At 53.0% G+C, this 131,519-nt stretch overlaps 5 protein-coding genes across 7 annotated transcripts; 3 read left to right on the top strand and 2 right to left on the bottom strand.

The window, feature by feature from the left end:
* Positions 1-6,116: 6,116 nt before the first annotated feature.
* Positions 6,117-9,142, top strand: PNMA8A (PNMA family member 8A; the record flags this gene model as incomplete). Of its 2 annotated transcripts, none has more annotated exons than XM_079760002.1 (2): positions 6,117-7,792; positions 8,274-9,142. In XM_079760002.1, exons 1-2 carry the CDS (start codon positions 6,529-6,531, stop codon positions 8,288-8,290), a joined length of 1,281 nt encoding a protein of 426 aa, XP_079616128.1. In that variant the 5' UTR covers positions 6,117-6,528. The 2 variants fall into 2 exon arrangements, with proteins under 2 accessions (XP_079616128.1, XP_079616127.1); XM_079760001.1 differs by lacking the exon at positions 8,274-9,142 and having other exon boundaries at positions 6,117-6,335; positions 6,455-8,001.
* A 15,188-nt stretch (positions 9,143-24,330) lies between these two features.
* PNMA8C (PNMA family member 8C) lies at positions 24,331-25,448 on the top strand (the record flags this gene model as incomplete). Its single annotated transcript, XM_079759839.1, has 1 exon — positions 24,331-25,448. The coding sequence occupies exon 1, from the start codon at positions 24,834-24,836 to the stop codon at positions 25,446-25,448; it is 615 nt and encodes a 204-aa protein (XP_079615965.1). The 5' UTR covers positions 24,331-24,833.
* Positions 25,449-31,963: 6,515 nt separating this feature from the next.
* On the top strand, positions 31,964-35,379 carry CCDC8 (coiled-coil domain containing 8). The gene is made up of 2 exons (XM_079800510.1): positions 31,964-34,020; positions 34,711-35,379. The coding sequence occupies exons 1-2, from the start codon at positions 32,728-32,730 to the stop codon at positions 34,966-34,968; spliced, it is 1,551 nt and encodes a 516-aa protein (XP_079656636.1). The 5' UTR covers positions 31,964-32,727; the 3' UTR covers positions 34,969-35,379.
* Positions 35,380-45,910: 10,531 nt separating this feature from the next.
* Positions 45,911-68,767, bottom strand: PPP5C (protein phosphatase 5 catalytic subunit). Its single transcript, XM_079800757.1, has 13 exons — positions 68,608-68,767; positions 62,219-62,460; positions 54,933-55,080; positions 54,115-54,236; positions 50,955-51,020; positions 50,539-50,637; positions 49,507-49,612; positions 48,560-48,702; positions 48,317-48,404; positions 47,810-47,850; positions 47,547-47,725; positions 46,561-46,642; positions 45,911-46,405 (listed from the first exon to the last, which is right to left on the bottom strand). Exons 1-13 carry the CDS (start codon positions 68,726-68,728, stop codon positions 46,343-46,345), a joined length of 1,500 nt encoding a protein of 499 aa, XP_079656883.1. The 5' UTR covers positions 68,729-68,767; the 3' UTR covers positions 45,911-46,342.
* Positions 68,768-70,545: 1,778 nt separating this feature from the next.
* HIF3A (hypoxia inducible factor 3 subunit alpha) lies at positions 70,546-103,645 on the bottom strand. 2 transcript variants are annotated; one of them, XM_079800214.1, is made up of 15 exons: positions 103,584-103,645; positions 97,904-98,094; positions 96,732-96,877; positions 95,364-95,448; positions 94,968-95,080; positions 93,802-94,010; positions 91,838-91,944; positions 91,509-91,656; positions 86,942-87,060; positions 85,828-86,018; positions 84,800-84,904; positions 82,065-82,333; positions 80,745-80,862; positions 78,829-78,907; positions 70,546-74,718 (listed from the first exon to the last, which is right to left on the bottom strand). In XM_079800214.1, the coding sequence occupies exons 1-15, from the start codon at positions 103,607-103,609 to the stop codon at positions 74,621-74,623; spliced, it is 2,004 nt and encodes a 667-aa protein (XP_079656340.1). In that variant the 5' UTR covers positions 103,610-103,645; the 3' UTR covers positions 70,546-74,620. The 2 variants fall into 2 exon arrangements, with proteins under 2 accessions (XP_079656340.1, XP_079656341.1); XM_079800215.1 differs by lacking the exons at positions 95,364-95,448; positions 96,732-96,877; positions 97,904-98,094; positions 103,584-103,645 and adding an exon at positions 95,202-95,353.
* Positions 103,646-131,519: the final 27,874 nt, after the last annotated feature.

Raw genomic sequence — 131,519 nt, 5'->3', positions numbered from 1 at the left:
GCACCAGTAGGGTCCCTAGGCCTGGCTGGTGATCAGGGCCAATCGGGGCCTTCTGGCTGCCAGCTGGAGCCTTCCTTTGTTCTGCGCTGCCCCCTGGTGGTCAACACACATCATAGCAAGCGATTGAAACTCCCGGTCTCCCGGTCGAACTCCCGAGGGGACACTTTGCATATTAGCCTTTTATATATATAGATACCATAGGGATACTGAGGGTTCAGTTCCAGACTAACATAATAAAGCAAATATCACAATACAGTGAGTCACATGCCTTTGGGGTTTCCCAGGGCATATAAAAAGTTATGTTTATACTGTAACATAGTAAGTGTGCAATGGTACCATGTCTAAAAAACCAATGTTTATATACATTAATTTAAAATACTGTATTGTTAAAAAATGCTAACTGTCACCTAGTCTTCAGCAAGTCATAATCTTTTTTGCTGGTGGAGGGTCTTACCTTCAGGTTTGTAAAAAATGCGATATCTGAGAAACACAATAAAGTGAAACACAATAAAATGAGGTGTGCCCATGCCTTTTCCCACATATCTAAAATGTTTAATAATGCCAGTTTTCTAAAATTATAGAATAATTATTTAAATAGAGAACACTGTGCATATTCATTTGGTTAAATATTTCAATAAAATATGGATGGACAGGGTGCCTCTTTCTTCCCAGTTAACAGTATGAATTTTACCTTTAAAAGGTATAGGATGGGATATTTTATGAGAACAACTAAGATTAAAACAACAAAATCCTCTGGGGATTTTACTCTTTGCGTAAGCCATGTTAGCAAAACAGAAAATAAAAGAAAACACCAATGACAGAAGGCATTTAGAAAAAATTTTTTTTCATTATGAATATTTATTTATTTTAATATATTTTTATTGATTTCAGAGAAGAAGGAAGAGGGAGAGAGAGATAGAAACATCCATGATGAGAGAGAATCATGGATCCGCTGCCTCCTGCAAGTCCCCCACTGGGGATCGAGCCCGGAACCCAGGCATGTGCCCTTGACCAGAATCGAACCTGGGACCTTTCAGTATGCAGGCTGACGCTCTATCTACTGAGCCAAACCAGCTAGGGCTCATTATGAATATTTAACAACATAGACAAAAGTAGAGAGAATATTATAATGATCTCCACCTATAACAATTATCAACTCATGGCCAGCCTTGTTTCATCTATCCCCCACACTTTTTTTTTTTTTCTGGAGTATTTTAACAGTCATTTTTAAAGGAAGAGATAAAGTGTGGCTATTTATAATAGTCTAGCACTAGCCAGTTTGGCTCAGTGGATAGAGCATCGGCCTGTGGACTGAAGGGTCTTGCGTTCGATCCCCAGTCAAGGGCATGTACCTCGGTTGCAGGCTCGATCCCTGGCCCTGGTCAGGGCACATGCAGGAGGCAACCAACCGATGTGTCTCTCTCACATAGATGTTTCTTTCTCTCTGTCTCTCCCCCTCCCTTCCACTCTCTCTCTAAACATAAATAAATAATAAAAGAATAGAATCGTCTATGTGGTTTTAAATGGTTATATAGATGGAGAAATGTATGTGTGGGTTCACACCAGATGCTGAGGTTGGCAACCTGGGCTAGAGGTGGGGGGAGGCAGTGTGTTTGGGGGGTGAGCGGGAGGGAGAGGGGACCTTTGGGAAGTACAAGCTGAAGAAACTGAAGCGAGAAGGAGCCCTCACAGCACTGACGGAAGGAACGTGCCAGACGAGTCACAGACCCACCCGGGGGGTTAGTACAACTCACTCAGGCGGGAGTCCGGAGACGCCCAGACCATCTCTGTGTTTGGCATTTATAGAAACTCTGGGTTCTCATATAAAATCCACAGGAATTGAAAAATCAATACAAATCGAAAACCATTTCACGGATTGAAAACATACGCAGGAAGACAAGATAAAAACCCAAAAGTGAAAGGGAGAGGAAGAGGATGGGAAGGTAGCCCTAAAGCCAAAGGGCAGAGCTGAGTGGAAGGGTTGGGGGGCTGCAGGGTTGTGTTGTCATGGAAACCATAGAGCCGTTCATTGTCATGGAAACCACAGCTACTCCTTGCAGGGATGCGGCAACACTATTTTTGGATCTGCTGCTGGTCATGTGGCGCCTTGCTGGGAGAGGGAGCAGGCAGCTGCCTTCACTTAACACACACACATATATACACGAACGTATATATGTATATATGACATATACACATATAATTGCATGTTTATGAATATATAGTTATATGTTATTTTTATATATAAACAAATAAATGTTTTAAAAAGCTCTCTTATGCCCTGGCTCAGTTGATTGGAGCGTTGTCCGTTACATCAAAAGGTTATGGGTTCGACCCCTGGTCGGGGTACGGACGGGAGGCAACCGATCGATGTTTCTCACCTCAATCTCTCTCTCTCTCACAAATCCATAAAAACATTCTCAAGTGAGGATTAACAAATAAGAAAAAGTTCTCTTAAATATTTCTCTCTTAGGTATTTTGGAATGCTCACTAACGCACAGTAATCTGCTTCTCTGATTGAACCCGGACTGATAACACTCAAAAGCATCCGTGCGGCAAAGTGTTACCTCAACAGGCCTGGCCTATCAAAACCCTGCACATCCCAAAGGCCTGGCTGGCCCCTGACTGGCTCCCGTACAACCTCCAAGCCCCTGGAGCATCCTGTGCCAACAATGTGACTGGTGGTGGGGGCTCGGGCCACACGGTACCGCTGACCTCCGGAGGGGCTGGAGGCGGAGTAACTAAGGCAGCCACACAGGTCGGTGCCCCATGCCCATGTGAGCAACGGGATAAACACCCTGCGCGCTCCGGCTCAGAGCTCCCTGTGTACCCAGAGGTTACAGGTTCAATCCCCAGTCAGGACACATCCCCGGGTTGTGGGCTCCACCCCTGGTCAGGGTGTGTACAAAAGGCAACCAATGGATGTTTCTCTCTCAAATCAATGTTTTTCTCTCCCCCTCTCCCTTCCTCTCTCTCTAAAATCAATTTTAAAAATGTAGTCATGCCCTAGCCAGTTTGGCTCAGTGGATAGAGGGTCGGCCTGGGGACTGAAGGGTCCCGGGTTCGATTCCGGTCAAGGGCATGTACCTCGGTTGCAGGCTCTTCCCTGGCCTGGGCCCTGGTCGGGGCACGTATGGGAGACAACCAATCGATGTGTTTCTCTCACATCGACGTTTCTCTGTCTTTCCCTCTCTTTTCCACTCCCTAAAAATCAATGGAAAAATATTCTTGGGTAAGGATTAAAAAAAAAAAAATGTAGTCGCTAGTAAATTTCATAGCACAGTCAGCTACTAGCTTGCTCCTCTGGCCACCCCACTGCCCATTTATGACACTAAATGGATGATGAAGGAACAAGACATTTTGACCAGCCCTGCTGCTGGGACATGTCATTAAAGGATCAACCTTTCCTTCCTCACCGAATGTAATGGCTAAAACAGATTTATCTCCTCTTCAACTCACAAGTCGGAAGAGCTGTTTGATGGTGATGATACTACTTCATTGAAAAAAAAATTCCACGAACGGAAACTTTGTGCTAGAAAAAGCGGCTTTGGGGTTGCCCTTCAGGGGTGGATTTAAGGAGGTTGTTCTCAGTTTCCCTTTGTAGCAATGCTTTGCCAATCATCCTCGATTGCTGCTGCATTTGCAATGTCTCCGTTACCTACTGCTCCATCAGAAGCCACTCCAAATTATTGACAAAGGGCGACAACTGTTTTGTGACACGCAGTGATCTGTGGGCCAGGAATTCCCGCAGGGTGAAGCAGTGAGGGGTTGCTTCTGCTACTCCGTGTCTGCGCCCCAACTAGGAAGATGTAAACGGTTGGGGAGGGGACTCAATGGTTGGGTGCCAGAAACCGATCATTGTTCCACTAATAGAGAGATGTGGACAGGAAGCCGGGAAGGCTGGTCAACAACCTTAATTGCTCTAACCACTCACTGCTTAGTTGAAACATTGTTAGCTGAAGCAGCCTCCACCTCTGTTTGTCTTCTGTATTTTTGTTATTGGAGTTTCCTGCCTAAGGGCTGTGGGTGGATCCCGTAGTCTCAATAAAAGGGACAGCAAGGCCAGAGCAGGGAGTAGTCCTCCCACTAGAGGTGGGCTCCCGCCTGGCCCCCAATATTCCCAAATTAATACTTTTCTAGTCTCTTTTCATTTGTGTGCGGCCTTCTCCAGAACCCGAACCCTGAACCACGCAGGACGTGAAAGGGGTTCCCACAGTTGGGGGCTAGAATTGTCTAGAACCGTGGTCGGCAAACGGCGGCTCGCGAGCCACATGCGGCTCTTTGGCCCCTTGAGTGTGGCTCTTCCACAAAATACCACGGCCTGGGCGAGTCTATTTTGAAGAAGTGGCGTTAGAAGAAGTTTAAGTTTAGAAAATTTGGCTCTCAAAAGAAATTTCAATCGTTGTACTATTGATATTTGGCTCTGTTGACTAATGAGTTTGCCAACCACTGGTCTAGAAGTTTCTTTAATCACATCTCTGGTGCCTGAGCTGAGATCATTTGACGGCTGGGCTCAGCGTGGAACGGTGGACCGGAGCGCACACAGACGGCCTGAGCTTCTCCACAGCACGGCCCAGAGCAGAGCCGAGCTTCCACTTGGAAGCTCACGGACCCAAGAACGAGCGTGTCCCGGTGAACAAGGAAGACGTTGCGTGGTTTGTGTGGCCTCGCCTGTACCACCACAGAGCCCTTCCGCAAGACTCTCTTGGTTCAGTCACTTCCCTCCTGCCGCCTCTCTGTTGGTGAAAGCAGTTACGAGTCTGCTCAGATGCGAGGAGGGGACAAAGGTGTCCACTCCTCAACCACAGGGCTGTCACAAATGGCCCGGCTGGTGTGGCTCAGTGGTTGAGCGTCGACCTATGAACCAGGAGGTCACCGTTGGATTCCCGGTCGGGGGCACATGCCCAGGTGGCGGGCTTGGTCCCCGGTGGGGGGCGTGCAGGAGGCAGCTGATGATCGATGATGCTCTCTCATCATGGACGTTTCAGGCTCTCTCTCCCTTCCTCTCTGAAATCAATAATAATAAAAACACACACCCAAATATTTTTAAAAAATGGCCTTGTTTTAAAACCACTGCATAATGGTACACGTTCCTTCTTCAGCTGCTTCATAGGATTTCAACATGTAAAGAACGTGAGATTTTAAAACTCTGGTTATAACTAAAGTGTTTAACATTTTGATGGCATTTCTTTCTTTTTACTTTTTGCGTGAAATGTAATGGGAACTTGGGCAACCACACAAATGTCCGTCAAGCCCAAGTTCAGGGATGGCAGGGACGGCAGTGGAAGCGGCGTGAGGCTCTCCGGCCTTGCCGAGGCCATTCCAAAACGGAATCCAAAGAACAGCTTTGGGTGAAGGCCCAGCCCAAAGACCGTGCATCCTTTCAGGGGTGATCTCCCCGAACCTTCGCCACCTCCAGGCCAGGAAGGGTTTGGCTGGTTAGTGTCCCCATTGAGAAGAGGAAGGAGCTCAGGGCTGCACCGCCTGGAAGCGGCATTGTTAGGGGAGGGCCTGGCCGGAAGCCACTCAAAACGGAGTCACTGAGGGTTTAACCTCAACAAAGCTGTTGCCTGCGGGGAAAGGTGAGCCGGTGTCCCCAGGCTTCGGGGTGGTTGGAGCGGGGGTGGAAGCCAGTAGTTTCTAGAAGTTTCTGGAGACTCAGGCACTGTCGCTGAAGTGGGCTCCGCCCGGAGCTGAGGCTTTTGTTAGAGGAGCGGAGGGGGACTCAGGCCGCGCTCTCCGTTTGCCCTCTGATTTCTTGGGGTCTCCCAGGGGTCACCGACGGAGGGCTGGTTGGTGCGGCAGCCCCCGCGCCCCCGAGGCCCCACCCTGAGTGGAGGAGGGTGCACAGAGGGGGTCGGGACCCCGAGGCCCACCCTGAGTGGAGGAGGGGGCACAGAGGGGGTCGGGACGGGCAATCCGAGCGTGCGCAGAGCCGCTGAACCGCGCGGGGCTCCCCAAGCCCAACGCTGTGCCCTCGCGCGCGAGCCGGCGGTTGGACGGTTGCCTTGGAGACCGCGCGGGCGCAGCGCGGCCGTGCGGGCTGCGCGGGAGCAAGTGCGCAAGCGCGCGCTGCGACGCCGGCGTCGGCTCCGCGCAGCTGCGGCCTGGACGTCGCGTGACCCGCGGGGGCCGGAGCGAGGACCGACGCCGGCTTCCCCTCCCCTTCCGCTCCGGGTCGCCGCGCGGGGTGGTCTGAGGCGGCGCCCGGTGAGCGGCTTCGTCGAGGCGCTTCTCTTGGGCCCAGCGGGGCCTTCGGAGGCGGAGAGCCGAGTCGCTGCCGGCGGGCGGGCGGAGGGCCAGGCCGAGCGCGGGTTTTGGCGGATCCCAGGACACGTGTGAGCACTCGGGCCGGTGTGGGAGGAGCCCTGGGAAAGCGCGAGGCCTGCGGGCCGGCCGCGGAGGGGCCGCCTTTGAGCCCCCGGGAATCTGACCTCCGTTTCTGGTCACCGCACAGGGCTAGTTCCTGGGGACCCCACCCGGCGGACCCTTCATTCCACGTGGGGTTAGAGCTCGCAGGGGATTGCGACCATGACGATGACCCTCTTGGAGGACTGGTGCCGCGGGATGGACGTGGACATCCACAGGGCCCTCCTGGTGGCGGGCATCCCGCAGGACTGTGGCCAGGAGGAGATTGAGGAGACCTTGAACCGGGTCCTCTCCCCGCTGGGCCCGTACCACGTGCTCAACAAGATCTTTTTGAGGGAAGAGAATGCCAAAGCCGCCCTCGTTGAGGTGGGCGAGCGTGTGAGCCTGAGGGCCGTTCCCCGGGAGTTCCCGGGAAGAGGAGGTGTCTGGAGAGTGGTCTGCAGAAACCCCACCCAGGATGCTGAGTTTTTAAAAAACCTGAATGAGTTCCTGGAGGCCGAGGGGCGCACCTGGGAGGACGTGGTCCGCCTGCTCCATCTCAACAACGCCCCGGCGCCCCGGAACCAGAACCCGCCTCCGGGGAACTGGGTAGAAGCTTTGGGGGCGCTCCTGGGGACCGTGATGCAAGTCATCGTCCACATGGATACAGAGCTCCGCAGCCAGGAGGAAGCCAGGGCCCAGGAGGCCGAGGAGGCCTACGCCCTGGCCATGGCCGCTTCAACAGCTGGGAGGAAGGTCCGAAAGGAGCCAGGCGGGGCTGCCCTGAAGATGGAGAACCCAGGCGGCTGGGATGACACGGAAGATGAAGGTGACCCTCCCAAACCTTTGGTTCGGAAGGCTAGAGCTAAGGCCCACTCCAGGAGAAAGAAGCAGAAAAAGAACCCCAAGCAGGAACGAGTGTCCTGGAAGAAACCCAAAGGCCCCCATTCCAACAGCCCGGCCTCCTTGGAGGGTCCTGAGGCCGAGGATGGTGAAACCAGCGAAGTCTCAGAATGTCCCGGGAGCAGCAGAGAGCCCTGTGTGAAGCAGGAGGAGTCGGCTCTGAAGAAGCCTGTGCAGAAATGGGCCTGGGAGTCTCCCGGAAACGCCCGTCAGGATGCCCGATCGGAAGCCGCGGGCCCTCAAGTTGCCTTTGAGCCAGACCAGGATGATGATCTTAAGCCGCCGCCAAAGAAGAAGGCCATGCGCTGGGCCCCGGCAAAGAGCCCAGGCTCCTCGAGGAAGAAAAAGAAGGTGAGCCTGGGCCCCGTCTCTTACGTCCTTGTCGATGTGGAAGGCACCAAGAAGAAGCTATTGATTCCAAAGAAAGGGCCAGGCCTGCGGAGGGGTATGTCAGGCCACAGGGCCCTTCGAGGCTCACGGCCCGCTGGGTCACCGGCCTCAACGTCACAGGGTATACAGGCCACACCAGAAGGCTCTCCTCCAGGTGAGAATGACATCAGGAATCCTTTGGGTTGTGTCTACAAGCAGATGAGTGGGGAGGAGCAGGAGTGGCTGGTGGGGGCTGATGAGCCCAAGAGGGTGGTAGGTCACATGGTCAATGAGGAGGACCCCAGTGCAGTGGAGAAGGTGGACGACACACCAGTTGAGGATTTAGAGGGCAAAAGCCCTGACCTCCCTCCTCGGAGCCCCTGAAGGCCAACATGGGGATGCCATTGGGGCAGGAGGTGGCAAAGCAAACTCGCCCAGCTGTCTTCTGTCGAGCATTGCTGTGGTATTCGCAGGTCGTTCTGCTGCTCCATCTGACCATCTCCCTCCAAAGAATCGAGTGGCTTGGGGTTATAATGTTTGTTAGGGTAGGTAGGGTAGAAATGTTCAAGGACTAGAAAGTCCCAGAAAGGAAAAAAGAAAAAAAAAATTCATTTGACATCTCTCCCTGCTTTGACAATGTTGTAATTTATCTGCAGAACCCAGGAAACTTTGAGATGGACCAGCGGGCTGCAAGAAGACCAAGGAAGAAGTTCCAAGTTGGGAACAAAGCTTTCTCTTGTTATTGAATGAACCAAGACTTTTGACCCTCTTAGGGACCCACTTTGTAGAAACTGGTTCTCAGAAGTAAATGTACATGCGATCTTAGGGGGGAGGAATAAGGGAGGGCGGTATCCGAAACCCTATGCTTTTTTCTCTGCCAGGCCTGCTTCCCCACCTCCTCCTAGACTCACCTTCGAGGCTGGTGAGTCAATAAGCAGATTGGGAAGATTCTAGAATATTCATCATGATACATGGGCAAGGTCACTGCTATGCTCATCTATGTTTGACCTTTCTCCCCCATTCCCTGCTTCTTCTGAGTGGTCAGCTGATCTCTACAGGGCCTGGCGTTCTCCCTCCACCTTCTCTCCCTCCACCTTCTCTCCCTTCACCGTCTCTGAGCTTTGCTGGCGGGTAAGTTAAGCCAGGATCTCTGATGCAGGCCTGCCTTCAATGCTCCTCCTCCCAGCCTTCAACTTCCATCCTCCAGTTATCTGACCCGAGGGTGGTTAGGTCCCAAGACTTAGTTTTGGGGGAAAAAGAATGGACTTGAAGTATTTGAGTTTTAAGTTGTGTTAATAAAAATGGTCCTTGGGATAAAACCCTTTCAGGAACCTGCAGGGAAGAGGGGTGATTGGTAGGGAGGGACTTGGGCTGTCCCGGCTTCCCTGCCCTGAGTCCATCTAATGCCACCAAACTCAACATCTTTGAGGCTGAAGACACTTCTCACATTATAGTAAAAGGGAAAATAGTCTAAAAAATATCTGGCTGTCAATTTCTGGCCTCTGAATAGACCAGAATACCATGTCTCCTGTGTATGGGGGAGTGGGGGTCCGGTGGGGTGAGGGGGGCGGCTACCTATCATTGGTTTCTAAACTATCCTGAAGAGGCCCAAGGTGTGCTCAAAGATGTAATCCGAACCTATTTTTTCATTAAAAAAACCCACTGAGAAATGGGTACTCAAGTGTGTATCAGCCAAACCCATCACATTGGAGACTTAATCAAAATATTACCTTGAGTTCATAGTTAGCTTGTTTTTGTACAGGTCTGGAGTTCATTGTTTCTGCCACTTATTTGCATATAAATGCATTTCCTGTACGTGTGACTGATACCACCTTGTAAATGTCACTGCAGTGGGAGTTCAGTCCCGTGCATGCCTGTAATACCGCTTTGTAATTCACGTGCTTTGCCACGCCGCGGTTCTCAGTTGTGTGATAGCAAGTTGGTGCTTTAACGTGGTCCACAGTAATAATAATCTGTCAGAGAGTTTTCAGTCTCTCTTCTGACTTCAGTTCTTGTAAAGAATGTGAACAGTTGTTAGATGTCATAATTCAACTTGGAAAACAAACTTCTTGTGACAATTCCTTGCAAATTCCTGGATGAAGATGCAGAAAAAAAGAAAGCTGTTTCAGTCGCAGCTGCTCCTCTGTGCAAAACACCGGAGCGGGGAGGACTCGCGCTGACAAAGCCTGCAGCTCTCCCGCAGCTGATTTCAAAGTCAGGTCCTTCGGGGCTTCGTCGTGTTAACACGGAGACACCAGGATTAGGAATTGTCTGTAAATGTTATGAATAAAGTTTAGCAAATCAAGTATTGAGTCTTTTGTAGGAGGAGACGGCATGGGCTATTTAATTTGAGAAACTCCTGAACAATGCGCACGTCCTGTTGCGCTATTGTCAGACCTGCCTTCAAGCTTCAGTTTCCCATAAGAGGAAGCCATTGACGTGTCTCTTCTCTTTGCTGTATGTCCTTCCACCAATGAGAAAGGATCTACAGCAGATCTTGGGGTTTCTATAAGTTTCTAGACCAGGTAACTGGTAATGTGAATTATCTGAAAATGAGTTTATTTTTTAAAATTTATCTTTTTAAAAATGTTTTTTTTAATTGATTTCTGAGAGAGAATCATTGATCAGCTGCCTCCTGCACACCCTCTACTGGGGATCGAGCCTGCAACCTGGGCATGTGCCCTGACCAGGAATCTAACCATGATCTGGTTCCTGGGTTGATGATCAACCACTGAGCCACACCGGCTGGGCTGAGTTTATTTTTAAAAGCAGCTGGATGATGGAAATCCTTGCCTCCCCTCAGTCAGAAGCTGAGGTCTTAAGCTAAAAACTTCGTTTACTCCTGCTTAATCCTGCCCCTGCTAGGGACTCCTGAACCTGGGTGGCCACTTCATCAGAGTCACTAGGGTCTTCGTTAAATGGGCCCTTGGGGGATGTATCTGTATCTTAATTTCTCTGGAGAATTCTATACACTGTCGGTGGGAGAGCTCCAGATGGGATAATTCACACCAGGAAAGGCACAGATCCTTTGGGGTCAAGGTTGGGGTTTTGTGAAAGGAGCACAGAAGTTGTCGGGGGGGGGGGGGTGTGGTGGGGGAGATGCATGAGAAACAGAGGGACACTGGGCTCAGAGGACTGCCAGCTAATGGACACTGGAGTGGCAAAGCCATAGAGACAGGAAGTAGATTAGTGGTTGCCAGGGGTTGGGTGGGGGAGGGGGAATACGGAGTGACTGCTAATGGGTACGGGGTTTCCTTGGGCGGGGGGGGGGGGGGGGGGAGAGGGGGATGAAAATGTTCTGGAACTAGAGGTGGTCATTGCACAACATCATGAATGGACGAAATGTCACTGAGTTGTACACTTCAGTTAATTTGATGTGAATTTCAACTCAATTTTTAAAAAGCCTGCCAGCTGAATCCTGGGCCGTTTTTGAGGGGAGCTAGGTGAGGGTTTTTAATACTCTCCCTGCATTGAAAAAGTCACCACGTCAAACACACGTGTTCGACGTGGAAGCCACGTCCCTCCGCTGCCAGGCGAGTGAGCGCTGCAGACCGTGGGAGAAAGCTTTCCCTGTCTGCGCATGCGAATTCTTTCATCCCCCTGTTCTTGGTTAGGAGACTTTTCAGCTTCCCAAGCGCCGGTTTTTTAAATTCCAGCCGGGGGTCATCTATTCTGGCATAACCGTGGAAGCGAGAGGCCGGCAGAGTGGAGTGCACGCGTCTGGTCTCCCTCAAGTAAAACCCCGCCCGGGGCTCGGCTTCCAGGGAAGGTTCTGCAGCAACAGCGAATGCGTAGCTCAAGTCAACAATGTAGCTGACGGAGTTCCTTATCGCGCTGGAGGCGAGTTCTGAGTGTTCCTCTTCTGGCGCTCACACCGGGTACGCAATGTGAGCACTTACAGAATGTTCAAGACCAAGTCCTCCCACAGCCCTGACCGGTGTGGCTCAGTGGATAGAGCGTCCCTGTGGACTGAAGGGTCCCAGGGTCGATTCCGCTCAAGGGCATGTACCTTGGTTGCGGGCACATCCCCAGTAGGGGGTGTTGCAGGAGGCAGCTGGTCGATGTTTCTAACTCTCTATCCCTCTCCCTTCCTCTCTGTAAAAATATATTTAAAAAAAAAAAATCTCTCTTCTCTCTCTCTCTCTCTATTTTCCCTCCCTCTCTCCCTGAAAGCATATCCTCAGATGAGGATTTAAAAAAAGATTCTGTATGTGCTTAACTGAGGCGTTTTCTGCCAGTACAAGATAAGCTGTTTTAAGAAGGTTGGTTCTGGTGCATGTTAAAATGTCCTGCTATGAACCTCCATCATTCAGACAGCTCAGTCCTGACTGAAGGATGGGGAAACGGAGCTACCTAAATACACAGTTACAGGCTGTGATCTAGATGAGGTTTTGAAGGGGTGTGAGGAAGAGGAATTATTCAGAAAACGCTGTTGGGACAACAAGCTAAGTATTTTGGAAAACAGAAGCCACTCCTTACATCAAAATTAATGCCAGAAAGGTCAAATATTTGTAGAATGAAGTTGTAAGAGTTGCAGAAGGAAAGCTGGGAGGGAGCTTTCAAAGCCGAGTGCAGTCTGGTCACCTCACAAAAATGTAGGCCAAAGCTGGGGCCCAGGCAGGCTTCCCGCCTCAAGTAACCTGAAACCATCCAAGGAAACCGCTACTTAGCCACTGTGACCACAGACAATTTAACTTTTTAATCTGCGGGAAAATAAGCTAAAAGATAGTGACACACTGGGGAAAAACAAAGGTTTCATACCTTTTTTTAAAAAATCTTCACCCGAGGATATTTTTTCCATTGATTTTAAAAAATATATATTTCTGTTGATTTCAGAGAGGAAAGGAGAGGGAGATAGATAAACAGAAACATCAATGATGAGAGAGAATCATTGATCCGCTGCCTCTTGCATGCCCCCTATTGGGGATTGAGCACACAACCTGGGCTTTTTTTTTTTTTTTAATATATTTTATTGATGTTTTTACAGAGAGGAAGGGAGAGGGAGAGAGAGTTAGAAACATTGATGAGAGAGAAACATCAATCAGCTGCCTCCTGCACACCCTCCACTGGGGATGTGCCCGCAACCAAGGTACATGCCCTTGACTGGAATCGAACCTGGGACCCTTGAGTCCGAAGGCTGACACTCTATCCACTGAGCCAAACCAGTCAGGGCTGGGCATATGCTCTTGATTGGAATCCAACACGGGAGCCTTCCGTCCGCAGGCCAACACTCTTATCCACTGAGCCAAACCAGCCAGGGCTCATACCCTTTTTAATAGAAAGCTCATGTAGCCCAACCAGCATGGCTCAATGGTTGAGTGTTGACCTATGAACCAGGAGGTTATGGTTTGATTTCTGGTCAGGGCTCATGTCCTGGTTGCCGGCTCAATCCCCAGTGTGGGGTGTGCGGGGGCAGCTGATCAATGATTCTCTCTCATCATTGATGTTTCTATCTCCCTCTCCCTTCCTCTCTGAAATCAATAAAAAAAATTTTTTTTTTAAAAAAGGAAAGCTCATATAAGTGTTCAAGAAAAAGGAACAACTCCTGAGGAAAGGGACATGAATAGGAAGTTAACAGAAAAACAAGTATCATCAGCCAATAAACACCTAAAAAGATGTCCAACTCCACACTTAATAAAGAAATGCACACCTTTGGTCAGGTGGCCCGGTTGGAGCATTGTCCCATACACCAAAGGGTGCAGGTTCCATCCCCAGTCAGGGAGCATACCTAGGCTGTGGGTTTGAACCCTGCTCGGGTGCATACAGGAGGCAACCGATCGATGTTTCTCTCTCCCTTCCTCTCTCTTTAAAACCAATAAACATGTCCTCGGGTGAGGATTAAAAAAGTGCACAGCAAAAACAGTCACAAGAGCCCTAGCCAGCTTGGCTCAGTGGATAGAGCGTCGGTCTGTGGACTGAAGGGTGGAGGGTTCGATTCCGGTCAAGGGCACATGCCTGGGTTGCGGCTCAGTTCTCAATGGGGGGCTTGCAGGAGGCAGCCGGTCAATGATTCTCTCTCATCATTGATGTTTCTCTCTCTCCCTCTCCCTTCCTCTCTGAAATCAATAAAAATATATGTTAAAAAAAACAATGATTCTCTCATCATTGATGTTTCTCTCTCTCTCTCCCTTCCTCTCTGAAATCAATTAAAAAAAAAAAAAACAGTCACAAGAGAAGGAGGCACACATCGACCAGAGGGATGGAGCTGAGATTCTAAAACCAGCCACAAGATGCCATTTTCTACCTATCTACTCAGCAAAAGGTTGTTACTCCCCAGTGCTGGCGAGCCCACATGAAACAACCCGCTCACTCTTGCTGTGAGTGTAAACACCCCAGGGCAGTTTGGCAACAGCTGTCAAGTTTTCAAAATGACTTTTGTGTTGGGTCCAGGGAACCTGCTCCTAAGAGTTTCCTCTAATGATGTACTCCTCTCAAACACATGCCATGCGGACGTTCCGGAGAGATTATGGGTGAGTGTTTGTAAGAGTGAAAAATGAAGTAACCCCAGGTCCATCCGTATGGGACTGGTTCAATGAACGGTGAGACAGCTGTGGTACCCACTGTGGACACACTGCAGACATGAAAAAGAACGGTTCAACCCTGGCTGGTGTGGCTCAGTGGTTGAGTGTCATCCCATGTACCGGGAGGTCGCTGGTTCGATTCCCCATCAGGGCACATACCCGGGTTTCAGACTCAATCCCCAGATGGTGGTCGCAGGAGGCACCGATGGATGTTTTCCCCTCTCTCTCTCTCTCTCTCTCTCTCTCTCTCTCACACACTCTCGTCAGTAAAAAATATTTAAAGGTTCAAATGTCTATCACTGATGTGGAACAATTTGGAAAAAATTTTTTAAAATATATTTTTATTGATTTCAGAGAGGAAGGGAAAGGAAGAGAAAGATAGAAACATCAATGATGAGAGAAAATCCTTGATTGGCTGTCTCCTGCATGCCCCCTACTGGGGATCAAGCCACAACTCAGGCATGTGCCCTTGACCAGAATCGAATCCGGGAACTTTCAGTTCGCAGGCCGACGCTCTATCCACTGAGCCAAACTGGCCAGGGCTTGGAGATTAACTTTTGCGTGTGAGAGAAGCTGTTGAAAAATTTTTTACCATGAAGAGTAATCAAGAAACTGAAAAGAAGTGTAACATGTGGAGGGGGCAAGCGTAAGCCCTATTAGACCGTAAAATGCATTATAAATGTATGCACGGTGGGGCAAAGGTAGGTTTACAGTTACAGTACCAAAGTTTATTATTATTTATTAATTATTGTATTATTTTCCATATGAACAACTATAAACCTACTTTTGCCCCACCCTGTATACGCCTAGCAGTTTGGTCTCCCTGACTGCCCCAAGATTTTCGGTTTCGATGAAGGCAGTGCTGTGAGTCAGCGGGACAAGTGGTCAAACCTTTCCCTGGACAGTGAGGGGATGAGAGCTGGACGCCTATGCGCCTTTCACAGAAGTAAATTCCAGATGGGCCAACAATGGAAATGCAAACCATGCAGCCATCAAGTGCAAAACGTTTTGGGTGAGTGAATAGATGCCCTTGGACGTGGCGGAAATGTTTTTCTGAGCAGAGAAAACTCAGAAGCTATGAGGGGCAGTTTGAGTCATTTGAATTTTAAGGCTTGTATGTGACCAAAGAACATTTAAAAAGTTTAAAAACTGCCAAACTGTGAATGCATATATTTGAAATCATTCCACTGATATATTCCTATTTTGTCTCTATTTCCCAAACCTTTTACTTATTGTATTTTTCTTAAATATTTTAATGTTTCGTTAAATGGATTGGTCTCTTTTTTGTTGTTGTTAATCCATTGATTTTTAGAGAGAGTGGAAGGGAGGGAAGAAAAGAGAGAGAGAGAGAGAGAGAGAGAGAGAGAGAGAGAGAGAGAGAGATGTAAAAAGCCACATTTCCTCCTGCATGTTCCCCGACCAGGGACGGGATCGAACCTGCCACCTAGGTGTGTGCCCTTGACCAGGAATTGAACCCGAGACCCTTCAGTACTCAGGCCCACACTCTAACCACTGGGCACACCGGCCAGGGCTCACTTTATTTTCAATAATGCCCTGGTGTGTGTGACTTGGTTATAGTTTTCAAAACAGCTGCCTGTTCTAATTTGGTTTTACAGGTCCAGAAAAATTCAGAGTGGGGCAGTGGGGGAAGTTAAAAAATATCTGAATGGACATGTGACCCTCTTGTCATGTCTCACCACAAGGGAAATACCCAGAATTGGCCAGCGTGGAGCCATCTAGAATAGCAAACCCTGGTGCTCAAACCCGTTACACAGCCGTTTGTTGTTATGAAGCTGCGTGTCACCAAGGCCGGGTTAAGCCTTGACAGATGCTCTGTCATTTCTTGGAGCCCCAAGAATGTGAGCAGCGGCAGCTGCCGGGTTGGCCAGTCTCTCATACAAGGACGCGCCTGGGCCGGCGGTTCAGATGGGCTGTGTCACACGCCTTAGGCAGGGGCAGATGGACAAGAGCAATCAGGCCTGCAGGACAAGGGGAGAGGAAAGAGGGCTCATTGTGGCCGCAGCCAGTGCTGTGGTCTTGGCTTCTAACGCGTTTTATTTTTAGGTTGTGGTGGTTGGTTTTATTTAATAAGGCTCCGTATAAAGAAGAAAACGAGGAACGACCCGTAATCCCACGGCCAAAATAGCCCCTGAGGACATTTTAAAAGAAGGTCCACACAGTGTTAGACATTCAAATGGGGCAGAATTGAAAATAGAAAATGCCACCCCACTCCCTTCTCCTCTACCTGCCTCCACAGCCAGCGACCAGGACAGCTTCTCATTTTCGCTTCCAAAAGAGAAAAAATGCTGCAGTATATATCAGCACATAGCTCTCTGTATGGACACTAGAGGCCTGATGCACAAAGATTCGTGCAAGAATGGGCCGTCCTTCCCCTGGCTGCCGGCACCGCCTTCGCTCCGGCCGGAGCTGCCTTTTCGCTGGGGCCCGGAGCCGCCTTTCCCCCTTCCCATGCTGCCCAGAGGCCCATGGCAACAATGCAAGTGTCCCGCCCAGCCCCCCACCACTCAGTGCCTGTGTATGCAAATTAGCCCACCATCTTTGCTTGTGTTAATTTGCATACTCACTCCTGATTGGCTGGTGGGTGTCACAAAGGTGCGGCCAATTTGCATCTTACTCTTTTATTAGTGTAGATATGTGCATGTCTATGTGTGTATTTATGTGTGTGTATATATGCATATATACATACATAAATGTACATGCATGTATGTATGTATGTGTTTTGTACATGTGTGCATATGATTGTGTGTATGTGTGTGTGTATGAATAGATGTGTGTGTGACAGGAACAGAAGCAGCAGGTCCCTTAAGACTTAACCTCGGAAGCTATACCAGGGCACCATCAGTGCCTTACAAGTTGGTAATAGATGGAGTGTTGGCTATAAACGAAACACACAGATCAAGTGCCCACATAAAACAGAAGCAAAAGGGATCAGTGATGAAAATAGGTCACCAAAGGGGGCTCATGACTGAATTCTCTTCGTTGATGTCCAAAATTCAAAACAAAATTCTCTCTATTTCTCTTTTATTCTTCGTAATCCGGATCAAAGATGATTTATCATGGATGTTATGGTTGATCTTAGAGTATTTTCCCCCAAATTTTGAAGTAGCAAACTTGACATTCTGCTTTTAATTTCTAATCACCTTCCTTCCCTCCTTCCTTCCTTCCTTCCTTCCTTCCTTCCTTCCTTCCTTCCTTCCTTCCTTCCTTCTTTCCTTCCTTCCTTCCTTCCTTCCTTCCTCCCTCCCTTCCTTCCTCCCTCCCTCCCTCCCTCCCTCCCTCCCTCCCTCCCTCCCTCCCTTCCTTCCTTCCTTCCTTCCTTCCTTCCTTCCTTCCTTCCTTCCTCCCTCCCTCCCTCCCTCCCTCCCTCCCTCCCTCCCTTCCTTTCTTCCTTCTTTCCTTCCTTTTTTGTTAATCCTCACCTTGGGTTATTTTTCATTGAGTTTTTTTTTAGAGAGAGTGGAAGGGAGAGAGAGACACACAGAGAGAAACATCAATGTGAGAGAGAAACATCGATTGGTTGCCTCCCACACGTGCCACGACCCGGGCCAGGAATTGAGCCTGCAACTGAGGTATGTGCCCTTGACCGGAATCGAACCTGAGACCCTTCAGTCCGAGGTCCAATGATCTGTCCACTGAACCAAACCAGCCAGGGCTCTAATTATTTGTCTTGAATAGCTCGTGGCTTAAATGCAGTGAAATGACTAAATATTAAATACCGTTCTTTTTAAAAAAAAAAATACAGTTCTTAATTGTTATTCTATGTGATGTTATAAATGTCAGCACACTCAAGTCTAAGAGATTAGAATAATAATAAATTCTAACTTGTGCTTAAAAAATGCAAATTCCAAGACGCAATTTAGCCTGAAGGATTTCAGAGAGAAGAACAATTAAGATTGCCATGCTGTTGAGTGGGAGGGAGCAGGGGACAGCATATGATAAAATCTTTCAGGAGGACCATTAGCCAGAGCGGCTCTGTGTGGAGGCTCTGGATCTGGCTGCCTGGGCTTGAGTTTTGGGTTGGCTCTTATTAGCTATGGGCCTTGAGTAAGTTAATTGTTCCTATGTGCCTCAGTTTCCCCATCTGCAAAATGGGGATAATACTAGAACCTTCCTGAAGGCTTGTTGTGAGGATTCAACGAGGTAGTAGTTAAAGAGCCTGGGACCCTGAATGAAGTGGGGGCTGTGAAAATGGGGAGGGAGGGAATTCAGTTGCATATCCAGCCAAACGGTGTTTCTGGGCCTGCGCTATAAGCAGGATCTTGTCCTAGATCCCTGAGACGCAGCCTCCAACAGGACAGACTGCCCAGCGTGGTCTAGGCCCCCCTTACCCACTCCCAGAGCCCCTGGCACTGCTTTTGTTTGTATTGCTGTCTGCTGGCCTCTTGGATGCGCTCCCAGTGTTAGCACAGGACTTGGGGCAGAGCTTGGAACCTACATATAAACATATATCAAGACAGGGTTAGTTGCTCAGGGTCCACAAATATATATACTCAGGAATCCGTGTTCTCCAGCTCCAGCACTGCTATCTGACGGGCAAACTCCTACAAAAGCTGGCCTTCAGGTACCTCATTAAACCTCCCCACCCTGCGGTCCCGGCTCACCCAAAGCAGTCCCACGTCCCCGCCAGGGGCTACAAGGTGCTTCAAACCTGGCAGTGACCTCCCCTGTCCCACCCGCTCTGTCTCCAACTTCCTTCCTTCCTCCCCCTGTCCCCTCTGCCCAGTCACACTAGCGCCTTTGCTGTTCCTCAGACACACCAGGTGGCTGCAGCCTCAGGGCCTTTTCACTGGCCGTTCTTCCTTCTCGGGAAGCTGTTTTGAATATTCCCGTGGTGCTCCCTCCTCTCCTTCAAGTCTTCACTCAAATGTCACCTCCAGAGAGTCCTCTCTCGGCACGCTCCAAAAAATTACAACACCCTCTGCCCCAGGCACACTTCTTCTCTTTATCCTCCTTTCCTGCTTTATGATAATAATATATATCTTTCTTTTTTAAAAAATATTTTTTATTGATTTATGAGAGCAAGGGAGAGGGAGAGAGAGAGAAACATCAATGATGAGTGAGAATCATCGCTTGGCTGCCTCCTGCATGCCCCCCACTGGGGATCAAGCCCGCAGCCTAGGCATGTGCCCTGACTGGGCATCAAACGGTGACCTCCTGGTTCATAGGTCAATGTTCAACCACTGAGTGACCTGGGACGGGCTATCTATCTTTCTTATTCATTTGTATGTTCTCAGTCTGCCCAATAGCGTGTGAGCTCCCAGAGGGGTGGCAAATTCTGTCTGTCACGTTCTTTTCTTTTTCTTTTTTTAATATATTTTATTGATTTTTTACAGAGAGGAAGGGAGAGAGAGAGTTAGAAACATCAATCAACTGCCTCCTGCACACCCCCTACTGGGGATGTGCCCGCAACCAAGGTACATGCCCTTGACCGGAATCGAACCCGGGACCCTTCAGTCCGCAGGCCGACGCTCTATCCACTGAGCCAAACCGGTTTCGGCTGTCACGTTCTTTATGTAGCTCTCGTACCTACAATCCAACTAACAAGTGACGTATTCAGGGCATGTTTCTTTTAGTTGTAAAGCTTTCTTACTTCTCAGCAAAAAACAAACAATACCCCATATTTTTATAAATCCTCACTCCAGGATATGTTTTTATTTTATTATTATTATTTAAATATATTTTTATTGGTTTCAGAGAGAAAGGGAGGGAGAAAGAGATAAAAACATCAATGATGAGAGATAATCATTGATTGGCCACCTCCTGCACGCTCCCTACTGGGGATCGAGCTCACAACCTGGGCATGTGCCCTTGACCGGAATCGAACCCGAGACCCTTCAGTCCGCAGGCTGACGCTCTATCCACTGAGCCAAACCCGCTAGGGCTTATTATTTTTAAAAATATTTTAATTGATTTTTAGAGAGAGGAAGGAAGAGAGAGAAAGAGATAGAAACATTGACGAGAGACAAGCATCAACATGGATGCCCTGCCTCCTGCACACCCCCTGCTGAGGCTCGAGCCTGAAACCCAGGCCTGTGCCTCGATCTGGGATCAAACCTGAGACCTTTCAGTGTATGGGACGCTGCTCCAACCAACCGAGCCAGACTGGCCAGGGCCAATACTCCCAATTTTAAAAAAATGAGTGAAAGATATGAACAGAAAATCACAGAAAAATGAAATAAAAAATTAAAAAACTCACTAGCTGTGTGGCCCTAGGTAAGTGATTTAACCTCTCTGGTCCTCAGTTTTCCTGACTGTAAAACCCAAGAGATGGTCAATAAATGTTTGTTGAATGAAGGAGCAACCGAATCGATAAAATAATATCTAACGCCTGGACTGTGAATAAGAATTCAATGACAGTGCAGAGATAGGGCTTAAAATATTGTCTGGCATATAGCATGCCCTATGTGAGTGATAGCAATACCTGCTTTAAAAAAGAATACTGCCCTGGCTGGTGTGCTCAGTGGTTAGAGAGTCAGCCTGCTCACGGAAAGGTTTCAGGTCTGATGCCCCGTAAAGGGCATGTACCTGGGTTGCAGATCGCTCCCCGCCCCCAGTCAGGCCACATGCCGGAGGCCACCAGTCGATTCGTCTCTCACATCACTGTTTCTCTCTCTCCCCACTCCCTCCCTTCCACTCTCTCTGAAAAGCAATGGAAAACACATCTTCAGGTGAGGATGAACAACAACAACAAATGTTACTGTTGTGCTTGTTGTAGGCGGCCTTCAAGATCCCTCCCCGTGACGCCTCCTGCAGGAAGCCCTCCCTGGTGAGGCCAGGTGGGATCAGTCGCTCAGGGCCCCCAAAGCCCCTTTTGCAGTTCTCTCTTTAAACGTTAGCAAAGCGTGTCCCAGTTAGCACGTTCTGCAGTCTGCACCCCACACCAAGGATCAGAACACATCTTCGCGATAATGACGGGCTTCTCTCCCTGACTGTAAACAGGCCGGCCGAGCCTGTCTCAGCCACGGGACTGAGCTCCTAAAAGCAGAGCCTGTTTCCCTCACTCAGGTATGCCCAGCACGTCCCGGGGCCTGGGACAAGGAGCGTCTCAGTCCATCCTGGTGGGTCACATGAATGAACCCTCTGTCCTCTGCTTCTCAGTATGGAATGTGCAGAAACCCATGGCAGCTTTTAAAACATTCATCACCACACGGAGCTACAGAATGTTTTCCTTGTGATGAACACTTTTTGAGATTTCCTCTCTTAGCAACCTTCAAATACGCAGTGTGGCAGTGTTAACTAGTCACTGTGCTGTGCATCCCCAGGACTTAGTCACCGTATGTATACCTGCGAGTTTGTGCCTTTAACCACCTTCCCCATTTTGCCCATCACCCCCCCGCCCCGCCCCTGGCAAACACCACTCTGTCCTCTGTATCTATGAGTTTTTTGTTATTGTTGTTGGTGTGTTTTTAAAAATATATATTTTATTGATTTTTTTTTTTTTTTTTTTTTTACAGAGAGGAAGGGAGAGAGATAGAGAGTTAGAAACATCGATGAGAGAGAAATATCGATCAGCTGCCTCCTGCACTCCCCCTGCTGGGGATGTGCCCGCAACCAAGGTACATGCCCTTGACCGGAATCGAACCCGGGACCCTTCAGTCCGCAGGCCAATGCTCTATCCACTGAGCCAAACCGGTTAGGGCTATTTTTGTTGTTTTCTTAGGATTACAGATACAAGTGAGATCATATGGTATTTGTCTTCCTCTGTCTGTCTTATTTCACTTAGTATAATGCCCTCAATATCCGTTCATGCTATTTCAAATGGCAGGGTCTCCTTTTTTATGGATGAATAATATTCCATTGGATAGACACACCACATCTTCTTTATCATTCACCCAGGTCTTGGCTGTTGTAAATAATGCTGCCATGAACATTGGGGTACATATATCTTCTCGAATTAAGTGTTTTATTTCCTTTAGAGAAATGTCCCAAAGTGGAATTGATGGATCATACGGGAGTCCTATTTTTAATTTTTTTTCTTTAAATATAGTTTATTAATTTTTTTACAGGGAGGAATAGAGCGTTAGAAACATCGATGAGAGAGAAACATCGATCAGCTGCCTCCTGCACACCCCCTATTGGGGATGTGCCCGCAACTATGGTACATGCCCCTGACCGGAATCCAACTTGGGACCCTTCAGTCCACAGGCCAACGCTCTATCCACTGAGCCAAAGTGCTTAGGGCTATTTTTAATTTTTTGAGGAACCTTCATACTGCTTTCCACAGTGGCTGCACCAGTCTGCATTCCCTCCAACAGTGCCCGAGGGTTCCCTTTTCTTCAAATTCTCACCAGCGCTTGTTTGTGGATTTATTGATGGTAGTCATTCTGACACCTGTGGTGTGGTTTTAATTTGCATCTCACTGTGGCTTTAATTTGCATTTCTCTGATGATTAGTAGCATTGAGTATCTTTTCCTATGTCTATTGGCCATCTCTAGGTCCTCTGTGGAGAAGTCTCTATTCGGGTCCTCTGCCCATTTTTTAATTGGATTGTTTGTTTGTTTTGGTGTTGTTCTGTAAGTTCTTTATCAATGTTGGATATTCAGCCCTTATCATATGTATCATTGGCGAATATGTTCTTCATCAGTGGGCTGTCTTTTCATTTTGTGGATGGTTTCCTTTGCTGTGCAAAAACTTTTTAGTTTGATGTAGTCACGTTTGTTTATTTTTTTCTTTTGTTTCCCTTGCCCGAGGCGGTATATCAAAAAATATATATTGCTACTAGAAATGTCTGAGATTTTACTGCCTATGTTTTTTTTACCTAGGATATTTATGTTAACCACCTTCTTGACTAGGGAGATAGAAGGCACTGATTGGCTTAGGCCCTGGTTACCTGGATGACCATTCCGAGCCAATCACTGTGGCAAAGGGGTGGGTTAATTAATTTAAACCATTCTCCTCTGGAGCTAGGACGTTGGAATCTGTCAATCCAACCCCAAAATGTATGGCTTTGATACTGGCGTAGAGAGCAGAGGAATGGATGCTGTGAAAGTGATCACATAGGCAGGACGTTTCTTTTTTATTTAAATTTTTTTGAAACAAGAAAGTTGCAAGTTCGGTGCCAAGAACCTTTCCTCTGAATCCATTTGGAGAGTAAATTGCCACCTGGTGCACCCTTCGGAATACAGACTGGGTGTTACTGCAGGGGGCGTGTCCCACAGAAAAGGACGTTCCAAGGGAAAGATCCTCTTTGTTCCTTTGGAGTCATAAATTTTATTTTATTTTATTTTATTTATTATTATTTTTTTAATATATTTTATTGATTTTTTACAGAGAGGAAGGAAGAGGGATAGAGAGTTAGAAACATCGATGAGAGAGAGACATCGATCAGCTGCCTCCTGCACACTTCCCACTGAGGATGTGCCCGCAACCAAGGCACATGCCCCCGACCGGAATCGAACCTGGGACCCTTGAGTCCTCAGGCCGACGCTCTATCCACCGAGCCAAACCGGTCTCGGCTGGAGTCATAAATTTTATACGCGACACCGTAAAAACCCACATTCCTCCACCAGACTTCCCACTGGTCCCTTTGCTTATATCTACATGGACAATGGATGCTTGCTTTATTGAGAGCGGTATGATCTGTTACCCCAATGGAAAAAAAAATAGTTTATTGATTTTTAGGGAGAAAGGAAGGGAGAGGAACATCCGCATGAGAGTGAAACATCCATCAGTTGCCTCCTGCAGGACCCCAGGCCCACAATCCAGGCATGTGCCCTGACTGGGAACCAAGCAGGCAACCCTTCGGTACAAGGAGAGATGCCCAACCAACTGAGCCACACCGGCCAGGGCTGTTACCCCCAGTTTTAACGTTGGTGCCCAGAGTGTCCCAGATTTGTTCAGCAGGAGCCCCTCAAGCCAACCCTGTGTTTTTCCATCTGTTCTCATCATTCTTTGAGCCTTTCCTTACTTTCGGACCCAAGAAGATGTTCCAGGGTCATCTGTATCTTCCCTGTCCCCCCTCCCCCGGAATCAGCCATTTCCCCAAAGGGTAAAGGGGGAGGGTACTTCTGAAAGCTAGTGGCTGACCCCTCACCTCTGAATGACCCCCTCAGACGCTGATTTCAATGCGGCTGGGCCTGGCCAATGGCAGAGGCGATGCTCCAGCGGTTGCCATGGAGACCGCTGGGCCGCGGAGAGGAAGGAGGCGGTGACGTCATTGCGGGAGCAGGTGCAGCGGCCACAGCCTCATCTTAGCCTGGTCACCGGGCACCGAGAGCAGCCTCTGGGCCAGCGGCACGGAACCGGAACCGGCCGCCCTGCCTGCCAGGCCTCCACCCCCAGCACCCCGGTGGCAGCAGCCCCAGCGAGATCCTCCCCCCGCCCCCCACCGAGCGAGATCCGCAGCCCCAAGTCTGCTGAGACCTTTGGAGGCCCCGCCAAGCAAGGGAAGCAGCACCTTCAGACCCTGCCTGGTGCGGCCTCGCCCGGGAGCCACGAGCCCGCTGGCAGGCACCCTCCTGGGCTTCGCTCTGCGCGAGCCCCCGGGACCCCCAAGGGCTGGACGCTGCAGCCCTGCGGGCAGGACCCGGGGCATCCTGGGCAGGGCAGGCCGTGCGCCCCTCTCGCGCGGAGCCCTCGGGAAGGGACTGTGGCACCCTGGATCCCTCCTCGGAGTCCCGAGGCAGCACGGGGGCGCGCCAGCGGGCTTACTGCTGCCTCCGGGAGCTGGGCAGGATGCTGTTCGGAGTGAAGGACCTGGCGCTGCTGGAGCATGGCTGCCAGGCGCTGGAGGTGGACAGCTCGCGGTCCCTGATGATCCTGGGCATCCCCGAGGACTGCGGCCACGAGGAATTCGAAGAGATCATCCGGGCTCCCCTGAAACCGCTGGGCAAGTTCGAGGTGGCCGGGAAGGCCTTTCTGGAAGAGGAGCGATCCAAGGCGGCCATCATCAGGCTGATGGGCGACATCAACCACGCCGCGATCCCCAGGGAGATCCAGGGCAAGGGCGGCGCCTGGCGGGTGGTCTACCTGCCCCGCAAGCAGGACATCGAGTTCCTGACCAAGCTGAACCTCTTCCTGCAGAGCGAGGGCCGGACGGTGGAGGATGTGGCCCGCGTCCTGCGGCAGGAGCTGTGCCCGACGCCGCCGCCGCGCCCCGGAGAGCCGGCGGCCGGGAAGCCCTGTGCGCCGGGGCCCGCGGAGAGGCCGGGGGCGGGGGCCTCGGCGGGGCTGGCCCGGGCGCCGCCTCTGGACGCGGCGGAGGACAGCAAGGCCGGAGAAGGCCAGAGGGGCAAGCGGAAGCCGAAGAAACACCGCCGGCGGCACCCGGCAGCGGACAAGAAGCCGTGAGGTGTTGGGGGGTGGGCGAGGGGCAGTGAGGGAGAGTGGGTGTCCGCTGAGAGGGGGTGGGTGGCCACTGTGGGAAGGCGGGTACCACCTGAGTAAGTTTGGGGGAGGCGAGTGAGTGTGGATCATGTGGGCGAGGGGGTCCCTGAGTAAGGATGGCATCATCCGAGCGGGCCTGGTGACATCTGGCTGTGGGAGTGAGGGTGGGCGGGCGCGTCTGAGTGACCTTGTGGGTTACATCTGAGTGGGTGTGGATAGCACCTGGGGGAGGGTGGGACAGGCATTCATTCGACCTGCAGACATGGGCTCTGCCCCAGGCACTGGGGGAGGAACAAACCCTGCCTTCCCCGGGCAGTCATGGGGAGTGGGTAACATCTGAGTTCCTTGGATACATCTGAACGGGCGTGGGCACCACCTGAGGAGATGCGGGCACTATCCGGTGGCACGTGGCTCATGCATTCCGCAAATACTTCCCGAGCATCCACGGTGTACCAGGCACTGTTCCAGGCCCCGGGGATACATCAGGGAGCTAACAGACCCCAGCCCCACGGCACTCGTGTTAGGAATTTGAGTGGGTGTGAGTAGCATCTAAGTTATTTGACCACATGCGTGAGCGTGGGTCCCATGTGAGTGTGGGGGCCGCATCCGAGTCCGAGTGGGTAATAGTTGGTGGTTGGGGAGTAGTAACACCTGACTATGTAGGGGGGTATGATTTGAGTGGGCGAGGTATCTTCTGAGTTGAGGAAGCGTCTCAAAATCCTACACACACACACACACACACACACACACACACACACACACACACACACACACACACACGCACGTCTAACTACCGGGAGACTCCCGGGACCAGCTGCGCAGTCGCAGTCGGAGCTGAGCAGCGCGTCGGACCGTTGCCACGGAGACCGCGTGCCCTCCCCCACCCACCCCGCGCCTCCAGGTGTTTGCGGGGAAACGGAAGGAGAGAAACCCGGTGCGGGACTCGAAGGTTTTTTTTTTTTTTAAATATATTTTATTGATTTTTTACAGAGAGGAAGAGAGAGGGATAGAGAGTTAGAAACATCCATCAGCTGCCTCTTGCACACCCCCCACCGGGAACGCGCCCGCAACCAAGGCACATGCCCCTGACCGGAATCGAACCCGGGACCCTTGAGTCCGCAGGCCAACGCTCTATCCACAGAGCCAAACCGGCTTTGGCGGGATTCGAAGGTTTTACAGAAGGTCTTTAATGGAGCCGAGGAAGAGCGCAGCGGGAGGAACATGGCAGGGGGCTGGGGAGGGAGGCCGCTGCGGGCCCCGCGCCACCCCCGCGGCCGGCGGCTGCGGTGAGCACCGCCCCTCCTGCTGGGTGTGCGTTGCGGGAAGGAAGCACGGACCGCTCCACCTCCGGGCCGGCTGGAGATCCTGCCACCGCACCGTCCGGAGTCGTTTTTTGTCTTTTCGAAGGATGGGCTTGGGATGGGCCTCTGGCACAGACTGTCCGGAGTGGGCGCCCTGTTTGCACACGACAAGCAGCTGCCTGCTCGCCGGGTCTGAGGAACGCACTGCTCTGCACGCTGCGTGTCCCTGGCCGGGATGGTCAGCCAGGGGCCCTTCTGCTCTGATTGGGCCGGAGGTCAGGGTAGGGGTCTCCCCAAATTAAACCCTAGGAGCTCTGACCTGGGGGGAGGGGCACGCTCCACTCTCTAAAGAACAAAGGGCAAGGCTTGCAGGGAATGGTGCAAAAGGCGGTAAATAGTTAAGAGGTCACCTTCAGGAGTTATCCATTAACCACAGTAAGGTTCAGTTGCCAAGTCCACTGATGATAAAGGAAGGAAGGAAGGAAGGAAGGAAGGAAGGAAGGAAGGAAGGAAGGAAGGGAGGGAGGGAGGGAGGGAGGGAGGGAGGGAGGGAGGGAGGGAGGGAGGGAGGGAGGGAGGGAGAGAGGGAGGGAGAGAGGGAGGAAGGAAGGAAGGAAGGAAGGAAGGAAGGAAGGAAGGAAGGAAGGAAGGAAGGGAAAGAAAAGGAAGAAAGCCCATCAGGTTAAATCTAAATGTCTGGGGGTAGACAGAACTCTTGTTCAGGGGTGTCTGACCTGTGAATTTGCAAACTTTCATTAGTTCAGGGATCTGCAAAAGTCTGAATTGATTCTCTTTCCAAATATGTAATTTCTGCGCGCATGCTCAGATTCTTACCTATCAGGTTGTTCAACAATAAAGAGTTTAAAATATAAGTAAAATTAAAGACACATTGCAACACTGGAGACCCCCAGTGTATCCCTGCGGCGGGCAATCATGCCTGTGGGTTCCAGCGTCCAAGCCCTTTCTTATTTCTGAGGCCACCCCACTTTGCCCCCCTAGCAGAGCCAATAGGAGGAGGTCTCATGCTCCACCCCACCGTGGCAGCCGGGGTGCAGGCCAGGGACCCCTTCAGATGGTCAGAAACTCCTGTTAGGTCCTTGCGTTCCCAGCAGGTGTCAAGACACAGAAGGAATTTTTAGAGTTCACTTGCGCTGACGTGACCTAAAACCCAGAAGACTGATTCCTGTCCGTTCCCCAAACTGACTCTCTACCGAAAGCCTCAGTCAGTCTCCTTTTCTTCAGTGCGATGGTTGGGATAGAGCTTTCCCTGCCACCCCCTTACCTGTATTTGAACTTCTCGCGAGTGCATCCCTGGAGTAGAAGACTGTAGCTCTCCGTGGGTCCTGTTATGCTTTGTAAATTTCCGGCCTGGTCCCACCCACTCAGAATATTGTATTCATTGTCTCCTCAGAATCTGAGCTTGAATAACATCCACGCAAACCTCAGGCATATTTGTTCATTGCATGCCGTTCTCCCACCGAAGCACAATCATTGCACAGCAGCAAGGGACAGTGTGACATTTCTCAGCATCATACTAGTGCGAAGACTGTGTGTGTGCTTATGGATCCCATGCGCTTCCCATGCACACAGTGAATGGGTTCATGTTGCCTGCAACGCCCCAGTCTCCTGCCGCTTCTCTCGGGAGTTTTTCCGGACCAGTTGAGGAGTTCCCTGAGGCTGCCATGCAAGCTGTTGTGCAAAACTGGTGTGGATGGTTTGCATCCTGCTGATCTGTGTGAATCCAGACACCGCTGGCACAGCGGATCCAAAACAAAAATCCTCACGCTGGCCGGCGGAGGGAGGCTGCAGCTGGCCTTTGTAAGCCCCGGATTTCAAGAGTGGGTTCGGTTAACACTTTTTATTGTTCCTTGTGGTTGATGCTGTGTTGTGCAAACATCAAATAAATATAAAATCAATGTGTGCTAAAGCAATTAGTCTGCTCTTTGATATTAGATTTTTAAAAATATATATATTTTATTGATTTTTTTACAGAGAGGAAGGGAGAGGGAGTTAGAAACATCGATGAGAGAGAAACATCAATCAGCTGCCTCCTGCAACACCCCCTACTGGGGATGTGCCCGCAACCAAGGGTACATGCCCTTGACCGGAATCGAACCTGGGACCCTTCAGTCCGCAGGCCGACGCTCTATCCACTGAGCCAAAATGGTTAGGACTTTTTACTTTTTTTAATGGCAACCAAGTGAAGCTGAGTAGAGAGATTTGGGCCATATTTGTTTTCTTCCCTCATTCTTTACTGATTTTTGTTTTGTTTTGTTTTGTTTCTTTTCAACAAATATGAAGCGGAAGCTGTAATTATCCGTTTTCCATGGGCGCTGGAGGAGGAGCTTCCCTGCCAGAGACCTGGGCAGTTGCAAACCCCCCAGCGGAACTGCTCTGGGTTGGCGATTTTTGTAAGGATGTTGAACTTTTGAGGTTTTCTTCTAGGATAATCTTCCCCTCCTTCCACCAAAAAACAACAAACAAATAAATAAAACAACCCAAATGTCTCACCTGCCAGGTCAGTGTCTTGACTTCTCACGTTTGGATTCTTAAGCCATTATTCCTCAAACCGGGGTGTCCGAGGGGTTTTCAGCTTAGGGCCTCTATGAGGCAGCTTCTAGGGGAGATGATTAGGGCCTCAGGACTAAGGAAGGGATGAGAATCCGTGAAGAGGCCTGCCGGGCCCTCACCCTGAGCGCCCCATCTCACCCACAGAGAGGACCGCTCTTCAGAACGCGTCTCTTCGTTGCTATGGAGACCACTGGGAGGCGGGGCGTGGCTGGAGGCCATGAGGGCCCAAACGAGCAAGCCAGCAAGTGAGCAAGCTGTGAGGCTGGGATGGGGCTGGAGTTAAATAAAATCGCACGTCGTCAGTTAAATGCAATTACACGTGTTCATTTTTATATTGTGTATAAAAGCTTTTATACAAGTTTTAACAAGTTTTTATTGATTTTAGAGAGAGAGGAAGGGAGGGAGGAGAGAGGGAAACATCAATGTGAGAGAGTAACATTGTCTCTCATATGCACCCCGGTCAGAGATCGAACCCACAACCTGGACATGTGCCCTGACCAGCCGATGTTCAACCAACTGAGCCACACCGGCCAAGGCTAAAGTAATTATTTTACGGGGTTGTGTTTTTTTCTGTTGTTGGAATTTCATGATCATTGGTTTCCTCTGTAATCCAATAGATGTAATTCTAGTCATTGAAATACTTTATCCAGAAAAGAGTTCATGGCCTGGAAAAGGGTTAAGGATTCCTGGGCTACAGGCTCTGGAGAGGGCTGCGGGGGGGGGGGGGGGGGGGCGCGTGTTGCAGAGGAGATTGCCAAAGAAAGTGGAGGCAGAGCATTCTGGGTGGAGGCAACAGCAAGTGCAAAGGCCCTGGGGTTGGGGGCGAGAACAGTGTGTTGGAGGAACAGTAAAGAGGAGGCAGGGGTGACTGGAGTGAAGAGAGGAAGAGAGGGAAGTGGGGGAGACCTGGTAGGGCTTTGTGGGCGATGGTGAGGAGTTTGATTTTACTCCGTCTGAGGTGAAGACTTTGGAAAGAGTAGAGACATCTGACAAGTTTTTAAAAGACCCCTCCAGCTGCTGGGTCAGGGATGGATTGCAGGCAGCGAAGGTGCAAGAGGCATTTTCTTGGATCCAGGCAACCGATCCAGATCAGCCGTGCCTTGTGGGCCTGCAGGGATGGTGACGGCAGTGCCTACATTCACTTAGAGCTGCAAGACTTCAGACCAGCCTCCGTGTCCCCGTTTGTGAGAAGATGAAGCTCTGAGGATTCCTAACAACAGGCTTATTCAGCACACCACAGGGTGGCTGGTTTTCTGGAAACCCTCCCTGCAAGTTAACTATTATTATTACTAATGCCGTTGCTGTTGCTATAGTGCGGAGCTGGCTGCCTCAGGGTTACCTGGGAAACTGCAAATCCTACCCCACGGCCCAGCTGTCCTAACCCACTATGTCTGCGGCCGAGTATGAGGACCTTTGGTTTAATTTAAATTTTTTAAAAATCCTCACCGGAGGGTATTTTCCCATTCATTTTTAGAGAGAGGGAAAGTCAGAGAGAAACATCGATGTGAGAGAAACACATCGATTGGTTGCCTCCTGCACGAGCCCTAACCAGGGCCCCAGGCCAGGGAGGAGCCTGCAACCGACCTGAATCGAACCTGGAGACCCTTCAGTCTGCAGGCCCACGCTCTATCTACTGAGCCAAACCAGCGAGGGCTAATTTTTTCATTAACATTTTTTATTGCTAAAAATCCAAGCAATCCAAAGGATATAGAAAAGTACAGGTCCGCAGGCCCCTTCCCCAGAAACAGCCACTGCCGGCCGTGCTTGTCTGTGTGCAGAATGTGTGTATAGACCTTGGCCCTCACACACACACACACACACACACACACACACACACGCCAGACTGTTTCAGATTCAAACCCAGGTTCTATCACTTTCTGATCTTGAGCACGTGATTTTATTTCTTTGGCTATAAAGTGGGACCGATCATCGCATTCTCTGTCTCATCATGTTCTGGTGAGGATTTCATGAGCTGGTTTCATAGAAAGCGCCTACAATGGTGCCTCCTATTCAGGAAGTGCTGCGTAAAAACCTGACTACCCTTTTTCCTCGCTGCTCAGCATTTTCCTGTTGGACTAGATCATGAAATTGAGTCAGTCCCTACTGATGAACAATTGGGTTCATTCATTCATTCATTCATTTCACTCAAAAATATTTATTGAGCACCTACTGTGCGCCAAGCCCACGCTAGGAGCTGGTGCAGTAAGACCCTGGTACCACTTTCCCACCCCCGTGGCTGGGTAGGTCGGAGGGGATTGCTGGTCCCAGAAGGCCTGTGCATTGAAAACGGGGCTATTGGGAGGCAAGGACACTGAAAGGATGGCCTCACTAGCACTCCCGCCTCCGGGTCGGCTGGAACCGCACGTGCAGGACGGCTGGTTTGGAAACGGCAGCCTTTCCCGGGGAAGGTGCTGACGTGGGCCTCCGCGCGCTCCGCTTGGAAGCGCTGGCCCCCGCGAGGCCCGGGGGCGCGGCCACACCCCCAGGCGGGAGGGGAGTGAGGGCGCCCCGAGGAGAGTGGACAGCCCCCCTGTCAGTCTTCCCCTGTCCGGGAGTGTAAGCTGAGAAGGGGGAAGGTGGGCCTCACCCTGGGGAGGGCGAGGAGGAACTTCCTGCCCCCGCGCTTGCTCCCAGGCACCGCGCGCGCCGACCCGGAGGCGGGAGGCGAGTCAAGGTCAGCCCGGACCAGGTGGCAGCCTGCCGAGGGGCGGGAGACCCTCCCGGGGGGCTGGGCTGCCCCCTCCGAGCGCTCGGCCATATTGAAGAGCCGCGGCAGAGCCGTCTTTGTCTGCGAAGTCCTCTCCCAAGTTCCAGGCGCGCCCCCGTGCCCGGGCCGGGAGGAGCCACGGCCGCCCGCGCGCTCCAGCTTGCAGCCGGGACACCGCGTTTTCCGCTCGCCGGGGGCTGTGAGCCTCGGGACCGGCCTCAGCCCGGCTCACGTGCGCGCCCTGGAAACGGATTCCCGCCGCTGGTTGCGGGGAGCCGGCCTGGGTCCAGCAGGACTTGTTGCAGGCGGAGAAATTGGGAGGCGCTGGCTCATCCCCCCGCCCTGGAGAGGGGAGACTCTCCGGGCAGCATTGCCGGGACCCCATCCCCGCTCCCACCCCAAGTCTAGGGGCTTCTTGCAGGTTCGGCTCGTTGCCCCCGACCCGGATTTCACGCTGGAGATCCTCAAGACCCTCGAGAAGAGCCACGTGGGGGGCTGGTTCCCCTGGGGCTTCCTCCCGTCCCCCGACGGCCTGATCCTCTGGAGCGTGCCCGACGTCTGCAAAGACGTGGATTTGGACGTCCTGGTGGACGCCCTGAAGCCCGTGGGCACCTTTCAGAAGATCGGCAAGGTGTTCCGCCGGGAGGAGGACTCCACGGTGGGGATGCTGCAGATCGGGGAGGACGTGGACTGCCTGCTCATCCCGCGCGAGGTGCGGCTGGCGGGGGGCGTCTGGAGGGTCCTCTCCAAGCCCGCCACCAAGGAAGCGGAGTTCCGGGAGCGGCTGACCCAGTTTCTGGAGGAGGAAGGCCGCACCCTGGAGGACGTGGCCCGCCTCCTGGAGAAGAGCACCCCGCCCCCGCCCCCGCCCCCCAAAAAGCCCAAGGAGCCCCGAGCGAGGAGGAGAGTCCCGCAGATGGCGACGCCCCCTCCCCGGCTGGTCGTGGGCACCTATGACAGCAGCAACGCCAGCGACAGCGAGTTCAGCGACTTCGAGGCCTCGCGAAGGCCGGGCGACCAGGGCCGCGGGGGCCCCGCGCGCGGCCGGAAGGTGCGCAGGATGCCGGTCAGCTACCTGGGCAGCAAGTTCCTGGGGAGCGACCTGGAGAGCGAGGACGACGAGGAGCTGGTGGAGGCCTTCCTCCGGCGCGGGGAGCGGCCGCCGGGCGCCCCCGCCCGCCGCCGCGTGAACCTGCCGGTGCCCGTGTTTGAGGACGGCCCGGGGCTGCGGCCGCCCGAAGGGGACCGGTGGCGGGGGTGCGTCGGCCAGGCGTCCTGGGGGAAGCTGAAGCGCAGGGTGAAGGGCTGGGCGCCCAGGTCCGGGCCCGGAGCGGGTGGGGCCCAGCAGGCCTCTGGCAGGGGGGAGAGGGGTGGGGTGCCCTGCAGCGCCAGTCAGGGGGAGCACGTGGGGGGCGCAGGCGGTGGGCTGGTGCCTGAGGCCCCCCCACGGCGATGGAGGCCCAAGATTAAGTGGGCCTCCTTTAGGCTGCTCAGGAGGGAGGGAGCAGCACCCACGGCTCAGGGGGCGGAGGCTGTGGGTAATCAGAGGGCGGAGGCTGCAGCTGATCAGAGGGCAGAGGCTGCAGCTGATCAGAGAGCGGAGGCTGCAGCTGATCAGAGGGCAGAGGCTGCAGCTGATCAGAGAGTGGAGGCTGCAGCTGATCAGAGGGTGGAGGCTGCAGCTGATCAGAGGGTGGAGGCTGCAGCTGATCAGAGGGTGGAGGCTGTGGGTAATCAGAGGGTGGAGGCTGTGGGCAATCAGAGGGTGGAGGCTGTGGGTGATCAGAGAGTGGAGGCTGCAGCTGATCAGAGGGTGGAGGCTGCAGCTGATCAGAGAGTGGAGGCTGCAGCTGATCAGAGGGTGGAGGCTGCAGCTGATCAGAGAGTGGAGGCTGCAGCTGATCAGAGGGTGGAGGCTGCAGCTGATCAGAGGGTGGAGGCTGTGGGTAATCAGAGGGTGGAGGCTGTGGGCAATCAGAGGGTGGAGGCTGTGGGTGATCAGAGAGTGGAGGCTGCAGCTGATCAGAGGGTGGAGGCTGCAGCTGATCAGAGGGTGGAGGCTGCAGCTGATCAGAGGGTGGAGGCTGCAGCTGATCAGAGGGTGGAGGCTGCAGCTGATCAGAGGGTGGAGGCTGCAGCTGATCAGAGGGTGGAGGCTGTGGGCAATCAGAGAGTGGAGGCTGCAGCTGATCAGAGGGTGGAGGCTGCAGCTGATCAGAGGGTGGAGGCTGCAGCTGATCAGAGAGTGGAGGCTGCAGCTGATCAGAGGGTGGAGGCTGCAGCTGATCAGAGGGTGGGGGCTGCAGCTGATCAGAGGGTGGGGGCTGCAGCTGATCAGAGGGTGGAGGCTGTGGGTAATCAGAGGGCAGAGGCTGCAGCTGATCAGAGGGTGGGGGCTGTGGGTGATCAGAGGGTGGGGGCTGTGGGTAATCAGAGGGTGGAGGCTGCAGCTGATCAGAGGGTGGAGGCTGTGGGTAATCAGAGGGTGGAGGCTGTGGGTGATCAGAGGGTGGGGGCTGTGGGTAATCAGAGGGTGGAGGCTGTGGGTAATCAGAGGGTGGAGGCTGTGGGTGATCAGAGGGCAGAGGCTGCAGCTGATCAGAGGGTGGGGGCTGTGGGCAATCAGAGGGCTGAGGCTTCCGCTGAGGCTTCCGCTGAAGCTGCCCCGGGAGCCGCCGGAGCGACCCCGGGAGCCAGGGCCCGGAAACAGGTCAGGACAGTGAGGTTCCAGACGCCTGGGCGCTTTGCGTGGTTTCGCAAGCGCCGGAGAGCCTTCTGGCACACTCCCCGCTTGCCAACCCTGCCCAAGAGCGTCCCCGGGGCAGGCGAGGCCAGGGGCCTCAGGGTGCTGAGGGCCGAGGCCAGAGCAGAAGCGGAGCCGGAAGAGCAAGAGGACCTGCTGTGAGGGGGGCGGAAGCCAGAGAGCCCTGCCACCGGCCACCTCCCCGGCCACTCAGGGCGCCCCTCCCCCGCCCTTGGGCGGAGATGCTGTTTCGGCCTCCACGTGTGAAAATGGAGGTGCAGTGAGGGCCAGCAGCACCCCTCACATCTCCACCTAACACCCCTTTTCTTTTCTTGTTAAAATTTTATCTTTCATGCATTGATTTTTTAAAAAATACAGACTCTATTGTAACCCAAGGAATGGAAAGAAAGAAACCGGTAACTTCCTCACATGCAACCTGGGTGCTCAGCTTGAAGCCAGAGCGAGGCCGGAGGGAAATCCCTTCCTCTTCCCCTTGGCGTGCTCCCTCCCCTGCACCTCCCGCTGCCGGCCTCCTGGAACCTGCAACATGTAAATAAAAATGTTTGCACACTTGTTGCCTGGCTTTGGACTTGGCAGCTGAAGACTGCCCCAGGGTGATTTCCTCACGCCCTTGTCCGCCCTGCGCCCTGCGTTTATGTCCCTGTCCCGTGGCTTGCCATCCCCGCACTCCTGGGTTCTGCCGGCTCCAAGGGTCCAGGGCCTGCAGTGTATACGCGTCATGCACTTTACAAGGAACAGAAGACTCCCTGGGAAATGCTGTGTTTGCTAGGGCTGGCTGTGCGGCCAAGGAATCTGTATGTGTGTTTTTTCTTTTCTTTTCTTTTTTTAAAATATATTTTTATTGATTTCAGAGAGGAAGGGAGAGAGAGATAGAAACATCAATGATGAGAGAGAACCATTGATCGGCTGCCTCCTGGACACTCCCTAACTGGGGATCGAGCCTGCAACCCGGGCACGTGCCCTTGACCGGAATCGAACCTGGGACCTTTCAGTCCGCAGGCCGACGCTCTATCCACTGAGCCAAACCAGCTAGGGCTGTTTTTTCTTTTTTAAAAAAATATATTTTATTGATTTTTACAGAGAGGAAGGGAGAGGGATAGAAAGTTAGAAACATCGATGAGAGAGGAACATCGATCAGCTGCCTTCTGCACACCCCGGACTGGGGATGTGCCTGCAACCAAGGTACATACCCTTGACCGGAATCGAACCTGGGACCTTTCAGTCCGCAGGCCGATGCTCTATTCACTGAGCCAAACCGGTTAGGGCTGTATGTGTTTTTTTAAATCCTCACCCTAGGATATGTTTTTATAGATTTTAGAGAGAGAGGAAGTGGGGGGGAGAGAGAGACATTGATGTGAGAAACGTCAATCAGTTGCTCCTGTATGCACCCCAACCAGGGATTGAACATGCAACCTTTTGTTGGATGGGGCGACACTCCAACCAGCTGAGCCACCGGGCCAGGGCTTGTTGTTAATCTTCAGATGAGGATATTTTTCCCATTGCTTTTCAGAGGAAGTGGAAGGGAGGGTCAGGGAGAGAGAGAGAAACATCGATGTGAGAGAAACACATCGACTGGTTGTCTCCTGCATGAGCCCGGAACAGGGCCCAGGCCGGGGAGGAGCCTGCAACCGAGGTTCAATGCTCTTGACCGGAATTGAACCTGGGACCCATTAGTCCACAGGCCGATGCTCTATCCACCGAGCCAACCCGGCTAGGGCTATACATTTACATTTCTATCAAGAATATGCATTTCTACCAAGTCCGCAGGTGATGCTAATGCTGCTGATCCCAGGACCTCGCTTGAAGGAGCGTCCATCTCCCCTTGCCCGGCTTTCCAAGGCCAGGTGGGCTCCTAAAGCACCTCCAGCGGCCCCGGAGCGCCCTCTGGTGGGCACCGGGGGAGCGCGGCTGGTGCGGGCTACCTGCCCGCTTCCTCCGCGGCGGGGAGTGGGGATTGAGCTCCCTTCCTCCGCCCCTCTGAGCCTCAGTTTCCTCATCTGGGAAATGGGGATAAAACCTATTTCCCCAAAACGATTCCAACCACAGAATCAAATAAAGACTCCTCCCCCCACCCCATCTACTCACTCCAAAGACTCGACAGAGACACAAGCCCAGCACCGACCCTGGCCCTGCGGGGTCAGTGACTACAGGCGAACACCCCCAGCACCACGGCCCTGGCTCGGGGCTTTGGCACCGGCTGCTCCTGCCCCCGCGTGCGCTCCCCTCGGGTATCGCTGCCTCACCGCTCCCTCCTCGGGGTGTTGCTCACGCGTCCCCTCCTCAGCGAGGCTTCCCCGCAGCCTTCAACGGGCGGGGACTGCAGACCCTCCTGCTCGCCTCCTGGGCCCGCCCGCCGGGTTGTTCTCCGCAGCCGCCACGTCTAATGCAGCCCCGCTTCTGGGGACAATTAGCCCCTGCGCCGCCCCCCCACCCCCCACCGCCCCGCACCCCGCGTCTGCATCAGTGCGGCTTCCCGCAGCCCCAGCCCCAGCGCCGGGCCTGGATCCGCGTCCTTTCAGCCTCGCAGGCGCCCCCGGTCTCCGCCCGGGACGCCGACTTCTTCTCCCACCGGAGGCGACCGCGCCCCGCTCCGTCCACCTCCGGGGCCTCGGCACCTCGGGGCTCCCCGCGGGGACAAACCCGCTGCGAAGGGCCCTCCCGCCGGCGGAGCGTCCCAGCGCCGTCCTCGCCCGCGCAGCCGGGTCGCGTTCGCCCAGCGGTTCCTTCGGTCCGTTAGTCACTCGACAACCGGAACAGCCGCCGCCGAGTGCGGGCCCCGGGCTGGCGCTGGGGTCGCGGCGGGGACCGGACGGACCACACTCACCGCCCCGACTCTGCTGCCCTAGATCCGCCCCCCGGGCCCCCACCCCCACCCCCGTCCCCACTCACACCCCCGCCCCCACCCCCGCCCCGCCCCCACCGTGGACCCTCCGCCTCAGCCCGTCCTGCTCCTCTGCCCCCTGCGCGGCGCCCACGGGCCCGGGTGGCAGGTGGCGGCGGGAGGGGGCGCCGTCCGGAGGCTGCTGGGCTGCGGGGGCAGCAGCAGCGACTGAGCCGGGGGCCTCCGCGCCCAGCGACCCGGCGGCCTGGGCTCCGGGCAGCAGCATCCCCTGGGCCGGCGCCGCTCGCTGCATTTCTAATCTTTGGGGAACCCGACGCCCCCTTTCTGCACTTTGCCTGCAAAACTCCTGTCAATTCCCTCTCCTAACCCCCTTGACAAATACACTCTGCGGCTCTTTAGAAAGAAGCAGGTGCCCCGGGTGGCAATCAGAGCTGACAAACCAGGTGGGGAGGGGCGGGAAGGTGACCTTTTTAACAGGGTGGTCGGGGAGCCCCCCCCTCCATGTGACACTGAAGAAAGACCCCATGAAGTGAAGGACAGACCCAGGTAAGTATCAGGGAAGCGCACTCCCGGCAGCGGGAACAGCCAGTGCAAAGGCCCTGAGGCAGGAATGCACCTCCCTGTTTCCTCGCCTGCAAGGAGCTGGAGGATGGAGGCAGGTGAGCGTGGGGGCAATGAGCAGGGCTAAGAGGGAGACCGAGTGGGCAAAAAGGGTGTTTGATTTTATTTAAATTTAATTACAGTTAAGTTTAGAATGTCCCAATTGGTCAATGTTATTGCACCCAGAAGATCTAGCTAATTACAAGGCTTTGGGAGGGTTTGGGGAAGGGAGTGATTGGCTGGGACTTGACTTCCTGGTCAAACCAAGCCAAACAAGTCACAAACCGGCTCCACCTCTGGACCCGAGACGTCCAGGCGCCCATAGGGAGGGAAGGACCGAATGCGGACATTTTGGAGACAGTTCCCCGGGGGCGCCCTCTGCCGGCGGCGGCGGCCAGCCGAGCACACGGGCGTCTGTCCTGCTCCACAGAGGACGCGCTCATCTCTGCACTCCCCACCCCAGCGTGAGCACCCCCAGTGTCCATCCGCTGATGAATGAATAAGCATCATGTGGAATATACATACAGTGGGATATTAGCCTCAGAGAGGAAGTTAATTTTACAATATGTTATGAACCTTGAGGATGTTATGCTAAGTGAAATACACCCGTCACAAAGACAAATACTGTATGATCCACTTATATGAGGGACTTAGTCAAAATCATAAAGACAGAAAGTGTAATGGTGGTTGCCAGGGGCTGGGGAGAGGGGGCGCATGGGAATTATTGTTTCACTAGAGGCCAGGTGCACAAATTCGTGCTCAGGTGGTGCCCTTGGCCTGGCCTGCGATGGGGAGTGGAGGGGGGGAGGGGGGGCTGGCCTGGGAAGGGACCTTGGGAGGTTGGCTGTGGGAGCGCACTGACCACCAGGGGGCAGCTCCTGTATTGAACGTCTGCCCCCTGGTGGTCAGTGTGTGTCATAGCAACCGGTAGACCAGTTGTTTGGTCGTTCAGTTGCTTAGGCTTTTATATATAGAGATAGGTATAGAGTTTCAGATTAACAGATGATAAAAGTTATGGGTGTGGTAGTGGTGATGGCTGCATGAAAACGTGGAGGTATTTAATACCACTGAACTATACAATTAGAAATGGCTGAGATGGGCCCTGGCCCTGATCAGAGCACATACAAAAAACAACCAGTGAATGCATAAATAAGTGAAACAACAAACATTCTCCCTCTCTAAAAAACAATTTAAAAAATTTAAATGGCTAGAATGGTTAATTTTGTTATGTGTATTTTAATTAAAAATAAAAATTAAGTTAAAAAACAACCTAAGCCCGGCCCGCATGGCTCAGTGGTTGAGCATCTATCTATAACCAGGAAGTCACAGTTTGATTCCGGTCAGGGCACATGCCGGGGGTGGGGGGTGGGAGTGAGGGGTGGGGGTGAGAGTTGCAGCCTTGATCCCCACTAGAGGGTGTGCAGGAGGCACCGATCAATGATTCTCTCTCATCATTGATGTTTCTCTCTTTCTCTCCCACTCCCTTCCTCTCTAAAATCAATAAAAATATTAAAAACAAAAAAACAACCAGCCTGAGCTCTTTGGACAGTGCTTGGAATGTGGTAAGAACTGTAGAAAAAAATGTTACTGTTATTTTTGGAATTAGTGCTGAATCCCAGCTCCCCACTTCAGAGCTGAACCTGGGCAGGTTATTTTGCCCCACGCACCTGCCGCTGCGGCAGCGCCTTCCACCGCGCGGTCCTGCAGCGCCCCCTGGCGGGGACCTCGGGCACTGCGACTTGAGTAGGCAGGCGCCACTACCATGATCTTGCCTGCAGGGGGTGACAGGGAGGAAGTTACTTTCTGTCCTGGGAACCCTCATTCCTCCCTGTTGTAAGACCTGGTCACGCACGAGGGAGTCTAGGGGCACCCCTCTCCATGCCTGAGCGGGCCAAGAGGCCGGGACAGGGTCAGCCTCAGGGGGTGGTGTGTGTGGGGAGGGCAGGTCCTGGTTTGGTAGTTTGACAGTGTGGAGTGGGCTCACGTCAGCCCGTGTCACAGTCACATGAATGCACACTAACTCACTGACACCCAGACACACCACACAATCACACACCCACACAATCACACACCCACCCACCCAGGTGCACGCAGAGACTCAGACACACACACCCCACAACTGCTGAAACCCTCTCCCAATTCACACGCCCCATCACCCACTCACACACACAGCCCCAGCGTCCTCCCCACTCATCTTTGTCACTCAGGTGCCCACTCTCCCTTCCCAGGTTGGCGCCATATTTTTTTTGTCATTCTTGGCAGATCTGGGCCTGTTCCAAGGGCTGGGATTTGAGGGCATTGGGGGACCTGGGCCCTCTGGGCTGAGGGGGTACAGAGGGAAGTCCAGGTGGGAATGTGCAGCCGGAGGCCTGGGCCCGGCTCTGGGCAGGAGTGGGGTGTGGCATCGGGCCGGAGACCACCCCATCCTCCCTCTCTGGGAAGCCGTGGGCTTCACCCTGATGCCTCCCCCATCTCAGGTCCCACCCCTGTCCAGGTGTCTCCTTACTCAGCCCCAGTCGCCCTCCTGGCCTCTCTTCCCCAGTCCCACCCATTCCCATCAAACTTCAAATCTGACATTGCCCTGCTCCGCTCAGGACTTCCTGGCTCCCCAGTGACCTCCAGACAAAGCCCCGTGTCTCCCAGGGCCCAGGAGGTTGGGAAGGTCTGGATTCCTGCCCCCAGTGCCTGGACTGGGTCAGGTGCCTCCTCTGGGCTGTCTCTCTGTGTCCCCCACTGAACTGTGAGCCTGGGGTGACAGGTACAGAACTGTCATGTCTTCAGTGGATCCCCAACACCACCCAGCACGAAGGGGCTCAAGGAAGCTTGTTGAACAAAGGAATGAAATAATTGTGGATTTCAACTTCGGGTCCTTCTTTCTTTTGTCCGAGCTATGGCTCCTTGTGACCACCAGAGGGCGCTCTGACCCAATACATATTTAATTCAAGGCACATGCCATCTCGGGGCATTGAGAAAGGAATATCAACAACTGCCAATTCAGCCCTACTGCCTGTCGGGTACACGGCATTTCTAAGTGCTCCATACACCCCATTTCTGCATCAGCAGCTAGACGAGACCTAACCAAGATGGACGAGGGAAGGAAGGCTCAGAGAGGTTGCTTAATTCTCCCAAGTCACACGTCTAAGCTGCAGAGAAGCTTCCAGTCCCAGCCTCTGTGCCGTCACAGCTCTTTCCTCTGTTCTTTGCCAAGGTCCCCAAAAGCGATGGTGGTGCCCAGTGCTGGCCTGCTTGGTGAGGATGGGGAGTGCTTGGACAGGGGGCCTCCAGCCAGGCACCAGCCCCGTGACCTGTGTGCGACAGGGCAGATTCTTCTAAGTCTTAGATGCTGACCTGTTATTCCCTCAGCAGCCAGATGCTGTGGTTTCTGTTGTCATTCCCATTATACAGATGAGGAAACTGAGGCTCAGGGAAGATGAGAGACCTGTCCAGGGTCCCAGGCATAGAGGTAACAGAGACATGATTTATCCTGCAGGAGGCCGCAGCCAGGGCTGGGATGCCAGGATCAGATGAAACTCCTTTCTGGCCCCGGCCTGTTTGGCTTAGTGGATGGAGCGTCGGTCTGAGGACTGAGGGGTCCCGGGTTCGATTCGGGTCAGGGGCACCTGCCTGGGTTGCGGGCTCGGTCCCCAGTGGGGGGCGTGCAAGAGGCAGCCAATCGGTGATTCCCTCTCATCATTGATGTTTCTATCTCTCTCTTCCTCTCCCTTCCTCTCTAAAATCAATAAAAATATATTAAAAATGTAAAAAAACTCCTTTCTGGGAGGAGGAGGAGGAAATAACGAAAGGGTGGGGGTCTGAGAGGAGAACTAGGGGAAAGGGCATCAAAGGTCAGGGGAGCCACGGGAACCTGGAGGTCCTGGAATTATTGTTTTACAAAGAACCGGAAGGATGCAAACTGGGGAGAAAGGCAGTCACAACCTACTTGTGCAGCTATTGGAACAATCTAGGTCCCTTAGAGCCGGGGAAAATGTGCTGGTAACATTAAGTGCCGAAAAAAAGCCATCGGCCAAGCCCCAGTCAGCTTGGCTCAGCGGCTGGAGCATTGGGCCCGACCTTGATTGCAGGCTCGATCCCCAGCCCCAGTCAGAGCGCACACATCACTGTTTCTCTCTCTGGGTTCCTCCTCCTCTTCCCCTCTCTGTGAAAACCCATGGAAAAATATCCTCGGGTGAGGATTAACAGCAACATAAAAAGCCATTGGTCAAAATATGCACATGGGATGATTCCATTTTGGTTAATTTCATTAAGCGAGCACTTACTGCCTGCTAACCACAGGCTGGGAATCATCTAAGAAGTTTACGTGAGCTTTTGCCCTTCACCTTCATAACTCATTACTCCCAGATAAGGAAGTTGCATGGCCCTGGCTGGTTTGGCTCAGTGGATAGAGCATCAGCCTACGGACTAAAGGGACCCAGGTTCGATTCCCGTCAAGGGCACATGCCCAGGTTCCGGGCTCAGTCCCAGTGGGGGGTGTGCAGGAGACAGCCGATCAGTGATTCTCTCTCATCATGGATGTTTCTGCCTCTCCCCCTCTCCCTTCCTCTCTGACATCAATTAGAAACAGAAGAAGTTGCACGAAGCCCAAGTGTGACAAACAAGGTTGCAAACTCAGGTATTCCGGCCCCGAGCTCTCAATCCCCTATGCCCACAGCTCCCAGGTGGCTCTGTGCCGGGATCTTGACGTCTCAGTCATGTTTTATGGCGTCCCAAGGAAATACCCAACAGGTTCATTTACTGTCTAGTTAGGGCCAAACAACCCGATAAGTATTTATGTCCGAAGAACTTAGTAGCTATTTTGGGAAAAAATATACATATTTAATAATATATAAAAATTATATAGGAAAATATGGAGATTGAAAGAGAAAACTTTTTCATTCTGAAATAAGCATACTTATTTACTAATGGTGGGGTGGGGGACCTGCTGGTACCGGCCTTGGCTGGTGGCCTGGCGCCCGGCTGCTGGCGCCTGGCCCCACTGCCACTGCTGGTTGCCTCGGGGGGCAGTCACTCAAAGTGCGTCATAGCAACTGGTCATTCTGCTGTTCAGTCGATTTGCATATTAGGGTTTTATTATATAGGATACACACACATATTTTAGGAGTTCTGACTAGAGGCCACAGGTGTAAGGTAGTTCTAATGAAAATCTCCGAATCTTCTGCGCACCATGTTCGCTTCTTCAGCATCCTTTTTCCAGACAGCTGGAACCAACACATACAATGGAATAAGGGTGGATTTGTTTAAAAACAGTCCTCTGGGTTCCATTCACCCAGATAGCCAGTCTGTCATTACTGCGACACTTCTAACAGAATTATTTGATTTTATGATTCCCAAGCCATTTAGCTTAAGTTTTGTATAGAGAATATAATAGTATTTGCTGACTGAAGCCAGAGGAAATCACAGGCCTGACATTTCTTCAGGCTGACAAAGTGCTGCTGTGGAGTGTGCGCCTCAGCGCAAGTGCCAGTGACTGGGGCCGGTGCTGCAGGAGCGTAGTGCCTGCCGGGGCCTGCCGGGGCTCACCGAGCCTGGCCCGGGGCTCACCGAGACGTGGCCTGGGGCTCACCGAGACGGGGCCCGGGGCTCACCGAGACTGGCCCGGGGCTCACCGAGCCGTGGCCCGGGGCTCACCCTCAACCTGGAAAAGAACCCTCGGCCAGCGTGACAGAGGCTGACCCCACGGGGGCAGACAAGGGGAAGATGGGAGGGCGGCTGCCTGGAGAGCTACAGGGGAGGGGGAGGGGGGCAGGACAAGGCTGGGACCACCCTCTGGGTGACAGAGAGGATGGGGCAGCCCCCTGAAATGGGCAGGAGAGGAGGAGGCTTGCAATGAGAGGATAATTAAGATTTTCCTATATTCCTCAATATAGCTATAGATTTCTATTTTTTTTTGTTATAAAAGTAATATATATTCATTGAACTTGGATAAATATAAGATCATAAAACATTAAAATCAGCAAGGATTCTTTGATCAGAAAGATGACTCCCAATGCTATCTGGTTGTATACTTATAACCTAGTCCACAGATATAGATAACAATATTTGTAGATAAGGATAGACAGTATATGTAGATAGGGATATAGATAAGGAGACACGTGGACAGGTTTACATATCACAGTGGATTGAATGGTGACTCCCACCAGCCCCCAAATACATCCCATGTTCTAACCCAATCCCTGGAACCTTCAATTGTGACCTCACTTGGAAACAAGATCTTTGAAATATAATTAAGGATCTCAGGTGAGGTCACCCTGGAGATTCAATTGGGCTCTAAATCCAATGACAAGTCATTAGGAGACAGAAGAGAAGACGGAGACAGGCGGCCACGTAAAGCTGAGGGAGCGTCTGGAGCCAAGAGCCCCGAGAAACTGGAGGCAGCAGGCAAGTCCTCCCCTCGGCCCGTGGGGGAGACGCCGGCCCCAGGATTAGGCCAGAACACATCTCTGCTGTTTTAGGCATCCGGCTTGTGGGGATTGTTCTGGCAAGGCCCGGAGACGAACACAAACGTGGGCACAGATCTGAATCTAGATTCTGACGAGGCTACACTGCACAGACATAGACGAGGACACAGCTGCAGACAGGCCGCAGCGGGCTGTGTAGATACGGATGTAGATGTAGACACAGTGTCGCTGTGGCCGGTGACACAGACCGAGTGCGAGGCGGCCCGGGGACTCCTGCGGGGCCGCAGCGGTGACACCCCAGCACCTGGTGCCTGGGACCCTGGCGGCCGCACAGCTGATCGCCCTCCGCGGGCCGGAGGACTCACAGCACGCCTCTCATGGGAAACGAACGGGATTGGACAACTGGGACTCACGCCTCTCCTTCAGGACACTCAAACCCGCGTCCACATTCCCGCAATGCCGACTTGTTTTACCGAGGGGAGCCTGCCACAGAGCTGCCTGAAGCGCCAAGAGGATTAGGACTGTGATCCCCCCATTTCTGCCCCTGGGGAGGCAACCAAGGACAAAGTCCTCAGCAGATTCCACCCTCCATCCGGTGTCATCGGCCCGGAGACAACCCTCAGGGCTACGTCTCCCAGGGAAGGGGTGGGTCCTGGAGAGCTCAGACTAGAAACCAGGAGTCTCTCCAGAGGGCCCAGGCCAGGCAGGGCAGCCTGCAGGGGACTGAGCATTACCCTCCCATGGAGGAGAGAGAGGGAGGGGGGAATCCCTCTGGTCTTCCTTGGTGGTGGGTGTCTGCCTTGTTGTGTGCTGTCAGAACCAAAGTTGGGCCCGCTGTGAAAGGGGTCTGCCCTGGACTGAGAGGCCGGGGGCGGGGCTGCGAGGCTGAGGGCGGGCCTGCGAGAGGTCTGGGCAGGACAGCATCCAGCAGCCTCAGTAAGCACTGGCTGGCAGCCGCAGAGAACAAGTTTCCTCCAGCTCCCGCTGACCCAGCCTTGCTGGCCCCCCTTCACGTCGTCTCCCTGTGTGTACAATGTTTCTGGCGGGGGTTCTCCATCCCAGGCAGCGCAGCTCTCCCTCCAGAGCCCATGACAGGCGGACACAGGGCTGGGCAGCTCCAGGGAAATGGAGGAGGGGCTGGGACTCTTGGGGCGCCCCCACCCCTCCGTATTCCCTATGAGGTAGGTGGTCACCCTAATTTTAGCAGCTCTGGCGGCTCTACCATCCGAGACAAGCTGACTTACAATAATGACTTTATTTTAACATATTTAATTACAGACATAAAATAGCTGGGGAAGCCCCAGCCTAGCTCCTCCCTGGGGCTGCCAGGAGGGGGTGCAGGCGAGGCCTCCCTGATGACCCTCCTTCAAGGGTCTTCCTAAGGCGGGGCCCTATTGCTTTAGCAGGGGAGGGGCCATGCAAACGAGGGGGGCGGGGAAGCCTCTGGGCCCCGCCCCTCGCCACAGCTGGCCTCCCTCCAAAATGCCCGGGACAGCGCCCCAACCCAGCCTCTCTCCACCTCCTCCTCCTGTGTCCAGGGAGCAGACTCTCTGGCAGGCCCCCCACCCCCTCTGCAAACCTAAAGGGGAATAAATACAAACTTTACAAAGTAAAAGGGGGTCCAATGAGCCGCCCGCGGGGCGGGCCGCGGCGGGCCTCACATCATCCCCAGCTGCAGCAGCGTGCTGGCGTAGGCCATGGGCTTGACGTCGGGATGAGGCTGTGAACCAGACACACAGAGATGGGCAGCTGTAGGGCCTTCTCTGAACACCAGATGTGGGCACCCACCCGTCCCCCCAGTTGTTATGCGGTCTCCCCACTCCCCGGCCTCTCAGCCACTTCCTGCCTAGGCAGCGCGGGGCCGGGGTGACTCACCACAGCTGTGAACTGGTGGAACTGGGGCCGCAGGTCGGAGCCCCGGAGGTGGATGTAGGAGGCTTTGTTCCCCATCTGGTCACTGTGGGGACAGGGGCAGAGTGGCCAGTCGGGCTGGGTGGGGCTGAGGGATAGAGAGGGCCGGGCAGCAAGGAAAGAGAGGGAGCGAGAGGCAGGGGGACAGAGAGAAAAGCCGGGTGGCTGAATGGCAGAAAGGCCAAGAGAAAAACGGGAGATGGAGGGACAGTCATGGCTGACACTGAGAGAGACAGATGTTGAGTCAAGGTCACAGAGGTCAGACAGGTGTGGGAAAGAGAGGAATCAGACGGAAGAGGGGGCTCAAGAGAGGAGGGGGGAAGTGGGGATGAGAGTGAGACATGAGGGGCGGGGGAGCAGGGAAACAGGATTGGCCGGGGGGGGGGGGGGGGGGGAGCGGTGCAGCTGCAGCCCCAGGGAGGCAGGACTCCTGCCAAGTCCTAGGTTCTAACCTGACCAGGCCTGGCTCTCAGCCCCAGCAGACACAGGGGACAGAGGCACTGGAATCGGCCTGGTTTTCAACCACAAAGTGGCAAGGGACAGGGAATGCAAAGGCAAGGAGACAGGACAGGTGGCCCCCATTTGGGTCCTGCTTGGGAGAAGTCACCCGGAGAGACTGTATGAGGCGGGGGAATGGACTCTGGCTGGGGTCGGTGACCTTCGGTCAAGGCCTGACAGTGGTACGTAGGTGATGCACAGGAAGGTGCTCTCAGAAACACTGGGGTATCAATGGGTGGAAGAGATGCCTGGGGTTTGCGTGGGGCGGGGTGGGACGGTGAGCACTGGAGAGGGACCGGAGCTGGTACTGGTGAACCTGGGTGATGGGTATGTGGGCGTTCATTATACGATTTTATCTACTCCTATATATCTTTAGAATCTTCTATCATAAAAAGCAAAAGCCAGGGGGCTGGGGGGAGAGGCCCGGATGTGTGGGGGTGATGAGGACGCACCAGTAGTTGGGGGCAGAGAACACGGTGACGCAGCGGCCGCCGTGCGCCACCTCGTAGCCCTCGGCCTTGACTTCGTGGCTGCGGATGATGTAGTCCAGGTGGTTCTCCTCCAGGAAGGCCTTGGTGACATCGGGCCCAAACTGGCAGCTCACGCCCCGCTTGCTGACCGAGCGCCCGTTCTGGGGATACAGGGAGCTTAGTGTGCCGGCCCGCCTGCCAAGCCCCTGCCCACACCCACCGTCCGTGGCCCTGGGCAGACTGACCTGTGGCTGCGGGTCTGACCAGAGCAGGTCGCACATGGGACCTGGAGGGGAGGCAGAGGGGAAAGTCAGGGACTGGCCGGCCTGCCTGGGTGGGTGTTCAGACCACCTTCCAGCCCACCCCACGGCACAGCCCGTGCCCTCCGTGACACTGCCCGTGTGTGTGTGTGTGTGTGTGTGTGTGTGTGTGTGTGTGTATTTGCTCCCATGCGAATCCTCAGCAGTCTGTCCCAGTCACTTGAATGGAAGCCCCTGCACCACTCCAGAGGCCAGAGCTGACTCATGAATAAATCAGTGACTGAAGAGTGCCCTGGGCCCAGGACACGAATGCTCCCTGGCCAGCAGGGGAGGGAGGTGCACTGACCCACGCCGCACGTAAGGAAGCTGAGGCTCAGTCTTGCTGTCCTCGCCAGGACAGGGCCCTGGTCGCAGCAGCTCCAATCTGAGCCCAGGCCTGGACACCCCGAGGCCCCGGGAGGGAAGGGGCTGTCACCCGGCCCGCCCAGTCACCTGAATCTGGGGGCTGCCGATTCCGTTCGATCTTCCGGATATCGTCCAGGGTGACGCCGTCCTCACTGAACAAGCCCCCGTGCATGATCTAGGGTTTAGGGTGGGGGCAGCTGTGTGAGGGGAGGCGCCAGACGTATCCCAACCCCCCATCCCTTCGACTTCTTCGCCTGCACATCTGCCCACGCGTGGCCCTATGGGAGGCGGGTAGGGAAGAGGCCCGTGGGTACTGGCTGCCGTTCTCACCAGCACTTTGCCGTTGATGCACTGGGCCAGAGGGAGCCACTCAAACACCTCACTGAAGAGCTCGTACATCTGCGCTGTGTACTTGGCCTTCACCTCGCCCTCAAAGCCGTAGATCTGGTTCATGTTGTCCGTTTCGTGGTTGCCTGGCCCACAGCAGGACGGAGAAACCTCAGCCTCCGCCCACCCAGGAGCCCTCAGACTCAGGCCAGGGGCCCAGGGAGGCTTGTGTGGCGGCTCCAAGCCAATGGCGTTCACGCCTTAGCTCCTTGGCCCGCAAAGACACTGATGAGGTGTAGACATGCTCTTGGCCTCTTTTCTGGAGGGGCACCCGGGCTGAGCACGCATGGGCATGTGGCTACGAAGCCTGGGCTGTAGGAACTGCCATGGGAGTGGCTGGTGGCTGCTCTTTCTGTCCGTCTTCCCTGTCTGTCAGGGGCAGCCACAGGCCTCCAGGCGCTCCTGCCAAAACCACTGCTCCCCAACCCCCCGGGGCCAACGCCACATCTTGCTCCTACCGTTGGTCTGTTCACCACACAGAGGCCCAATGGACCCTGTTAACACCCAAGTCAGCCCCTGACCCTCCTCTGCTCCAAGCCCTCCCATGACCCAACTCCTCCTCAAGGCCAACAGAGCTCCATGTGTGCAAGGCCGTGTGCAGTGCACACCTGCCGACCGGACAGGGCAGCCCCCCACGAACACACACACACACACACACACCGGACAGGGCAGCCCCCCACGAACACACACACACACACACACACACCGGACAGGGCAGCCCCCCACGAACACACACACACACACACACACACACACACACACACACACACACACTCACTCAGCTGTAACTGGTCTCGCTGCCTCCCGGTGCAGCACTGGAGGCTCACAGAGGAGAAAGCCAGGCCCCGCCAGAGCCCTGCCGACCCCAGTGCCTGCGGCCTCCGGCTCACCTCGAAGCAGGTGGAAGTGGTCTGGGTACAGGAGCTTAAAGCCAAAAAGGGTGAGGATCACTTCTACGGAGAAGGAGCCTCGGTCCACAAAGTCGCCGTTAAATATCTGCCCTGCTAAGGAAAACAGAGGGGGGCGGGAGGGGGCGCTCCTTCCCTAGTCTCCCCACACCCACGGCTCCTGTCAGCACCTGCCTAGGAACAAGGATGTCAGCGGGGCCTGGGGGGTCTGGCTTTTGTCTCTCTCCTCTGTGTGGCTCTGGTGCAGCAGTCTGGCCTCTCTGAGCCTTAGTAGGATGTACTGAGGTCCCCAACCGCAACTGTTTCTCAGGGAAACGGATGGTGGAGGGGCAGACACTAGGTGCTCAGCCTGCTTCAGCTCCCCCAAATACAGGCCCAAGCCCCAGGGGAAATGGGACACGGACCCTCTTACCCAACACTGCTCAGGCCTGGTGGACCTAACAGTGGCCGTTTATCAGGCAATTAGCATAAATGACATGTAAATACTTAAGAGCACTGACTGTGGGCCCCTCAGCACTTCACATATATTAACTCCTCGACTCCTCAGTAACCCATGAGGCAGGCCCTATCATCACCCCCATGTTGCAATGAGGAAGCCGAGGCACCCACAGGTGAAGTTAACTGCTGTGGTCCCACAGCTGCGAAGTAGCAAAGCCGAGGGCACCCAGTGTGGGCAGTCCAGATGCTGTGTATGCTCTTGCAGCAGCCCTATCTCTAATCTATAATAATAAAAGTGTGATATGCTAATTAGACCGGACAGCCGGATGAAGCCAGGACTGCGAGGGCCGAGCCCCTTGCACGAATTTCGTGCATCGGGCCTCTAGTTTCAAAATAAAGAGAAGCTGGGGCCCAGAGAGACGGCGCCACCTGCCCTGGTCACACAGCATGCGGGACTGGCCTGGCTGTGTCCACCCACACCCCGGTGCCGAGTAAGTGCTCAGGCTTCTTCTCTGCTGGAGGCTCCTCCCAAATCCAGGCTGCGGGGAGAGGGGTTTGCTCTTCTGAGAAGGATACATAGGGGTTGGTGTCTGAGGGTAAACCGTTGAGTTCAAATATGTTGAGGAGGTCATAGAACTGGCCATGGGTGTCCCCGCACACTGTAATCTTCTCTGTCTGGAAGAAAAGAGGCCACCGGAGAGGGAGGGGCCCAGAGAGAGATGTGGGGAGGGGGCAGAGGGGAGGGGAGAGGCAAGAGGTCATGGCAGACCGAGGAGAACCATGCAAAGACACAGGCAGAGGACACAGACATGAAGAGGGTGGGACAGAGACCGAGAGGCCAGGAGAAGAGGGACATCCAGGGAGACAGACACGGGGTGGAAGGAGAGGGAAGGCAGACCAAGCCAGGTGGGCCTGTGAGTTTCTGAGCTCCGTGGCCCCTCCCCAGCCAGGGAGCCCCACCTGGCCCACCCACACCGCCCCCCAGCGCGCACCTCTTTAAGCGTGGTCTCCACGAGCGTGCTCAGCTTGGAAAGGACCTCTTTGACCTGTACCAGGATCTGGAAGGCAGGGCAGGCTGTGAGTGGGACGGCCGGAGGGCCTGCCTGCCCCCTGGCCCCCAGAGGGCCTGGACTCATTAGATTCAACCTGCTGGGCTGAGGGGGAGGGGAAGGAATGGGCAGGGGGAGGCCCAGACAAGTGGGTGCTTGCTGGGGCCAGAAGTATCCCCCAAACTGTGACCCAAGTGACCTCTACGGCATTTCAACATTTCACATGAAAATTGACAGTCTTGGTTTCTCTTAAAATAATCAGCATCATGAAACACATGGATAAACCCTATCTGGTTTGGCTCAGTGGATAGAGTGTCGGCCTGCAGACTGAAGGGTCCCGGGTTTGATTCCAGTCAAGGGCACATGCCCGGGTTGCAGGCTCCATCCCCAGTAGGGGGCGTGCAGGAGGCTCTGATCTATGGTTCTCTCTCATCATTGATGTTTCTCTCTCTCTCTCTCCCTTCCTCTCTGAAATCAATAAAAATATATTTTTTTAAAAAAAGGAAAAAGAAGAAGTGAAAACACATGGATGAATCCAGATGTGAAACATTTTATAAAACAACTGGCCTGGACACGTCTAATGTCAGTGTCACTTCAGAGCCTCCCCAAAAGGCAGGTCATATACAAGAGGCAGTCCAGTCCTTCAATGGATTCTGGATTTTTTTAAAAAAATAGCTAAAAAGGATGTTTGGGGAAACACTGGGAACGTTTAAATATTTGTCTAGAAATGTAGGTAACATCTTTAGTAATTGAGATGACCTTGACATGTCATGTATATTTGACAATGTTTCCAGACTTTACTGACGGTCTGTGGACTGTCTGCCATAGTCAGTAGCATCGTATCAATGCTAGTTTCTAAGGTGGGACAACTAAGCTGGTCATGCAGGAGGGTGTCCTGTTTCTGGGAGATACAGCTTATGATGCAATGTATCCTCAAATGGTTCAGAATAAAAAAACAAAAAGTTAACTGTTGGTGAATATACGTGAAGGGTACATGAATGTTAACTGTACTGTTCTTTTGATTCCTCTGTAGGTTTGAGAATTTTCAAAATAAAAAGTTGTGGAAAAAATGTAAGTGTTAAAAGTAGGCGTCTAGCCCTAGCCAGTTTGGCTCAGTAGATAGAGCATCAGCCTGTGGACTGAAGGGTTCCAGGTTCAATTCTGGTCAAGGGCACATGCGCGGGGTTGCAGGCTTGATCCCCATTAGGGGGCGTGCAGGAGGCAGCCAATCAACGATTCTCTCTCATCATGGATGTTTCTATCTCTCGCTCCCTCTCCCTTCCTCTCTGAAATCAATAAAAATATATATTTTTTAAAAAGTAGATGTCGCCGAAACCGGTTTGGCTCAGTGGATAAAGCGTCGGCCTGTGGACTGAAAGGTCTGGGCATGTACCTTGGTTGTGGGCACATCCCCAGTAGGGGGTGTGCGGGAGGCAGCTTATCGATGTTTCTCTCTCATCAATGTTTCTAACTCTCTATCCCTCTCCCTTCCTCTCTGTAAAAAAATCAATAAAATATTTAAAAAAAAAAAAGTAGATGTCCACTCTGGTCAGAACATATCCTATATAATAAAAGCCCAGCGACCGAATGGTGAAACGACCAGAACGACCAGTCGCTGTGCTGCGCACTGACCACCAGGGGGCAGACGCTCAACACAGGAACTGCCCCTTAGTGGTCAGTGCGCTCCCACAGTGCGAGTGCTGCTTGGCCGACCAAGATAAGCAGCTGCTCCCGCTGCAAACCTCTGGCCAATGGGGCTGTGATTGTTGCCTCCTTGCCCCAGGCTCCTCCTCCTCCTCCTTGCTCCCTGCAGGCCTTGCAACACCACAGCCAGGCTTACCGAGCTGACCCAGGAGGCTGGGAGGCGGGTTTGTGGCCACCGCCTCTCAGTGCTATTGTCCCTGGGCCCAGCCCCAACCGAGTCCCCTGGAGAGGTGAGTGCTCGGAACAGCTGCTCAGAGGCAGGTCCACAGCTGCTCGGCTGACCAGGATGACTGATCCCCGCAGGCCACGCCCCCCACCAGTGCACAAATCCTGTGCACCGGGCCTCTAGTAAAATTATAAAAGACTGTCACTCTCACCCTAATAATAAAAACAAGCCAAAATCCCAACAAAATTAAAAAAACAAAAAACAAAACACACACACACACAAACATCCAAGAGCGGGAGATGCAAAGAAACCTAAATCAATCCAGCTGTAGACAGTGCCAGGCCCTCCCTTGGGAGAGAAGACACGACCGCTTTCATCTGGTCTCCTCCGGGAGGGAGCAGAAGTCCATGCCCGGCGTGGGCTGGTGTGACAGCTGAGAGCCCCAGCCCCACAACACCTCTGCCCTCACCCACCAACTCCCTCACTGGCTGTCAAAGGAGGTGAGGTGCAGGGCAGCATGGGGGGGGGGGCACACTTCCGGAGGCACAAAAGTGGGGGGCGAGACTGGAAACAGAGAACTCCCCAGCAACCCAAATCTCTGGCAGTGCGCCTGGAAATCAGCGCTCTCAGAGTTCCAAAGCTGGAGACTTTACGACATGAAGACATCGCTCGCTGGCATCCCAAGCCCTGCTGAAGGGAGACTCTGAACCATATAAAGCCGGTGGTGAACTCAGTCCAACCACAGCTGCCCGACCGCAGGTGAGTCTGACAGCCCTCACACTAGCTGCCAGGCAGAAGGAAGTCCTGCCGTTTTCTGCTGAGACGTTTGATCTCAGTCTCTTCTACACAGAATGTCTGGCACACAATAGAAAGCTGGCATGTGAAGAACAGACAGCAGAAGCAGACCCAGAGATGACCCAGATGGTGGAATTACCAGATAGAGACTTTAAAATAACTCTGATGAATGTGTTAAAGGGTCTAGTGGAAAAGGGAGACAACATGCATGAACATATGGGGCAGAGAGATGGAAACTATTAAAAAGAACTGAATGGAAATGCTAAAAATAAAAAACATAACAATATCAGAAATAGAGAATTCGCAATGCCCAGCACACCCCCAGCTCAGCAAATGTTAAGCTACTGTTGCCACCTTCTCTCTGTGTCTGTTCCAGCAGCCAGCACTGTGACGCCACCGGGGCTCACAGCCTTGTGCCGCGCCTAACAGATGCGTTACCTGGTAGGCGCATTTCCGGTGCAATTTCTTCTGGTCCTTGTACCACTGCATGAGCTCCTTCATGAAGGTGATTGTCACCTTGCCGTCCTCGAGCTTGGGCCCGCTGTACTCATCCTCGATAGCTAATGTGTGAATGAAGGAATGGGTCAGTGGCCAGTCACTGTGAGGGTGGGAGGGGGGCCAGGCTCCCAGGCATGGGGCAGACACGGCTCTGGACGCTCAGGTTAAGATGTGAAGGAGTGAGAGAGGGTTCCACTCCCCAGCAGGTCCCCTCACGGCCTGCTCCTCCCATTTGGGTCAGCTCAGAGGCCCCCCCCCTGACCTCCCTGCCTGCTGTGCCTCTCTCTCCTCTGCCTATTTGATTTTTTAGCACTTAACACTATTAGTTCATTGTTGACTAGTTAATCATCTCTCTCCCCACTAGAACACCAGCTCCACGAGGGCAGTGTCTAGAACAGTGTCTGGCACATAGCCGGTGCTCAGCAATTAGCTGTGGCATGAATGAGTGAATTATCTGAGTGCCTAGAAGACCTAGAGACAAATCAGACACAGGAGGCCCAGGAGGGGTGGGCAGGGGCAGGAGGTGCTCATCTCCCAAAATGGGAACTCAAATCCCACACCTGGACTCTGGATTCCCCAGGAAGGCAGGTAGGGAAGCAACAGACAGCAGCCTGGGGACAGGGACCGGAGGCCACCCCTGAGCCCCAGCTCCCCCCCCCCGCCCCCCCACACCGCCAGTGTGCACAGGGAATGGAGAGGCCACGCAAGGATGTGGAATGTTCTGGACTGGGTGTGGCTGAAACCTGGGCCCGACTCACTCATGCTCTCGATGTCCAGCGAGTCCACCACGGAGCGTTTGTGCTCGTCGCCCGCGATGGCCCGCTCGAAGGCCTTCTGCTTCACGATCTTGTTGCACTCCTGGTATTTCATTTTGGCATCTTTGTCGTGGGGCTTCACCTTTACCACCTGGGCAGGCAGGGGGTAGAGGAGGGAAATAAGGGAGAGGGAGGGAGGGAGGAATGAAGGGAAGAAGGATGGGGAAGGATGGGAGAGGAAAGGAGAGAGTAACACATTCATCAAGGCTCAGACCCAGGAGGGGGCAGACAGCAGTCAGGAGGTGGGGACGCCACAGCTGCCCCTGGTCTGCCCGGCCTTGGGCTCCGTAAATGATGAAGCCAGACCACCCAGGCTGTCATGTGCTAGTGGGGCAGCCCTGGACACCTCTCACCTCCAGGCCTAGGCTTCTGCATCCCCAAACTAGACCATACAGGGCTGCTGTGAGGGGTAAACACAGTAACCCACATGGGTGATCTTAATAAATTTTAGCTCTATCATTAAAATAAAACTGCCCCATCCGAGGAGCACGTGTTCAGCTTCTGGTTCCTGGCCAGAACCAGAGCAGCGAGGCACACTCTGCTGTTACTACCGTCAGTATCAAAGTGGGTGGGATTGAGAGGAAAGGATGTGCTGGGTCTAAAGTCATGATTAATGGCCCAGACTCATCCGAAGGTCCAATGACCACTGGGTGACCCCGATTCCCTGAACCTCAGTTTCTTCATCTACAGAACGAAGGCGAGAACAGGCTCCACCTGCCAAGGGCATGAGGAAGGACACATGCACAGCCAGCACGGAGTGGCATCCGTTCCTGGCTGGACCTTGGGCTGCTGGGGAGATGCAGGACAAATGAGTTCCCTGTTTCCTCTTCTGAAGGGAAGTGGGCCACAGACCCAGGTTACCTGGGTTCAAATCCCAGCTCCACCAATCATCAGTGGAGCAATCTCGGACAAGAGAGTGTGCCTCTGTGGCTCAGTTTCCCCTCTAAGATGGAGTGGTACCTGCCTCCGAGGGCAGCTGTGAAGACTAAATGAATGAACGCTGTGCAGTGTGTGCAGCTGCGCCAGGCCACAGTCAACCCTGCGTAACCGTCGGCGGCTCCTTATGGCCCTTTCCCAGGCCGCTGTGCTGGTTAAACCAGCTCATGTGTAAAAAGGGCTTTGGGACGCCTAAGTTCTCAGCAAAGAGCCCGTCCCCTCCTTTCTCTCCACCGGCTTCCTCCAAACTCAGAAGCACGGGGGGCTGGATTCTGATCCCTGCTCTGACACTCGCTTGCTGTGTGACCTTGGGCAAGTGACTCCCCCGCTCTGAGCCTCAGATAGTATGTGTTACTGTCACTGTTATTCGTGGCCCCACAACTCCTGTGCGGGGTGAGGAGGGGCAGAGGGTGGTGATGCCCCCTAGAAGGCCTGGCAGAGTGAGTCAGACGCCTGTGTGGGGCTCCCTCACTAACCCGAGGGTCAGTGCGGCCCATCCACGCGGGAATGGCTGTGCAGACCAGGCGTGTGGCAGAAAGCTGGCTGCGGCCGGCGATGGCTTCCTCCCTGTCTGGACAGGCTCAGGCTAGGGCACCCTGCCAGGCGGCTCCACCTGGGGCATGGGTGCGGTGCAAGGCTTGGGAGGGAGGCAGAACCAGCCATCCCCTGGAGTCCTTCCCGGCAGGGAGACGTTATGAGTCCACACCCCGGGATAAAGTCCAAACCACCACCTGGCCTGGCTCATGAGAACCGCTTTGTTTGCCCAGCACTGCCCAGCCAGGCCGACCTCCAAGTCCCATATGCACCAGCTCCTCTCACCCAGGTCCTGTACGGGCTGCCCCGGCCCAGAACACCTCATTCCCTCCCACCTCTAAGTCCTCTCCAGCTCCTCCTCCTCCAGGTCTCCCCTTCCCCTGTCACTCGGCTGGGTCAGACACCCTCTGGGCTCCCACAAGCCCCTGGACGGTGGCCCAGTCTGGGGTGGAGGATGGGGACAAACGCTGACAGTGGGAGAGGAGCAGGAGCAGTAACAGAAGCAAAAACACGGCTAATTTTCTGACACTTTTTATGTGCCTGACACTGTTGTAAGCAATTAACTTGCTCATTTTATCCTCAAAGTGGCTCTATGTGGTGTTATCACAATCCCACTGGATGGATGGGGGAAACGGAGGCCCAGAGAGGTGTCACCGACCCAAGAAGCCAGGATTCCGTTCCCTTCCAGTGTAGGCTCCTGACTTCTACCACACACGCTGAGACATTTCCCTCCCTGACCAATGCCACCGTCCCACAGCGCCCTGCACGCCCTCCACGGAGGCAGTGTGGGGAAGTGTCCACGAGCGCCCTCTCTGGGGCCAGGCCTCCCTCAGCTTCTAGAAAGTGGGGAGGGTGCCAGCAGCCCCGTGGAGGGTGGTGTGAGAATTAACATCAGGCCCATCACAGGGCCTAGCAGTGAGCCAGGGCTCGCGCCAGGGACTGCGGCTGCTGCTATTACTCGCTCCCTGGGGGGACCCTGTCAGGCATCTGGGGAGGAAGGCCAGTGATTCAGACCAGAGGGACGGGGCGGGCTCTTCAGGAGGCGAGGCCGGTTAGGTCAGAACTTAAGGCTGCATTTTTCTTTAAAAAGTGGTACCTGGATCGTCTCAATGCCAGCCTCCTGGCTGTGATGTTTATGTAGTTATGTCACTGGGGAACCTGGGAGAAGAGAATCTATTACTTCCTATAACACTCTCAAAATAAAAAGATGTTTTCAGAAAGTGGTACTGCAGCTGGGACTGCTCACAGGCAATTATGCTGGAATCGATGAAATGACAGCACAGCTTGGCAATCCCTAGAAGCCAGGGGCTGCATGTGTTTGGGAACTGGGAAGTCTCTGGGTTTCAGAAAGTTGACACAGTGCTCACGCTGTTATCTGACACCACAGCAGGTCTGAGTGGCACCTGGTCATCACACTCCCAAACCTCTAGTCACATCACGTGGGAGCAATCACGACCATGAACGGCCTCTCATTAGTTCAGGTCAGATTTTGCCACCAAATGAGTTGCTCAAATTGACTGGAAAAACTGGTTTTCGGAATGGCCTGGGTTTGGAACTGAGGGTGAGAGACTATAGACCAGCAGCAGGAGCCAGGCCCAAGGCAAGTGCTCCCACCCTCAGGGGACCTGCATGACAACACTGATGGACATTATGATTACCGATAATGACATGATAATGGACAGCCCAGAGGGGGGGGGGGGGGGGGAAGCCAGGTTTCTTGGGCAGGCACTCCACTGCGACAGTCTTCAGTATGACACGTGGGTTTTCAGCCCATAGGTGGAGACCCTCTAGTGAATTAATTCAGACAACACTCCTCAGGAGAGAGGAGGGGAGGGGAGGGGAGGGGGGGGGGGAAAGGCCATTGAGTACACTGCCTGAGCTGAGGGCAAGCACTGCGCCAGGAACCTGGTGCCCACGGCGAACACCCAGTGGTCAGGAGCCTGACTCTGGTAGCGGACTATCAGCTCCTGGCTGGGGGTCTCGGGGGAGTGACCTCTCTCGGGCCTCAGCTTCCTCACTGTAAGTCAGGACAACAGGCCCCAAAGCACAGGGTTGCTAAGAAGATCACGGGAGTTATTAGGGCATTAACCTTTTGCACTCGGATGTCGAGATTAAAATTACTCTTTGAATGTATCAATAATTTGAAATATAAAAAAATCCAAATAAATAAGTTTGTATGAAAAGAAACTCCAGTTTTTTATTCTACTGCTGCGCTTTGTAAAATCTGGGGTATTTAAAAAATTAAATCCCGAGTAGAATAAAGGAATCGAGAAAAAAGCAAGCGAGTGCAGAGGGTTAAGGTCCCCACCGTGGTGAGCGCTGCACTGGGTCTTAGCTCTGACTAGCCCTGTGACTACCAAGGTCCACACCTTAGGCACAGGCCTGCGCGGGCTTGCAGGGCAGACACACGTTTACCTGAGTGCGCAGACTATGCTGTAAGAACCCAAATGCAAACCATATTACAAACCCAAGCCAACAAACCCCAGAAAGGGGCGAGGAGGGAGTGCAGAGGGTCCCCCAGATCCAGCCTGGGCCCACGTGACCTGAGCTCCAGCGCAGACAGGAAAGAACCCAGGAAGAGGGCCCGATGAAGGGGCAGGGAATCCTGAAGCAAGGGTCCCTGTGAGAGGATTAACTTGGAGACGAGGGAGGCTGGGTCGGAGGGTTCATCATGGACCCATGGAGAGGGGAGCTGAGTACCTGAGGCTTGGCCTTAGAACGGAGACACCGCCAGCTCCCAGGCCCCTAACACAGCGCTTCCCATGGGCCTCAGGTGTTCCCCCCAACACCCCCAGGAGGAAACGCACCGAGCGCTAAGTGGGGGCAGGTCCTACTCTATCGTACTGATGTCCTTTAATCCTTACAAGGTCACTGAGGCAGCCCCCCTCTTCTCCCCCTTTCACAGACGAGGACACTGATGCTGGAGACGAGCCCTCAGAGCTGGGCATCCTGGCCAGGGGGCTGTGCCTCCAGCTGCACCATGGCCTGCAGACTGACTCACAGTTAGAAATACGTATTTTAGCCCTAACCGGTTTGGCTCAGTGGATAGAGCATCAGCCTTCGGACTCAAGGGTCCCAGGTTCGATTCCGGTTAAGGGCATGTACCTTGCTTGCGGGCACATCCCCAGTAGGGGGTGTGCAGGAGGCAGCTGATCCATGTTTCTCTCATAGATGTTTCTAACTCTTCTCCCTCTCCCTTCCTCTCCGTAAAAAATCAATAAAATATATTAAAAAAAGAAAAAAGAAATACGTATTTTATATCACACCTAACACACATGTAAATTCACATAAATGAAAATTTTTTCACAGAACCATATATACACAACGTTCTCCAAACAGTGACCTTCTTTCTTCTTTATTGTATTTGGTGAAAGTGGTCTCAAACCATTACACTGACTTCACAGCCTCTAACAGTTACAAGCACAGACTCTGGGTTCAAGTCCCAGCTCTGCCACTTCTCCGCTGGGTGACCTTGGAGAAGGGGCTCCCCCTCTCTAGACCCGTTTCCTTCCTGTAAAATGAACTGAACTCATGCCTGCAAAGAGCTCACAACAGAGCTGGGCTCACAGTGAGCACGCAGACGAGGACACTGAGGTTGCGAAAGGACAGGCCCTCCACCAGAGGGCCCAGGCTGCTGAGGCAGAACCTTGGGCCTGTTTGTTCAACCCCGGTCACATCTTGGCTCCGCCTCAAGGATGCCCAGATCTGAGAGGGGCCTGGGCACACCCCATGAGTCACCTGTCATAAGACCGCTCTGGAGGGCAGGAGGGGGAGACTGGAGGGGGAGCAGCCCCAGGGCCTGGCCCCTCTGCCTGCACCCAGAGGCTGATGGAACATGTCAGAATGGAGAAGGGTGAGCAGCCTGCAGGCATGAGGGTGGCTGGCCACGGGTGGGCCAGACCCAGGCCCAGGCCGGCAAGGAGCTCAGGCTCATGTGGGGACTCTCCAATGCTGCAGGCAGAGCCCCCACAATAAAGGCTGGGTGTGGCCCCACCTCAAGTTGGTTTGAAAAAGGCTGTGAAACCTCCCCCACCACGACATCCACAAGGCCGGGGATCAAGTTCGGACGCGGTACACACAGGATGGCTGGCCCGAACCACCTCAGTCTCAGAGAATGCAGGCTAGGGCCCAGTCGGGGCCAGAGCCACGAGAAGAACCCCTGCTCCTCATCCCAGGAAAAGCCTTTCTCTCCTGCAGCCCTGGGAGTGGGGAAGATCCTGAGGTCAGATCTCACTTTCAAACGCCCCCTCCAGCCCAGCTCCCACTCTAGGACTCCCCACCCTGACCCGGAGCCCTCGAAAAGCCCTGCCCCATTCAACCCCCACTGTCCTTCTGGGTTACTCATTACTGAGCCCTCCAGCAGCAGTGACCTTTACTCACACCACTTCCCAGAGCCTCACGGCCACTCCTCTGTCACCATTCCCGATGAGGGAGGACACCAGGGACAGGGGAGGACTGACTGAGGAATGGCTTGGGAGCCCAAGCTAACAAGGACTCTGTTCTGCTGTTCCTTTCCTCATCCTGCGGGGTGTCACCCAGCATCCTCCTCCATTTTGCCCCTCAGTTTCTAAATTACCTGGTTCCCTGCACACCTCTGCCCCACCCTGACACAGGTGTCCTCTGGCCCGAGGCTTGGTTCAGCTTTCACTGGGCTGAAATCCACCCTTCACCGATGCCAGCGGCCAGCAGCCAGGCCGGGCAGTCCGACCAGGATCCCCCCAACTGCAGCCGGTGCCTCCTAGCCCCCCTGGCTGCCCTCCCTACGCAGCAGAAGCTGCTCAATGTGTGCAGGAGTGAAATGAAGGAGGGTGTGTGTGTATTGAGGGCAGAAAAAGAATTCACTCCACAAATACTGGCTGAGCCACTGCAGGGCGCACTACCCCAATGAACAGAACAAATGAACCCTGACTCTCAGGAAGCTAACTCTGAGGCAGGGGAGACGGGCTGGCAGGCCGGGCTGCCTGGGTTCAAATCCCAGCTCTGCGATCCTTCCACCTCCTGCATGTTGGGGGGCAGGTGCCTTACCCGCCTGGGCCTCATCTGTACAATGGGGTAACCACAGTCCCCACCTCACAGAGCCACAATTCATTCAGCCCGCTGATGTGAAAGCTGCAGAAGGGGCCTGGCAGGAAGGCATGTACTCTGTGGGTCCTTCCAGCTATCATTATTACTGTTATCAGAGCAATTACAGCGGGAACGGCAGGTGACTGAGGGGGTCCCGTCCCTCATCACAACACATGCCCCACTTGCTCTTCCTCTAGAGCACATCACCCCACTCTAGTTCCTCCCAGCACGTGTCCTCAGCTGCATGGATTCTGTTTACATGCTTCCACTGAAGAAAGGCTGTGGCTCTCATTCAACAGAGAGAACAATAATCATGACAGCACACCGTCACAGAACACTGACCGTGTTCGAAACACTCGAAAAGCAGAAACTCAATTACTCTTCATGGCAACCCAGAGAGGTAGGCCCCACTGCGCTCCCATTTCACAGATGTGGAAAAGAAGGCACAGGGGGCCAGGTCGCTTGCCCAGGGAACCCAGAGAGTAACGGCAGAGCCGGGATATGAACCCAGGCAGTTGCTCCGGGACAAGGGCCTCATGCATTTGCTGGATGAGTAGATGCTGAGTAACTCCTGAACGGCCTTCTCCCACCTCCCCCTCCAGGCATCACATCGCACACCTTCCCCTGCCCGCCCCGTCGGCCCTCAGCATCCACCTGGCTCAGGGAGCTGGCCTGCTCCCAGAGGCCTGGCTCACCGTCTCGTAGTCGCGCAGGGCGGCTCGGAACTTGCCCAGTGCCATGTTGCTGGCGGCCCGGCGGTAGTAGCCCTTAATGTACTTCTTGTCCATCTCGATGGCCCGCGTGGCATCGGCCAGTGCGTAGCCGTAGCACTCAGTGCGCAGGTAGGCCAGGCTGCGGTTGCCATAGTAGATGGCATTGCTGGGGTTCAGCTCGATGGCCTGGCTGTAGAACTTGATCGCGTTCTCGTAGTCCTTGGCTGTGGAGACAGAGGAGGAGGAGGAGGCATGAAGCAGGGCCGCTGCCCCCCAGCAAGAACAGGTCCTAGGCTGGGTATTGGCCCAGTCTCCCCATTCAGAGGGGGAAGCTGAGGTCCAGAGCTGAGCTCAGCAATGTCTCTTCCGCCGGCCCCCCTTTCCTGTCCCAACTGTCCCACACTAACATAGGCCTCGTCCCCTCATGACCAAATCTCCAGGACCCAAGGTCATTTCCACACACCCGCCCACCCAACCACGAGTCCTCCAGGCCCCAGGCCAGGTGGCCCTTCTTTCAGGACCTCAGGAGGGTTGCACTGCATCCCCCCCGCCCCATGGCCCAGAGAGGACATGCTCCTGAGATATAAACCAGCAAACGTGAATATGCCCTGAGCCCCTCGATTGTCCAGCCCCTCAAAGCAAGGACACAAGCCCAAAGAGGGGGCCTAGAACGCGAAGTGGGGAAGGAGAAGGAAGCTACTTGGTCCTCAGTGAGAAGGGGACATATCAGCCAAGACCCAAGAAAGGGACAAACCAGACTGAAGAAGAGCATTCCTGACAAAAGGGACAGCGGGCACAAAGGCCCTGGAGGGCAGGGTGGGGGGAGTGAGAGGCTGCTGCGGCTGGGGCAGAGGGAGCTGGGGTAGGGTGCAGATGAGGGCATGGAGGCTGGCAGGACAGATCCTGAAGGCCACGGCCACAGTGGGATCTGGACATTGATGTTCCAGGTATGGACCAAGAGGATGTGACCTGGCCAAGGGTAAAAGATCGATATTATTTAAAATGAGCTATCGTTGCCCTAAACGGTTTGGCTCAGTGGATAGAGTGTCAGGCTGCGGACTCAAGGGTCCCAGGTTCGTTTCCGGTCAAGGGCATGTACCTTGGTTGCGGGCACATCCCCAGTAGGGGCTGTGTAGAAGGCAGCTGATCAATGTTTCTCTCCCATCAATGTTTCTAACTCTCTCTCCCTCTCCCTTCCTCTCTGTGAAAAATCAATAAAATATATTTAAAAAATAAATAAAATGAGCTATGGTTGTGCCCTGCACTCTACATCTTGACCCGTGGAATCCTCACATCTCCATGGCATAAGCACCATGTGCTGCTCACTTTACAGATGAGTCATTAGGTCTTTTTCAAGGTCAAACAGCCAGTCTATATTAGCAAAGCCAGGCTCAAACCCCTCCCATGAGGCCATTCGACAGGCAGAAGACCAAGGCTTGTCAGAATTGGAGGACCATGATGTACTATGGGCCACACAGGACTCTTGGTATATGAGTCCCTTCACTGAACCCTCATAACAACCCTGAGGACAACTACATTAGCTCCATTTTCCAGATGAGGGGACTAAGGCTCATTGAGGCAAAGCCCATAATTGAGGTCACACCACAAGTGTGGGGATTCTGAGCCAGGCCAAGACCCAAATGCTCCCCCTCTCACCCTCCACACCCGGAAGCCTCTGGGGGAGCCTGGCACAGGGGCAGGAACAGATACAGGGGCAGGTGGCCTAGGCCCCATTCCTGGCTCTGACTCTTATTAGCTGGGTATCCTTGGACACCTTGAGAGAGTGCTCTTAATACCTGGCTTAAAATGGAAATTCCTGCCCTAACTCCCACTTTACTTTTCTCCCAAGTCATCTGATAAACCATTAGATTTTTGTTTGTTTGTTTGTTTGCTTATAATCCATCTACCCAATTTCAAGTTAAGCCCCATGAGGGCAAGGGCCTTGTTTGTCTTACTTCTTTTTGAGTCCTTGCCCTGTCTAATATACAGCACCCCTCAGTCCTGCCCTCCCTGGGCTCATAGTCCAGTGGGGACTGGGGTGGGGACAATACACAGATCCATCCCCATAATGTGATCATCGAGAGTGCTGAGGGTTGGGAAGCCAGAGGGGATATCGAGCTGAGACCCATAGGGTGAGAAAGAGTGAGCCGGGTAAAGAAGTAGAATGGAATAGGATTCCAAACTCCACTGATTGTTCTAGAAGGAAGGGAGACAGGGAGGGAGACAAACTAACCCAATAACCAACAGTAGAGAAAGAAGAAACCAGGTCTTAGGGAGATGGCCAGGGACAATAAAACGACGATTCCTTTTGCAGGCTAACATCTGGCAATCTTTTAATGCTTGATGTCCCCTCCCTCAGGAAGCCCGCCTTGACCCCCAGGCTGGGTCAGGTACCCCTCCAGGCTTACCTATCCCAGCCCTGCACACTCCACTCTGGATTGTCACTGTAAGTGATGAATGTGTCCCCCCAGGACTGTGAGCCCTGGTGGGCAGGCCCAGGACTTCCCAGAAACAAGCAAGGGCAGAACCCGCCCTCCCTGGGATGCCGGTGCCTTCGAAGACTCCTTCCGGCTCCCTGGCGGGGTTCCAGAGTCTGACCGGCCAGCTCTCTTGTCGGGTGAGGTGTTACTTGAATGGCTGTCTAGCATGGGGCAGAAAGCCTGGTGTCTGAGAATCTGGCATCCAGCTCTGCAGATCCCAGCGATGAGACCTCGGGCAAAGAGCCTCTCCTCTCTGAGCCTCAGTTTGATGATCTGAAATGTGGAGTCACAAACAACCCTGCTCATGGGGTGGTTGGCTAAATGAACTCAGGTATGAAATGTGGCTACAGCAGACACTTGAAAGAGAAGCAAGTGAATGACTAAGCGAAGGGAAGGAGAACGGAGCAGAGCAAACGGGAGGGGCCGCTACTGCACACAGCTGCCCAAAGACACCACCATGTCCCGGGCCTGTTGTGTGTGTTTAACCTGAGTGCATTTAATCATCAAGACAGTCCCCAGTGTAGAGAGGAGGAAGGAGACGGGCACAGAGAGGCTGTCTTCTGCCACACAGCAGGGAAGAGGAAGAAGTAAGATTTGGGGGCTGACGGGCCCAGGGAGAGGGGAAGGGAGCTGAACAACATCAGGGACAGGGCTCTGCCAGGGCCTCTGGAATGGGCCAGAGCTCACAGAGGAGCCAGCCTTGCTGGGGGAAAGGTGGGCGTGGGCGGGAATCTTCTGAATCCCTGGCGCCCCTCTCCACCCCGCAGGGGGCCAGGGCGGTCAGGGTAGAGCCTGTGGGAGCCCAGCATGTGGTGAGGAAGGAGGATATCCGGGCTCCGCTGCTCACACACTCAGACCTTGGCACGTGGTTTCACTTCTGAGCCCCAGCTTCCTCTACAAAACAGGCAGGGCTGCTCCTACCTGCCGCCCAGGGCTCCAGGGAGGATTAAACAAAGCGGTGTACCTGGCCACCACGGGGGCTCAATTAGGGGAGCTGTAATTATTCTTGTTATTGTCATTCCAGAGGCTAGGGCTCTGCCTGCTGCTGCCTGCCATACAGAGAAGGGCCTGACCCAGGAGGGGCGTTCTCCACGCCAGCTCACCGCCAGGACCTCTGACTGCCAGGACCTCTGACTGCCCGCCAACCCAGGGCTCCTGACAACTCAGATCCCAGGCCCTGAGGGGCAAGGAGCACCTCCTAATTGTTTACTATTTCCCAGAATTCTTTCTTTGCCTCAGCATCAACCCCCATGCATGCTGCTCCTCCCAAGCCCCATGTCAGGGATAACACCCCCAGCTGCAGACTGGGCTTCATCCCGGACACCTCCTGATCCCTCAGCCCCCGCAGCCAGGCAGTCACCATGTTCCGTCAAATCAGCCTCCTGAGCATCTCTCTAACCTATTCATTCCCATCCCTTCGGACCCATCCAACCTGGCCTGGCCTTCATCCTCCCCGGCCCAGGGTCCCGCCCCAGCAGTCCCGCCCCTCCAGAGGGGATTTTTAAAGCACCTGCTCAGAACGAGCCATAGCTCCCCAGAGTCCTGGGCAGAAAGCTCAGGCTCCTCCCTGCAGCCTCACCAAAGCTAACTCCTCCTGCCTCTCACACTCCGGCCCCACTTCCTACCTCAGTGCCAGGCCTTTGCCATCTGTTCTCTGCCCGGAGTTCCCTCTTCCCTCTCTCCAAGCAGCCACTCTGAAACATTTCTGGAGTTAGTTCCCGTCTCTCCAGCCTGGTCAGCAGCTCTACCACCTTTCGCCTGGCCACAATTCTGGTCTCCTTTCTGGCCTCCAGGCTGGCCCTTGTGTCCAAGCTTCACAAGGCAGCTGGGGGTCTTTTTCAAATACAAATCAGACCACGCTGCTCCTCTCTTAGAACCTTCCATGGCTCCCTACCCCTCCAGGATGCCATCCATTCTCCCTGACCGGACCTCAGGGCTCCCCCTCCCCATCTCTCACCAGTCCCACCTCCTCCCTCAGCCCATCACACTTTCCCACCCTGAATCGGTCTGTGCTCCCACTGAAGGCCAATTTTCCCCGAGGGCTCTAATTCATTCCACTCCCCACCCTCTTCCCCAGGGCTTTGTTGCTGCAATTCTCCCCTCTCTCCCATAGGATCAAGTCTCCCCTCTCTCCTATAGAATCAATTCTTCCCTCTCTCCTATAGGATCAATTCTCCCCTCTCTCCTATAGAATCAATTCTTCCCTCTTTCCTATAGGATCAATTCTCTCTCACATGCACCAGACCCTACTCTCTTCCACCCTTCAAAAAAGCAGCTCCCTCCCCCACTTCTCCACTCCCCTTCAGAACCAAAATACGCAAACACTGTCAACATTTGCTGTCTCCACTTCCACACCTCCCGTTCCACCTTCAGGGTCCTCCTAGCTGGCCACCACCCCCATCCTTCCCCAGAGCCTGCTCTGGTCAAGCTACCACCAACACTCCTGGAGCCAAACCCAATGGCCGATGCTCTGTGCTCACCTGGGCAGCATCTGACCCAGGGCACAGCCCCCACCTCCTAGAAGCACTCTCTTCTCTCATCTTCCCGGACACTTTCCCCGATTTTCTTTCTACTCCGCTGACCACCCCTCCTCTGCCTCTGCCTCTTCTGTTCTGAACAGGAGAATTCCTCACGGTTCCGTCTTTGGCCCCTTCTCTTCCTGGCTAACCCCATCCATCCCCAGCGTGTGCTATTCCATCCGCAGGCGGATCCTCTCCTCGGAACTCCACGCTGGCCTAGCCATCGACTCAAAGTCTCCTCTTGGATGGCCGAGCAAAATGCAAACCAGTCCTTGCAATGACTTATGAAACCCTACAGGACCTGGCCCCTGTCCTAACCTCACTTGTATTCAATCTCCCCACGAACGTGCTCAAGTTCCAGGTCCACCAGTCTCCTCTCATTTCCCCCCTCAGGTCTTTGCACACGAGGCTCCGCCCACCATGAGCACTCCTCCCCAATTCCGCTCAACTTCAAGGCCATCTCAGTGAGGCCTTCCCGGACCACCGACTTAAGGCAGCCTCCAACTCCTCAACCCTCATCAATCTTCTTCACACTGTTTTTTTTTTTTCCCCCCCCCAAAGCACTCATCACAACTTCTAAGTATTTTGTTAATTTGTGCAGTAACTCATTGTTTGATTCTCCTGCTAAATTCAAGCTGTAGAGGGCCAGGGCTGCATCTATCTCATGGGTGGCTACCTCCCCAGAATCTAGCACAGCCCTTAGCACATAGCAGGTGTTCAACAAACATGCTGAATGAATGAATGAATGAATGAGGGCGCCCCTATCTTTCTCTTTCTCAAGATCCTGTCATACATACTATTCTTCTTGGGATTCTCCCACCTCTACTCCCAGGGCCTCCCCACATCTCCTACTTCCTTGCCCTCCATTCTAATGATCTATTCCTCACTCCCACGATTCTCTACTGAGACGGTCCCCCTCCAACCCCCACTTGGCGCCACCCACCCCAGGTCTCCCCACTGGGTAGCGCCATCACTACCCCGCCCCACGTCAAAACTTGATAGCGTCCTCTTCAGGTGGCACCACAGACTAGCAGCTCCCCGGCTCTCCCATTAGGTGGAACCCTCATTCCCCTCCCCCCTCCCGCCCCACACTAGCTAGCGCCCTCCTCAGTCTCCATAGTTAGCAGCATCCGCTCCGTCCGCCACTTTTAGGTATCACCTTTTCTCTCAGAAGCCCCCTCTGTCGCCCCTGGGTAGCGCCACCCCGGGCCTCCCCGGGCCTCCCCGGGCCTCCCCACGCCGGGTCACTTGGTAGTGCAGGGCCCGGGCGCAGGCTGCCGCTCCGCGTTGCCATGGTTCCGCGCGGGCCCCGCGCCCCTCGACCCGGGCAGCTCTCCACTCCCCCCCTTCGCCACCCCCAGAGCGGGCGCACCTTTGAAGTAGTCGTTGGCCTGCGTCTTGAGCTCCTCTGCCCGCTTCAGCGCGCCATCAGCCGGGGGTTCGTCTTGGGGGGGCTCAGGACACTCAGCCCGCTCGCCCTCCGCCATCGCCATGCCGCAAAGCGACCCCCCACCCTGGCAACAGCCACCAGCGGCACCCGGCCTAAGCGTCGCGAAGGAGTGCCGAATTACAGCTGCCGCTGCTGCACAAGTGTCGTAAAGCGCGGGCCCCGAAGGCTCCCTGCGCGCGCCTGCGCAGGTCTCTTTCGCCGTGGAGCGCGCGGAGGACAAGGTGACCACAGGGTCCTCAGACGTCGCCCTTCCTAGACTAAGCCAAAGGGGAAGGTGGAAAGGGGCGCGCGGGGGGCAAAGGCCCGGCATGGCCCCTGCTCCCCAAAGTGGCCACGTTCCGAGACCGAAGATTCCGGGGGCGGGAAGTGGGTTTATCCGCTGTCTCCCGGGGTTGGAGGGTCACGCCGCCGGTGCGTGCGGCTCAGGCAAGGCTGCGTGTGCCAAGCCCAACGCGGAACCCGAGCTGGGAGTCTCGCCCTACTGTCCGTTACCTCTGTGACCTTGAACACCTACTCCTCTCCCCTCTGGGGCTTGTTACCCCTCTCTGAAAAATGGGTGGTTTCTCGGACTAGAATCAAGTTCCAACCTTGAGGGTCAGTGTTTCTAAGTTATTCACCGAAGGCCCCCTGGGTCCCCTAATCCTGAGCAAGGCACTGTCTCCCTTCTTTCTCATCCCCCCGACTCCCTTCCATAGCTCCTTCTGCCTTTAGGAGGAAATTTAAGGACTTTCTGATGGCCTAAGAGACCTTGTATAGTCTAGCTTCATGCAACATGTCCAGACGCCATCCTCACACATGGTACACCCTTCCAGACCACCCTTTCCGTCCTCGACCGCTACTGGTGCCGAACCGTAGCGTTAAATCCTTTAGGGCGCTGCCCTGGCTCCCTCCCAGAAGCGCAAGTTATCCCACCCCCAAATCTAATTGTGGCTGACTGACTCCCCACCCCTAATCAGCTAAAGATCACCCCAGAAGAGACTAGTATCATCTCCATTTTACAAGTGAGGACACAGATTTGCAGAGGTCAATGCCCTTACCCAAGATCATACAACAAAAGTGGCAGAGCAGGACTTGAACCTGTCCCACCTGATTCCTGGGCTCTGAATTCCTACTCTGCTGCTCCAGAGCCCACCTTGTGGGATAGATGTTGTTGTTTTATTAATCTCCACAGGAGGATTTTTTTCCCATTGCTTTTCAGAGAGAGTGGAAGGAAGGTAGAGAGGGAGAGAGAAACATCCATGTGAGACACAATGACTGGCTGCCTTCTGCATGCGCCCTGACCTGGAGTGGGGAGCAAACCAGCAACCCAGGTACCTACACTTGACAGGGAATCGAACCCACAACCCTTTGGTGGGTGGACCGATGCTCTAACCGCTTACAACACCAGCCAGAGCAATTTTTGAGAATCTTTTGGTGTCTGTGTGGGTAGGCTGCCATGATGGATATAAATTCTGGATTCAAGTCCAGCTGAGCCCTTCCTGGCTCTGTGACCTTGGGCAAATGATCACCCTCTCTAAGCCTCAGTTTTATCCTCTGTAAAATGGAGATAATCGTCATGCCTGTGGTATAGGTTTAGAGGAGAGTCTGATAAGATCACAGGAGTCAGGTTTGGCAGGGGGCCTGACAGGGTCAGTGCGTTTTACAGTCACTCCATTGTAAATATTCCGAGTGGGCAGAGTGCTTAGAGCTGTGACGGGGACTGGGGCACCGTCTGGAGGCCGTGGGGGGATCTCACCCAGCTGGGACAAGCAGGAAGACTGTCTGCAGGAGGGGACGTCTGAGCCTGCATCTAAAGTATGAGGAGATGAACAAGGGAAGAGAGGGGTAGGGTGAAAGCTATTTAGGGCAGAGGGAGCAGCAGATGCCAAGTCTTGAACGTGGTTTTTATCCCTTTAAAATATTCCTATGTGGAACGCCGGAGAGGGATTATGAGGGTGATACACACAGACATGACAGAAGAGGCACAGCCGTCTGCACATGAATCTATAGACATGCAATCTCACACACACACACACACAGAAGTACAGAAAATCACGTCACACAGACATCCGTACATAGAATTAGAGTGTCAAACAGTTCTATGCATGTACACAGAATCTCACCACACACACACCAGAACCAAAAAATAAACGAAAACCAAACAAATCACAGTACTCACATATTCAGGAACACAGAAATCCGAAGTAACTAGAAACACATTAGGCAAAAGTATTTCACTCAAACTAATACATATATGTAGAAGGAATTACAATGCCCTCCTCACATAGGTTCATAGAATTATGTCACAAAGACACATATACGGTATGACATCATCACCAGACACGTTACATAGACCCACGTAGGAACAGAGTCACATACATGTATACAAAACCACAAAGTGACGTGGACACCTGTCACCCAGGGCAACCACACCCCCTAAAGTAAACTCCACAGATGAGCCCACACACAGAGTTCTGGTGCCCACCAAGGCGAGGTCTTTATGGTGGTACAGAGATTAGGGGGTTTCAGAGCCAGTGTGGCTGGCCCAGTCCCTTCCCGTCCCCCAGCCTAGCACAGTGTTATTTATGGAGGGCCCTGTGGGAGGGAGGGGTGAGTGAGACCCTTCTCCCCCTATAGCACCCATCTGGACAGGCAATTCCCTGAAAAACAAAAACACAAAGTGAAAAGTGCCCTTCAGAAAGGGGGTGAATTGGGCTGAGGGAGGAAGGCCTTTTTCTGTGGAAGACCAAGAGTAGCACCATCGTAGAAGGGGGTCTGGGGACACGAGTGGTGGCAGAGAACTGAGGAGTCTTAGCCTCACTCCCCACCTCGAGATATATGGATAGGGCTGTGCGTGTGCCTGTGCGGCTGGGGAAGTCTGGGTTGTGAACCCCCCAAAGAGGATGAGGGAGCCCTAGGTTCCCCACATACCTGGGGTAAAATAAAAGTAAATGCATATCTGGAGGGCTGAGGTGGGGAGTCGAGAGAATTTAAGGATATGAGATTGAGAATGGAAAGGTTTGAGCATGAAGTCCACGAGAAGAGAAACCTGGAGGATCGGGATCTTGAGTGGGAAGACTTAAGAGAGTAGGGTCCTAATCTGTGGTTCAGTGGTAAGGGCATCAGCCAGGCACCTAAGGGGTTCTGTTTTTTTTTTAATTATATATATACTAGAGGCCCGGTGCATGAAATTTGTGAAAGAGTAGGTCTCCCCCAGGCTGCTGGCACTGGCTTCCCTCTGGCACTTGGGACCTGGGTTTCCCTCGCAGCCCTGTTCTCGTTGGGAAGGACCTCCGGTCTAATTAGGATAGTATGCTTTTATTATTATAATTGATTTCAGAGTGGAAGGGAGAGGGAGAAAGAGAAACATCAATGATGAGAGAGAATCATTGATGGGTTGCCTCTTGCACACCCCACACTGGGGATCGAGCCCGCAACCCGGGCATGTGCCCTGATCGGGAATCGAACTGTGACCTGGTTTATAGATTGATGCTCAACCAGTGAGCTACACCAGCCAGACTGGGGTTCAGTTTGATTCCTGGTCAAGGGCAAGTTACCTGGGTTGCAGGTTTGCTCCCTGCCCCTGGTCAGGGCACGTGCAGGAGGCAACCAGTCAATGTGTCTCTCTCACATTGATTCTCTCTCCCCTCTTCTCCCTCCCTTCCACTCTCTCTGAAAAGCCGTGGAAAAAAATATCCTCAGGTGAGGATTAAAAACAAGAAAGAGAGTAGGAATTGGGGCAAGTTGAGTGGAGTGAGAAGACCAAAATAAAGTTAGGTGGTTGGAGTCTGGAATCAGGGAGGCAGGAGTTGTAAGATTCAGAACTAGAGGAATCTATAGGGTGAGGTTCAGATTCTAGAATCAGAAGCATTTGGAGGCTGAGTTCTAGAACCAGAATTTGGGTCTGAAATCAGAGGCAGTTGGCAGCTGTGAGACCTAGAACCAGAAGAATTTATACTAGTAGAGTAAGGACTAGAATTAGAAGAAGCCAGAAGACCAAGTTCTAGAGGGGTTTTGGAGTCATAGGATCTAGAATCAAGAGTTGGGAGTTGTAAGGCCTAGAACCAGAGAAATTTATAAGGCAAGTTCTATAATCAGAAGATGTTTGAAGTCTGGGTTCTAAACTCAGGGTAATTTGGAATAATAAGATCTGGAGTGAGGGGAAATTAGAGACTGTCTAGGACCAAGGGACTTTATAGTATGAGGTCTGGAATCAGACACGTTTGAGACCAAGTTCTAGAACCAGAGAAAGGGGAGATAATCAGATCTAGAATCAGAGGGCCCTGGAACTTGCAATGTCTAGAGGTTGTGTGGTCTAGAACCAGTGAATGGTAGAGGTCATAAGATCTAGAATAAAAAAGAACTAGAGCATGGTGTCCGGTTTTGGAGGTATTGGTTATAAGATCAAGACATAGAGCCCAGCCGGCATGGCTCAGTGGTTGAATATCCACCTATGAACCAGAAGGTCATGGTTCGATTCCCAATCAAGGCATATGCCCGGGTTGTGGGCTTGATTCCCAGTGTGGGGCATGCAGGAGGCAGCCAACCAATGACTATCTCTCATTATTGATGTTTTATCTCCCTCTCCCTTCCTCTCTGAAATCAATAAAAATATATATTTTTAAAAAGGCATACAAATCAATTTTCTTTTTTATGAGAAAAGCAAATCTTGAGTGTAGAAAGTTTAAAGGAATGAGCTGGGAATCATGGGATTTAGAAATTAGAAAGTCTGGATTTGGAACCAAATGTGTTACAGATTAGGAAGAGTAGAGCCAATAGGAAGCATGGGGTTGTGAGGTCCAGAATCAGAGAAAACACAGTTGTAAGATCTGGAACCAGCAGGAATTGGAGAGTGTGACATCCAGAACAAAGGAGTTTACAGGGAGAGGTCTAGAACCAGAGAAAGATTGAGTTCTAGAACCAGGGTATTCTAATGGTCAGAGGCTCTAGAGCCAGAGGGAGTTAGAGGTTATGAGGTCTAGAATCAGACAACTTTGGAGACCATGGGGTATGAAAATAAGAGTTGGAGGTAATGACGTCCAGAATGAGAAAGAGCAGAAGACTGAGATCTAGAATCAGAGGGGTTTGGAGGGTGCTAGGCCTACACCAGACCATGTTGGAGGTTGTGCAGTCTGGAAAGAAGGTAGGGAGTTGTGCATTCCAGAACCAGAAAGGTCTGAGGTTGTGCAGTCTGGAGCCAAAGACAGCCTGAAGTTGTGTGGTCTAGAACTGGAGAAGGCTGGAGGTTGTATTGTCTGGAAGCAGAGGAAGTTGGAGGCTACACCTGGAATAGATTCAAGAATAAAGTCAGTGACCAGGCAAGGCTGGGGGCAACAGAAGTCCAGAGTGGAGGAGGTAGCCAGGTAGGCAGAGCTAGGTGGCTGCTTGGGAGGCTAAGGGCTCGGTGAGAAATCACTGGGTCGGGGGGGGGGGGGGGGGGGGGAGGTCTGGCCCAGGGGCTCCCCTCCCCATTGAACCCTGAGTGGGGGTGTGAAGATCAGAGTCCCACATTCTTATGGACTCCAGGCGATTCATAGCAATTAAAAACAGCATGAAAAACAAAAATAAGAACAATAATAACAGAAAGATAGATGGGAAGAAATGTGATTGATTATGGTTATCAATACACCCCAGGGCCTAGAACACAGACCCCACCCCCAGCCTCCCACCCCTAATTACCCAAAATGAAGCCAAGAGAGTTGGAGAAAGAAATGAGGTAACCAGCATTAAGAACCCCAAGGGAAGTCCTGAGAGACAGAGGAGGAAGGGGCCAGAGACCCCCTCCCAGAGGTCACTGGGCTGAGACCACCCCAAAGAGCCCCCGGCTAGGGGAGGGGGGCAGGGGTGACGACTGAGGTAGGCCCGAGGTGGGCAGGGGCCACTGTTCATTGGCTGCCAGCTTGGAGTGTGGTTGAGGTCCTTTCTGGGAAGAAGAGAGATGGGAAGAGGAGCCGGCTCAGTGGGCCTGGGTCAAGCTTGTCATCGGCTGGAAGTGGCTTTTGGGTTGGGTGGCGTCCTCATCCGCGTAGAGACAGAGCAGTGAAGGGCCCAGGCCTGTGGGGGGAGAGAGAAGGTAAACCAGTGGGGAATTACCACCCCCACCCGTCAGCCCTTCTTGACAGTTAAAGTGGGTGGTGAGGCAGGCTCTCCTGGATTCAAATGGCAGTGAAGTCTTGGGCAAGTTCTGCTTCTCAGGTGTCCAGGACATTTAGGACAGTGGGTAAGGAGCCAGGCTCTACCTGAGTTTGAATCCAGGCTCTGCTGTTTACTTGCTGTGTGACCTGGGGCAAGTGGCTTGACCTCTCCGTGTCTCAGTTACCTCATCTGTACAATGGGCTAATAACAGTGCCTCTCTCCCAAGACTGTCGTGAGGAGTGCATGAGTGAATCCCTGTGAAGTGCTCTGAACAATAACTAGTGCTGTTGCTGCCTGGAAAACCGAGATACTTCTGTCTGCCTCATTCATTGAGCACTGGACAAGACATGCCTCTATGATTCATCTTCATCGAAAAGAAACAGCATGTGGCCAGTCGGTTACTGAATTTCCCCAGAGCAAACAGGATGTGGGGGGTGGGGAGAGGGTATGAGAGCTGTGCACGTGGCTGGTAGCACGTGTTCCAGGAAGATTCCCCTAGCCTAGACAAAGGGAGGTGGAGACAGCTAGAAAAGGCCTCAGCCCATTTTTTAACTTTTTTTTAAATAACCCAATAGAGACCATAAGACTTAGGCGACATTCGGAATAGGTTGTAAACTCCACAGTGCTCAGCCGATGAGTACTCGTGCAATAGGATAAATATTGCCTGTGCTAGCCAATTCCAGTGTGCCTGCCTCAGCGGACAGCTCCCCACTCTCGAGTCTGTCATCTGAATTCGGACAGGTGAGCATGTTCTCGCAGCACCTGTGCGCCAGGCACCGGGGACACGGCAGCGACCAGGATGGATGAAACTCCATAACCTTGTGGGCCTGGCATTCCAGTTCCGGGAGTCGATTAGGTCATGTGTGTAAATTTAGCACACATCTTGGCAGGGTGAGTGTTAGATAAATGTTAGCTCTTCCTTTACAAATATATACTGAAGATCTGCTCTGGGCCCAGCCACTGGCCAGCCTGCCCACACAGCAGTGACCAAGACGGGCCTGGCCCTTGCCTTCACAGGGCTCACACCCACAGGGAGAGGGAGAAGGCAGCCGATTACCAAATAGCTACCCAAACACCTATGTAAATATGGTCTGTGATGAGTGCTATGAGCCCTGAGCTTAGGAAGTTGGGGGGCGGGGGCATGTACCTCAGTTGCAGGCTCCTCCCTGGTCGGTGTGCGTGCAGGAGGCAACCAATCGATGTGTTTTTCTCACATTGATATTTCTGTCTTTCCCTCTCTCTCTTTCACTCTCTCTAAAAATCAATGGAAAAAAAAAAGAAGGGAAAATATCCTTAAGTGAGGTTTGAAAAAAATAATTGCCCTAGCTGGTTTGGCTCGGTGGATAGAGCGTTGGCCTGCGGACTGAAGGGTCCCAGGTTTGATTCTGGTCAAGGGCACATGCCTGGGTTGCAGGCTCGATCTCCAGTGTGGGGCATGCGGAGGGCAGCCGATCAATGATTCTTTCTCATCATTGATGTTTCTATCTCTCTCCCTCTCCCTTCCTCTCTGAAATCAATAAAAATATATTTAAAATAATAATAATAATTTTTTAAAAACCTTAAAAATAAAGAATGCAGTCATTAGGCAAAGAATAGATGGAAAAGCATTTCAGGTACCCAGATCAGCACATGCAAAGGCCCTGAGGCAGCCTCCACAAGCAAGATGATTTAAAAGTCATTGCAATGCCCTACAGAGGCCCTGTGTAATCTGCCTTACACCTCTCCCCCCTCCTCTCTCTGCTCCCGCACACTGGTCTTATTTCCCCCAAATAAGACAGATACACCCCCACCTCAGACCTTTGTGTTCACTGTTCCCTCCCTCTGGAACGCTCTACCCCCAGAAACTGTCACGGGTCCCTCCCTCACCTCCCTCAGGTTTTTGTTCAGACGTCACCTTCTCAAGGAGACCGTGCCTAATCATAAAATCGAAATCCCCCACCCGGGACTCCCTTTCCCTTTGTATGCATTATTTTCTCTAGTAGCACTTCCTGTCTCCTGCACGCTTTACTGTATTTGTTTCTTCGTTCTGTGGACGGAAAAAGGCCACATGCTAACCTGACTAGCTCAGGGGAGGCCTGCATGGCGGTCTTGCAAACTCAGAGACCTAAAGTCACCACAAAGGATGGTCTGAAATGAAAACTAACTAAAAGCAGTTATGGTGGCTCGTCATGTCCTAGGCCTGTATCTTCCCTGACAAGGTCAACCATTCCCTTAACGGAGCCCGTTGTCTTTTTGCATCTATGGTAACATATAAAGAAATGTCAGGGTAACTTGTAACTGCCCTGTTTTCCAGACTCCTCAGGGCACAACCAAATGCCCTGGGTGCCAGAACAGAGACCACAAATTCCTTCCTTGTTATTGTTATCACGTTAATTATTGACGGTTAACTATCCTGCACCCACCTAAGTAAAAGAAGTATGCCTATCATTTTACTTTCTATCCAATTCCAGAATTGTCCCCCTCTCCCCCTTTGCTTTCTCCTGCCTCTCTAATCTATCACCAATGGATTTCATGTAACCCACTTACACGCTTCCTTTGAATGTAATGTATAAAACAAGGTGGAAAACTACCATTCTCTGGAGCATTATCCCAATACCTTGAGATTTTGCTTCCTGGCAATTGTCATGAGTTTGGCTCAAACTCACAAAAATTCTTGACAGGTTTGCTCTAGCCCAGTGGTCGGCAAACTCATTAGTCAACAGAGCCAAATACCAACAGTACGATTGAAATTTCTTTTGAGAGCCAAATTTTTTAAACTTAAACTTCTTCCAAGCCACTTCTTCAAAATAGACTCGCCCAGGCCGTGGTATTTTGTGGAAGAGCCACACTCAAGGGGCCAAAGAGCCGCATGTGGCTCGCAAGCTGCAGTTTGCTGACCACGGCCCTAGCCAGTTTTGCTCAGTGGATAGAGCACCAGCCGGCGGACTGAAGGGTCCCAGGTTCCATTCCGGTCAAGGGCACATGCCCTGGGTTGTGGGCTTGATCCCTGGTGGGGGACTTGCAGGAGGCAGCTGATCAATGACTCTCATCATTGATGTTTCTCTCTCGCCCTCTCCCTTCCTCTCTGAAATCAATAAAAATATATTAAAAAAAAACTCTTGACAGGTTCGAATGTTTTTAGGTTAACAATTCGGAACCGTCTCCCTCACTAGAATGTCAGCTCTGTGAGGGCAGAGATTGCTGTGTTTTGTTCACAGCGTGTCTCTGGCTCCTAGGACCGTGTCCGGCACTTCCTGTGTGTTCTCTCTATATACACATTTGTTACGTGTATAAAAGGACAGAATGACTCAAAAGACAGTAACTGTGGCCGAAACAGAGGCTGTGAAGCAGAGTGTGGTCTGAGATGAGGCAGCAGTCGGACCCCGGAGACGTGTCTCTCTGAAGGGCACTAGGGGGCCACGGAAGGATTCGGAGCAGAGGCAGCCAGGGTCAGCTTGGTGCTTTGAAAAGGCCTCTCTGGCCGATGCCTGGAGGTTTCAGGCGGAGCTCCGGCCGCTGGCAGCTGTGCCGGAAGATGGTGTAATAGTTCACAGGCCGGAGAGCAGGCTGTCCCGCTCGCTGCCCTCTGCGGAGGTGCATGGAAGCAGCGTGGCACTGAGGCAGGCGTGTAAGCGTTTACTATAAAACAGGGCTCGTGCTAAGCCTGTCCTGTGTCACGGGTCCTCCAGCCTCTCCCTGAGGTAAATGGATGGGGTGGGGGTGGAACTGAGACTCCAGAAGCAAAAATTGTTTCCCCTAACCACACAGCTGGTAATGACTGAGGTGTGACTCAGCCCCACGGCGTAATCAGACACAGGCCTCAGGAGGTCTAGGCGTGGGGCTGGGCCCAGATTCCATGCCTCCCTCAGGCCGCCCCTCCCCCCCAGAGCCCCTGAGAGGAGGGAGGGGCTGCATATTTCCAGCAAGGTCACCTCCAGGCACTGACAGCTGCCCATCACCTTCAGGCTTGCCTCACCCCTTTCTCAGCCCCCAGGCACCTCCCCTCCCAGAGGGGACCCAGGGCGTCTGCATAGCTGGGCTGCTACTCACCCAGGGGCTCATTCAGTTCCAGGAGGTGGGTGCTGGGATCCTGCTGCCTCCCTGGGGCCGGTCCTGTCAGGAGGAAATTCTGCAGGGCAGAGACAAAACCAGCATCATCATATCACTATCCAAGGAGGCAGGATGGTGCAGTGGTTAAGGGCACTGTAGGGTTCAGTGGCTGCTCATCAGCTCTTTGGGAAGTCACCGTCCCAGACACCCTCCGCATGTCCCTCCAGCCTCGTGGCCCCCTCTGTGCCCAGCAGGCTGTGTGTGTGGACTCCATCAATGCACAACCGCGCTCTGAGTGTTCCTGTTGGGTTCATGCAATGGGAGATGCCGGCAGGTGGGAGGAGGGAGAGGAGGGTGTTTGATGTTCCAGCTGCTGGGTCATTGTGGGTTGGCTGTGTCCCTCCTCAGAAGGTTTCCGCTCTTATGAGGCAGAGCCCCTCTTCTCCAAGATCCAGTTGTTAGGGGCAAGAATAGGATATTGGGGACTAGCCAGGGTTATTAATCATGCTCTGTTAACCATGATTGCCTTGTGTTGGTTAAAGAAAGGACATTCTGACCTGGTTGGGAGTTGTATGCCCCCGGGACCTGGGAGTCAACCTTGGAATGCAGTCCATTCTCATGGAAAGATTAACACCCTTGTTGCCCAAACAGTGGAGTCCCACCCCAGTCTGCAATCCCTGCTTCCCCACGTAATCCTGTCCTACCCAATGTGAGCAGCTGGCTTATGGGGGGCTGCGCAGCAGATTCTTGTGGATGGCCTGCTGCTCCCCCATGCTGCCGGCAGGATTGGAATAAACGCTCATGTATGTTCAACCCTGTCCCTGCTTAATTGGCTCAAGTAGTGATAGGCAACATGGACCCAGAGACCATCCCCTGCTCTGTGCCTTCAGGCGAGGGGTGGTGCCAGCTCCCTACACTGCACCAGCCCTTGTTGCCCACACCATTGCCAACAGTCCTGTTAGATTCTCCTCAACACCCGCTGTGAGCGTGCAGGTTCTTGCCCAGCCGGTAACGGATGCAGTTACCTAAACTCTCCATTGTAAGTGTGGGTGACGATGGTGATATTTCAAGAGTGGTCATGGGGATTGAATAATTTAATCATGCAAGGCGTTAGTGCAGGCAGTGTCTGGCCTGGGGTAGGCACTCATAAATATAAGCTATTGGTATTACCCATCACACGCTGCATGTCCAAACAGCCCTGCTGGGTGAGGAGCCAGAGAGCTCTTCTGTGGGCAGTAGGGAGCCATGGACGGTCCTGGGGGGAGGCCTTGTGGAAGTCACACAGTCTAGGCTGGTTCTTAGAAAGGGTTGCTGTGGTGCAGAATTAACAACCAGGGCCAGACGAGGCAGGGAGAATGCAGGGAAGGGATGCTGTTCTCCTGTGCTTTGCTTTTATGTCCCATTTATCTATTGCCCGCTGAGGATCAGTGAAGGGCCTGGTTTCGTTTGCGCCTCATGGCAGTCCTGTGAGATGTAACTCTCCCACTTTCCAGATGAGGAAACTGAGGCTCAGATTGGGGACATACCTGCCCAAGGTCTCAGTCCCTAGGTGGCTGACCGGAACCCAAGCCAGTCAGGCTCCAGTGTCTGTACTCTTAACACTACACGAATCGTCCAAGGCCAAAACCTGCTCTAGGTTTGAAAGGGGGCCCACAGGAGCAGATACTAACCCTTGTCATTTCCCCCTTCCCCTGCTTAAGTGTCTTCTTAGTACTTCCTACCAACTTACCTAAATTTCCAAAGCCCTTTCATACCCCTCACCTGAGCTAAAATATCAAGGTCCTAGCTCCAGCTGGGTCACCGACCTTCTCTCTGACTATCGGCCCTGTCCCCTCTGGTTCTCCCATCCATAGAAGAGCAAGCTTAAGCCTGCTGGGTTCTGAGGGCCAGAGAACCCCACAAATCCCCACACATACCAGGCTGAGAGGAGGCAGTAGGAAGTTTTCGGGTCTTAGGCTAGGGGACCGTTTAGGGGGTCTCACCCCCAGCAGCTCCGCCCCCTCGGCCTCATCCTCTGAGCTCTGGGCCAGGGTCCTGGAGGAAAACAGGCAAGAATCTCAGAACACAGCAAACATGGGCAGGTGTGGACCCTGGTGTGAGTAGATGATGAGTATTCATTCCCTCCCCCAAGCACCTATTTATCTACTCATCCATCCACCTGTCCATTCATCCATCCACCCCTCCATCCATCCACCAATGTATCTTCCCATTCATCTAGCCAATGATCCATCACCCACCCATACAACCTCCATCTATCTATCCTTCCATTCATTCACATATCTATCCATCCACTCACTCACCCACTTACCATCCATCCATCATCTATCTATCCCTCCACCTACTATATTCATTAATTTCCTCCCTCCCTCATTTTAACAAGTTTTTTTTTTTTTAATTTTCATTGATTTCAGAGAGGAAGGGAGAGGGAGAGAGAGATAGAAACATCAATGATGAGAGAGAATCATCGATCAGCTGCCTCCTGCACGCCCCACACCGGGGACCGAGCCCACAACCTGGGCATATGTCCCGACTGGGAATCGAACTGTGACCCCCTGGTTCACAGGTTGACCCTCAACCACTGAGCCACGCCGGCTGCGCTTAACAAGTTTTTATTAGGCACCCACTGTGTACCCAGTGTCAAGCTGGGAGCCTTGGGGAATGCTGAGATGTATGCATAAAAGCCTCACATGGACAGTAGAGGCCACTCTGGAGACTAACTGGGCATGTGCCCACAACGTGGAGAGCCAAAGCTTGAGTATTAGGAATCTAACGTCTTTGGAAGAGGGACACGGGCCCTCTGACATTATATGCAAAGTGTGTGTCTCCATGTGTATGTCCATTTTCTTGGGAAAGAGTCCATAGTTTTCAATAGATTCTCAAAGGAATTAGAAACTTAGTTCTAGACAGTGTCTCTGACATTGTGGCGAGTCCTCTTAACTGTGACAAAAACCGGCAGTAGGCCAGATACAAATATGTCCCAAAGGAGGGGCCTGGTTGACGGGTGGGCTTGGACTAGACGGTGAGCACAGTGAAGTGCACTCCAGGGGGAGGGCACGGCCTAGGCAAAGGCATAGAGGCCGGGACAAGCATGCCACATGGGGCTCACTGTGGGTACGGCCTGGGCAGGCCAGTGTAGGAGGGCTGCTGAGAATGAGGCTGGAGTAGGAGGCCGGAGCAAGACAGGGGCTCAGGGACCCTCCACACTCCCTTGGTATCCCTGCTCTACTGTGGCTCACCTCTTCCGAGCCCCAGCCCTGGATGGGGCGGACGTGTCCCTTCTGGAAGGGCTGGAGCAGCTCAGCCGGGGGTCACTCCCCCAGCGGGGCAGAAGGGAGGGCTCAGGAGTTGGGGGAGACAGGCCGTGGAAGCTCCGAGCGCGAGGCCGGGGGGCCACCCCCAGAGGTCTGTGGTAGAGCCTGGGCAGGTGCTCACTGGAGCTGAGCTGGAAGTCATCGTCCATGGAGATGTAGGGGGCCAGCATCTCCAAATCCAGGGCATCGACGTCCTGCGAAGGGCGGGGGGGGGGGGGGGGGGGGGGGAGGGGGGCGGGTTAGAGCATGAGCCATGGCCTCGGATGGGCCTGGGCTGGAGTCCCAGCTCCACCACTTCGGAGTTGTGTGCCTGTGTTCTGAGCTTCAGGGTTCTCGTCTGTAAAATGGGTATAAGGACGCTGTGGTAACCAACATGGTCTTGGTGCTCACGCCCTAGTGGAGTCCCCTAGCACAGTGACTAGGGTTGCCTTGGGAACAATAGGCTATTGACGAGATGAGGGTGTGTGACTTCCAACATTAGGCTATAAAGACACCATGGCTTTTGTTGCCCTCTCTTTCTCGGATCACTTGCTCTGGGCCAGTGGTCGGCAAACTCACTAGTCAACAGAGCCAAATATCAACAGGACAACGATTGAAATTTCTTTTGAGAGCCAAATTATTTAACCTTAAACTTCTTCTAACGCCACTTCTTCAAAATAGACTCTCCCAGGCCATGGTATTTTGTGGAAGAGCCACACTCAAGGGGCCAAAGAGCCGCATGTGGCTCGCGAGCCGCAGTTTGCCGACCACTGCTCTGGGGAAAGCTGTGTCGTGAGCAGCCCTATGGAGAGGCCCACTTGGAAAAAAAACAGATCCCTTGCCAACAGCCAGCGAGTGACCTTGGAAATGAATCGTCTAGTCTAGTCAAGCCTTCAAATGACTGCAATCCCGGATGACCTCTTGACTGCAATCTTGTGAGAGACCCTGAGCCAAAGCCACCCAGCTAAGTGGCTTCCAGACCCTCAGAAATTATGTGAGGTAATACATGATTCCTGGTGTTTTTTTAAAAGTATATTTTTATTGGTTTCAGGGAGGACGGGAGAGGGAGAGAAAGAGATAGAAACATGAATGATGAGAGAGACTCATCAATCAGCTGCCTCCTGCACGCCCCCCACTGGGGATCGAGCCCACAACCCGGGCATGTGCCCTGACCAGGAATTGAACCGTGACCTCCTGGTTCATAGGCCGACCGTTCAATCCCTGAGCCACTCTGGCCAGGCACATAATTGCTTTTTAAAATTTCTAATGTATAAGGTAACGTGATCCAGAAGTAGATTACACGTAAGATTTTGGTACTGAGAGTGGAGTACTGCTGTAACAAAGCCCACTGCCCCGAAGAGCCCGGTAGAGAAGACCTAGGTTACCTTGAAAAAATGTTAGTAAAAAACAAAGCCAGGAGGAGCGTGCCGGGGAGGGCTTCAGGGGAAGTGAGGAATGTGTTCTTTGAAAACGGAGGAGAGGGGATTTTTCATGTGTAGTGTCTGAAAGTTTAGCAACACTGCCACCTGCAGTTGTGTGGAAAGCAAAAAAAAACGTAACTAGTGACCTGGGTGATCTAGCTAAGGAGATTTCTAGCCAGACTGTCGAAGGAGGTGCCCGATTTCTTCTTGCTACTTGGAGTAGAAGGCAAGAAGAGAGAGAAGTTAAAGAAAGAAATGTTGCCCTAGCCAGTTTGGCTCAGTGGATAGAGCGTCGACCTTCGGACTGAAGGGACCTGGGTTTGATTTCGGTCAAGGGCACATGCCAGGGTTGCAGGCTCGATCCCCAGTCGGGGGCATGCAGGAGGCAGCCGATCAATGATTCTCTCTCATCATTGATGTTTCTAGCTCTCTCCCCTTCTCCCTTCCTCTCTGAAATCAATAAGAACAGATTTAAAAAAGAAAGAAGGAAATGTTAAACATGAAGGAGCTGGGACTTGCAAATCTTCAGAATTCTCAATCTCCTTGCATACTGCAGAATTAACTTTACCCCAAAAGAGGTTTGGCCTTTGACCTGGCACCTGGGAGGTCACATAGAAACCAATGGAATTCCCTGAGTGATAGGTGTGTCTTTGCTGTTCACGGTGGGCCCCTTGGACCAGGACCATGCCTGATAGTTTATGCTAACACGATGACTCAGGGTGAGGGCTGGCTATGCCAGGAAGGTCAACCAACAAACCATGCCAACAACCATGTGCATGAGTTTGGAAGTGGCTCCTCTATAGCCCCCGGTGACTGCAGCCTTGACTGAGAGCTTGACTCCAGCCTCATGAGACACTCGGAGCAAAAACCACCCATCTAAGCAGCTCCCAGATTCCTGATTCTCAGAAACTGTGTGACGTAATAAATGTGAGCTGTTTTAAGGTGCTGAGTGTGGGGGCAATTGGTTATACAGAAATACATAATTAACACATCATGCCATTATCATTTATCTATCCACTCAATAATTCAAACATTATCCACCCATCATCCATCCAATGAACCAAAGGTCTTTCTACCCAACTACCCATCCAAACATTCCATCCATCCAAATATCTGTCTAAACACCACCCATCCATCTATCCACCACCACCCACCTAATGAATACAATGGTCTGTCCATCTCTCCACCCACTCATCCCTTCCACCATCCCAGTACCTTTCTTTAAAGCCCAGCTATGTCAGCCCCCACGCCTGCCCTTACCTGAGCTACAGCTATATCTGTCTCCACTGCCTCAAGGTCTTTCCCAGAGGCCAACACTTTGTGTGCATTCCCCATGTCCACCAGTGGCTCATCCGGGAGATCGGCCTGGGAGGGGACAGAGTAGAGACAGCGCTTGAGCCTGGGAGATGTCCACAGGAAGGCAGTCTAGACATTTGAGCTCAGGAGTAGAAGGGAGGGTCAAATCTCAAACAGCTGGACACCAAGAGGGTCCAATAGCAAATGCAAATGAGGTCTGAACCTGGGTGTTCAAAGAGTGTCGGGAATAGGTCAACAGGAAAAACATCAAAGGTTTGAAAGACCAGAGCCCGAGGCCAAGACAGGCAGGCCCTCTGGGGTTAAAGGTCTTGGAGTCCGTGGGAAACCATGCAGAGTACTGCTATCCCAAGGGCGAAGAGTGAAGTCCAAGGTCACAACCTAGTTTTGTGGTGGAGAGAAGATATTTGGGGGCAGAGGGTCGGGATGAGGGAAGTCAATATGGACCCGAGTCAAAGGTCAGACTATCTGGACTCTTAGGTACAAACAGTAACCGCTGTGGTCTATTGAGCACCTACTGGGTGTCAGGTTCCTACTAAGGTCTTCCCGTGAGCCCTCACAATAACCAGTGAGGCGGCTATTTGCCATGATCCAAACTGTGCAGGTGAAGAAACTGAAACCCACTTGTCCGGGGTAACACAGCTGGTAAGTGGCAGACTCAGGGTTTGAATGCAGAGTTGTGGAATTTAAGACATTAGATGTTTTTGCGTCTTTGAAGTCCACGTTCAGAGGGCCTGGTGCTTTGTCACAAGCCAGGAGGGGGTCACGCACGCCAATCCAAGCACATCCCAGGTTTTGGTCCAGATCACAGTTGAACAATCTGGAATCCAGGTCTTAAGGAAACCCCAGGACCCATGTCACCCCAACCTTCCCACTACAGAGATGGAGAAACGGAGGCCCAGAGAACAGCAAGGTTCACGTCAAAGAACAAAGCAGCCTGGATCCTAAGGGCTCCAGTGGGAGGGATCGCTTACCGGAAGGGGGCTCGGGGGGCGCCGTGTGGCTGGGGGTGCGCTGGGGGTGGCAGCTACCGAAGTCCCATCGAGGATAGGTGCCAGGAGGCGACGGAGGTCAGGGCTGCAGAAGCGGCGGGGGTCAGCGGCCAGGGTGGCCTCGCTCAGGGCAGGGGGGTGTAGGAAGGCCAGGATCCGGGGACCAGACACGTCTGCGGGGCACATGGAGATGGGGAGGACACAGGATGGTACCCAGGGCTGAGGGGCAGAGTCCTCCACGCCAACCCCAGGGAGCATAGTTGACATCTTCAACAACCAATGAGGGTGGACACCATTCACAGCGCTGGGAGCTGGGTCCTGGGGAACCCTTGCTGGGCCAGGTGCCTTCCCTTTGGCTGTCAGGGGGCAACGTGGGGTGGGGAGGGCACACAGTAGGCCTGACAGAGTAGCAGTTGCCCAGTGGTGGGGAAATACTCGACTATTCAAAAATCGACGTGGCTGGACCCAATTCTCCAGCGGCACAGAACAGCATTCGGCCACTTGGCTCTGGAGGGAAAAGACTGGCCCAAGGCCCTCAAAGAGGTTCTAACGTCCCTGCAGGCCAAGGCATCGCCCGAGCCAGAAAAGGAAAGGATGCTGCCCACCCCACACCACACCCAGGAGCATGGTCCGCCAGCAACAGCTTGGAGCAGGTGAGGCCTTGAAGAATAAGCAGAGAGGGAAGCTCATCCCGGGCTGGGGGGACATGGGCCGGGAGGAGGAAGAGGTAGAAAGGAACCAGATCAGGGAGGGTCAAGATGACTGGAAGCCAAAGAGCAGTGAAGCGGGAGGCGGGAAGGGAAGGGCGGGCGCAGTGGGGAGCCAGCAGGTTTCAGAGCAGAGAGCACAAGACTGAAGCAATCATCCCAGGGGCACAGGAAAGGAGGGAGGACAGGAGAGAGCAGAGCTTTCTGGGCAGAGGAAACGGCATGTGCAAAGGCCCTGAGGCACGAAAGGAGAGCTGGTGTGGTCTTAAGGAAAGAAAAGGAAGGAGGGAGGAGGCAGGCCACACGGGGTGAACCACGTTAAGGCACCTGGGCTTTCTCCTAAGCATCCTGGGGACACCACCCCTCCCAGCCCCAGCCCTGCCCCATACCAAGGCTGCCCCGAGGATTAGGGGTGTCCTTCTGGGAGGGGGTGGCCCGCTGCGTGGGTCTGCGAGGACGTCGCTCCGTTTGCTCCAGGGACAGCACCACTCCGGTCTCTTCCACCCGGCTGGGTACAGGGCAGAAAGGGGAGTGGGAGTCAGGGGGGGTCCGTGGCCCCGGCCCAGGCAGCCCCTTGGATGATGTCCTGTCTCAGGAGGCAATCCCATCGGGGGCAGGAGGGCATCGTGCAGAAAATAATTTGCCACATTTACTTGTTTCTGAATTTAAGGATTTGACTTGTCTCGAATGCTTTTTATTATAATAGCATTAAAAAAAAAAAGTTATGTGTGTCTTCCCAAGCTCCCTCTGTGGAAGGAACGACAGAAAAAAGAGTTGGCACTTAGTACAGCTTGGGTAGAGAGAGGAGACCGAGGGGGGATGGGGAACTGAGGGGCAGAGACGGGGAAAGTAAAAGGCATAAAAATGAAATATCCTCTTTATAGATATTTATTCATAAACATTCATTAAAATGTATTCATGAAGAATATATATTTAACAGTCCTATGTTACCAAATATGAAGACTTGATAGGGATATATTTTAATGAATAAGATTTTATTTATGAAGATTCTATTCATAGACGTTCAAGGGAATGGCCTTATAAATACATCCTTCTTACGTCCCCCGCGCCTCCCCTCCCCGCAGTCTCTAGCTGTAGAGACAATCCAAATGTTCCTGAGCAAACTGGCTTCTGGAGAATTGGTCTGTGGTCTGGTTGAGGACCAGGCCCTCATTTGCATCTCATTTGCATGACGGTCTCCAGGGCACAATGTGGGTGGTCCTCCTGCCAGCTCTTAGGGCAGCTATGATCCTTCCCCCCTCCCTCCCTCCTCCCCCCCCCCCCCCCCCCCGCCCCGTTACCAAACCTCTTCTGGGCTGGAAACATCCCCATGTAGGCTGCACCAAAGCCACCCATCCCCTTTGAAAAGCACAGGCATACACAGTACACACACACACACACACACACACACACATGCACACACGCTCGGTACACACAGGCACAAACAACAACACTCATATATGCCCATGGATGTACAAGGAGAGATAAGTGCACATGTTCCATACACTCAGGCTGACACATGGAGTTCACGCGTTCATTCTTTCCACAAACATTTCCTAGACCAGTGGTCAGCAAACTGCGGCTCGCGAGCCACATGCGGCTCTTTGGCCCCTTGAGTTTTTAGCAAAGGCCAGTTTAGGAGTACCCTAATTAAGTTAATAACAATGTACCCACCTATATAGTTTAAGTTTAAAAAATTTGGCTCTCAAAAGAAATATCAATCGTTGTACTGTTGATATTTGGCTCTGTTGACTAATGAGTTTGCCGACCACTGTTTGCAGGATCTAGACAATCAGTACTGCTTAGTAGTTAAGAGCAAGGGCTCTGCAGTCAGTATGGCCTAGGTTCAAATCCCAGCTCTGCCACTTATGAGCTGTGTGACCTTGAGCATGTGGCTGAACCTCTCTGGGCCTCTGTTTCCTCCTCTATAAAGACGGAGTAATAATAGTACCTTCTACCCAGGTTGCTATGAGGCTTAAATGAGTTAATATATGTACAAGGGGAGGGGAGTAGACTTTACAAAGTATAAGCAACAATAACCACACAGTCGCACGCTATGCAATATGTACACAGCACTAAGGATGATTAACACCACATGCTCCTCAATTCACTGTTACTACGTAAATGCCTATCATTCCTCACCCATTTTCTGCCAGTAAAACCGAAATCTCCAGGCCTGCTCTTTGCTTAGAGTGCAAAACTATGAAAGCCCAAGGCCCGGCCATAAAAAGGCGAATCTTCCTAATGAATCAAAGGAGTTTCCGGAAGAGATGGAGGCAGGTCTCTTCTCTTTCATTGTCTGTAAGTTATTCAAAGATTCTGCTTCGAAAAGGTGTTGAAGCGAGAACATTTGAAAGATAATCGGCTTGTTTTCGTGTGCAATATAAAGACATATACGAATCTGTTACCAACTTCTATTTTCTAATAGAATCTCTCCTTGATCAAAAAGACCTGGGAAAGCCCTAGCTGGTTTGGCTCAGTGGATAGAGCATCAGCCTATGGAATGAAGGGTCCCAGGTTCGATTCCGGTCAAGGGCACATGCCCCGGTTGCAGGCTTGATCCCCAGTAGGGGACATGTAGGAGGCAGCTGATCAATGATTCACTGTCATTAATGTTTCTATCTCTCTCTCCCTCTCCCTTCTTCTCTGAAATCAATAAAAATACATATTTAAAAAAAAAAAAAACACCCTGGGAAAATTCCTAAAACTTCAGAAATTGGTGCCATGTCCCAGAAGGTTATCATCAAAGAAAAACTGTCATTCTCGCCTGGCTGGAGTAGCTCAATGGCTGAGCGTTGACCTATGAACCAGGGAGGTCACAGTTCAATTCCCGGTCAGAGCACATGCCTCAGGGTTGCAGGCTCAATCCCCAGTGGGGGGCATGCAGGAGGCAGCTGATCAATGATTCTCTCTCATCATTGATGTTTCTCTCTCCCTCTCCCTTCCTCTCTGAAATCAATAAAATATATTTAAAAAAGAAAAGGAAAGCTGTCATTCTCTCTGTCTTCTGTGATTAACTAGAGGCCCAGTGCACAAAATTCGTGCATAGATAGGGTCCATAGAGGCTTCCAGCTGCTGGCCAGGGCCTCCCTTCTCCCAGCTGCCTGCTGCCTCCAACCAGGGTGGGGCTGGCTGGGGGGAGGGGCCATGGGCCGTTGGCTGGCTGGCCCCACCCCCTGGTCAAACTCCTGGTCGAACTCCCAGTCGAGGGGACAATTTGCATATTAGGCTTTTATTATATAGCATGTGATATCTTTGTTACCATGTTGTTATGGTAGAAAACTTCTAAGATACACAATGGGGAGGGGGGGGGTATGGTTTACTATGACACTTCCATTATAATGGTTAAAATGAAAACCAAGCAAGCTCTGACCAGAGTGGCTCAGTTGGTTGAGCATTGTCCTGTGCACTGAAAGTTTGCCAGTTTGACCCCCAGTCAGGGCATATGCTCAGGTTTCAGGTTAGGTCCCTGGTCGGGGTGCATATGGGAGGCAACCAATCAATGTTTCTCTCTCCCTCCCCCTTCCTCTTTCTCCAAATCAATAAAAACATATTTTCATATTTTAAAAGAAAATTGATAAAACCAACCAAGACAAAAAGAGCCAATATAAAATGCTGTACAGCTGTCAAGGATACAGCTGGAAGCCTCCTACACGGCTGATGGGATGCAAAATGGTAAGCCACTCTGGAAAAACAGTTGGGTGGTTTCTTACGAGGTTAAATATACACTGACCACATGACCCATTCATTCCACTCCTCGGGGTTTGCCGAAGAGAACTGAAAACATATGGTTTCACAAAGTCTTGTGTGAGAATGTTTACAGTAGCTTTTTTCATAATCACCCAAAATAGGAAACAGCCCAAATATCCTCCAACCGGTGAATGGATAAACAGACTGGGGTCCATTCAGATTCAAACCACAGACGACTACTCAGCGTTAAAAAGGAACTAGTCATATATACCACAACATAAATCTTAAATGCATTATGCTGCCTGGCTGGTTTGGCTCTGTGGTTGAGCATCGACCTAGGAACCAGGAGGTCATAGTTTGATTCACAGTTCTGGTCAGGGCACATGCCCAGGTTTCAGGCTCAATCCCCATCTGGGGGCCTGCGGGAGGCAGCCGATTGATGATGTTTCTCTCTCGTTCTCCCTCTCCCTTCCTCTCTGAAATCAATAAAAATATATTTAAAAATACATTATGCTAAGTTAAAGATGTTTCACCCTCATCAATGATTAGACTCAAAAGGCTACATATTGTAGAATTCCATGTACATGACATTCTGAAAATGGCAAAATTCTAGGGTCAGAGAACAGATCAGTGGTTGCCAGGGATAAGGGGTGGGGTGGGGTTCACTATGAGAGAATTTGTTTGGGCGATGGTTGTGGTAATGGTTACACAATTCCATGCATTTGTCAAAACTCATAGAACCATATACCCCAAAGAATCAGTGTTCTAAATGTAAACGACACCTCAATTTTTAAAATATATTTTATTGATTTTTTACAAAGAGGATGGGAGAAGGATAGAGAGTTAGAAACATTGATGAGAGAGAAACATCGATCAGCTGCCTCCTGCACCCCCCCCCCTACTGGGGATAGGCCTGCAACCAAGGTACATGCCCTTGACTGGAATCGAACCCAGGACGCCCCTGAGCCAAACCAGCTAGGGCGACCCCTCAATTTTTTAAAAAAGCAAAACAAGTCCCCGTGAATCTACTAGATTTCTTATTTTAACTTGAATATAGTCCTTTTAATTTAAGAGAATGGCATATGTACTTATGACATTCATATGCACACACAGACCCCTGTGGGTGTTCAGTCACACATGTTCCATATACATGTATGCGTGTACACTCACACATGTGTGCACAATATGCAGCCACACTTGTGCACACACACACATATACACACACACACCTGTTCACACACACAGACCAGACCCAGGTGCACTTACCTGATCAGGAAGTGGACGCAGACGATACTCTCAGACTGGGGGCCCCGGCCCCCGGACACCACTGTGGCCTGGGTCTGGGTCCACAGGTAGCCACCACTCCGTGCCAGGAAGCGATACCGCCCGGTTACTGCCTGTCCCTTGCTCAGCACTGGGGAGGGGGACGGGGAGGACTCAGGGGCACCGAAGGGGCACCCGGGGAGAGAAGGCTCTGGGGGCAGGGGGTTCGGCATGAGGAGCCAGGGAGGCCCGGGTTCCTTGGGGATCGGGGAGCGGGGAGCTAGCTGGTATCGGCAGGCTCGGGCCCAGGGAAACAGAACCCGAACACATACAGGTGTGGATGCTCTGGCCGACGGCATCAGAGTCCAGCGCGTGGATGTACTCGTAAGCGGAACAGCCAATCAGATCATCGGGGCTGTAGCCAGCGACTTCAGCAATCCTGGGGTGGGTACAGTGGAGCCTGGTCAGTTCAACGCGCTGAGGGAAGGGGCCGGGGACCCAGGGACCGAGCCACCAAGACAGACAGAGTCAGGCTTGTCATGTAGAGAAAGGGAGAGAGTGAGGAATAGAAAAAGAGGCGTGTGGCAGGCCCGTCCTCACTCCTGAACCTGGGAATATGTGAGCTCACATGGCATAAGGGACTTTTACAGGGGCTCTTATAAGAGGGATGCAGGAGCCCTGACCGGTTTGGCTCAATGGATAGAGCAGGCGTCCTCAAACTATGGCCCACGGGCCACATGCGGGTGTTTTTGCCGTTTTGTTTTTTTACTTCAAAATAAGATATGTGCAGTGTGCATAGGATTTGTTCGTAGTATTTTTTAAACTATAGTCCGGCCCTCCAACGGTCTGAGGGACAGTGAACTGGCCCCCTGTTTAAAAAGTTTGAGGACCCCTGGGATAGAGCGTCGGCCTGTGGACTGAAGGGTCCCAGGTTCATTTCCGGTCAAGGGCATGTACCTTGGTTGCGGGCACATCCCCAGTGGGGAGTGTGCAGGAGGCAGCTGATCGATGTTTCTCTCTCATCATTGATGTTCCTAACTCTCTATCTCTCTCCCTTCCTCTCTGTAAAAAATCAATAAAATATATTTAAAAAAAGAAAAAAGAGGGATGCAGGAGGCCAGAGTGAGCACGGACGTGATGGTGGAGGAAGAGGTTGGCGTGATGTGCTTTGAGGCTGGAGAAAGGGGCCACGAGCCAAGGAATGCAGGGCCTCCTCAGAAGCTGGAAATGGCGAGGAGGCGGGTTCCTCCCGGGAGCTCCAGTAGGAACACGGCCCTGGATTTTAGCCCCAAGAGACTCATTTGAGACTTCTCGCCTCCAGAACTCGCGATAAGGCCTTTGAGTTGTTTGGAGACACTGCGTTTGTGGTACTGTTACAGCAGCCACAGGAAACTAGTGTGTGTGTGTGTGTGGGGGGGGAGAGACAGGGTGGGAATGGGACAAGCAGAGCAAAGAAAAGGGGGGGAAATAATGTGAAAGAAATAGGAGAGGGGACGAGAGAGGATGGAAGAAAGTCACAAAAAGAAAGATCAGCCCTAACCGGTTTGGCTCAGTGGATAGAGCGTCGGCCTGCGGACTGAAAGGTCCCAGGTTCGATTCCGGTCAAGGGCATGTACCTTGGTTGCGGGCACATCCCCAGTAGGGGGTGTGCAGGAGGCAGCTGATTGATGTTTCTCTCTCATCGATGTTTCTAACTCCCTCTCCCTTCCTCTGTGTAAAAAATCAATAAAAAAGAGAAAGATCAGAAAGAATGAATAGAAATAGAAAGTAATAATGATGTTCATGACTTAAAAAAAATAGACACTTCTGTAGTGCTTTGTACCAGGCAACTCACTGAGCGCTCAGAACAGCTGCGCACAGTAGGTTCTGTTAGCATTCCGTAGGGCAGGTGGCACAGAGAGGTGAAACCATTTGGTCAGGGACACACAGCCAGGATTTAAACCCAAGCAGTCTGAACCCCGAGTACAACACCAGGGTGCAGAAAAAATGAAGGGAGGGAGGAAGGAAATGAAGAGCAGAAGGAAGAGAGAAAAAGAGAGAAAGAGGAAGATAGAGTGAGAACGAATGACGACAGCTTGTTGAGTGCTTACTGCCTGTTGGGCACGGTCCTAACTTTTTCACATGGATTGACCCGTTTCAGGAGAGCAACAGACAGGGAGGGAGAAACCAAGAGAGAGCGGCAGAGAGAGAATCAAAGATAAAAAGACCCACAGAAAACTCGGTGACTTGGGCAGACAGGAAGAGGAGGAGCTGGGCGGCAGGGGGCGGGGGGCGGGGGCGGCGGGCTCCTGCCCACCTGTCATCGCAGTAGGTGAACTTCATGTCCAGGCTGTGGCGGCTGAGGAAGGCACCCCGGCCCAGCGGGGGCTCCAGGCTGTCGGGGTGCGGGATGGCTTCACAGATGAGTACCAGGCACTGCAGAGGGGGCTCTAGGTGGGGGCTCCCGGCTGAGGAAGTCTGTGCAGGGGGCTTGTAGACCCTCAGGTGTCCAGAGCAGTGTAGCACCTGGAGGCGGAGGGGGGAGGCGTGATGCGCAGGGGCCTGGGGAAGCCACGGGGCTGGGAGGCATGCCTCTGTGGGCCCCTCGGGGAGCAGAGAAGAAATCCCTGAGGACTGCGGAGACCCAGCCCAGAGAGCTCTGGGGACCCCAGCCCCAACCCCACAGGGACCCATCCTCAGGGGGTTCTGAAGAGCTCCAGATTTTAAGACGCAGGGAGGTCTGAGGGCCCAGATACCAACCCCAGGGAGACTCTAGGCCAGTGGTTCCCAACGTGGGCACATGCCCCACAGCGGGGCAATTTGATTTTTAAGGGGGGCAATTTGAGAATGAGTTATTAACAGTGAATCTTTTGCATGTCTTATGGTTCGAGGGGCCTCATGTACAGTATATAAATATGTATTATGACATATTTATGCATTTTGATTCTCTATTATATGTTTTGAAACTTTATTTACTATTTTTTCATATCCCTTCATATTATTATTATTTTTAAACAATTTCTTCGTGATTTCTTCCTCAGTCCTTCAGCTGTCCTTTCGTTCTTTCATTTTTCTCTTTCATGGATGCCACGTTCTTTGGAAGCTTGTTTAGACCAAGTTCATGGCCTTTTAGGCTTCCTCCATGGGAATAGGAGCTCACTTTTTGAATAATAAGAAGTACATGTCACAGGGGGCATCAGGATTTTAGAGACGCTTAGGTGGGGCATGGCCAAAGAAAGGTTGGGAACCACTGCTCTAGGCCCATCCGTCCGGGACACCCCAGGCCCACCGAGATTTGGGCTAAGAAGGGATTCAGGGACCCCCAGCACCCCAACTCCACAGACACCCAACCTCCTAGACACCCAAGAGACCCACCAGCCCCACTCTGAGAGAGCCCACAGCATCCTCGACCTAGGAGACCCCTGGACTCCAACCCCCCGGCAAGACTTGGGGGTCAGCCTCGCCCCAGCAGGCCCTGCCCACCTTCCAGGTGGCCGCCTTGAGGTTGAGGGTGCGCCCGCGGCTGGTGAGGGTGCTCTTCATGCGCAGGGAGAAGCGCCGCTCCGTGGGGGCCTCCGGCTTCCGTTTGGACAGGCCTGGGGCGGGCCGCGGGGGGCGGGGAGAGGCAGGTCACGGGGCAGCTCTGGACAGACGGGGCCCAGCTCCCTCCAGCGTCCTGGGCGCTAACGTCTCCCACCCTCATCCCTACACTCAGACCTGGACCCGGAGAGGTGGGGCCTGCTCCTGCCGACCCCAGGGCAGGGCCACAGCCGCTTCCCATTTTTTTCAATCCAACATCCCAGAGGCAGAGGGGCCGTGCTGAGGGCGGGTGAAGCCTCAGTTCCTGTAATCTGGGGACCGAGGCCTCCGGGGACTCACTGAGCCGGGGCGTCAGGGCATCCTGGAGCTCCTCTTGGTCGCAGGGATGGATGAAGTCGAAGGCACTGTGTCCAATGAGCTCAAGCTGAGGGCGGGAAGCAGGGCGTCAGCGGGGGGACATTTCACCAAGGCCTCAGGCCCATCTCCGCCTTCCCGGCTCATCACCCAGCACCCAGCCTAAATCAGAGCCTGGGCTATGTCAGCAGTCTCCCTATTCCTCCCTCCCTCCCTCCCTCCCTCCCTCCCTCCCTCCCTCCCTCCCTCCCTCCCTCCCTCCAGCATATTGCTTCCCAGGCCCTCGTCTAGATGTGGCCTCATCACAGTGACCACAAAGACGAAGTCCCTGCCTCTCAGAGCTTGCTGGCTAGTGAGGGGAGACGGCCCAGCAGACAAAACAAAACACATATTTACAAAATAACATAATAAGAAACACGAAGAAAAACTAAAGCAGGGTAAGGTGATGGAATGAAGGGATGCTATTTTATTTATTTATGTTTTGGGGATGCTATTTTAGAGACAGTAAGTCAGGGACGGTTTCTTTGAGGCGGTAATATGGCCGAACAAAGCCAGCGAGGTGGTCTTGTGGGTCCCGGGAGCAGAGTGTGCTGGGAAGCAGAACAGCAAGTACAAAGGCCCTGAGGTGAGACCCCATTCGAATCCCACCTGTTTGGCCAGCCCAAGACCCAACTCCTTTTTCCAGTTCAGGCAATGAGCCTGGTGCCGGGGGTGGGGGTGGGGGCGTTGGGGGGGTGAGGGGGTGGAGGGTAGGGAGGTGGGCACAGATGAAAAGGGAACCACATAGCTCATAACCCAGTGGCGATGGTGAACAGGGGTGGGTGAGACCTCCCTCCTCTGACAGCACCTCTTTTTTAAAAAATCACTTTTATTTATTGATTTAATATATTTTATTGATTTTACAGAGAGGGAGAGGGATACTTAGAAACATGGATCAGCTGCCTTGCACGCCCCCTGCTGGGGATCGAGGCTGCAGCCAAGGTACATGCCCTTGACCAGAATCGAACCTGGGACCTTTCAGTCTGCAGGCTGATGCTCTATCCACTGAGCCAAACCAGTTAGGGCTTTTCTCCAGACCTTTGACTGGCTTAAGTCCTTCAGGTTTCAGCTCAGATGTTTTCTCCTGGAAACCCTAGCTTCTCCCCCCCCCCCCATCCCCCGCCAAGGTCAGGTCAGGTACGCACCCTCCCCGGGCCTGCCCAGACCCCTCGGCTGCCCCATCCCAGCCCTGAGCATTCTGAGTCTCCCTCTGTACTGTGAGCCCCACAAAGGCAGGGCTAAGGCGGTCCTGGTCACCTCTGTATCCCAGCATCACCCGCACGGACCAGGCACAAAGCAGGCAGCGCGCCTCACCTGACTGAGGCCCAGGTGTTTGCTGACATTCTCCGACAGGTAGGCCATGTCCCCCTCGGCGGTGAGCACCATGACGAAACCCTCCAGGGCCTTCAGGTAGCAGGCGTCCAGCGGCTCCAGCCCTGCTCCCACCTGGCTCCACTCCCCTGGCGTCCAGGCCAGCATGGGTGGGGCATCTCCCGTCAGCATGGGCCCCCTGGCCAGCTCCCTTCTGCCTTCCCTCACTCAGAGGACGTTAACCCTAACCCCCAGGTGAGGGGGACACACCCCAGTGGCTTGGAATCCCGAGGAAGAGGGCAGGGCCACGAAGATGGGAATTCTCAGGGAGCAGGGCCTCTCAGGGGGACAGATTCTAAGGCGGTGGGGTCTCCCAAGGGACTGGAACTCTTAGGGGGACAGAATTCTACGGGGGTGATGTTCCAAGTGGTAAAAATGCTAAGGGGCCAGGGCTTAGGGGGAGTCAGAATTTTAAGGGCACCCGGATTCTTGGGGCAGGGCCTTCCGGGTGGGCAGAGTTCTAAAGGAGCAGAGAGGCCCAGGTGACAGCATTCTAAGGGGGCAGAGCCTCCCAGAGAAGTAAAGCTCTTCCGGGCACAGAAATATAATGGGCGGAGCCTGAGAGGATGACTCCGCTTTCCACATAATGCGATCTTTTCAAGGGCCCTGGGGTTCCCAGGGGTGTGTGTGTGTGTGTGTGTGTGTGTGTGTGTGTGTGTGTGTGCCTCCTGCAGAGTGGAATTCTAATGGGACAAGCAATAGAACTAGGGATCTGGGAGGGGGAGGGGGACTTTCTCAAGTAATTAAAAACTGGGCAGAGACGCTCCCAGGGATACTTATTATAGGGGGACGAGGCCCTGCCCAGGAGGTCTACCTGCAGCCCAAATCCTAAGGGCTGAGGAGCTTTAGGGAGTGAGCCCGCCTCCTAGTCCGCAGATTTCTAAGGAGGCAAAGCTTCCCACGGGTGCATCCCAGGGGGCGGGGCCTCACTAGTCATAGACGCCTAAGAGAGCGAGCGCCGACGGCCCGCCCGCCCGTGGGGCCTCACCGGGGAAGTGAATTCCAGGGGGGCTGGGGATCCGCAGGGAAGACGTCAGGGGGCGGGGCCTCGTCGGGACCTGGCTTCCCGGGGGCGGGGCCTCCCTGAGGCGGGGATCCCCAGGGGCGGGGCTCACCTGCGGCGCAGAGGCGGTGCATGCGCAGGTAGCTGATGGTGAGGCGCATGATGGAGGCCTTGTCCAGGTGCGCGCTGACCCCGCGCGCGAAGGGCAGCGTGTGCGCCAGCTGGTACAGCACCTCGGTCTCCTGGCTGCGCCGGCTGCGAGCCGCATCCCGCGACTTCTCCTTGCGCAGCTCCGTGCTCGACCTGCGGGCAGGGGCAGCGTTCACGGGCGGCCCCCCCGGGAAGGGGAAGAGGCGGACGGGGCAGGCACGTGGGGCGCTGCCACATGGGGCGCGGGCTCGCTGCGCGGCCGGGGCCAGTTCCCGAAGCGCTCAGGGCCTGGAAGGGCTTCGCTGAGGGGCTGCTCCTAGCGGCGGGTTTTATCTGCCCTCCGGTGCCCCACAGGTCCGTTTGGTCCCCTCCCAGATTATCTGCTGTTTCTTCCCCGGCCTGGGACGCCTGGGGGACCGGGAGGCCTCCTGCGGGGAGGGGGCTGGCCGAGCTGGCCCGGAGCCAGGGAAGGGAAGCAGCGTGAAGAAGCTGCCTGCAGCTAGCCAGACCCCCTGCCCTCCAGCCTCCCAGAACCACCTCTGCTGACCTTCCCCTCCTCGGCTGAGCTGAGTCCTCAGAATCTTGGAGAACAGATCTCAAAGTCCAGGGAGCCCCCAGCAGGGGCCCCGCAGGGCGGGCGACGCGACGCAGCAAACCAACCTCCTGCAGCCAGCAGCTCACCGCTCCCCCCTGCCCTTGCACCCGCTTCTAATGCCTGAATTCCGCGAGTCGAGTGAGGGGGGGGGGGGGGGGTAGAAGGATGAGCATGTTTGTCAGAAATATATGTCACTTATTCCGCTTCTACTATTATGTCAGCCCACACGCCAGGTGTGTTACTTGTATTAACCCATCTAGAGCTCAGACAACCCTAGACGGAAAGTCACACCCCCATCGAACAGATGAGGAAACCGAGGCACAGAGCCGGGCCGCGTTTGCCCGTAAGGAGTGAAGCCGGGCTATTAACACTTCTATTTTCTCTGTCTCTCTGGCTCTGGGTTTGTCTCCAGGTTTTAGTGCTTCTCTCTGTGTCTACCGCTGTCTCAAACTCCAGGTCTATCTGAATCCAAACTCTATAGTTTAAAAAATATATATTTTTATTGATTTCAGAGAGGAAGGAAGAGGAAGAGAGGTAGAAGCATCAATGATGAGAGATAATCATGCATCAGCGGCCTCCCGCACGCCTCCTACTGGGGATGGAACCTGCAACCTGGGCATGTGCCTCGGGAATGGAACCGTGACCTCCTGGTTCATAGGTCGATGCTCAACCACTGAGCCACACCGGCCAGGCCAAACTCTATAGTTGTTATTTTTTTAAGTTGTAGAGTACATTACACATAGCATCGATAATCGTATCTATATTTATAATAGCGATAAAACCATTAATAATAAGCAGCTGTGATTTGCTAAGCGTTTCTGTGTCCGGCCCTGTACTAAGTGCTTTGCCTGTCTGTACACATTCACTCCTAGGAGAGCTCTAGGCAGGAGGCAGCTTCAGCCTCCACTTCACAATGGGGAAACTGAGGCTCTGAAAGGTGAACTCCTTTGCTCCAGGAGTCACAAAGCCAGAAACTGGCAGAGCTGGGATTCGAACTCAGGCAGGGAGGTTCCAAAGCCTTCATGCTTCTACCAGTAATTCCTGCCGTGTGACCCACCCCAGGGGAGCAGGCCTCTAAGCTGGGAGGCTGACCTTCCCTAGAAACCAGAGGCCACTTCTGGGGGTGGCATCAACCTCGCTCCCCAGCAGGAGACCTGCAGCCCCCGCCCCCCCCCCCACACCCAGCGAGGGGGGAGGAGACTGTCCTGTGGACTGCAGAGGGCAAAGACTTCTCTGGCCGGGCAGGGGGTGGAGGGAGCCAGCGATCGCCCCCATCCCTTCCCTCCCAGCTGGTGGGGGGAGCAGGGGCCTCCAGTCCGCTCTGCCCAGAGGACATTCCGTCCTGTCCCGCTGGTTCTGTTCCAGCCGTTTGTCATCCTGCCCTGGGGGTAGGGGTGGGCGGGCCTCAGGGAGCTGGAGGCCTGGGCGGAGGGAACAGGGGGTGGGAACAGGGTGAGGCCGGCCCCCACCGCCCAGGCAGCTGGGCTCTGTAATCTTCTCTATGGCCGACTTCTCCCTCCACAGAAGGAACCAGCTGGTGCAGCCGCAGACCCTCCTTCCAGCTCCCAACTGGTTCTCTGACAGGAAGTTGGGCCTCTCGGCGGCTTCACAGATGCCTGGGTCCCCGGCCTCTCCCACTGCACAGAGTCGGGGGCTAGCTCCTCTGGCTCAGGGTTCCAGCCTGGACAACATTACTAATGAGCTGTGTGGCTTCGGATAAATTGCACAGCCTCCCCGAGCGTAATAACAACACCTACCTCACAGGGTTCTTGTATTTATTTATTTTTGAATGTTTTTATTGATTTAAGAGAGAGAGGAAGGGAGGGAGGAAGGAAGAGAGAGGGAGAGAGAGAGAGAGAGAGAGAGAGAGAGAGAGAGAGGACATGATGATGCTGCCTCCTGCATGCCCCCAACTGGGGATCAACCCAGGCGTGTGCCCTGACTGGGAATCAAACCAGCAACCTTTGGGTGCATGGGATGATGCTCAACCAACTGAGCCACATTGGCCAGGGCCTCACATGATTCTTTTAAACATTAAATGAGTTAATATATATCAAGGGCTTAAAAGAGGGTCTGGCAACTGGTGAGTGCTCCAGAAAGGTTATAGATATATAAATATAAATATATATAAATATATATATATATTTTATTACCCCCTCCCCTTTGTCCACATCAGAGATGGAAGGCTTAGGAGCCTCTTGCGCACGGGAGGACCTGGGAGCGCTGGTGCTCATTCCGAGGCGAGGTGTATGCACCATTACCTCCAGGACTTTCACACAAGCACTTTTGGGAAAGACTAAATAATAGCCATAGTAATACTATCGATAGTGTCGGTGTATTGAGCACTCATGGAGCTAGAGACCTCGTTAAGTCCTTTCAACAGGCGGAGTGACCTCCCTGTGGCCAGGCCCGGGGGACCCAGCTGCCAATCCCAGATCCTCCACCAATGGCCAGCCATGCTCCAGGCGGCTCAGTTAGTCGGACCCTGAAGCTACTAGTATTTTCCCTGAAAAGAAAGCAGGGAGGTGCTGGAACTCGCCCGGGGCCACACGGCTTTTAGCAGCAGCGCCACCTTAACAACCAGGGCTGTCTGTTTCCACCCGAGCTCTGTCTGAGTGGAACACGGTTTATTACATACCAATGGGGTGTCCTGGTCCCAGGATCTGTTCCCTCTCTGCTCTTCAACTTGAGGAGGGGCGGGGGAGGGGAGGCACGGCTGATATTTTTCCAGGATACGAAACTGAGAGGCTCAGAGAGACAGTCGCTGGCACAAGGCCACACAGCCAGGAAGCGGGGGAACTGGGATTTGAACCCTGGCTCTAGGGGCCTGGGCTCTTAAATGCCTGGGCAGGTGTGCCCACCCAAGGGATCCCTGCCCTGCCCCTCCTTAGCCCAGGGGCCGCAGTCCCTCCCCCCTGTCCCATCCCCGCTGCCTCCGGATTTCCCCAGCTGGACAGTCTCCCCAGCTGGCCCGGCGCCCGGCCCTGCTCCAGCCCCCTGGCACCCTGCCCAGCTTGGGACGTGCAGCTGGAACCCTGCCACCCTTCCTGTTCCAGCAGAGAACAGGGGGCGGGGCCAGGGCCTGGAGGCCCCAGGGTGAGGCCCCAACACAGGGACTGAAGCCCAGTACTCCGCCCCTCCTCCCCCAACCAGGAGAGGGAGAAGCAGATCTCTTCCCTGTCCTGGAGAACCGGCCCCCTGTGAGCAAAGGCCCCGAGAAAGTGGGGAGACCCTGCCCATAGTCAGGGCTGCTCCTGGGCCTCTCCTCTGACCCCAAGCTGGGTATTGGGGGTCTGGCAAAAAAGTGGAGAGGATCTGGGAGGTTTAGGCTGTATGTGGGCAAGAGCCCTCTTGGCACTGCCCAGAGGTGGCCTGAGAGGCCAGCGTCAGGGGATGGATTTGAGAAGGGATTTGGGGTGTGGGCCAAGAGGAGTCTCCCGGCTCCCCGACTTGCTCATTCCCAGGGACACGGTAATCCAGTGGGGTGCCCATACCAGAAGACAGGGCTTGTGGGGAGTGAGCCCGTCAGGAACTTCCCAAGAACATCCCTGATCAAGGTGGATGGCATAGCCTGAGCTGGAAGAAGGGAAGGGGGTGAGCAGCTATGGGGGGCCCACTCACCGTCGGCCAGGCCCCCTTTGGCCCAAGAGCCATCCTAGGGGTGCGGAGGGGACGGAGTGTGGCTGGGACCCGGGTGCGAATTATGAGTGGGGGGGGTGCGGCGATGGGATGACACCACGGGAGAGAATTGGCCTTCAGTGGGGCGGAGAGAGCACTCCTGCTCAGCCAAGAGGGGCCCCACCCAGCCAGGAGGGGGCGCTGGGAGGGGGAGGGCCAGGCTGGCCCAGTAGGGATGGGATGGAGTTTCCTAATGGGCCCAGAGCCAGAGACTGGAATGGATTTTGGGGGGGGGGGGACAGGGGAGGAGGGAGATTGCTTATGGGGGAGGGTGAAAAACAGGGGTGTGTGGACGGATCCAATCAGACCTGGGAATCCAGGGAGGAGGGAAGGGGGTAAGGCTTCCCGGATGCCTCAGATTGGACAGGGGAAACCAAGGGCCTGGGGCACTTTCTGGGGTCCCCGTGCAAACGTAGCCAGGTCGGCCCCTTGGCAGAGGACCCAGAGCACAGGTACCCCCCCTCACCCCCTGTCCTGGCATAGCTGCACCTGCTGGGAGCTGAACCTCCCTCTGCCCAGGATGACCCGCTGAGCAATGCAGGAGGCTGCTCCACAATCAGGCACAGCACTCTCCTTTGGGTCTTCCCCCAAAAAAGCGCGGTGCGCCCCTTCCCATGGTCACAGGAACTGGTGGGGTGGAGGAGGAACATGAAGGTCTTTGGCAAGTGGGTCAGGCTGTTCCTCTGTTATCAAAGGGGGTGACCCCACCTTTCAAAAGGCTACAGAAAGGCCCCTGCGGGGGGGGGGGGGTGTCCCAGGTAGCTTTTGAAAGGTGACCCCTTCTGAGTATTTCTAGGGAGCTCAAGTTTGGGAGACGGTGCCAGGAAGGGTCCAATTAAAGGGGAATCTCTCTTCTCTTGAACCCAGGAGCTGAGTCCCCGTTCCAAGGGATTCCCTGTGTCTGGGAAGGCTCAAGTTGGGTGTACCTTATACCCCTTAGGATCTCAAGGGTCTGGTGGCAAAGGACAACCTCAATGTTGGGGGTTCAGAGGCCAGAGGGGTCAATATGTGGAGCGAGAATGCCTTCCGGAGAAGCCCAGGAACCGCTCAAGCAAAACACCCCCCTTTCCATGGGGACCCCGAGTTTCATCCCCAACCAGGAGGGGGTAACGAATCCGCAGCAGCAAGAAATCAGGGATCGCGACTCTGAAGTCGCTCCTGGCGGCAAGAGAGGCGGGGCAGCCAGGGTCTTGGGGGAAACCCCCGCACCCCTGCAACCCCCTAGGGTGGAGGGTGCGGCAGAGACGTGCCTCCCACCGCTCTTTCCGGGGCGTCCTTGACTTGCACCCAAGCATCCCCCACCCGGGTCAGGGGTCCCTAAAAGGAGAGCCCCCAATTTTCATCATTCCGGCCCCTGAAATCCCAGTACCTTGCGCGCTGCAGCCCCAGCGCCATGGCTCGCGCGTCGCAGCTCGGGCGCCCTTGGAGGCCCCTAGCCCCCTCCCCTGCCCGGCGAGCCCCCTCCCCAGCTCCTCCCCCGCCGCGGTATTGGCTGCCCTGCGCCCGGCCCGCGGCTCTGATTGGTCCAACAGTCTGTCACTTCCGAGAAAGAGGCGGGACCAGAGGCGAAGTCTTGGAAGGCCGGGGGAGGGGGGAACACACCCCCTCCCAACCACGCCCCCTTCTCAGCGGAGTCGCCAGCCGGGTCAGTGGCCGCGCCTCCTGGCCCAGCCTCCGTCGCGACGTTCCCACACCAATACTCTTCGGATGCACCCAGTTAATTCTGTTCCTCACACCCGGGTCCCCACCCTCTAAGCCCACCCCCGCTCACCCCTCCATTTCCTCCCCCCTCCCCCCGTTGGGCCCCTTCGACCTCCAGTCTCACCCCCTCCAGTCGCCCCGCTCTGCCTCCTCTCGCCTCTTCCTTATCCACTGAGTCCCCACTTCTCCCAGCCACCTCCCACCCCACCCCCACCCCGTCCCAGTTCCGCAAACTCCCTCTGCACCTCACCATCGCCTCTCAGTCCCCAGGAGCTGCCCTCACCCCTGCATTCCGCCCCACTCCTCCCCTTTGGCATCCCCCGTGGCCCCAGCCCGACCTGCGTGCCCCTCTCACCCCCTCTGCAGGTTCCCACAGCTGATTGTGTAAAATTCAATCACTCTCACTTAAAGAGCAGAGAAATGGTCATTTCTGCCAGTGAATTAAAGAGGGAGAAGTACAAGGTCACCAAGGAGTGGGGGACGCGTTACAGTTGGATAGGAGCAGGGGATGTGAGGGGGTGGGGTGGAGTGGGGTGGGGTGGGAGGGGGTACTCTGCAGCTGACCAGTACTATGGGTGCAGATTGGGGCCGGGAAAGGGACACTCTAGCAGAAGCCTGTGGGTTTTGCCCACCCCGCACGCATCCCACTCAGCTTTCTTCCGGGGAATCACTGCTCTCCCCTCTCCCCTCTCAGTCTAATTCATTTGAACAGGGCTGGCTACAGCCCCCACCAGCCCCAGGGACACAGGACCCAGATCCAGCCAATCAGTTTATTCTGTTTCCCTGGGCACAGTGACCGGGTCGGGGAAGGCGTGAGCCCTAACCTAGCTCGGGCAGAACCAACGTGGAGACATTCGATGCAACGACCAAGAAAGAGGTTTTCTATTTCTGCGGGCGTTGCCAAGCCGGCGGGAAGTGAGCCAGAGCCGATGGGCTCAGCCTGCCACCAAGAGAGGAGAGGACTTAGGAGATGAAAGTCAATACCGAGGATAGCAGAAACGAAAGCGTGTGAAGGACATTCTCGACACCAGCACCTGGGTGTCTGGGTTCATCCATACCTGAACTCCAAATGAATCCTTAGAACATTTATGTGTTTTGTTTTTTCATTGATTTCAGAGCGGAAGGGAGAGGGAGAAGCATCAATAATGGAGAGAATCATTGATCGGCTGCCTCCTGCATGCCCCCTACTGGGGATGGAGCCTGCAACCCAGGCATTGCCCTTGACCAGAATCGAACCTGGGACCCTTCAGTCTGCAGGCCGACACTCTATCCACTGAGCCATCCCAGCCAGGGCTGACCCTTTATGGTTTGTGTTTGTTTGTTGCTGTTGTTATAAGCATTGCTTTATTTATTGACTGCGTGCTGAGGTTGGTTTGAGTGGATTTCATCTGCTTGCACCCCAAAGAACCAAGAGATACTCAGAGAAGATATCTCCCAAGCCTCAGTGTGGAGGCATGCGGAGTGTGAGAAAACAGAGGCCCAAATTAGAAAGGGCTGCAGGGGAAGCGTGTGCTATTCCGGGAAGCGGGGGCTATCCAGTCCTGGCAGGTAGCCAACCCGAGGGATTTACGGTGCCCAAGGAGAAAGGGCAGTCGCTCTACAAACATTAAAGCCGAAGTAAAACATGCATACTAGTATACTAGAGGCCCGGTGCACGACATTCGTGCACTGGGGGGTGGTGGTCCCTCAGCCTGGCCTGTGCCTTTTCACAGTCTGGGGGCCCTCAGGGGGGGGGGGATGTCCGACTGAGGGCTGCTGTGGAGGCAGGCTGCTGAGTTCGCCAGCCGTCAGCCCAGCTTGTGGCCGAGCGGCACTCCCCCTGTGGGAGCGCACTGACCACCAGGGGGCAGCTCCTACCTTGAGCGTCTGCCCCCTGGTGGTCAGTGCACATCATAGCGACCGGTCATTCTGCCATTTGGTCGATTTGCATATTGCCCTTGTATGGATGCACCAGGCAGCTGTGATCTGGGTTAGCATTAAACTCCCCCCTGGCAAGAGAGGCAGGGCAGCCAGGGACTTGGGGGGGCTCTAGTGAGAAAGTGACATCTGAGTTTGGTTTGCGTGAACTCCTCTGCCCCCTCAGGGGGGAAAGAACAGGAAGCTCTCTAGTTTACACAAACAAACCAGCCCAATGAGAAGCTTTATCTTGCTCATGACCCTGCAACCTGGGCAGGGCTCAGGGGTGACCCACTCATCTCTGCTCTGCTTGGCATCATCTGGAGCAGCTTAAAGACTGTGAGCTGGGATCATCTGGAGCTTCCTCACTCCCCTACCTGGGGGGTGATGCTGCCGGTCAGCTGGGACCTCACCTGGAGGCTGTGGCTGGAACGTCTGCATGTGACCTTTCTATGTGGCTGCTTGGGCTTCCTCACATCATGGTGGCTGGGTCCCAAGGAGCAAGGAAAGGGAGCAGGGGACAGGCAGAAGCCATGTCTCCTTTGTGACCTAGCCTTGGGAATCATGCAGCGTCACTTTCATTCTTTCACATATATCACTAGAGACCTGGTGCACAAAATTCATGCACAGGGGGTGTTCCCCTCAGCCTGGCCTGCAATGACGCCAGCATCCCGCGCCCCAGCTGGCCTCTGGCCAGAGGCCCGTCCACCCACCCTCCCTCCCTCCAAGGGCCAGGGCGTGCGGGTCGCTGGGGCTCGTCCCTGGGGCGATGCCGCCAATGTCCAACACCCTGGCCACTATGGGCGCTGCCATCTTTTGTGACGGAATGATAGTTAATTTGCATATTACCCTTTTATTAGATAGGATTGATTTCAGAGAGAGGAAGGGATTGGGAGAGATAGAAACATTAATGGTGAGAGGGAATCATTGATCAGCTCCCTCCTGCATGCCCCCTACCAGGGATTGAGCCCACAACCGGGCATGTGCCCTGACTGGGAATCGAACCGTGACCTCCTGGTTCAAAGATCAATGCTCAACCTCTGAGACACACTAGTCGGACTCATTCTTTTTTTCTTTTCTGTTTTTTTTTGTTGTTGTTGTTAATCCTCTCCTGAGGATATTTTTTCCATTGCTTTTTCAGAGAGAGTGGAAGGGAGGGAGGGAGGGGGAGAGAGAGAGAGAGAGAGAGAGAGAGAGAGAGAGAGAGAGAGAGAGATACATGTGAGAGACACATCAACTGGTTGCCTCCCACACGTGGCCCACCAGGGGCAGGGAGCAAACCCACAACCCAGGTACATGCTCCTGACCCTTGGTGTGCAGGCCTATGCTCTAACCACTGAGCAACCCCGGCCAGGGCTCACTTCATTCTTGTCATTAAAGGCAATCATGATGTCCTGCCCAGTTTCTAGGGGGAGGAAAACAGTCTCAACTTCTTGATGGGGAGAGGCAAGCTTCCACAGGAAGAATAGGCGAGACCAGATATATTAATGTGGCCATTTTGGATAAATATCTGGCACACTCTTTTTAAAAAAATTGATTTTAGAGAGAGAGGAAGGGAGAGGGAGAGAGAGAGAAACATCTATGAGAGAGAACCATCAATGGGCTGCCCCCTCCCCCCCACTGGGGATCGAGGCTGAAACCCAGGCATGTGACCTGATGGGGAATCCTACGGGCGATCTCTCACTGCCTGGGGTGATGCTCAGCCAATTGAGCCATACCAGCCAGGCCTCTGCCACACTCGTAATAGGAATATCTTGGAGCTCTGCCTACGAGCAGCACCGTGGAGGTGGATCTTTGGCCTCGGAGAAGGAACAGTTGTCTTATCATCAGGGAAAGAGAGCTCAGCAACAGAAACCTATTCCCGCACACACACTAGTTCTGGTCGGTCAGCGTCTCTGGTTACCGTCTCCTGAACATCGGCTCAGACGTTTTCCTTGCTGATGTTCACCTCTGTATGACTCACCTGCCCTCCTGTCCAAGGCTGGGGTAATTGCTCCAAACCTCTCTACAACTACCTTTTAATTTTTAAAAATATATTTTATTGATTTTTTACAGAGAGGAAGGGAGAGGGATAGAGAGCTAGAAACATCGATGAGAGAGAAACATCGACCAGCTGCCTCCTGCACACCCCCTACCGGGGATGTGCCCACAACCAAGGTACATGCCCTTGACTGGGATTGAACCTGGGACCCTTCAGTCCGCAGACCGACGCTCTATCCACTGAGCCAAACTGGTTTCGGTGTACCTTTTTTTTTTTAATATTTTTTATTGATTTCAGAGAGGAAGGGAGAAGGAAAGACAGGCATTCATGATGAGAATCATTGATTGACTGACTGCCTCCTGCACACCCCACACTGGGGATGGAACCTGCAACCCGGCCATGTGACCGGGAAATGAACCATGACCTCCTGGCTCATAGGTTGACGCTCAACCCCTGAGCCACGATGGCCAGGCTACAATTACCTTTTCTGATCTAATTTTATCTCTACTCTCCCTCCCCCTGACGCCGACTGCTCAGCATATGGGTGTATAACGGCCAGCTGGCGTTCCTGGAGCACAGCCAGGGGCAGAAATCCCTCCAAGCTCAAGCCAAGGCCAACCTGGAATTAGGTGATGGAAATAAACATCTGAGTCCTGAGCAGCACGCACGGGTCCCGTGCCAAGTGCTAGCCTACGCCCTTTGCGTTCCCGATCTTACTGGGACAGCAGGACAGCCCCGTTGGGTGAGCTCCGTTATCTCCCTGGAGTGTAGCAGTTTCCGTCCAGGGCTCTGGAGGCAGCCTGCCGGGGCTCACATCATGGCTCCATCACTTGTCAGTGGTGTGACTTTGGGCAAGTCACTTACCTTCCCTGTGACTCAGAGAGTCACTTCTGAAAAATGCATTGGATAAAAGAAAATGTTCTCTGTAGTATGTTGAATTATTGTTTCCAAATCTCCACCCCCTCCATGTTATAGAACTGTACATCCATGACTTGATCACCTGACTTTAGAGGGCCTCTGAGTCAAACACATTCTCTGGCCCATTGGTGTTGGGCTTGGCCATGTGACTTCCTTTGACCAATGAGATGAGAAAGGTGCTGTTGTCATCTCTCTCACACACACAAAAAGACACAACCACGCTGGATGTGCTCCCTGGGAGACGGACACAACACCTATGAAACACGTTTACCAAAATAATTGCACCTGACTCTGATTAAGCTTCCAGATCTAACTACTAGTTTACACAAAAGACCATGAACACAGGAACAGGTTAAACAACACCATGAAAAAAACAATCAGCCAGATGTAGACTGTAGGAAAGTCTAACCAGTGCTGTCCAGTAGAGCGTTCTATGGTGATTAAAATGCGCTCTATCTGCTCTGTCCAATGTAGTAGCCTCTGGCCAGGTGTGGCTACTGAACACTTGACATGAGCTGAGTGTGACTGAGGACCTGAATTTTGGGGATAGCTCACTATTTTTCTTTTCTTTCTTTCTTTCTTTTTAGATATGATTTATTGATTTTTTACAGAGAAGAAGGGAGAGGGATAGAGAGTTAGAAACTCCGATGAGAGAGAAACATTGATCAGCTGCCTCCTTCACACCTCCTACTGGGAATGTGCCTGCAACCAAGGTACATGCCCTTGGCCGGAATCGAACCTGGGACCCTTCAGTATGCAGGCCGACGCTCTATCCACTGAGCCAAACCGGTTAGGGCTATTTTTCTTTGTTATGGAAGTGAAATTCATAACCTAAAATTAGCCTTTTAAAATGTATAATTCAGTGACATTTAGTGCATTCATGATGGTGGGCACCCACCCCCCGTATTTAGTTCCAAAACATTTTCATCATCCCAAAGGAAAACCCCAGTCACTCCCCATCCCCGACGTCTCCAGCCTCTGGCAACCACCAGCCCACTTTGTGTCTCTATGACTTACCCGTTTGGGATATTTTATGTAAATGAGGTCACGCAATGTGTGGCCTTTCGTGTTTGTCTCCTTACGCTCAGCATCATGCTTGCAAGGTCCATGCAATAGCCCACCTTGTAGCAGTGACCAGTACTGCACTTTGTTCTATGGCTGAACATTATTCCATTGGATATTACACTGCATTTTGTAACCCATTCATCAGTTAGATATTTGGGTTGTTTCCATCTTTGGGTTATTGTGAACGGCGGTGCTATGAACATTCGTGGAAAAGTACTTGTTGCAACACTTGTTTTCAGTTCTTTTGGGTGGGTGCCTAGGAGTGGGATTGCTAGATTGTTTGGTAATTATTAGCTTTTTGAGAAAATGCTAAACTATTTTTTGCAGCATCTGCAACAGCTGTGAATGAGGATGAAAATCTCTACATTCTCACTAATGAGGGCTGTGGATCCATGATGATGGGAGAGGGAAAAGGACCCCCTCACTCCTCTTCCCTAGAGGTGTGTCCACATGGAACCTCCCAAGGGCTCAGGGGCAGGAGTTGCCACGTTGCACAGAACTTCTCAGCCTCGTTGGGACCATCTCTACCTCTTCCCTCTCCTTTGAATTGATGATAAAAGGCTGCCTTCTGTTCTTCTAACTTGCCGAGTGCCTGCCCTGGAGGGATGGCACGTGTCCCAGGAATGGGGGGAGGGCGTTGTCCCTTCACAATCAGGACTTAGGGCAGCCAGAGGTTAAGAGGTTAAGAATGCTCATTTTGGCTCTGGTTGGTGTGGCTCAGTTGATTGGATTATCCTCCTGAGTACCAAAAGGTCAGGGGTTTGATTCCTGGTCAGGGCTCATATCCAGGTTTCAGGTTCGATCCCTGGTTGCATACAGGAAGCAACCCATCGATGTTTCATTCACACATCAATGTTTCTCTCTCTCTCTCTCTCTCTCTCTCTCTCTCTCTCTCTCTCTCTCTCTCTCTCTCTCTCTTCAATAACAACATATCCTGGAATGCTCATTTTGAAGTTTGGGAGACCTGGCTCAAGGCTTTGACGTTTACATGTTGTATGGCTATGGGAAAGTTACCTAGTGTCTCAATGACTCAGTTTTCCTCATCTGTACAGTGGGTGTCATGATGGGCCCTATGTCACAGAGACTGTAGTAGGGATTTAATTAGATCAGGCATGTGCGTGCTTAGCATAGCACCTGGCACCTGGTGAGTTTGAAATACTGATGGCCGTTCACTCATTCATTTACTTGCTCATTTATTCATTTTTTTATATATATATTTTTTATTGATTTTTTACAGAGAGGAAGGGAGAGGGATAGAGAGCTAGAAACATCGATGAGAGAGAAACATCGATCAGTTGCCTCCTGCACCCCCCCACTGGGGATGTGCCCGCAACCAAGGTATATGCCCTTGACCGGAATCAAACCTGGGACCCTTCAGTCCGCAGGCCAACACTCTATCCACTGAGCCAAACCGGTTTCGGCTCATTTATTCATTTTTTAAAAACCTCTTTAATGTTGAAAGTATTACAGATGTCCTCTTTTCTTCCCCACTGACTCCTTCATTTTTAATTTTTCAACTTTAAAAAAGGTTACAGTCGACATTCAATATTATATTAGTTTCAGGTGTTCAGTGGTTGGACGTGTATGTACCTTACAGAGTGATCCCCCTGATAAGTCTATTAGCCACCAGGCACCACACATATTTATTACACTATTATTGACTATATCCCCTGTGCTGTGCTGTACATCCCCAGGACTATTTTGTAACCGCCAATGTGTACTTCTTCATCCCTTCACCTTTTAACCTCCCTCCCTACCCCGCTCCCATCTGGCAACCACCAGTATGTTCTCTGTATCTATGAGTTTGTTTCTGTTTTGACTGTTGTTGTTTTCTTAGATTCCATATATAAGTGAAATCATATGGTATTTGTATTTTCTGTCTGACTTGTTTTACTTAGCATAATACCATCTAGGTCCATCCATGCTGTTGCAAATGGTAAGATTCCATTCTTTTTATGGTTGTGTAATATTCCATTGTATATATGTACCACATCTTATTTATCCAGTTGTCTATCAATGGACACTTAATTGCTTCTGTATCTTGGCTATTGTATATAAAATATCCTCCTTTGCCTCTTGTTACAGTGTTTGTCATTCATTCACCCATTCATTCACGCATTTATTCACTTGCTCATTCATTCAAGCATTTATGATGCATCTCTTCTCTGCCCAATGGAGGGCAAATACAACTTCATCAGACCTGTCCCTGCTGGTCAAGGGCTCCAGCCTAGAGGGTGGACATACAAGGCTCAGACAGGCACTTTCACTACACACATGTCCACATGCATACAAGGCCATGTGTATGTCACTGTCACACACTAGGTGTCAGACAACAGGCTGCCATTAACACACAAGTCAGTATCAACCCGTGTGGATTCTGACAATACACATAGTGTCAAGATGTATGTCTTAGCCTTAGGCATGCCGTGCAGATATTAGCATGCTGTTGATGTTGCATGTTGGAGCACGCACTGAGAGTGAGTGACACAGGTGCATATCTGGATTCTGTCAATAAGGGCACCTGTCATTAATAAACCATGCAGAAGCTCACAGTAATGTCTGCGGTCACACACATGTAATATTCTCATGCGTGTCATGGTCACCTGTGCGGGTGCTGAGGTATATGTTGGTGTTGGTGCAGATAACTGCCCTGGGCAGTGGTTTGATGGGTTCTGTGGCCCAAGTCCCCTGCTCAGGCCCTCAGCGCTCTGGCGCCCCCTACAGGAGAATCTCTCACTCACAGCAGGGAGGCCAGGGGTCCTTCCCAGAGCCCTGAACCCCAGCTCTCCTGCACACACCTCTGTCAGAGCTCAGTGAGCAAGTCTCAGGGTCCACGGCAGGTCTCCCGGGTGTATGCACAGCCTCACAGTCTAGCTGGTTCTCTGCTTTCGCTTCTCGCATAATCTACACAGTCACATGAGTACTCTCATTTAGCCCTTTCTTCAAAATGTCAGAAATAAAGAAAAACGGACATTTGACTGAATGTTGTCTTGTTCATCTTAAACCTAAACTTTTCATCCATCAGAAGCAGGAACACCTGGCTCTGCTGTGTCCGTGAGCATCGACCTCATGGAGCACCTCGTGTGTCTTATAAACACAGGCTCGCCGTCCACAATCCCACAACCCAAGGTCCCAGCAGCTGCCAAGGAGAGGCTGCCGTCTGACTTGCTTGATGGCCAAGCCGGGCCTGACCCAGGCTCCTGTGGTGACTGCATGCATCTCGCTTCGGTGTGAAGGGCTCAGGTTTCACTGCGGAAACATGCATGTGCTTGATTCCAGGAGCCACCCTGAGCCCAGCGGGACCTGGTAACATCTGTGCCACCCACGGGTCACCTTCCCACAGTCCCACGCCTCCCCGGTGCTCACACACTCACGTCTGGTGAAGGGCTGTGCATTTTCTCTTGTTTCTTCTCTATCTTACAGAGAATACATTGCAATGACTTTGAGATGAGAGATTATACACCGGGATGGGTAAGTTATGCTGTGTATGACTCTCATTTCATAATAATAAAGGAAATACTGTAAAACATTAATTTTTTAAAAGGAGGATAATGGGTTGAAGAGACTGAAGAACAGAAAGGCTAAGCCAGTGGCTCTCAAAGCATGGTCCCCGACCCCTGGGGGTCACCGACGTCCTTTCCTGAGGTTCCAAGGTCAAAACTAGCCTCATAATAATAGTGAGAGGTTCTGCTCCTCACTCTTCCCCCCAGTGTGAGGTGAAGTGTTCCAGAGGCCACGTGATATGTGATGAAGTCATTGCTCTGATATTAACATGGAATGGATTTATTGTTGCTATTTTTAGACAAATACATAAACCTCTAAAAGATGTCTCTGTTTGAATTTGTTTAAGGTGAAGATGAATAGCTATCCCATGGTGCACCGGTGCCGGCCCCTACTGGACACAGAGAGCCAAATGTTCAATTCTCAGGCCTGTGAGCCAGTTGTTAAATCTTTGGTAGCTTGAGATGGGCCATGGTGGGAGTATTTACCGCACAGAAATACGATAGCATGGGGTCACTTTCCCCTCAGAGAACTGTTTTACCAGGACGGCTTACTGTAAATCACACACATAACCCAAAACACGTTGGGGGGGGGGGCGTCCTCAATAATTTTTAAGAGCATAAGGAGTTTGATACTAAAACATTTGAGAACCACTGCTCTATTTAAATTACAACCAGTCAAGCCCTAACCTAAGGCTGATGCGCCCTCTGCTGGTATAAATTAGAATGGGTGCGATGTTATACACACAGACTTGCACAGCTGAAAATGTGTTTCTTGTGAAGAACAGCTACATACAAAGATCACCTTGGTCACATGTTTTTAGTGTCTTGATATTATATCATAACATCTTCAATTTATTGAAAGATTATGTGCCAAGAACTGTTATAAGATTTCACATCCTGTAATTTAATCCTCACACCTATCCTTTGAGATGAATATTATCACCTCACTTGTTTCCTAAACCATTTGAAAGTAAGTGGCCAACATAATGCCTCATCACCTCACCTTTGCACCTGCTGGTTGGTGCAAACAAGGACACCTCCCTACACAACCAGATCCAAGATGGGGAAATTAACATAACACATCACTACCATCTCATCCTCACAGCTCACCCAGGTTTCACCAACTGCCCCCCAAAGCCGCCTTTAGAACGGAAGCGCCACATTCAGCAGCACACGTTGCATTTCATTGTCACGTCTAACTTTCACCTGCATGGTCCTCACACTTTTGGAGATGATAGGCCAATGATTTCTAGCACGTCCCTCAGTTGAGCTTTGTCTGATGTTTTCTCAGGATGAGCTTTGAGGTTTGCATCCCTTGTAGGAAAAGCACAGAAGTGACTCGGTGTTCTCCTCGCTGCATCCTCTCGGGTGAGACGGGATTATGGTTTGTCCCATTAACCATGAAATTCACGTCGATCACTTGGTTAAGGTGGTGCCTGCCGGGTTTCTCCTCTGTAAAATGGCTCTTTCTCTCTTTGCAATTCATAAATATTTGGTGGAGAGAAAATTTGACAGTATGCAAATATCTCTTCCTCATCAAACTTTCACCCCTATATATAGTGTCCATTGATGTTACTTGGCTGAATTAATTAATAGTATGAAACTTGTCACATGATAATTCTCTAATTCTGTCTTTCTGGTGTTGTTAATCCTCTCCAGAGGATATTTTTTCTTGATTTTTAGAGAGAGTGGAAGGGAGTGAGGTAGGGAAAGGGAGAGAGAGAGAGAGAGAGAGAGAACAAGAGAGAGAGAGGAAGAGTTGTGATCAGTCGCCTGGACCAGGGATTGAACCTGCAACCCTGGTACCTGTCCTTGACGGGGAATCTAACTCTCCACCCTTTGGTGAGAGGGCCGATGCTCTAACCACTTAGTTACACCAGCCAGTGTTCTAGTCCTTTCTTCTACATTTGTTAGTTGTCATTTCACTGTATTCTTATAATACTGGCATTCATCTTCTCATTTGTTTTAATTCATTATTTATGTCATTATGAACTTCTAGAATTCTTTTTCATTCATTAGGTTACAATTAATATCATTATTTTGATTCTCTAATTGTCCAACATTTGGTGAGTGGGACCCACTAGCTGGCTCCTGTGTTGTTTTTAAAAAATAGACTTTAGCCCTAACCAGTTTGGCTCAGTGGATAAATATTTGGCACATCCTACTGGGGCAGCTGATCGATGTTTCTCTCTCATCAATGTTTCTAACTCTCTATCCCTCTCCCTTCCTCTCTGTAAAATAATCAATAAAATATCTATTTTTTAAAATAGACTTTAGTTTGCAGAGCAGTTTTATGTCCACAGAAGAACTGAGCACAAAGTGCAGAGTTCATATGTGTCTCTTGCCCCCACACTTGTACAACCTCCCCCACTATCAACCTCCGGCTTGTTTGTTTCCTAATTGTTCCAGAACCAAAGGGTCTACCCACGCCGTGCACTGCAGCGAAACCAAACACTGAACACCAAGGTTTTTTTTTAAATATTTTTTTTCTTGATTTCAGAGAGGAAGATAGAAACATCAATGATGAGAAAGAATTGACTGGCTGCCCCCTGCACGCCCCCCACTGGAAACCAAGCCCGCAACTTGGGCATGTGCCCTTGACTGGAGTTGAACCAGGGACCCCTCAGTCCACAGGCCGATGCTCTATCCACTGAGCCAAACCAGCGAGGGCTGAACACCAAGTTTTGCAGTAGAGAATTAAAGCCATTTATTGGCAGAGTGCCAGGCCAAGAGATCTGGGAGCTCAAAATTCCAACTCTCAGATGGTTTTTCTTTATATCTATATTTTAACAATTGATTTTTAGAGAAAGAATGGAAAGGAGAGAGAGAGAGAGAGAGAGAGAGAGAGAGAGAGAGAGAGAGAGAGAGAGAAATACTGATTTGCTGCTACATTCATTCATATATTTATTAGTTGCTTCTTGTATGTGCCCTGACCGGACATCAAACCCACAACCGTGGCATATTGAGACGATGCTCTAACCAACGTAGCTCCCAGGCCAGAGCTCAATGGAATATTTTAAAACAATATCTGACTCCTGGCCATCAACTTGAAGAAAAATAGTTAGATGCCAACTTCACAGCATTCATAAAACCACAACGTGATCTGGGATAGAAGGGTAAATATAAAAAGCAACAAAATTATTAGAAGAAAATATAGGGGATGAGTTTAAGCAGGTTGGTAAAAATGCCGTATAAAGGCCTATGTGGAAAAGGTTTATGAATCAGATTCTACTCAGACTAAAATCTTAATATTTCATGTGTAGCACTGAGCAAACGATAATGTACATTGACGTGTTGCAAAGTGCCGTGGTTTCCTCTGTGGGAGAATGAAGTCAGAAATGCGGGGGGTGAGGGAGGATCTCGGGGGCAGTGGGTGGGTATTGGGAGCCCTTCTGTCTCTAAAGACCCCCCCACCCCCACCACCACCACCCGGAGGACCCAGCGTCTTGGGGAAATGGTGATTCCAGGTCTGGGTAAGAAAGGACCAGTGGAGTCTGGCATATGCTGTTGATACAAAGAGTGAAGACGTTCCAGGAAAGAACTGGAACATTTTGAGAAGAGAAAAAAGCCAGCACGAAAAGAATCCTTGTATCAGCATGGGGGACCTGGAGAACCCCCCAAATGCACAGGCTGCATTGTCAATTTCGATAATGAAAAGGGAGCGGGAAAGGAATATTTTGGCTACGGAGCAGAACGTCAACTCTACAAATGCAAATTATAAAAAAAATATTATAATTGTGTAATGCGATAAGTATCGCTACAACAGCAATCACATTACAACATACAAAAGTATCAAGTAACAGGTCTACACTTTATATTTACACAGTGTTATATGTCAAATATACTCAATTAAAATAAAAAAATTATCTTTGGCAGCCATTAGGAAAGATTGATTCCAAAAAAAGAGATTGATTCAATAATTCCATTGTAGCTTTGGAACTAGATAATGAATCACTGTTTCTAATGTTAATATCTTGTTTTTTTCCCCTTTAATCCTCACCAGAGGATATTTGTTCTATTGATTTGTCTAGAGATGGTGGAAGGGCGGGGGAGAGAGGAAAGAGAAACACCCACTGGTTGCCTCCCACAGGCCCGCTCCTGGGGCCTGGCGATGGAGCCCGCAAGGGAGTACCAGGTGCCCTGGACCCAGAGTCCAACCTGCGAACCTTCAGTCCCAGGGCCGACGCTCTAACCACTGAGCCAAACCGGCCAGGGCCTCTGTAAATGTCTGAAACCAAATACCTACCTTCTCCCTTACAGTGTTTGCATTTTAGAATAGACTGTCAGGTCAAGAGAGCAATTTTCTATTGGGCGGAGTCAGCCTGACAAAGTGGGAATAACCTGGGGGTAGGGAGGTGTGAAGCCCCGCCCCTCATCTCCCATGATCCACCACGGCTATTCTTTGGCTCCTCCTCCTTGTTCAGGTTGCATCACTCCACTTTCCCAGTTCATCTACAGGCCTGAGAACATCTGAGGAAAACATTCAAGGTCATTGGCTGCCTGTGATCTTGTGTATCACTGTCACATCCCAGTTGTATTTCCCTGGGTCCCTCTAGGAGGAGGGAGGGGTCTCTCTTTAAACAGACCTGGGGCTGAGTTCAGGTTATGGTGAGAGTGGGCATCAGCTGAATCTGTGCATAATGTGGCCACTGCCAAGACACTTGCCCAAGGTCGGGACACCCATTCACCCCAGTGCCCCCACCTGGGGCCTCCCCACCTCCCCTGGTAGGTAATTGTGGCAGGTGAATCAGAGAAGGAAACCCGGGTTTTCCACCTGTCACAGGCTCTCCACCCTGCATACCTGACCTGCTTGGAGCAGAGATGGAATTCCTCACATTCTTGTCTGCCCCCGGGAGGGGTTCCCTGAAGCCAGGTGGAAAGAACACCCCAATGCTGCCAGGAGGAGGCTCAGCCTGCTTAGCTGCTGGGCCCCACGTGGCAGGAGGAATGACTCATTTCCTTGTGAACTTCTCTATGGTTTTGCTGGATATGGTCCAGTTTTGTTTTTTTTAATATACATTTTTGTATTGATTTCAAAGAGGAAGGGAGAGGGAGAGAGAGAGATAGAAACATCAATGATGACAGAGAATCATGGATTGGCTGCCCCCTGCATGCTGGACGGAGCCCAAAACCGGTAATGTGCCCTGACCGGGAATCACACCTTGACCTCCAGGTTCAGAGGTGGACACTCACCCACTGAGGCCCAGCGGCCGGGCCAGTCCAAATTTTTAAAAATAAAAAGTGTCAATCTTTTCCGTTTGACAGTGTAGTTCTTGGGCATGTCTGGAGTCTCAGCACGGAGCATGTTCCACCTGCCAGAGAACTGATCAGCCACCATCGCCTGTCCTAAAGCCCCTTGTGCTCACATGGGGTGAGTGGTTCCTGTTTGCTGGCAGGAGCCCTTTAAGCAGGAAAGGATGTGGGAGCCCCTCCAGGCGGTGATCAGAAAGCCCTGCTGCAGGGGCTGCAGGCAGCCTGAAGCCTGAGGAGCGCAGGCCTGGAAGTCCCCCTGCATGCCTGACCTGCTTGGCGCAGAGATGGAATTCCTCACATTCTGCCTTGTCCCCAGGGAGGGGCCCCCTGAAGCCAGGTGGAAAGAACACCCCAATGCTGCCAGGAGGAGGCTCAGCCTGCTTAGCTGCTGGGCCCCGAGGAAGGCAGCGGGGAAGCCTGTGACAGGCGGGAACCCCCGTTTCCTTCTCTGACTCACCTTCCAGAAGCACAGGCCTGCCAGCAGCACCTGGGAGCGGGGGGGGGGGGGGGGGGGGGGGGTACCGTCTCCCCTGGGGAGTGTCCAGCAGAGCCTCACAGCGGGCGGCTCCCCTTTCCGGAGGGGCTGGGCCTGGGACTGAGGGAGAGCCCTGGCTGGTGCTGGGTGTGTGAGTCCAGCCCAGACCCTGCCTGTAACTGCACAGGGGCCTCGCGCCAGAGTCTTCCTTCCACAGAGGGAGCTGGGCAGAGGGGTGTCAGTATCTCTTATTTCCCACGAGACCCCGAGTGTCCTCTGGTCTTTGGAAGATACAGTGTCCCCAGCAACCGGGCCCTTGGCTGTGGCCATGGCAGTGCTGGTCCCCGACACCACAGAGCTTTAAATCCAATAGACAGGGACCACTGAGACTGGGCCGTGGGGAGGAAGCTGCTATAGGATTTTTAATGTTGGTGGTGGTGGTTTGTGTGCCTACTGACCCTGGTTGGATGCAGGACGACCCCCCAGGCAGGAATTTATATGACTATCAGAAGGAATGACACAGCACTAATTTATTCACAGTGAGGTTTATTATGCTCACAGGAGACAACAATAGGACTCCCCAGGAGAAGGGCTCAGGTTTCCTCTGGAGTGAAGTAGGGAGAAGAGGTGGTTAGCCATGGCTTCTATTTTGGCTGGGAGTTGGGCAGGTCTTGTTTTTTATGGTTTGAACTTCCCTTGGGGTGAGGGGAGGCAGCCCAGAGGACTTCCTAAGGGCTGACCCAGATGTGGGGCTGCAGGAGGGGGCATGGGCCCTGAAAGCTGTCAATCAAACATTCAACAGGGAGTCTTCCTCTTGATTCCCGGGGGTGAAAGGGACTCTGTAAGGGGTGTTTGTTTCCTTGGTTTCATGTCTCCATTGATGAAGTTCCTGCTGTTACTCCCGTGTTTATATCTCTGTATAAATCTGAGCTCACCCTCATAACGGTCTAATAGTGACGAGTAGGCCTGGGGGTGGTGTTAGATGGTCAGTATTTCTTCCAGGTGCTACTGATTTGTCTCCCATGAGTCAATTTCTTCTTCCTCTTTTTTAAATCCTCAGCTGAGAATATTTTTCCCGGATTTTTTTAGAGACAGTGGAGAGGAGGAGATGGGGGAGGGGGGAGGAGAGAGAGATAAACATGGATGTGAGAGAGACACATGGGTTGGTTGCCTCCCGCATGTGCCCTGACCAGACTGTGTATCAAGCCTGCAACCAAGATAGGTGCCTGGACCTGGAATGGAACCCCGGACCCTTACTCTGGGGGTTAACTCTCTAACCACCAAGGAGTGGTGGTTAGGAGTGGTTAACTCTCTAACCAGAAAGGAGTCAAGGCTGTTTCTTGTTTTTTATAAGATTTTATTTGAGACAAACTGACAACATATGCCGGGGAACAAAAATCTCAAATGTTCCTGGATTTCTTATTTTGAAACACACAACACTGGGAGAAGTAGAAGCCCATGTCTTCTTGTCACTGTTGTTTTTGTTAATCCTCACCCGATATTTCCCCATTGATTTTTAGAGAGAGTGGAAGGGAGGGGGAGAGAAGAGAGGGAAACATTAATGTGAGAGACCCATGGATTGGTTGCCTCCCACACACGGGATTGAGCCTGCAACCGTGGTGCATGCCCTTGACTGGAATCGAACCTGAGGCTCTTCAGTCCACAGACTGAGACTCTATCCACTGAGGGCCCACGCCCTCTTTGATGGTGCAGAGTTGTTCCCATGGAAACAAGACAAATGCTTAGGTACAATCCACAAAATAAAATCAGTTATTTGAACAGTGTTGATGGGAGTCCACACACATTTTAAGTGAATTCAAACTTTTTTGTTTTTTTTAATACTCACTCAAGGACATTTTCCCATTGATTTTTAGAGAGAGTGAAAGGGAGAGGGAAAGACAGAGAGAAACATTGATGTGAGATAAGCACATCTATTGGTTACCTCCTGCATGTGCCCTGACCAGGGCCCTGACCGGGGAGGAGCCTGCAACCGAAGTACCAAAATCAAACCCAGGACCTTTGGGTCCTCAGGCCGACACTCTATTCATTGAGCCAAACCGGCCAGGGCCCAAATACTTTTTATTTCCAAATAAAGTCTTTTAAATTTATGCCCTTTTAAATGTCCCTCTTTTTTTTGTGTGATTTTTTTATAGCAAAATTGCCTTAAGGCCAATTAGTTATGGGGCAAAAATATTGGCAGCAAAAATGCTTGCAGCAAGATGTCTATGCAAAAATACAGACACCTCATTTTTTTACGCCTTGGGAAAAGAGAGAGAGGTAGGATTCAAACCTGGGCCCTCTGACCCCAAAGCCTCAGGCTGTTGAGTTCAAGGCTCTCAGTGTCCACACCTCTCAGGACCAGCCACTGCCCTCCAACCTCAGAGCTCCCCTGACCTCCTGCCCTGGCCCCGAGTCTGACTCAGCTGTTCTGGGAGACCAGGCTCCATGCTCAGCAACTCCAGCTCCAATCTTGCCCCAGGGAACAGGCTGTCTCTCACCCTGGCTCCCTGCTCCACCTCACCCTCTGCCTGGCACACACCCAGGCTGGGTGCCACGCCTGCCTCCAGCCTCCCCAGAGGAGCTGGCTTGCGTTTTGAAAGCCCAAGGTTCCCAGCATCCTCATTCACTTTGGATTCTGAAAAAAATTGTCAGCTAACGTGGTGGCCACGGCGGGGGACAAGAGAGTGTCTGGGGTCCCAGTGAAGGGGCGGTGTTTCGGGAAGGAGAGACCCTTGGGGCAGCAGGACATGGGAGCCATGGAGGGTGATGGTGAGTGTCTGTGGGCCCATGGATGGAAGTGGGTGTCTGAGGGGCTGCCGGATGGGGGTGAGGAATGTGGGGGTTGGCAGGCAGGCAGGTGGGTGTTGGGGGCATCAGGTATATGCGGGCCTTAGGAAACACGTTCCATGTTCTGCTACAGTTTGTGTAAGATTGCTGTTTGGTTATGGGTGCCCTGGGTTCTGGCAACCTTCCAGGATAGAAATACAGGGGGGTGGGGGGGGTGTCACCCGAAACCGATACAGATAAAGGTTTATTTAAGCTCCTGCCCCAGGAAGCCAGCACCACAAAGGGAGAGGCGACAGCTGCTTCCCAGCAGAGCCTGGGGAGAACGGTGAAGAGGCTCAGGCGGGAACAGTGCCTGCAAGTATGTAGAGCAGGCGCTGTGGGCACTTGCAGTGTGACTACATGCTCCTTCCTGCCCGGCACGTCCTATTAGCATGTTACATCGCCGCCCAGGGGGGTGGTTTCAGTATTTAAATGAGGGGCGGTCACCAAAAGGACAGTGCTTGTTGCATGATGAGCTCAGCCCCTGAAGTGAACCTTGGAGAGGGCAGGCTCCTTCCCTGCAGCCCCTGGTTGGCTGTTTGTCCTGAGGGGAGGGAGGGCTGAGGGGAGCAGCCTGCCTGTCTCAGTGTTATTCTTAAGCCTTTGTAAGAGCTCACCGAGGACGCCAGTGGGCCTGGAGTTTTCTTGGTGAGAAGTATTTAAACGTGGCCTGAATGTCCTAACACCTATATAAGAGACAATTAACATTTTACTTTTCTTTCTTAATCCTCAACCTAAGGAGGGGGTGAGAGGGAGAAAGAGAGACATGGATATGAGAGAGACCCATCCATTGGCTGCTTCCTGCACGCCCACCCACCTGGGAGGGGATCGAGCCCGCAGCGCAGGTCCATGCCCTGGACCAGGAAATGGGCATTCTTCCTGCCATCAGCCTCCTCCCTGGCTTCCCCGTTTGTCCAGGACCAACTAGGCTGAGCCTCATCCTGGCAGCAGGAGGTGGTTATCTCCTTGGTCCCCAGGAAGCTCTCCCAGGGGAAGCAGGAGTTGGGTGGAGCACCAGCAAAGGGGGAAAGAGGCCGGTGAGCAGGACGTCACTGAGCAGGAGGGGCTGGGACTCCAGTGCAGCCTGCTCCCTGCCACAGCCAACAGGGAGCCCCCAGTCCACCTTCAGGGTTTCTGGCCCGATCCCTGCTACCTGCAACAGGTGGTAGGGGACCCCGACCTGGATGGGCACGCCAGACCCTTCCTTGCTTTTCAAAGGAGGCTGACCAGTTCCCTGGCAGGTGGATGTGCAGGCTCACTTCAAAAATTAGAGTCTGTGCAGCAAAAGCATAGAGAAGTCCCCAAGGGCATGAGCCATCCCTTCCCTGTGGATGGGGCACCACAATTAGACACCAGGTGTGGTGGGGACCCTGGGGTGACCCGGGGTCCCGTCCATGGACACGGGTCTTTGAGGTGGCACATTATGCCCAAGTTCAGATGATGTCCACCCTCACCATAAACTGAACTAAGACCCAGCTCTGTCCAAAGAGATTTCTACTCCCTCCTCCCAGAGGGACATAAGGAAATACAAGTAGGAGGTGACGGTGGTACAGGAGAGGACAGGGAGATGATGGCCTTGAGTGTGACCCCCGCATCCTCTCAGGCCATTTGGTGAGCGTGGAGAGTGGAGTAGTGCTGCCTGGACAGGCAGGAGGAGCCACAGACACATAGACACGTTGGAACCCAATAAAGTTAAAGCTTTCCCTTCTAAAAGCGCCACCAAGAAGTGAGCCCAGCTGGTGTAGCTTAGTGCACGGAGCGTCTTCCCCTGCACCAAGAGGTTCCAGGTTTGATTCTCATTCAGGGCATGTGCCCAGGTTGCAGGCTTGACCCACAGTAGGGGGCGTGCAGGAGGCAGCCGATCAATGTGTGTCTCTCATCGATGTTTCTATCTCTCTGTCCTTCTCCCTTCCTGTCTGAAATCAATAAAAATATCTATACTAATAAAAGCCTAGGTGGCCCTCAACGTCGTCACAAGATGGCCACCACAAGATGGCCACAGGCACAGCGGAGGCGGGGTCCAGCAGCTGCTCCATGCGGTGAGGCCTGGGGGTCCCGCGGCTCCCAGATTAGAGATGGTGCAGGCCAGGCTGAGGGACACGCCCCCCCCATGCACGAATTCTGTGCACCAGGCCTCTAGTTTATGTATAAAAAAAAGAAAGTGAGAAGACAACTCCCAGTATGAAAGAAAATATTTGCAAATCATATGCCTGATAAGGGAATTATATCCAGAATATAGTAAGAACTCTTACCAGTCAACAATAAAAAGCCAACCAACCAATGAAAAAGTGGGCAAAGGATTTAAAGACATTTCCCCAAAGAAGACATAGAAACAGACTCCGAACCCATGAAGAGATGCTCGACATGCTGAGTCATTAAGGAAAGTGAACCAAAACCATAAACCTCTTCACACCCACGGGTACAAGTGTGTATTCATAGCACAACTATCCTTAAAAACCTCAAGTGGGAAAGGACCCAAATGTCTATAAGCTGGTGAATGGTGATGTGGGGGTCTCCGCTGTGGATGCCACAGGGTAGGAATGCCTGGGGCCCTGGCCTGGGCCATTTGTCCTGTGGTGAGACCCACAGGCATTTCCTGGGCTGCAGTCCTGTGTGGCTGGACCAGCCCTCAGAGTTATTATGATTGCAGGACGCACCTCCGCACGAGCCATTAGAGAATCTTAAGAACAGGATTTATTACTCACAGATGCTGGAGGGCACGTGGCAGGCCAGAGGGCCACACAGCGAGTGGAGAGAGGGGAGGCATGAACCTGTGTGTCTGCCTTTATCAGGGTCCGGGGTGGGGTGTCTGGTGTTTGGAGGGTTCACTGTTTATTGGGGAATTTAAAGCAATAAGAGCAGGAATTAGGGCACAGGAAGGGAGGCACACGGGTCACCAAGCTGTCAGTTATCTGGTTGCCCAGGACTTTCTAAAGGGGATCCTCATGGGGGTGAGCCGCCTGGTTCCTTATCTGCTTGTTTTGCTGGTAGCTGCATCCTACATGTGGCAATTGTTCCTTGTAGATGACTGTCTGTGATTTGGGTGACATTTGCAATGACCATCGTTAACATTACAGTCAGAACACTAATGCCAGGCACTTGCACCACAATGAATGAACAAGATGTGGTGTGTCCATACGATGGAATATTATTGTCACTAAAAGAAGTGGAACACTGATACATGTGACAACATGGATGAACCTTGAGAACCTTACACTACATGAAAGACACAAATGGTCACCCAGCATATGACCCCATTTAAATGAAACGTCCAGAATAGGCAAATCCATAGAGACAGAAAGCAGATCAGTGGATGTGAAGGGGCAGGGGAAAGGGTCATGGGGGTGACTGCTAATGGGTTCGGGCTTTCTTTGTGGGCTAATGGGAATGTTTTGGAATTACTGGTGGTGGTGACACAACATTATACATACACTAGAGGCCTGATGCACGGAATTCTTGCACTGGGTTGGGGGCGGGGGTCCCTCAGCCCAGCCTGTGCCCTCTCACAGTCTGGGATCCCTCTTGCAGTCTGGGACCCCTCGCTCCTTACCGCCCACCTGCTGGCTGCTCCTTAGCTCTGCTGCTGAGGCAGGAGAGGTTCCTGCCACAGCTGCTAGACTCACCAGCCATGAGCCCGGCTTCTGGCTGAGCGGCACTCCCCCTGTGGAAGTGCACTGACCACCAAGGGGCAGCTTCTGCATTGAGCATCTGCCCCCTGGTGGTCAGTGCGTGTAATAGCAACTGGTTGTTCCACCGTTTGGTCGATTTGCATATTAGGCTTTTATTATGTAAGATAGACATTAAAAACCCACTGACTAAAATAATTCAATCAGAAATTCTGTTATGTGAATTTTACTTTAAAATATTAATGATAAAAGATTAAAAGTATGCACTGGAAAAAGAGAACAGTCATAGATTTATTAGCTACATGGCTGTCATTGAAGTACCGTGGAGTCAGACAGCCTCTTCGATTTGCTGGCCCTAAACCCCCCCCTGAGTTACCAGGAGCACCTGTGCAGGAGTTTTTAAAACTGGGCTGTGCTGGCTGAGTGGTTCAGTTGGCTACAATGTGCTCCCGACTTGCCAAGGTTTCGTGTTTGGTCCTGGATTAGCGCACATACAAGAATCAACCAATGAATGCATAAATAGGTGGAACAATAAATCTTCCTCTTCTGTCTCCTTCCCTCTTTTTCCTCCCTTATCCTCTCTCTAAAATCAATGGGGAAAAACCCCACAGTGAGATAATGGTGTATGCAATTATGTATCTTAGTTTTTTCCCCTTGAACATTATGATGTGAACATTTTCCATGTCAGTGGAGTATTTGAAATATATTATTTAAAAAGACATTGGATTATAAACTTGAGACATTCAGGCACTGCACTCATTTTCTGCCATTAGAAGGTTTGAGATGAATCTATGGGTCCTCACACAGAAATACTTCTAAACTATTTTTATGTTAAAAAGGCAAAATAATTAGAGTTATGTATACATGTAAGCTAAAACAGAGAAAAAATGTTTACTTTTCAACAAGCACGGACACGTTTCATATACTCCAGGCATGTTTTGAAATCCTTTACAAATATCGATTCATTTGATCTGGTTTTCGTGGCCATTTTACAAATGGGGAAACTGAGGCACAGGGGCACTCATCACTCCCAGAATCACACACGTGAGAGCAGGGGCAGCGTCTGCCCCGGGCACTCCAGCTGCACAGTTCCTCCTCCCCCAGCACCTGCTGCCCCATCATGTCCCTGCACACATGCTCTTCCAGGCACAGAACCTTCGGGAAGGTCACACTGACACTGTTGCTAGTGTGTCTTAGAGGAGAGGGAGACAAGGCTGAGGATGGGGAGGAGCTTTGCTTTGCATGTTGTTCCTTCCCCAGCTGCTTATATTTACAGCCTCATGAGGGAGGGGCAGGTTCCTCTGAGCCCGGTTTGGGGAGACCCCACTCAGTGACCCAGAAGTCCCTGCCTTTTCTGTCCAATTTGCATAAGATTGTTCACAAATAAGATTAGTACACGGAAAATAGTCATTTCTTTCAAAACTGAGAATCTGGAGAGGACAAGACATTGGCAACCTCTGTCCAGGGTCCTGGACATGCCCCGTCCAGGCCCAGTCACCACCCTACAGGCTGAGGGGCGTGGCTTGGTCCCCTGTGATCCCCACCGGGTGTCCTGGATGCCCCTCCTCCCTGAACCCCTGACTCTCTAGGGAAGTCTGACCTCAGACATCACAGAGCCCGACCCCTCTGACCGCGGTTCCCGCCCGTGTTTGTGGCTGGGTGAGCCCCGGAGCTTGGGGAGGAGTTTCCACCCGCGGTTTGGGTGAAAGCCAATGAGAAGTGCTGGCACCTCTTTGGTGACGCCCAGACCGTCTTTGGGAGGCAGGTCAGTTCTTCCCGTGAGAGTCCCGGCCTCCCACACTCAGCCCGCTGGCTGGGGGGACACGTGGAGAGCCCCGCCCTGGGGTTGGGGTGCAGGAGAGGCACCTTTTCCTTCCCCAGAGCTGGGGGCTCCTCCCTGGCTCCCACTCATAGCGCCTGCCCGCCCTGCGCCCGCCTCCCGCCAGGGGGCGTGCTGGCCTCACCTCCCTCCACTGGGCTAGGCAGCTGGTGGGGGACAGATGCAGCGCCAAAGCCCCTCCCTCCCTGGGGCCGCGTCCCCCTCCCTGTCCTACGCCCTGGTGGGGTGGAAACAAGAACTGGATCCCGGTGACTGGGATGCAATTGCTATTCCGTGAAACCCGCAGATCCTGGGGAACACCTGACAGTTGTTCTTACATGGGAAACGTGGACATTCCTTGTGACCCCGGGGAGCCAGAGAGAGGACCCCATGTCCACCACTTAGGACCCTTCCCAACCGTTCACGAGCCGGGACAGAACAGGTAAAACTGCAAAGTTTATTAAGTGCCGTGTGTTTGGTGCCAGGTGAGAAAGGAGCCGAAGGTAATGGGGTTCTGCTTCATGGTATTAGCTGTAGGCATTGGGGTACTTGGGACCTCCAAAGGCTAAACAGTCTCTCACGATTGTCCAGAATCATAGAAAGGGACCGTCACCACTTAGGACAGAGTTAGAGTGCTAGAGGAGCAAGCATCAGACGGGCACATTGACTCTGAGCGTCTCCTGTCCCCAAATATCCCCTCAGTCCTGGAGGTCTGTCAGCACCAAGGCCCGGTCTCCAGGCTCACGGAGGAAGCAGAATCCGCATTCATCTGGTGTCCCGTCCTGGTCAGCTGACACTGTGGAGGGAGAAGGCCAGAAATGCAGGGACAGATGGTTATGGACAGGGAGTGGAAAAGAGAGACACAGGAGGACAGCAAAGAGGATGAGAGGGAAATAAAACTAAAGGAGAAACACGGAGAGAGAAAGAAAGATTGACTAGAGCAGGTGGACAGGGGTAGGGGACAGCCAGAACAGGACAGTCCCGGTTTCCACACCCTCCCCAGTCCCCAACAAGCCCTATTCCTGTGAAGGGGACAGGACCCTACCTGGAACAAACCCTGTCATCCATGGTCCGTGCCAAGGAGCACTCCTGGCCTCTCACTTTTACCACAAAGGCCTCCTGGGGTCTGAATGACCAGGGACAGCACTGCTCGAAGCAGACCCTGAAGGTGCAGTTTCCACACTTCCGGGTCCTGCTCAAGGGCACCACAGCATCGTCATAGCAACAGTGCTGCTGGGGGTCGTAGAACTTGTCCCCACATCTTGAGAGTGACTGGCACAGCATCAGGTGAGCACCCGTGGGGGACACTGGAGGAGACAGAGCTGGTGTGGCCCAGATGGCAGGGCAGGCAGCACCCATGCGGGGGCCCTCTGGGAGCCACCCACCACCCGAGTGTCCCTGTCCCTCCTGGGCTCACCTGGGGCTCCGTGTGAACAGAGGAGGCTGATGGTGCAGAGAGCGGTGGAGAAAGCTGTGGGGGAGGAGCTGGATGAGGTGCAGCTGATGGGGCAGCCACAGGTCCCCCTCAGGGAGCCCTGCCTGGGGCAGGGGAAGGTCTGAGAGGGTCTCTGTCCAGACTGAGGCTCAGGACCGGTGGAATGTGAGGGGTGCTGGCAGGATTCTTGGGAGAAATGGGTTTAAGGTTCTGGGGAATGTGGGTGTTTCCTGGGCAGGAGTTGAGAGCAGGAAGCCAAGGGTCACTCAGGGGGCTGAGCTGACTGGGGTTGCTATGGAGATGACCCAATGAAGGTCTAGAAGACTGGGTTTGGAGTGGGAAAGTGGGGTATGGGTGGCATTGGGCATGAGTTTCAGAGCCGAATTCGAGATGTGGATGGAGATGATATTGGGGAGATGGATCGGGTAAGGCCTGGTGCTGAGGAGGAGAAGTAGGTTGAAGAAGGGATGGGGTGGTGGCTGATATTGGAGCTGGGCTCCGAGGGAATTGGGGTTGGGTCCTGCTTACCCAGGATGTAGCATTGGGGAGTCATGGCTCTGGGTTGGCTGCAGCGGAATCAGAAGAAGGTCTGCAGTTCCTGCAGGTGCTTTTATATCTCTGATACAGGCAGGTGATGTCATCGGGGCTCCTGCCTCCTGGCCAGGCCTGTGGAGACACGCTGGAACCTTGGCTTAGGAGGACCCAGACATCATCTCTGGCACCATGAAGTCCTCTGAGAGTCAGGAGAGGAAGGATCCCCTCCGCCCCCAAGATACTTTCCCCAAATGCCTCCCACTCGTGCCCAGCTCCAGGGCCTCCTCAGCAAGCAGGACACGCCTGAGAGCCACCCCCACTCTTCCAGGATGAATCCACCAAACAGCTTTTCCATCACATCCTGTGACTCTTCTACTTCCCCCACTGTCTTTCCCACATTGCTAAGCTCTTACATCCTTGGGGTTTGGGGGTGGGAGGGTGCTCTCAGCTCCCTGACCTCAGAGCCCTGACCAGGAGCTGCTCACTAAACCACAGCTCAGCTTATTCAGGTGAAAGTGTGAGTTTTTACACTTGGAAATTCCAGGTTGAACAAGGTTGGGGAAAGGAGGGGAAATGTAGGGAGGATGCTGTGGTAGCTCATGAAACAAAACCAAGGGAATAGCCCTGGAAGATCCCTACTTCTCATTCCCCCAGAGTCCTCTTGCTGGTCTCCTCCTCTGTGTCTTCATTAGTGTCACATATAGAGGAGAACATGTCCTCTTAGCACATTATATGGCCCAGGCTTTGTTCCTGACACAGGTGAGGCGGGGATGGGTATGTTATTCAAAAGCCACAATGAGAGGCCGAAGGGAAAGAGGGCAAGAGGGCAAGAGGGAGGGGGTGGGGACAGAAATCTTAGTTTGGTGGTGTGGTCAACGTCATTATCAGTATTACTGGGCCATAAAGTTCTGTGAGAGAAATTCCACCACCTTCAGTAGATTCTCCAAGGCTTTGACCTTAGCCTCATGTTCAGAGGAAGATGGATGTGGGAGTTCCCCTAAAAGAAAGAGTAACACTGGGGTCAGGATGTGAACACAGCAGGTGAAGAACAGCTCACCCGAGGGACACTGAGTTCTGTGAGCTCAGGTCACCCCATGCAGTGAGGACTGGGAGCCCCTCCCCCAGCTCCTGCAGGAATTCATCCTCAGGGACACCCCAGCCCCATTCCAGCAAGGACAAGGTTCTCTTTGGGGCCTAGGAAGGGTGACCTGCCACTCTTGTAGGCTGACGTGCCATCTACACCTTCTTCCCGAGTTTGCAAAGTCCTGCCTCCCTGGTCTCTGCCCAAGGGAACTTGCAGCACTCGCTCTCCCAGACTCCTTCCACCGGAGGCCAGAGCCAGATAGACAGAGTGAGAGCAGGGAGACAGACAATAAGTGCACCCATTTCAGATAAGTGCACCCATTTCAGACGGAACCCACTCATTTCCTGGGGCGGCTCCAGGCAGCCTGGGCCCCAGGCCAATGGCCTCTGCCCAAATCCGGGGCGCCTGCAGGGCGTGGAAGGAAACATTCTTCGGGGAACGGTTGGGGTTGTGTCTGAATAGATGCAGCCCAGCCCACACTCCTGATCACACAGCTGAGTCACTAAAAGGCAGGGAAGGGGAGGGAGATCAGGGCAGGGGTCTGGGAGGCTGTGCTGATGAGAAGACAGCTGCTCCTGAGATCTGTGGACCCTGTCAGCCTGGAACTCAACAGCATTGAGGCTCTGGGGTGGGAGTCTGGGGTTTGCACCCTGCGGGAGTCCTTCTCAAGGCATCAGAGAAGCCTTAGCTCACAGTCCTGTGCACTCCCACCAACAGCTCCCTCAGAGACCCCCTTCCTATTGTGTCCATGTTGCCTGTACTCCTTGCATGGTCCTCATCGCTTTCAGCTCCTGTTACAGCCCAAAGTGTCTCCCTTGGCTCAGCCCCCGTGTCCCACAGCTGCAGGCCTGTCCGCTTTCCCCCACTTCCTGTTCCTCCGCTTCAGTGTCTGTGCCCCTCCTCATCCTTGTGCTCCAGGGATCATGCACGATGGTCCTTGTCTGTCTGCCTACTCTCATTCTCTGTCTTTGTAACACTTAGGATGTTTATGGACTTTAGGTCAGCTGGGGACAATCACCTGCATTTATACCTTGTTGTTGTTTTTTTTTAAAAAAATATTTTTACTAGAGTCCTGGTGCACAAAATTCATGCACAGGTAGAGTCCCTAGGCCTGGCCAGCGATCAGGGCCAATCAGATTTCCTGCTTTCCAGACTCCCTGCCTCCTCCTTCCCTTGCTCCCTCAGCACA

This window comes from Cnephaeus nilssonii, assembly GCF_951640355.1.
Source record: "Cnephaeus nilssonii genome assembly, chromosome: 20".
Classification (NCBI taxonomy): domain Eukaryota; kingdom Metazoa; phylum Chordata; class Mammalia; order Chiroptera; family Vespertilionidae; genus Cnephaeus; species Cnephaeus nilssonii.
Note: the sequence above shows the minus strand (reverse complement) of the source record. Positions and strands in the feature narration are given on the sequence as shown.

Bases quoted from the DNA above. Each gene is read 5' to 3' on its own strand.
- CCDC8 (XM_079800510.1), top strand. From the start codon at position 32,728: ATGCTGCAGATCGGGGAGGACGTGGACTGCCTGCTCATCCCGCGCGAG. The intron at 34,021-34,710 runs GTGGAGGCTGTG...GCTTCCGCTGAG, and splicing joins AGGCTGTGGGTAATCAGAGG to GCTTCCGCTGAAGCTGCCCC.
- PPP5C (XM_079800757.1), bottom strand. From the start codon at position 68,728: ATGGCGATGGCGGAGGGCGAGCGGGCTGAGTGTCCTGAGCCCCCCCAA. The intron at 55,081-62,218 runs GTGAGCCAGGCC...CTGCCTGCCCAG, and splicing joins CCCTGCGCGACTACGAGACG to GTGGTAAAGGTGAAGCCCCA. The intron at 54,237-54,932 runs GTGAGTCGGGCC...TTCACACATTAG, and splicing joins GCTGGACATCGAGAGCATGA to CTATCGAGGATGAGTACAGC.
- HIF3A (XM_079800214.1), bottom strand. From the start codon at position 103,609: ATGGCGCTGGGGCTGCAGCGCGCAAG. The intron at 98,095-103,583 runs GTACTGGGATTT...CCCTGCCCGCAG, and splicing joins CTGGGGCTGCAGCGCGCAAG to GTCGAGCACGGAGCTGCGCA. The intron at 94,011-94,967 runs GTGGGCAGGGCC...CTCCGCCTCCAG, and splicing joins TCAAGGCGGCCACCTGGAAG to GTGCTACACTGCTCTGGACA.